This window comes from Polypterus senegalus, chromosome 15 (assembly GCF_016835505.1).
Source record: "Polypterus senegalus isolate Bchr_013 chromosome 15, ASM1683550v1, whole genome shotgun sequence".
Taxonomy (NCBI): Eukaryota; Metazoa; Chordata; class Cladistia; order Polypteriformes; family Polypteridae; genus Polypterus; species Polypterus senegalus.
In genome coordinates, this window is record NC_053168.1 from 52,233 (window position 1) to 163,681 (window position 111,449).

A 111,449-nucleotide genomic window follows, 5' to 3' on the forward strand; every position below is an offset into this window, starting at 1 on the left:
GGACATAATTGCTTTCTACCCATCACCTGCCACCCTGATCTTGATAAGAGAGTCATGTTTGCCATCTGGCCAAAGGAGTGACCACTGCATAATTAAGGTGCGGGCATAAGCCTTTAATATTTTGGTTAATTAACTCTTAGTTTGCCTGAAGCCATCAGTTACAATACTTATGAACACAATATGAAGTGTCTTATGTTACACACTCTATTGTCTGAAAGTCCTTAGTGCTGGTGTGTTACAGAGAAGACGTGCAGCATTTGTTCATAATGGCCGTCAGTTTTCTCTTCATTCATCTGTCCTCTGCTACAGGACCAGAGTGTGTAGCCCATAACTGGGCGTGCCTGCCTTCTTAATCCATGTGTTGATTTGGTGGGCCCAACACCCCCCTTGGCGTTGGGAAGGGGTGGCTGTGGCCAGCCCTGATTTTCCCCACTTAAGTCCTGACTGGCCACCCCTTCCCCTCTCCAGGGGTGACTAGCGTGAACCACCAAGGGTCACCTTGTGGTCTGAATATCCAGTATGTGTGACTTTTGTAAAACCCCAAATGAGAACACCCCCCCCCCTTCAGTCTGACCCCCACGTATGACTTGTGTGAATCTACAAGGGGGGAACTGCTCTACAGTCTACACTAATATGTGAAGCAACTGCCTTCAGGAATCTTGGACGTGATAAGTTTCACTTTTGTCTAAGGTTGAAGAAAAGCTTGAGCCTTCCCTGACCCTATAAACTAGTAGAACGTGTAAAGGAGTCTCTGCCCACATTAAAGGAACACAGAATCAAAAACAAAAAGGGGTCTGCTCTGCCCCTAATACTCCAGTACCTTGGCTTTGTAAGACCAGTCCAGCCAGTCACCGGTGTGGACCCCCTGTCTGAGTAGTGACCATGCACAGGGACTCTTTGGTGCACACAGAGTCAGTGAGCAATTCCTTAGTTTGGCCAATGAACAAAGTTGTCCACCTGAATCCTATACTCTGATGACAATTTAATTTGTAACACTCATTTAAATGATATTAGATATATAGATAGATAGATGTGAAAGGCGCTATATAGTAGATAGATAAGAAAGGCACCACGTAATACCTAGATAAATAAGGTGTCAGGAGATAGATTCTTTATTAATCCAAAGGGGAAATCCCCATACTCCAGCAGCAGCAGCACACTGATAAAGAACAATATTAAATATCAAGAGTGATGACAATGCAGGTATAACAGACTTTGTATAATGTTAACGTTTACCCCAGTCACATAGTGTGGGGTCTCCTCAGTCTGTCAGTGGAGCAGGACGGTGACAGCAGTCTGTCGCTGAAGCTGCTCCTCTGTCTAGAGATGATCCTGTTCAGTGGATTCTCCATGATTGACAGGAGTCTGCTCAGCGCCCGTCGTTCTGCCACGGATGTCAAACTGTCCAGCTCTGTGCCTACAATAGAGCCTGCCTTCCTCACCAGTTTGTCCTTCTTCTTTATGCTGCCTCCCCAGCACATCACCGCGTAGAAGATGGCGCTCGCCACAACCGTCTGGTAGAACATCTGCAGCATCTTATTGCAGATGTTGAAGGACGCCAGCCTTCTAATGAAGTATAGTCTGCTCTGTCCTCTCTTGCACAGATCATCAGTATTGGCAGTCCAGTCCAGTTTATCATCCAGCTGCACTCCCAGGTATTTATAGGTCTGTACCCTCTGCACAGTCACCTCTGATGATCACGGGGTCCATGAGGGGCCTGAGCCTCCTAAAATCCACCACCAGCTCCTTAGTTTTGCTGGTGGTCAGGTGTGGATGGTTTGAGTCGCACCATTTAACAAAGTCCTTCATGAGGTTCCTATACTCCTCCTCCTGCCCAGTCCACAATAGCAGTGTTGTCAGCGGACTTTTGCACGTGGCAGGACTCCGAATTGTGTTGAAGTTGTATTATTCATAAATGTTAAAAGTTTCAAACTTAATAAGAAAAGCAGAAACATCTGGGGGGGGGTTGCTTACCACTGTTACAATACAATTCTAAAAGACGTATCAACTGTAGATTTTGTGTGCCAGGCATGCTGAGCTCCTTCTGTTCCAGGGTTACTTCAAATGGGTGGGATACGATCCTCCTCAGGTACGCAAGCATTTTCTGGATCACCTAGTCCAACACCACAGGTGCAATCTGGAGAAACAGGCTCTGGACAGTACATGTGTCATGGAGGGGCACCCTCTCCCCCAAGAATGGCACACAGAGTCTCAGGAATGACAGCAGAATCAAACTTTGTGTGATGCACACGTGGACTTTAAAACATTCGAACACTCTGGACGAGAACAGGCCATTCAGCCCAACAAAGCTCGCCAGTCCTATCCACTTGTTTCCTCCAAGAAAACATCAAGTCGAGTTTTGAAAGTCCCTAACGTCTTACTGTCTACCACACTACTTGGTCGCTTATTCCAAGTGTCTATCATTCTTTGTGTAAAGAAAAACTTCCTAATGTTTGTGTGAAATTCACCCTTCACAAGTTTCCAACTGTGTCCCCGTGTTCTTGATGAACTCATTTTAAAATACAAGTCTCGATCCACTGGACTAAATCCCTTCATAACCTTGGATCACTTGGATCAAATGGAATGATTTTTATTAGGGTTCTTATCTCCCAGCACATTTGTCACCCTCATCTGACTCCCAGCATTCCATTCTCCTCAATCCTGCCTCCCACTGGTCCCTCAATGTTTCCTCCACTTACCTTTCCTGTACTTCAGGCTCACTTGACAGGCGTGTTCACCTCCGATATTTCCAGCCTGAATGCTCATGTAATGGAAAGATTTTCTCTGTAAAGAGAGGAAGGGAATCAGGAGAGTAGATGGGCGTTGGTCACTTCAGTGCAAAACCAGCTGCAAGAATTTGTTTTTCGAAAACAGCCAGGAATGTTCTAAAGATACAGCCAAGGCTATGTAAGGAGTTGTTTTTCACTTCGAGGGGCTTCATTGCACGCAACACTTATTATTGTGTGTCTTCTGGTACTAGGCACCGTCTCGGTCAAGGCCAAGTAGAGGAAAAACAACACCGTGTCCCGTGGAAGGGTGTGTGCTGAAACTGATCACTTCTGTATACTGTCAGGGATGCCAGGGGCCATGACCCGGCCGGGACGCCAGGAGGGACAGGAAGAGGGTCAGAGCCCTGCCTGGATCACGTGGGGTTTGCCTTCCGGGTTGCTTTGGGGGCCACGGGTCAAGGGCATGGAAGCCTTTCCCTGTAGGGGCCCGTGGTCACCACCAGGAGGCGCCCCGATGTCTTGGAGACTTGTTGCCCCAGCACTTCCGCCACACCAGGAAGTGCTGGGGGGAAGATTTATGACGGCGCCCGGAGAGCAGCCGGGAGGACAGCCGGCACTTCCGCCACGCTGGGGCGTGGCCAACGGAGGAATGCCGGGAACACCTGGGGCTCATCCGGGTCTATAAAAGGGGCCGTCTCCATTCATTCGAGGCTAGAGTCGGGTGGAAGGAGGACGAGGCAAGAGGAACTGTTGAGGCGGCCCGAAGACAAGGCATTGTGGCCAGGATTGTGACTGTTTTGGGGTTTGTGCACGTGACTGAGGTCTGAGTGACCATTGGCTGGGGTCTTTGTGACCATATTATTGTAAATAATTGTGTTTAATAAACGTGTGGTGGTTTTAAGACAACATGTCCGCTTGTCTGTGTCCGGGCCAAGTTCACAGTACACCTCTTGCACGTAAGCCGCTTTTGGGCAAGGACACTCAATTAGTATATAAGGGAAGGTTCCGCCCTCAGTTTCTTAGGGAACGTGCACACCGCCCGGTATTGGACCAGGCTCACGAGCTGATCCTCTGACAAGACTGACAAGTGGGCTCCCTCAGTCTACTGGTCTAGGATGATGGCTCTGGGTCTTTTGATATTACTGTAAGCATAATTTTGTTTCTGTATGTCTATTGTCACTGCATTATATGTATTTGAATGTTGCTATAATTGAATAAGTACATTTTACTAAAATAGCGGACCTTTTCTCTCTGATTCTTGCCTACTTACTCTATAATCCCTTGAACCATTTTCCCAAATTAAAACAGTTCATATTCCTCATCTTTGCTTTACCTTCTCCACCTCTCTTCACATACCTGACCTTTGCCTTATAATATATCGGTACTTTTTAGCTCACTCAGATACGTAACAATAGATGGGCATAAGCTGAACTCTTACAATACCAGTGCTTGATAAATTCCAAGCCTTGTCTCTTTACTGTATGTGCTCACGATTCCCTTTGAATGTGTTGTGATGGACGGCCGGCGTTTCAGTCCCTCAACAGACAAAAGAACAAAGAGCAGGGCGCTGTATCCCCTGGAATGCTAGATGGGAGCTCCCCTGGACAGAAATGGTTCCCCTGGTTCCCTCAGGGCAGCGTGGGACACGGAGTCCATTTCTTCAGCCCTGTTGGATGCTGGGGGTGCCGCCAGGGGGAGCTCACCGAGAACCTTGGGACTGTTATTGCTACACCAACCCGGAAGTACTTCAAAATCACGAGGACAGAAGCCCGCAATACTTCCGGGATATTTAAGGAAGGAGAATGTGCCGTTTGAGCCGGAGAAGAAATACTTCCAGAACTTCATGAACTATTTAAAGGACGATGGGAAACCCAGCAGATTGAGCTGGAGTTGGGAGGGAGTGTAATGGAGCTGCTGGGAGTGGAGGGTTGTGTTATTGATTATTGTTTATTATTATCGGAAGAATTGTGGAGTGTGCGGTGCTATGGGCACTTTATTTAAAAGAATTCTTAAAATTATTCTTGGTATTTTAAAAGTGTGTCTTGGACGGCTGTCTGGTGGGTTTCAACGGGGCAACAGCGACCCCTAGCGTCCACAGCGTCTAAGTCACCAGTTCTGTAAATACACCCCCCTATACGTGTTGGCCATTTTGTGCTTTAAAAAGCTGGAACGTCAGCATAGTAAAGAATTTATCACATACGGACTGAGGGTTGGAAGGGCTGTTAAGACTTGAAATAGCGGCATTAGTGGGACGTTCCCTCAGTGTGACACACACACACAGACAGACAGACACCCCTCATCTCCGTAAGCCCTGATTAAGACTGCGCTGCCCTTCGCTACTCCACTGAGCGACTCGCCGGCTTTGGCCTGAGCAGACCAGACGGGACTCCCCGGGCGTCCACTGGACACGGCAGGCTGATATACTTCACCTGTGGCCACTTCCCATTACGCCGCACTTTAATTTGACAAGCAGAAAGACAGAAAAGGCTTAGTGTAGTTTGGGAGAGGCTGGATGGCAGCAAACAAGAAAGCAGACGGAAGAATTTCCATCCAGTGACTCTCAAAGCAAACGTTTACACGTTGTGTGTTTGTTAAGTCGGTGGGCCGTAGCTGACAGCCTCTTAGAGTCGTCTCGCCTGCCGTGAAGGTGGCCAAGCAGACTCCTTCAGGGCTGACGTGGCCGTGACTGTGTGCGTCCCTGTCGACACCTGTAACTACGGCAGGTTATCATCCCAGAGGGAGATTTGTTGGCAGCAGGAAAGTCTCTTGTTAGAGAGATCAGGAGATAAACAAAGACCCCAACATCTGACCGCCGATGCAACTGCATAGACGCACAGTCGGGATGAGCACAAAGAAGACGAACGGCTTTCAACAGCACCCAAAACTATCACCGAGACTTTAACATCTAGCAGCACCCTACCAGTCACAGAGTTTAAAGTGCGTGGAGCTGTGGGAATAGCGAAGTTCTTAAACCCGTTGCTATTCACCTTTGGAAACCGAAATCTGCAGCCTGATGGCAACAGCTGGCACTTAGGGCAAAGATGATGGCGACTGTTGTCGTGGCGCTGAAGATTCTCCCCTTGAAAGAAGGCTCTAGGAGTCGTGGGATTTGCAAACAGAGAGATTAGCTTTATTGCAATAAACCAGAATATAAACCCGGCCAACCGAGTCGAGCCCCGGACAAGCCAAGGGTTACTGGACATGCTTATCCCCCCGACCCCCTAACTGCCGCTGTCCTTCTCCAGGCTTCCAAGCAGCCCCTGATATGTCTTGCCACAAGGCCCTGTGCTTCTGCCACCCTTATCTGTATTTGCTTCTCTTCTGGCCTCGAGCTGAGCGCCCATTTCTCGGTCTCCAGTTCCCAGTTAGACATTGGTAGCTTTTTCCTACCCTCTGTTTTAAGCGTATTCTGGGCACATGCCTTTATCGAACAACTGTGTTTGTTACTTGTTTAACTTGATTCTCGTCTGAGTTCTACACACTAAGATGTGATTCTTATTATCTTCCATACTGTCTGACAGAATTGAGTGCGACACATTTCAGGGGTAGACGTCTGCTGCGACCCAAACACTGATGTTGTTAAGACGGTTTACTGCTGAGGTTGATAAAAGCACCTTAAAGGGCTCCTAAAACGTGTCATTATGGTCTTGTCCCCTGTTGAGTTTCCTAAGAAAGTTAAGTCGTGACGGCCCTTTTTTACAGATTGGCGCTGTCTGAGGGTCAAAGGGGAGTTTGTCCTCAATGATCGTTCCCAGATATTTCTATTGCTCTGCCACCTCCAGTGTCTCCCCTTTAACTGAAACTGAGACAGTGGATGGTCTTTAGTTGTAAGTTGGGGCGATGGCACCATTGTCCAAGCTCATCAAAGACAGGTCTGCCTTATCTCGTAAGACTCGCAGTGACAGAGTGGTCTGCAGATTCAGGATGTGCCAGTCGAAGATGGTGTGGTGGGCCGCTATGTGTTACAGGTATACAGATAGAAAATGTCTTCACAGGCAGTCGGGTGGCCCTGTCGGGCCATGAGGCTCGTGGGCACAGCGCTGCAGGACTTGTCTGTCCAGTGCATGGAGGATGGACGTGCCACACGGGCACACGGCAGCCTGGAGAGGGCTAGGCCAGCACTACAGTTTTAGTGGAGTTATTTGTGTTGGCCCAACTAAAAGATCTGGCACAGTCTGAGTGAGTGCAGGAGTTTGTAATAAATTACCAAACTTATTTACACTGTAGGGAAATACCAGGCCAGGTGGCACCCGGGTGTCTGAAGGGGCTGTGAGCTGCGGACTCTTCTGGGGCTTCATGTATAAATGGTGGGTACGCACAAAAATGTTGCATAAGCTTGTTTCCACATTCAAATCGTGATGTATAACACCTAAACTTGGCATAAAGCCGCACACATTTCCACAGTACCTCATACCCTGGCATACAAGTTCTCTGCTCAGTTCTGCAAACTGGTGGCACCCAGCGTCAAAGCAGTGCTACTCTTCCTGTGTGGTTTCCCTTTCTTTTTTAGATCCAAATCCCTGACACGGCTTTATAAATACACTAAAATTAACCGCATATTGTTTATTAGTTTAATGATCTGATTGTGATTAACCAGTAACAATATAATGGGCACAGGATGGCCAAACTGTTCTAAATACCGTAACTGCTTTAGTGTTGTTACTCTCACTTCTCCTCCTTCTTCTTCTTCTTCTTCTCTCAGCTCCTCCCGTTAGGAGTTGCCACAGCAGATCATCTTTTTCCATATTCCTCTCACTGCACCACTCGGAGTATTTATATCACTGTATCTGAGTGGGAATCACAGCAGCTGATCACAAAGAGAATTATCGGGGTACAGCATCGAGCACAAGCTGCCTCAGTCATGCGCACAGTCTATTTGAACTGCTGCCATACGACAAACACTTCAGAGCCTTTCCTGTACGGACCTCGTGGTTCACAAAGAGTTTCATCCTAAGAGCTCTAAACGCACTCAGTCAGCCATCAAGTGCTCCTGGTAGACCTGTGAGGACTTATAAGTACAATCACCTCACTGGAAACTGGCACTACAGTTATAATATTATACACCCTGAGCCACTTTATAAAGCGCGTATTCACATATGATGACGAGATCATAAATGCAGCAAAATATGTTGATTATATTATACAGATACAACTTTAACTTCATTTAAATAATCTATATTGTTAATAATTAAACATGTGAGGTGCAAGCGCTAGTGATGATTGATCCTGCCACTCGCTGTATTCTTGCTGGCACTGGCGCAACACTGGAAGTACAGATGGATAGAATAATTAAACACGTACTATGAAGATATTTCAATGTTCCTTAAAAGTTTTGAAGAATCTTTGTTGTAAGCTTACAGATGACTTAACGTCCATTACAGAGCGGATTGTGTGGCGATTGGGTATTTAGGGAAACAAAAGTAAGGACAGGAATCGGAGGTCAGTACGTCTGAGAGAGACAGGACTGCTACAATAAATTATTTCATCGAAGGTCGCGCACGGCACAGCAAGCATCTTGTGTGCCACCGTGTGCCTATGTTTAATAACACGCTTTAACTCCTGTCTTAATGAAAATGATATCACGTATACATCTCAGTATTTTACTTATTCAGAGAGTTGTAATATCACGAATGTCATGGATTCTGTGTCCTGTCAGAGGGAGAGAAAGCCTGTTTAAGAAGCACGTAGTGATTGACACACAGCGAGCACATTGAAGATCAAATACGAAACAAAGCAGTTAACGTGCGACTTTAGTTACGATGGGATTTGAGAAACTGGTAAATTAAACGATTTTAAGATGACGTTTATGATGTTCTACTTTAATGACAACATAAACTACGTGATTAAAGTGGAAATTTCGAAATTCAAGTTGACATTTCGTGTTTTTTTTCCCACTCTGTACCCTAATAAGCTGTCATGTGACACTCAGACGTTGGGCTACGACTCGCCTTTTCACGGTGACTTTGATTATGCGACTTCTCTTTTATTTCGGGACTTTGTGAATGTGGACGAAGGTTCGAGGCAAACAGCAGGCAGACAGCAGATGTAAAGTAAAAAGCAATTTCTTTATTCTTGTTGAGCAGAGAGACTTTTTTCCGGTCCTGCCAGCTAGAGCTGTGACAATAACCAGCAAATAAGCCCAAATTTGTGGGGGATGAGTTCCTTTTTATAACAGACTTCAGAGTCAAGCTTAGCATGAGCCAAGATTACACAATAGTTTGGGGGGCTCAGTACCAGGCCCAAGGGTGACAGCATTGGTTCAAAAGCAGAAGTGAAAGGGCCTGTTTGCTGCTGATTAGACTAAACACGCAGATCAACAGTCTTCTTTTTAGAACAGACTAAAAGTTCAGCAGTTTTTTCCTTCAAAATGTAAAGTTACTTTTTAGCTTACATGTATTTAGCAGAGGCAGTTTAAACAATAGCTTATTGAATATTTGTACATTATCAATCAATCAATCAATCAATCATTTATTTATATAGCACATATTCATACAAATAATGTAGCTCAAAGTGCTTTACAAAATACACAATAAAAAATAAACACAAGTCAACATTAATTAACATAGAATAAGAGTAAGGTGGTCCGATGGGCAGGGTGGACAGAAAAAACAAACAAAAAAAAAAAAACTCCAAAGGCTGGAGAAAAAAAATAAAATCTGTAGGGGTTCCAGACCACGAGACCACCAGTCCAGTCCCCTCTGGTCAATCTACCTAACATAAGTCAAACAGTCGTCTTTGTATTTAGGGTTCTCATGGAAGGACTTGATGATGACGGTCACGTAGACTTCTGCCTTTCAGTCCATCAATGTTGGAGCATCAGGATGCTTTGAGTAGGTGGAGTTGGCGCAGACCACCACAAAGAAACCGGAAAAAGAAACAGAAGAGAGAGTTGGGGTCAGTATGGATTTTAGAGCCACTGTGAATAATTATTATGAAGAATTGAACATACAGAGTATCAGGATTAAGTTAAAGTGAAGTTAGGAGAAGGCCGTGTTACAGTAATGTGTTTTCAGCCGTGTTTTAAACTGCTCTACTGTATCAGCCTGGTGAATTCCTATTGGCAGGCTAGTCCAGATTTTAGGTGCATAACAGCAGAAGGCCGCCTGCCCGCCTCACCACTTCTTTTAAGTTTTGTTCTTGGAATTCTAAGCAGACACTCATTTGAAGATCTGAGGTTACGATTTGGAATATAAGGTGTCAGACATTCCGATATATAAGATGGAGCAGATTATTTAAGGCTTTATAAACCATAAGCAGAATTTTAAAGTCAATCCTGAATGACACAGGCAACCAGTGTAGTGACATCAAAACTGGAGAAATGTGTTCGGATTTTCTCTTCCCAGTTAGGATTCTAGCACCTCCATTCTGCACTCGTTGCAAGTGATTTATGTCTTTTTTTGGGTAGTCCTGCGAGGAGTGCATTACAGTAATCTAGTCGACTGAACACAAACTCGTGAACTAATTTCTCAGCATCTTTCAATGATATAAGAGGTCTAACTTCTGTTATGTTTCTTAGGTGAAAAAATGCTGTCCTAGTGGTCTGATGAATATGTGATTTAAAATTCAGATTACAGTCAACAGTTATGCCTAAGTTTTTTACTTCCGTCTTAACTTTTAATCCTAGTGCATCAAGTTTATTTCTGATAACCTCATTGTATCCATTATTGCCAATTACTAAAATTTCAGTTTTCTCTTTATTTAGTTTGAGAAAATTACTATTCATCCATTCTGAGATACAAGTCAGACATTCTGTTAGTGTATCAAGAGAGTCGGGGTCATCAGGTGCTATTGATAAGTACAGCTGTGTGTCATCAGCATAGCTGTGGTAGCTCACGTTATGCCCTGAGATAATCTGACCTAACGGAAGCATGTAGATTGAGAAGAGCAGCGGACCAGGATAGAGCCTTGTGGAACACCATATCGGATATCATGTGTCTTCGAGATTTGATTACCACAACTCACAAAGAATTTTCTTTTTTTAATGTAATTAATACATAGAATATTACAGCTTAATAACAATTTTTTCTTTCGAGTTTCTCAGACACGCCATGTTACTCGATCGACTTCCGTTTGTTGTTTATTCCACTGTTTTACGTTTTTCTTTGCCTCCACTTGGTATTCGCTGAAATTCTCATATTTTCCCCCGTACTTTTCCCGTTGTCTTTTCACAGAACGCTGAGCTTAAGGGCTATTTATATTGATTTGCATATTCAAAGAGGCGTAATTCTGGGAGGAGTTGGGGCGAGACCGCAGGCGCGTGCACGTGCGTTACTTTTCACGCTGACCGGGATTTATGGAGTGGACGAACGTGGAAGTTGACGAACGCACAGATTTATGCATCTGGATTTTTTTGTGTGTCCGCACGCCATGTTTTAGTGCGAAGTCTACGCACGGCGTTATGCATGAGGCCCCCACTCCTCGCTATCTCATCTCAATTTGGTTTTTCCAACCGCAGTGAAATTGTTTCTCCTATGTGACTTCTTACTGCCGTACCACTAAGGGAGGGGTGTCGCCTTTTTATTTTAAATCTTTACAGTTTCGGGTTATAACACATCGCAATTACAAAGGCAGGGAGCTGGCGCCCCCTGCTGGATTCACCTACCAATAGGAAGAGGACCACTGTGATTGCTGACGGATCCACATCACTCTGCTTTGTAGTCATGCGGACCCAGAACAGGCCCATCTTACAGCCCGCCTCCTTGGGTAGGACCCCAGTATCGGTTCATCACCCGGCTGCGCTCCATATCCAGTGATCCATTCTTTTGTGCCGCTGCCTGCCTGCTCCATATGTGCTCCTTTGCCCCCTGCCCTAGATTTGCCACGTAGCTCGTTGCCACATATCCTCTGCTCTCCCATGATCGGTGCCATTGGTCACAAAACAACACTACCAGTCGTTATTTTATGGCTCTGTATACAGAGCCACCTCAGGCCTGGTCAGATGTGCCTGTGTCGTTACGTATCGAGTGGCCTCTCAGTCGGTGACGTGTGCCACCATTAGATAGATAGATAGATAGATAGATAGATAGAGTGAAAGGCACTATATAAGATAGATAGATAGATAGATAGATAGATAGATAGATAGATAGAGTGAAAGGCACTATATAAGATAGATAGATAGATAGAGTGAAAGGCACTATATAAGATAGATAGATAGATAGATAGATAGAGTGAAAGCACTATATAAGATAGATAGATAGATAGATAGATAGAGTGAAAGGCACTATATAAGATAGATAGATAGATAGAGTGAAAGGCACTATATAATATAGATAGATAGATAGATAGATAGATAGATAGATAGATAGATAGATACAGTACGCGTATCTCTGTTTTTGAGCAATCCCACCATTGCCTCAGTGAAGAGAAGGTCTTCTTTTTGTATCTCCATTGTGTCCAGAAGTATTTGAAAACGCTGATGAAGTGGGGGTCTTTCAGTAGATTATTATTAAAGTGCCATTAGGATTTAACAGAAGGAGCAGAGAGAAAAGAGACTTGAAGGGAAACAAGACAGTGATCAGATAAACCAGTTGGAAGAATGGAGCAGTTAGCTATGAGGTTCCTGTGATGTTTCTGGATGTAAAACCTGTCAAGTCGAGCCATAGACAGCAGCCCAGCTGAGCCCTTCACCCACGTATACTGCCGGACCCCCAGATGAAAATCCCTCCAAATATCAAGGAGATTATTTTTGGTGACCACAGACCTCAGTGATTGGACGGACCCCGGGTGCGGTTCTAGCCCATTCCTGTCCAGCTGCGCATTTTCTGTGCAGTTAAAGTCACCCCCTACAAACACCAGCTCATCATCATCACATGTCCCCAGCTCATCATCATCACATGTCCCCAGCTCATCATCGTCACATGTCCCCAGGACATCATTTAAAACTGAGAAGCAGTGAGTTCTCTCAATCCCTACATTTGGGGCGTACACGTTAATAAACACCCACTTCTTCTCTCCCAGCTGTGCTTCTACCTTCAGCAGCCTCCCCTGGATTAACTCAGTACAAACAACACTGTCAGGTACAAAACTTTTACAAAATAGGATGGCAACACCTGCACTAAGATTTGAGCCATGACTAAGATGTGCCACCCCTGGCCACTTTCTGTGCCAGTCAGACTGATTAGCCTCGTCAATATGAGTCTCTTGAAGGAAAACCACGTTAATTCTTTTTTGCGCTAAGTACTCAAATAGCGCCGTTCTTTTTACTAACTCTCTGCAGCCGTTTATATTGAAAGAGCACAGGGAATAAACAGGCATTGTAAAAGAAAATAAAGTGGCGGTCAACAACACTACATTAACCCAAGAAACGGGGAATTGCATTAAAACTGCCATCATGATTGCGCTTCTAGGGAACGTTTCACTTTGCTTATAATGTTCTTTAATCGGACTCTCTCTTTGGAGGTCATACCTAATTCAGCTGCCCGCCGCCGCACTTGCTTCGCCGAGCTCAGGAACTGATGGAGATCCGGGAAGTGTTCAACTATGCTGACACCCCGCTTCCCTTCTAAAAACTCTAAAAAGCGCAAAATGCTTTCCGTGCTGTAAGCCTCGTGTAAGCTCGAGTGAGATGACAGATCCACTCTTATCGACGGGTCAGATTCATTGCCGTCCTCCCCTCCTTCCTCTCTCGCTTTGATTTCAGTGCCGTCTGTCTGCTGCTGATCACTAGCGGTGGCCTCTGCACTTTCAGTCTTCGTGCTCTTCTTGGCGCGCCCACCACTGGTTATTTGCTCTTTTCTTTTCCTGGTTACCGGCTTAACATAACCGTGTTCATCGTTACTGTCTTCAACGAGCATTTCTCCATCGGCCCCCGTCTCATGCGTTGTTTCTTCAGTCAATGCCTGCACAGCCAGCGCGCTCTTCTCCGCCCCCCCTTGAGAAGGCGCATCTCTTGGGCTCGTCTCTGGAGCGGCAATACTCTCGGTGGGTGTTTTTTTGGAGAAGCGCTGCAGGGTCTTCATTATAACATTCAACCCCTGGTATCACCTTAGCCACCACCTCCTCCTCTTCATGGCTGACTTCATCCTTCTTATTCCCATTACTTTCACTAATCTGCCCGGCATTAGCCGCTGCGCCCGTGATCATTTCAGCCCTCAGGTTTTTTTCTAGCGCAGGCTCTCCACTGGACACTTCCGGCTCCCCTGCTTCATGTCCCGGGCCAGCTGTGATACTTTGAACTATTGTAATTTCACTCTGATCTTCAGCCGCTTCATCTGAATCGTAACTCAGATCCTCCATTTCTGAATCACTGATCACCGACTCATTCTCTTCGTTGTCCGAAGTTCTATCACGGGGCTCTCTGTGCACACCAGACGGTCCCGGCATATCCGAGCTCTCCGTCATCCCACCCCGCTTACACTGACTCGCTTTGTGCCCTGTCTGACCACACTTAAAGCATTTCATTTGTTCAGTAGTGATAAAAACTATATATTCGTAACCTTCTACTTTAAATTTCAAGGCCACATCAAGCTCCTCACGCGAGTTATGTAGTATCATGTACACCTGTCTCCGGAAAGACACGACATGCTTTAAATCAGGTGAGCGGCAGCCAAGCGGTATCATAACCACATCAGATATGACTTCACCATATCTGCGAAGTTCGTGTAATAAAGCATCATTTTTCAAAAAAGGTGGAACATTTAAAATGATAACTCGTTTAGAAGGAGTCGATAAAGGCAGCACCGGGACTAGCGAGCCGTTTATCACCAGGCCCTCCTGCACTAGAGTATGCACCATAGCCTCGTCGCTTAAAAACACTACAATAGTTTTGTTCATTCGGGATGCTGACTTCACATTCTTACAGCCAACTCTTTTCGCCACCTCAACAACACACGCCTCAACAGAGACCATCGGGTCCACAACTACTTTAATTCCATTTTTTCTGGAAAGATGTTCAAAATTTCGCGGGTTAAGCCCTGGAGGCCTTGCTCGGGATGCGGCCATGGCGGCGTCCGACTATTACAACAACCACTGACAATAAACTATATACTTTCAAATAAATGGCAAATCCGTAAAAAAATCTTTATACATAAAACTGATAGTAAAGAAAGTTAGAAAAAGAAAACGAGAAATACTCACAGATACCCAAACGAACGGAGCAGACCTGCGACCAACAACCACGGCCACCCAGACCAGAGTAATCGACAGACAGAGATTCCACAGACAGAAAGATAGATAGATAGATAGATAGATAGATAGATAGATAGAGTGAAAGGCACTATATAAGATAGATAGATAGATAGATAGATAATGAAAGGCACTATATTATAGATAGATAGATAGATAGATAGATAGATAGATAGATAGATAGATAGATAGATAAAGGTCAATTAGGCATTCTCAGAGGGCACAGATCATAAGGTGGGGGGGGGATCAGCTGTACAAGTTAGCTGCCGGACAGTCAGTTGGCACACTAATAAGCTTGGCTTAGGGCACAAAAGAACCTTGTTACTGGCACTGGTGACAGGGTGGTCCCCGCATATCTGAGGTCATTGTCCTTTCCAGGCCTTCGTAAAAGGTGGGCGATTTTTAACAGCTGAGGGCAGAGGCAGACTGGCCACAAGCTTCACAGTGCTTTAAGTGTCCTCCTGGACGGTGCTGGCGTGGTCCTCGGCCACATGGCGGCGGCACTGTGTGCTGGCAGAAATGATTAAAGTGAACTCTGCTGTCCTCCTGTGTCAAGCAAAGACAGTCAAAATGATTGTGGCATTTAGTCATTTAGCCCCCAGGGTGCCAAGCAGGTGCACCAGGAATGGATCGACCAACTGCTCTCCCAGCCCCTCCTTGGCATTCTACAGTATAGGATTGTGCTGGCCAGTCCAACTCCCCAGCTTGAACGTACAAAGTGGCCATCCGACGCTGGGCACACTCACTCCCTCTCAAAATGAATCCACAAGTCTTTGTGCCATTCAGAGAAACCACAAGACACGCAGAAAAAGAAACCCAATGGGCACCGGAGAGCTTGTAACCTCCAGGCAGAAATGTAAGCCTGGCATCCTGTAGCTGGGAGGCATCCTAGAATGCCCAAAACCAGAAGGCTGCAGCCAGGACGGCACACCATTCTACCACTGCTACCTCTGGCAGGCCAGTGGGCACAAAGTGGGCAACATGAGCAGAACCAAATGAAAATGAAACGTGTGAAGATGCACGTCTGCAGCGCCAGGTGGCAGTGCAGATTCAGAACAAATGTCTTTTCTGTGTGTCTGCACCAAACTCCACATTTGCATTTTGTGAATTAATGTTCGAAGATCAAGTCCACCCTACTGCCATCTGTGTAAAATGGAAAAGGCCAGTCGTGACTTCCTTATCTTACACTTTCTTGACTTGCGCTCAGAAAAGCCAACATTGGCTGAACTCTGGAACTCCTGACGATAGCAGATACGAAACCCCCGAAGGTGCCCACCCTGTGTATGGCTACAATGTCAGTCACAAACCCCCTACAACCCTAATCCTAACCATAGTGTGGTGGGACCCTAATGTTAATCGTAGTCTAGTGCGATGGGTGCTACGTGACTGACGTTGAGGGTCTTTTGTGATGTTGATGACTGACCTCATACGTACTGCGGTCTGCAATGACGCTCTGTTGGGCCTGGCAGCAGGCGTCCAGGATGCTGCTGTCATTTGTGCTCCTGTACAGCAGATGGCAATAATGCCACATAGTAAAATCTGCCAACAACTCCCCTGCAAAAAGGACTGTGAAGAGACGAAGAGGAAAAGAAGGAGAAAGAGGTTTGGGGTCCTAAAAATATGATGATGATGATGATGATGATGATGATATTTATATTAAATCTTACAGATCAGTCATTACAATAAGACTAGAAAAGACAAAAGCAGTGGGCTGTGTTAAACATTGTAGTCACTGATGCCCTGGCATATTCTGGAATATGAATTATGACCAGCAGCTGGACCTGAAGCTGGGGGTCTGAAGTGACGAGCTGTTCAGTGGGTGAGGCAATGGAAGTGTGGAAGAAAAATATCAATTAGCTATGGAAATAACTTTAGTTCATATCATATGATAGTTTTTGATGTGTGGTATCGTTTTGAAAACCATAGCCAAGCCCACTTGTGCCAGTCATGCACCATAAGTGTCTGCCAACTGCCCTAAAAGACGAACGAAGACGGTGTAGATGTAGAAGATGAATGACACGACAATTCCCCCTCCGTGCGGCAGATGGCAGTATTGCCTTTACAGATAAAGCTGACTAGAACTCTAAAAAGAGAAGCAGAAGGAGACGAAGGCGGTTCAGGGGAGAGCAGGCGGCAATGGCGCTGTGCTGCTGTAGTGCGCAATCTGAGCGCATCGGGGATTCGCGCGGTAGTTTCGGTTACATTTCACTTTACCGGGGGAGCCTCCTGTGCTCTTGTATGTTATCTGAACTTTTCATTTCATCCACACGTAGGTACGTCGGGTGTGCTCAACAATGTGCGCGTCTTCTTTTAATATCTCTGTAAAAGCAGGCCGACCGCATCCACGTGCTGTTAACTTGGCATGCGGCGATGATGATGGAGGAGGAGGAGGAGGAGGAGAAGAAGAAGGAAGACACTCGCCATCATTTGGAATGTCCTCGATTGTCCGCGAGGCTTGTGGAGACGTACGTGTCGTCGGCCTCACATTGCTGCAGTGGCCCACCGGTGGCGTCTTCGGGTGAGTACGTGTCCGCGCGCCACGCGTGTGTTCAAGTCGGGAAGTTCTATTTCAGGGCCATCTTTGTTGTTCATTCTGTGTGGTCGACCATCCAACGCTACGAACTTTAATCAAAATGCCGAGTGAATGCCGCGATGACCAAAGTAAAGGGCAGCCTTTGGTTTAATGGGGAAGCTGGGCTGATGGGGCCTGACACGTGCGGGCGATGAAGGGACAGCTAAAGAGTAGTCGACCATAAGCGACAGTCTGTGTGACAGCAGGCGGCTACAATGTGGTCACTTATAACTGGCACGATCGGGCGGAGGCCCGGCGGGGCAGGAGAGCTGGAGCTGAACGTGTGTCGTTAGGGTAGGAGCCACAAAAAGACAACCGTCGATGGGCCGCACAAGGCTAAAGAAGCGCGTCGAGCGGCGGCCATGCTCGTTAAATGTCGGCCGTGGGAGAACAACGCGCCACAACTAGTGATGGGAAGTTCGGATCATTTTACCGACTCGGACCTTTTGAGTCTCGTTCAGCAAAATGTACGAATCTTTTTTCGAGTCATTTCGTTCATTTTAGCAAAATATAATTAATGTTACCTCCCTAAAACATCTACTGCTTACACATGTTGATCACAATAATTAATAACTTATTTGTAACAGGATTATTTATAAAATTAACACACCACAGATCCTCAAACAGTAACAATCATAGTGACAGAAGTTGACAGACCTTTTTTATCTATAAGAAAATGCGTTTTAGATATTTTTGATAAGTTTTATGATAATTTCTAAATATGATCCAACATACAACAAATGGAATTTTACGTTCGTATTTGGCGGAGGTACTGAGCCGGTAAGTGGTCACGTGACAAAAGAAAGAAGAGAGACTCGAGGAATGAACTAATCAATTCTGTTTCCGGCTCAGACGGATTTGGTTCCAATACAGAATCTCTAGGAAGTTGCGCAAATGCGCCTGCGCGACTGAACGAATCATTCCCACGAGACGACTCGCTCTTCCCGAGTCAAAATGAACGAATCGTTCAAGGACGACCCGTCACTAGCCACAAGTCAAACCTGGACGGAGGCGCCCGGCCATCCTCGCGGCTTTAAAAGGTCGACAAGTCCGCGTAAGTTTTACAAATGTTGATAGAGCCGCGCTGGAAGTTCTCGTGGCCCCAGGCTGTCAGCTCTGCGGGTTTGTTTTCTGTTTTTAATGCGTTATGGAGGAGGGCCGGAAGGCAAACTCCGCTTCGTTTGCTGTGCTGCCGATCTTCGGGACGTCCCAGAGCTCTCCCGCGTGGCGGCCCGGCGTCTCGCCCCTGAAGCGGGTATGGTGCCAGTGCAGTGCCCGCGCCTTTTAATCTCGGGTATGGAACACGCGGTACGCGAGAACATGAAGCCCCCCAAACCCCGGCTGCCATTGATTCGTCCCAAGTCAGACTTTAATGGCACTTTGGGTTTTTCTTTTCTTTTTTTCTTTAGGCTGTTGCAGTAAAGAAGGACCCTGAAGTGTTGTGGGGGTCATCAGTGGGCAGGTGAGTTTGTTTTTTTGTTAAAGCAGTGGGTGAGTGGCGTTACTCTAACGTGATGTGTGGTTGGCGAATGTCACAGCTCCTTAACGGTGGGCCTACCCATTGCCATGAGGTGATCCATGCCGTCCTCTCGAGTCCTCACAATGGGCTCTTTTTTTGGACTTTTCAGCAGCAGTCGTAGTGAGTAGGACTTGACTGGCCTTGAAATGTCCGTCTTGTGCCACCCACTTGAAGGAGTAGCTTAGTGCCCATCAGGCGTTCAAAGTGCCCCATTGCTGGATGGATTGGCCTGAACGTTCATGATGGTTTGATTGGGACAGCCTGGCAGAAGGTGGTCGGTAGGCGTGTACCCAGGGTGACCATGGCAGTGACCGAGGGCGGGTGTGCCTTTAACACCCACTTGGTGTTTGACTTTGATTGGTTCAGCACAGGCTCCGCCTCCCCGTTTTTGCACCGCAGTAATCCCTAGAAGGAGACGAGAAGATGGCTTTCAATGGATCATTCATGGGGTGTGTGTGTGCCCGGTGAAGCCTGGGACACCAGCCCTGCTTGATGGTTTATTTCAGTTGACCAGTATGGGGTTAGCAGCTGGATGGACATGCGTGTGAATGAAATGTCGATGTTCTGTGCCTGCAAGCTGCTCAGCGAGGCTTAGCCGTTTGGTGGCTTTGTCCTTTCCTCAGGAGTTTGCTAAAGTGACACTGAAGTGGTTTGAGGCCTTGCTGTGACTTTTCCAAGGCGAGGTCATAGAAACTTCACACAGCCGACACCCCCGTGTTTCAAGATGGCCTTTTCTTTGTCTTGGTCCTCCACTTCACTTGATGGTTTTTCTTCCCAGGTGGAGGACCAGCCTGAGAGAACTGAAGGACGTTTCCATCGCTGAAGAGGATGGTGATTTTCAACGGGGTAAGTGGTCCTCTGGTGTGGCCTTTCTGGTTGTGCCCCCCTGTAAGACACAGACGCAGGCAGCTGGCGGGTGCCACGTCCTCTCGAGTGGACCCTTTGCCTCCGAGTTCAGCCGACTTGTTCCCGCAGGCTGCACAGCGAGGTCTGACCTTCCCCGTGGTCGCGATCTTTCCTGAGACGCCTGCCAGAGAGACTGAAGTGGTTTGAGGCCCTGCCGTGCCACCGTCATGCCAGGGTTACAGAAGCCTCATACATGCTTTGTAGTGTCTGTAAAGATGAGGGGGTCTCGGAATGTTCAGTAATGTCGGGCCTCGGTGCCCGTCCTGAAGCACATAGCGTGACTCCCCGTGTCACCCACCTCGTCTCATGGCTACCTGCTGTGACACGTGCGTCTCTACAAGCTCGGCTGTCTGCTGTCCCTGGCAGAGTCTGCAGTGTGCCAAGGAGACGGGTAGAACATGAGAGCAGGTGCCTTGTGTGGTGCCCACCACACCCCAAGGAGTGAACCCTCCAGAGCGGCTGTCTGAGCGGCACCATCAGCCTTTGCTCTGCTGGGTTTGCCGTCCTTGACGTTTCACGGCCGAGAGCAGGTGACACTTGCCAGTACGATGTGTGACGTGTAGTGGCCAGTGGGTTTACCCAGCAGGGGCACTCATTACAGACGTCTTGGTTTGTCTGATGCCCGCTGTGTTGGGCAAGAGTAGGGCTGGGGTGACGGGAAGGGGCTTGTGGTCCTCACTTAACCGTGTGTGTGTGTCTTTATAGGGTCACGATGATGAAAGGATACAAACCTCCTGGGCTCCCAGATGACACCAAGAAGAACTGCAAGGAAGGTCACGGAGTGAAGGGGCTTCAGCGGGGGGTTTAGGTACGTGGTGACGCAAGGCCAGCAGGGTCGTCCTGCGTGTGTCACTTCACCTGGTGGCGCCCTTGTCAGGTGCCCTGGGTGGTCTTGGGGGTGAAGTTGATGTTTTGTCAATAAAAGTCCTACTGGTCACAGAGTGGCATCTTTAAAGCGCTGAGCCTCCTTCATTTAACACCCTGTGGTCGTCTGTGAAGCTGCCGCCATTGAGCGGGACGTGCCAGTGAAGACCCGTGAAGTGTGTGGCACCTTTAAATGGTAACGAGGTACAAGGCTTCACACAAATGGAGAGACGACAAAAAATAATAAATAGAAACGCACACGTTACGTACATTCATGAAACGGTCGTCTTCATCTGTGTGGCACTGCCAATGCCAAGGTGAGTGAAGAGCTTGAAGGCTCAAGTGGGGTTACCCAGGATTTGGTCATCTTGAGTGGCACTTCTGAATGCCAAGGTCTGCTAGAAGGAGGCTCAGCAGTGGCCACGGGGGCCGAGTGGGGACCACAACGAGTTGGGAATGAAATTTCAATGGAGAAGGGGAGGGAAATGCTGGAGAAATGGGGCACTGTAAACGAAACCTGGCAAGCCAAATGTGCCACCTTCACCAAGACAAGCCCTGGCCTGCAGTAAATAGGGTGGCACCGCACTGTCTGTAAACGAAACCTGCCAAGCCAAATGTGCCACCTTCACCAAGACAAGCCCTGGCCTGCAGTAAATAGGGTGGCACCGCACACTGTAAACGAAACCTGCCAAGCCAAATGTGCCACCTTCACCAAGACAAGCCCTGGCCTGCAGTAAATAGGGTGGCACTGTAAACGAAACATGCCAAGCCAAATGTGCCACCTTCACCAAGACAAGCCCTGGCCTGCAGTAAATAGGGTGGCACTGCACACTGTAAACGAAACCTGCCAAGCCAAATGTGCCACCTTCACCAAGACAAGCCCTGGCCTGCAGTAAATAGGGTGGCACCACACTGTCTGCAGCGTCCCTGTGGCATTCCAGCTTACAAATGGGCTTCTGGGAATTACTGGGGAGATGCTACCCTGAAGGGGATGCCAGGCCGGTACGTGGCAGCCCAAAGGGGGAGCTGCTGACGCCTGGGTGGCGGGTGTCTGGACCGTTGGAGGGTATTGGTGAACTTCCACCGCCGTCCAGCAGAGGGCAGCAGAGCGCCGGCGCGCTGTCTGCACTTTGACTCCGTTGATCGGCCGCATGTCGGGGAGGCCGGCGGTGGTGGTGTTCGGTGCTACGGGTGAGTGCGCTGCTCTTACGGCGGCCTGGGTGACGTCCTGATGCCTCGCGGCCCCGTGAACGCGGTGTTCGGGCGCTGGCCCGCTCGCTCGGTGCGCAGCTTTTCCGTTTCCGCGAGCCGATTGTGTAAAAGTCGGCCATCTCGTTGTCGCTGTGTATGTAGCGCCCACTCATCAGCTGCCATTTGACGTAATGCCAGTTTGGACCACGTATGCAGGGCACTATATAGGAGGTGCCCTGATCGCCCGGTCACATCATGTCTACCTGCAGCTCAAATTTAGAACTTAAAGACGCGGGCAGGAACCGCACTGGACCCCCACTGGCATGGAGTTCTGGGGGCCAGCAAGTGACCGATCTTCTCCAGGCCTGGCCCTTCTGTGCCCTCTTTTGACTGAAGCTTGGTGGCAGCTCAGGATGCCCCATCAGTGCGGTGGCTTGTGCCCACTGCTGTCCTCTCGTTCATCTTTTTGTTTTTTTTTTTAAATACTGTGGCACTGGTGGAGTTTTTGCCCCTCAGTCAGCAAAGCCCCGTCGATAAATGGAGAACACTGCAGGGAGAGGCTGGCACGGACAGGCTGGCAGCCCCCAACTACCAAAAAGCAAGAAGTACCCCACTGAGGGCCCTTTGAAACACGTAATGGTGCAACATCTGTGCCCACTGGCCCTTAATGCAGACGTACCACTGGTGATGTGTGCCAATTCTATCCCCAACAACACCACCAGTTCATGCCAGGGGAGGTGGGCATACACAGGATGTGCTCAAAGTGCGTTACAGATGTCAAAGAAAAGTTCCAAGAAAACAAAAATAAATGAAAATTGGATAAGAAAAAAAAAAAAAGAAATTGCCCCCCCCCTGCCACCCAGCAAATGTGACGTTCAAGCACAAGTGGATTAATCTGGAATCTTCTTCCCAAACAGGCGCTCAGGGGGGCTCGGTGGCCAAAGCCCTGCTCAGTGACGGCTCCTTCCATGTTCGGGCCGTGACCCGAAACCCCAGGAAGCGGGCAGCGAGGGAACTGGCGAGGCTGGGTGCTGAAGTGGTCAAGGCGGACCTGGAGCGGCCGGAGAGCCTCCGCTTGGCACTGGACGGCGCCTCGGCCATCTTCTTGGTGACCGATTACTGGGAGCTCGGTGACAAAGAGAGGGAGGTTACTCAGGTAAGATGGACTCCGGCCTGGCCATTGGCACACCTCACAGACTCCTCTGACTTCCCGCTGCCCTGGGCCGGGTGTTGGCGAGGGGAGGGCATGGATGGGTGAACAATGGCCTGGCCATTTAACTGTGCAGCACTGCAGTGGCAAGTGTCACCTGCTGTAGACTTGTTATAGCATTTGAGGTCAGGGTGTGTCACCTGGAGTGCTGGGCAATGGCCACAGGTTGGCACTGCTGGCATTTGGAGGTATTTGAAGTGATAAGTAAGGTGGTTATGGTGACAAAATCTGCTTTGCTGTAAGAATTAGGGCTTCGGAGCCAAGCCAAAGCCCACTTATGGAAATCGTGATCGTCTGGTTGGCATGCGGCTATGGCTTGGTGTTCGCGTCAACACTGTGGGGGTCTCGGTGGGTCGGCCAGTGTGCGTGTGTGTGTGTGTGTACTTTATATAACAAAATGGAATAAACGTGAAAAGTGGGGTCAGGTGGGCCATGCGATTGTGGGTGACACGGCTTACGCACTCGGGGACATGAAGACCCTTTTCTCGGCCCCCCTATGCCCAGAGGGTGGGCCTCCTCCAGTGCAGTTTGGGGGTCGGTGTGCCGCCGTGTTTTGGTTTTTCTGAATTCACCAGCGTCTTGCATTTCGTTAGCGAAACTGTCGGAGTATCGTGCCCGGCCTGAAACGTTTCTTGAGTCGACGGCGGCACGCGGTGGTGGGCGGAGCCCCAGAATTGCTCTTCGATGTCCTTCTGCCTTCACTGCCATCGGCCTTGTGTGCGTGTCTTCCATGTGTCACCTTGAGTCGGGCAGTGATGCCAGTCAGGTTGGCAAGTCCCTTTCCAGGGTTATCTTCAGACCTGCTTGGTGGTTTGTTGTTCTCATGTCGGATGTCTGCATGTTGTGCCAGGTGGTGTAGATGGCCTATGGGTACCCTGGCCATCTGTCTGACTTTGACGCTCTTCTCTTCTGCCCTCATGTAGGGTAAGGCAGTTGGCGACCTGGCAAAGAAGGTGGGCGTGAGGCACGTCGTGTTCAGCGGCCTGGAGGACGTGAATCGTCTGACGGGCGGGAGGCTGCAGGTGAGCCACTTTGATGGCAAAGGGGAAGTGGAGCGCCACCTGCGCCACATCAGCCTTCCTGCCACCTGCCTGAGGATGCCCAGCTATTTTGAGAACTTCATCGAGCACTTCAGGCCACAGCCAGAGCCGCGAGGAGGATATCGCCTGGGTGAGTATGGTGAGTGTGCCGTGCTGCAGTCCGGGTCTGACGTGGTCTTCTGTGAGAGAGACGTGCAGATGCCACTGGGCTGTGGGCACACAAGTGTCGTGTCCTGCCGGGTGGGCTCAGTAGATGTATGAAAGAGAAGAAGAAAAGCAGCAGCCACAGAGGGACGGGACCACCCAGTGGCACACACCTGGCCGCCTCAGGGAAGATGGCTAAACTTCATGCCAGGTGGAGTTGGTTGGGTGGCTTTTTTGTTCGGAGCCAGGATGACTTTGGGGATGAAGGCACCGGGCCATCAGCACATTCATCCTCTGACCCAACTCGATGGCATGACTCACAGCAACATCCCATCCTGAACGAATGCCAGCAACTCAGTAAGGCAGTCAGAAAGTCTGCTCTGCCATCTCCGTGGCACCCTGTCACTGGGCAGATTACTCAGTGGTGCCAGTTGCCCATTTGTTTCAGTCAGAATTAACTGGTGCCACTTTGCTCACAGGACCCCCAAATCAGTTTAACTTCAGAAAGCTGGCATGAGGGACAGGGATGTGCTGAAACCCGCAGTCCAGACAGAACAGCTTTGGCCATATATCTGTTATATAGTGCCTTTCACTCTATCTATCTATCTATCTATCTATCTATCTATCTATCTATCTATCTATCTATCTATCTATCTATCTATCTATCTATTATATAGTGCCTTTCACTCTCTATCTATCTATCTATTATATAGCGCCTTTCACTCTATCTATCTATCTATCTATCTATCTATCTATCTATCTATCTATCTATCTATTATATAGTGCCTTTCACTCTATCTATCTATCTATTGCGAGATGCCAGTCAGTCACCTTTGTGGTTAGTGATGTCTGTTAATTAGTTACTGTCTTCTCCTGATGTGTGCCACTGTGTGCAGCACATGGTGCCAGGCCACCAAATGAGATGTCACCAGTGCCCCAGCAGCTGGCACAACCCCAGGTGGACAAGTTTCACTTCAAGTTGCACAGTTGTGTTTCAAACCACAGGAGGCTGGTGGTACGAAGTGACCCCTTGACTTGGGTCAGCAGAACCGTGTAAGTGGCCCTGGACCCCCCCCACCCCCACAAGGTCCCCCGAGTTGAACGCAGGTGCCAGTGTAAGTGACACAGAGCTGTGAATGGCGAATGGGTCCTTATCATCACATGGGGCTGGCGTGTTGTTTCTGTGCCCACTTAAGATGAGCTCCTCTCTCTTCTACGTTTCACCGCCACGTGTGTTTCCTGGAGTGCAAGCGTACCCTTTGGCTGGGCCGACGACTGGTCCACCCCACCATAAAGCAGACTGGCACAGTTGCTCTCAGGATTTCAGAGAGAAGCTGACAGGCATGCCAGGGGAACTCGGGCCTTCCAGCTGAGTGCCTCATGTCAACGGGTCATGGGCTCGATGTGCGTGTTGTTAATGGTGGCACTTGAATGACAGGCAAAAAACCAAATGCAGTGTGGCAGGGACAGTGGCCGTTGGGTACCACTTGGCATGGTGCCATCTGTGCAAACTAAGAAACAAAGCGACGCCTAGTGCTGCTGTGCCATTTGTTCCTGGGGCCTCATGCATAACGCCGTGCGTAGACTTCACACTAAAACACGGCGTGCGGACAAAAGCGGAAATGTGCGTATGCACAAAAAAATCCAGATGCATAAATCTGTGCGTTCGTCAACTTCCACGTTCGTCCACTCCATAAATCCCGGTCAGCGTGAAAAGTAACGCACGTGCACGCGTCTGCTGTCCCGCCCCCAACTCCTCCCAGAATCACGCCTCTTTGAATATGCAAATCAATATAAATCGCCCTTAAGCTCAGCGTTCTGTAAAAAGACAACAGGAAAAGTACGGGGGAAAATATAAGAATTTCAGTGAATACCAAGTGGAGGCAAAGAAAAACGTAAAACAGTGGAATGAAGAACAAACGGAAGTCGATCGAATGACATAGCGTGTCTGAGAAACTCGAAAGTTCAAGTTCACAAAGTCGCACAGCACCGAAATAAAAAAGAAGTTGTCACATATCAAAGTCGCCATGAAAAGGCGAGTTGTAGCCCACCGTCTGAGTGTCACATGACCGCTTATTAGGGTACAGAAAAAAAAGGCACACAGTGGGAAAAAGCAGGAAATGTCAACTTGAATCTCGACATTTCCACTTTAATCACGCAGTTTATGTTGTCATTAAAGTAGAACATCATGAATGTCATCTTAAAATCGTTTCATTTACTAGTTTCTCAAATCCCATCGTAATTAAAGTCGCACGTTAACTGCTTTGTTTTGTATTTGATCTTCAATGTGCTCTGCGTGTCAATCACTACGTGCTTCTTAAACCAACTGGTCACAGAGTCCATGACATTCGTGACATCACAGCTCTCTGAATAACTCAAATACTGAGATGTATACGTGATGTCATTTTCATGATGACAGGAGTTCAAGCACGTTATTAAATGGGCACATGGGCACACGGTGGCGCAGTGATTGGTCACGTCTCGCACAACAACATTTATTTCTATAGCACATTTTCAGACAAGTAGCTCAAAGTGCTTTACAAAATGAAGAATAAAAGACACAGTAAGAAAATAAAATAAGTCAACATTAATTAACATAGAATAAGAGTGAGGTGGTCCGATGGCCAGGGGGGACAGAAAAACACAAAAAAAAACTCCAGACGGCTGGAGACAAAAATCAAATCTGCAGGGATTCCAGACCACGAGACCACCTGACAAGTCCCCTCTGGGCATTCTACCTCACATAAATGAAACATTCAGGGTTCTCACGGAAGGACCTGATGATGATGGTCACGTGGACTTCTGCCTTTCAGTCCATCAGTGTTGGAGCCTCATGAAGCTTTGAGTAGGTGGAGGTGGCGCAGGTCGCCACCACAAAGAAACCGTAAAAAGAAACAGAAGAGAGAGTTGGGGTCAGTACAGAATTTAGAGCCACCATGAATAGTAATTCTGAAGAGCTGAACATGCAGAGTATCAGGATTGAGTTAAAGTGAAGTTACGAGAAGGCCATGTTAAAGTAATGCTGCTGTGCCATGCGCGACCTTTGATGAAATAATTTATCGCAGCAGTCCTGTCTCTCTCAAACGTACTGACCTCCAATTCCAATTGCCACACAATCAGCTCAGTGACAGACGTTAAGCCATCTGTGAGCTTACAGCGCCGATTCTTCAAAACGTTTAAGGAACATTGAAATATCTTCATAGTACGTGTTTAATTATTCTATCTGTCTATCCTCCCAGTGTCGCGCCAGTCTCAGTAAATATACAGCGCGAGGCAGGAACAATCCGTGAACTAGCTGGCGCTGCGGCACCGTGTCTCACATGTTTAAATATTAACAATACCGATTATTTAAATGAAGTTTTATCTGTATAATTTAGTCAACGTATTTTGCTGCATTTCATCTTGCAAATGATCTCGTCATCTTATGTGAATACGCGCTTTATAAAGTGGCGCGCGGGTTGTGTGATATTCTAACTGGAGTGCCAGTTTCCAGTGAGGTGACTGTACTTGTAAGTCCTCACAGATCTACCAGGAGCGCCTGATGGCTGACCGACTGTTTGTGAACCGCGAGGTCCGTACAGGAAAGGCTTTGAGACAGCGTGTCCATGATGCTGTATCCTGAAGATTCTCTTTCCGATCAGCTGCTGCTGTGATTCCCACTCAGATACAGCGATTTAAATACTCCGAGTGGTGCAGTGAGAGGAATCTGGAAAAAGATGATCCGCTGTGGCAACTCCTAACGGGAGTCACTGAGAGAAGAAGAAGAAGAAGGAGAAGTGAGAGTAACGACGCTACAGCAGCTCTGGTGTTCATTTCCTGTGCCCATTATATGGTTACTGGTCAATCGCAATCTGATGCGTTACCCTAATAAACAACATGCGGTTAGTTTCGGTGTATTTCTAAAGCCGCGTCAGGAAAACGAAGGGATAAGCACACGGGAACAGTAGCACTGCTTTGACGCTGGGTGCCGCCAGTCTGCAAAACCGAGCACAGAACTTGTGTATGCCAGGGTATGAGGTTCCGTGGAAATGTGCGCCAAGTGTAGGTTTTATACATCACGATTTGAACGTTTGGAACGCTCTTACGTAACATTTCTGTGCGCACCCACCGCTCATACATGAGGCCGCAGGTGAGAAATCAACGTCAACTTTTGATAGCAGTGATGAGATTTGGATTTAGAGCAGCAGAGCGAGAATCTCGTGGCCTGTTGTCTCAGCAGAATGCCAGGGTGGTATGGGGGGGCTAGGCTGCCCACAAGGACGAGATCTCAAAGAAGAGTTTGGATGTGGCTGGATGACCAAACACACTCAGGAATGGAAGCAGGACGATCGAGCAGCGGTGCCGTATGGTGGTCCGCCGTGTCGACCTGCCATAGCAGAGATGGCAGTGAGTGTCGTCTTCAGCTTGGCAGATCCTCGACTGCTCTGCCGTGGCTTTATGGTGAATGTTGGGCGAAAGCTGCAGGGGGCATTGAAAGACCACCACCGGCTTGTGCTCGGGCATCAGAGCCCCCCAGACCTCTTGGCACACGTGACGTTGGTGCAGAATGGAATTTTCATATCCGATTCTAGCAAAGTGTGATGGCCCTCAGAGACGCCCTATGACCCTGGGGGCTTGAAGAGGACCACCGGCTGTGCACAGTGACAGACAGCAGAGACGCTGAGAAAGCCTGCGGTGCGTCAGGTTAGCGACTACATGCCACTGGCGCGTGCCATCTGCTTGTGTTTTAGGTGTTCAGCTTTGTTCCTGTGTGTCCGGCTGACATCTTAGTGCAACGACTGAGATGGTGTTTCCAGTTGGCAAACAAGAACTTTAATTCACTTGCTGGGGGGCACACAGTATGAGAAGTGAGCCCACCCTCTCAGATCTCCAAAGACTTCACCCTGGTGCCACAGAGATACGACACTGTAACAGTTCATCCTGGTGCCACAGTGATGCCAGAACGTACTGCAGTGAGCTCGCCACCACTGTGCCTTAATTCCTACTGTAAATGTCACCGCTGCCCCCAGCAGGCTTTGTTGTTGTGCCCCTTCCTGGCTGCCCGTTTGCTGTCTCCTGTTCTGTTTGTCGTTGGCGTGGAGTGGTGGGCTGCTGGCCCTCTGATTACAGCTTCTGTAAGGAGTTGTGTGATGGGCAGGATGCCCAGTGAAGGACTCCAAGTATCTTAGTTCTGGCCGATTTATCTGAGGATGCATAAGGAAGCAGACGTGGGTCTGATTGGGTGGTCTGCCATAGAGAAAGGGTAGAGGACCCCAGCAGTAAATCGGACAAACGTCCACCAGATGGCAGAGTTCCCCTCTAATTAGTCTTCTTGGACACCGAGGCTGGCAAACAGAGAGTGTGCCCACTCAACACACACTGGACAGTGAGGGCATCACAGGCGGCCATTGCTGTGTGTGCGTGAAGCTCCCATGATGCTCTGTGAGACCCCCTGTGACAGTGACGTTTGCACTGGTGCCCACCTTTGAGCCGTTCTCTGTGAGTTTCATTGGATACGTGCGGGCAGAGCTGCGTGTGTGTAGTTTGTGATTTATCGATAACCAATAAACTCGAATAAACATTTCGTGTGTTCAATCAGAAGCACGAAGGTCGAGACGCTCAGAGCAACGGGACGGCGAGATTGAGCAGAACACTCTAAATTAGAGTCCTAATATCTCTGGCAACCTCGCCCGGCCTAAGTGGCATTGCCCGCTTCTCCTTCCTACTGACAGCAGGGTGGTGAAGGGGGATGAGGACATTTTCAAATGTCATTTTTGGTTTCTTCTGACCTGCAGAGATTCCAATGGCCGATATTCCAATGGATGGCATGTCCGTGGAAGACCTTGGGCCGGTGGTGGTGACCATTCTGAAGAATCGGAGCGAATACATTGGGAAGGACATCGGGCTGAGCGCCGAGCGGTTGACCATCCAGCAGTACGCAGAAGTTCTGTCCAGGCAGCTGAAGAGGAGCATCAGGGCCGCTGAGGTGGGCACACGGCTTTCTGCTTTTGCTCTTTTCAGATGTGTGAGAGTGTCGAGTCCACTGTGACTCCTAAACCTTCTCATGAGGTGGATTCTCGATTTTCAGACCCTCATTGTGTATTCAGACCTCACATTTTAACTTCCTATGTGTAATTCTTTACATTTACTGACATTAAATTTCATCTTCAAATCTGCCCAAGCCTGTCTGCTGTCCAAGTCCTTCTGTGATGATATAACGGATTCCAAATTATCTGCCAATCCACCTATCTTGGTATCATCTGCCAACTTCACCAGCTTGTTCCTTATATTCCTATCTAAATCATTTATATTTATTAAAATAGCAGCGGCCCCTCACTGCCCCCTGCCGGTCACCACTCTTAATTCTGATGAGGGTCCTCACACCATAATAATAATAATAATTGTATTTATATTGCGCTTTTCTCACTACAAAGAGGTTAAGGGCACAACAGAGCAGAGTCCCTATTGGCATTTACAGGATTCGAACTGGCAACCTCCCGATTGCCAGTACAGATCCCGAGCCTCAGAGCCACCACTCCGCCTAATCACCCTGTGCCTCCTGAGCCAATTCTACACCCACACCCTGAACTGCCACTTCTTTTAGTTTGATGCCCACCTCTCATGTGGCACCTTTCTGAAAGTCCTCATCAGTCATCTCCTCCTAGAATTCCAGCCTGTTAGTAAAACACGACCTCCCTCTTCTGAGCCCACACTGACTGTCCTGTCCTTGCCATGTGTTGCTCCATCTTCTCCTTAATAATTCCTTCCATTAATTTTCCTGTGATGTTTCACGTTAAGCCTACTGGTCTGTAGTTGCTCTGATCTGCCCTGCCACCCTTTTTATGTAACGTGATGATATTTGTCATTTTCCAGTGCGCAGTGACTTCGTACAAATCTGTGTCAAGGGTTTCTATCTGAACTCGCTGGTCTCCTTAAGAACTCTGTGGTAAATCTGATCTGGTCCTGGTGATTTGTGTGATGTCAGCCTATTTAATCTGAGCAGCTCTTCTCCCTCCACTTCTTCCAAATCCCTCGGCACCTCCTTAGTAGTCCCTGTCACTGCTCTGAGGTGACCTCAGATAAACGTGAGTCTAGGGTGTCTGCTCTTTCACTGTCCGTATCTTTTAATCCCCTTTGCTATTCCTGATGCCCTTCACCTCCTCCTTGACTCTTCTCTTACTATTAAGAATCTCTTTGGTCGTCTCTCGCCTTATCTGCTATTCCTCTCCAACTGCCCTTCAGCCTCCATGATGTTGATGTCCTTCTCAATGGTTCACGGCTCTCATCTTCTCATACGCTCTACGATTCACCTCTCATTGTGTTAAAAACAGTCACTGATTACGTCTGAAAACTCCTGCTCTTGTGATCCTCTGGCTCCAAAGTTATCCCAGTTAATATTCGGATAGTCAAAGCCCCCCATGACTACAATACCCCCCTGTAAACTTGCCTTTTTAATTTTACTAAGCAGATGCGCATTCTGCATTGGGTGGTCTGTAACACACTCCTCTAATAAGCCCTCTCTCCCGATGATTTCCAGATGACGCCAGACGTCCTCACTAAGATGGGCTCCTTGTCCACATCCACACAACGCCCCCTCCTCTCTGTTGTGCCTGTGTGCCCTCCATATTGTACGCCTCGCCATCGCCGTTCTTTAGCCAGCTTTCCTTGATTCTTTTTACATGTCAACTCTGGACACTTCTAGAAGGAAGGCGGGCCGCTATTCATGTCTTACTCATTTTACTTTGCGTTATTATTTACGTTGCTCTGCACTTTCCATTGTTTGTCCCCTTACACTTCTTGCCCCTCCATTCCTGAGTTGCTCTCAATGGTGGACCCCCATCTTCTCCCCTTTACAGGGCAGCTGTAGAGCAGCTCAGGTTTTCCAAAGTGGCACCTGCAGCGATGGCGGGTCTCCTAAAGTGACACAGTTCAAAGTTCAAACCCCAGAGAGGGCCGCCCACACGAGTTCGGCAAGGTCATTGGGCTCACGCTGGGAGCCCTGGTGTATCCACCCCGTCCAGTTTAGGGTGGTGCCAGTCCTTCACAGGGCACACACGCTGATGCCACAAAGACTTGAACGTGCTCTGCTGAGGTCTCGGCTGACTCGAGGGCACAAAGGGTCCACATTGGGCTTCATGCCACCCCACCGTGCCCACCTGTTTTAACTCGTTGGGCTCCCCTTACATTCACAATACACCACCGTGACGAGACTAAAGGATTCAGCCTGACGCTGGAAACGACGCAGCAGGAAAACATCAAGGAGCTCTTGGTGGGCACTGGAAGGGGGTTTTCTGCTACCCGCCAATGAAGCGGGAGGTCCAATTCCTCTCTGCATAGTCGCCTTTCCCCGTTCAGCACTCAGATTGGGCTGGCGACAAAGACGAGTCAGAATTCTCTCGATGTGAGCCCGACCCGTAGCTGGTGCTGCTATCGCCAACCAAAGGTAATGTGGCCCACAGTAGACACTGAAATATCATGCCGCGGTGCCACAATGGCACAGTGCCCAGTTGGAGCTTAAAAGAACACTCGGGGGGCTTCTGTCCTGCTGAAGGGTGACAGTGCCACCACTCTGCCATTGATATGCCCAGCTTGACCCCCCTGTCGCTATCAGTGAAGGGTCCGGCAAGGTCACCAGCCCTCTGGTGTGCTGCACAAACCTCATTTGTGTCCTTGAAGGTGTGCGACATGCACCTCCCTGCCTACTACACATCTGAGGCTCCCTGGCAGTGCCCATCTCCCCTTACTGGCATCTCTCTGCCAACAAAGGGCAATGCCAAACCCTGATCATGTCCAGGCCTAGCATTTCTCAGCTCTCACCGTCTCCTTGTGGAGGGCACAACTGTTTTTGAAAGTAAAAGGTCTCGATTCTGATGTTGGTATCCTGGGGTGGCACTGGATGGATTGGCACTGGTGGCTACACGGAGGATTTCCGCTTGTTACAGTGAGAGGAGCTGAAGCTGAGCTCACCCTGCTGACATTTCTAGAATGTGATGCTTTTTAGCCCTCGGAAATGAGCAGAGAGTTGGCGGTTCGGAGATGCCCACATACCAGGAGATCCGTCTCATTCCACAGATGAGACTCGATGCTTCAGCAGGAAGGTCACAAGATGAAGCGAAATGAACAATCGAGAAAGGACCCTGAAACGACAGCCGTGGGCGCACACCTGAGGGGGGTCCCCGTGCCCTCAGTGGCATTCATATCATGAAGCGCTTGTCTATAAGCCTCGTGCCAATGCTGCCATCACCTCGCTGCTTTGCTTGCCACTCTCGTTTCTTTTGTCAATTGTTTTGTTGTTTTTTTTCCCAGATCTCCCCAGAGGAATATGAAAAGCTGCCGTTTCCAGGCGCCCAGGATTTGGCCAACATGTTCCGCTTCTACAGGATGAGGCCGGAGCGCGACTTGAACTTGACGCGGCGGCTCAATCCCGTGGTGCTTGGCTTTGAGGAGTGGCTCAGCAGAAACCTCCACCACTTTGCAGACTTGTGAGGGGCACAAGTGGGCAGCAGCTGCTCGCTCACCCCCAGGACAGCCCTAGGAAGACGGTGAGGGCCATGAACAGTTGGCGAGGCTTCTTTGAGACCCGGAATCCGAGCATCGCTATTGACTGGCGGGTTGACATTTGTATTTGCCACTCATGCTTAAGAAAACGATGTTTCAGTGCCAAAGTGGTGCCAGAACTGTGGCAGAACCACCTTTATGACAGTGTCAGCAGTACCGTGAAGGATGGCACGGCGCTGAATGCACAATACGCAGTAACACGAGAGAAGTGCGAGTCACGGTGCACGTGTGCTGAGAAGAAAACCAGCAGCAGTCCTGGCAGGAAATGCCCGGCGTTGTTATTAACAGAATCAAATAAAGCAAAATCCAGAAACCCACACCCGGGCACGTGTTATAATTACCAACTATTATGGGGGCACAGAGGTAGTGATAACAATACAGACGTGTGCGCGTCTGCTCTGAAAGTGAAACACGTCACACATTAGTAAGCAGACAGGAAGATTTAAAAGAGAACCAGACATCCGCCAGAAAGGAAATATGGGACTCGGGTGGGAAATCCGAGAGCTTGGGAAGCAAACCATGAAACGCTGGAGAAAGGGAACCCGAGGAGGACTTGGGCCCAAGATGGCAGCGCCTGTCATACCAAAGAGGGGGTGAAGTTTAGGGTTAGGACTTCGGGTTACCTAATAGGCCCTGACCCCCGAGGTGCCGCATGAGGAGGACAGGCCAGAAAACGAACGTCAAACGAAGACATTAACGGCAGAAACGCAAAATAATACGGAAAACAAGGAATAACATGACACGCCGAATACGATTCAAGAATCCAAACTGCCGCTCTGCCACATGAGGAGTTCTACCGCTGTGCGTGCCTCGTCTGTCTATCGTGTGCCGGGGGGCTTCCACTCACATTCAGGTGGTCGAGCCTTTCAGGATCGGGGATTGCGAGGCGGTGATTGACGGCATCTGGAAGGCCGACAGCCAATGAAGGGTCGGAGCGCTGGAATTAAAAAGCGGCAGGAAGGAGGTGATTGGGAGAAGAGAAGTCGCTTGAAGTAACGGCGAGGAGACGCACAGAAGAGCAGAAACGTCTCGACTTGAGCGCTGGCACGAGGCTGGTGAGGTGGCCACCTCCGTAGGCCGTCAGCCATCTTAGCTCGATTGTCCGCAATCTGACTGCCCCCGTCGTCCTTCCAATGGACTGAATTTGTGATCTAAATACGTAGGTCTGTCTGTCTGTCTGTCTGTCTGTCCATTTCTGTTTCTTTATACTTATGTGTCCCCGTGTCTCCCGTTCGGGCGTCTTGCTCTTTCTTCAGGTCACATCGAACGTGTTGCTGTATTTTTGTGTGGGTTGCTTGGGATGGCCATCCCGGGGATCGGGGTGTTTATTATGGGATGGCCTTTTGCTTTATTTTCTTCTGGTGTTAATAATCAGTAGACGGGCTCACTGGTTACTTTACATATATTGACGTTTAGCTTTATTTTTGGGTTTTCTTGTGTTGTTTCTTTTTTTAATTCTAAGAGGCGAGGGGACAAGTGACAGACGAGCCAGGCCCGATGTTTTAAGTCAGGGCCCTCTGTGGAGTTCAGGGCAATCAAGCCAGCGGTGAACGCCACGCAGAGCCGAAGCGGAGTTGATGCCAAGCTCACCTGATGCTGGGCTCTCCGCTCAATAAACAAACAAATGAAAAGAGGAAGACACGGAGTGCCAGCCGAGCGCAGAGCCCTGGGTTAGTCGGGGTGGCTCAGCCGCCTTCGGCGTCCCCACATGCATTGTCACCCTGACCCAGATTGCCCCACACGCCACTGAAGTCGCTTTACCCAGCAGAAAGGTGGTGGTCTCGTTGGCCAAGTTGATTCACAGTAGAACCAAACTGGAGAGCGTGGGGGGTGTGTGGCGCCAACCGCAGACCCCAACAGTGCCATACTGGGCACGCCTGCCCGTTGGCACACACGCCTGAGCACAGCCTCGCTGCGTGGTAACGGCGGACACTGAAAGAGCACAAAGTTGAGCTCAAGACCATGAGGTGCCACTCATGGGGACCCTACATCTCAAATAGCAGGAACCATCAGGCTGGACACACGGGTGGCCACCTCATCCCAGCTAAAGATGTCTGGCACTGACTGACGTGGTGCGTTACTGTATAAGGTGGCACACGGTCATGCCAGGGTATGGATGTGCCACTCAAACCTCTGGGGGCCGACGGCGAGGGAGTGCAGAATCAACACTGTGCTGCACAAATGGGATTAATCTGCCATGGCCGGGGGTCTCGGTCTGGGCTGTCCCTGGCCTTGTGCCCCATGCTGCCAAGGCAGACCCCCGTGTGTTATAAACTGGAGCACAGAACAGAAGCTGACAGAAGTAAGCAGTGGAACTCCGAGCTGTTGGCGAGAGGAGATGCCCATCGAGATGCCCGCTCACACACAGACACAGATTCCTTCAGGAATCCGCGATAACAGAGGACACGTCACTGTGCTGTGGCAAAAGTGCGCTGCAAGAGCTGAAACAATTTATTTGACTGCACCAGCGAAGAACGAGATTTGAGCGCTGAAATCTGGCAAAGGGTTAAGAAGAGGAGAAATGGAGGAGCCAGGCGGGGGTCTGGTGACTCATCGGAATTGCCAGATGGCAGCCAAAGATGCCACAAGAGACGCTCAGCAGCCACACGGTGGACCACGGAGGACCGGCGTATCCCAGGTGTCCGTTTTCAAATGCTGCTTCACGTGAAGCGAAGTTAACAGCATCGCTGAGGGATGCAAACGACGCTTTAATGAACGACTGCTACTTACCTGCCAAGGTGAAGGGTTTCTAAAAAGAACACTGAAGGTGCCCACAAGTCTGGACTCCAGTGAGGCGGCGCGTCGCTGAATGAAACGAGGTTTGTTTAGAATTGCACAGACTTGGCGCAAACCTTTGAATGCGTATTTTGTGAGGTCATGTTGCCCTGTCATAGCCTGGTAGCCGTATGCCAGTTACCTTCAGCGTACCACAGGTGGAGTCTGCGAACATCTCTCACCTAAAGAACGCACCTCACGCACGCACAGCCGTCGTCGGGCAAACGCTCATTCGACACGTGGTGCTGGTGCAGTGCCACCCAGGGGGTCAGTGGTTACACTGCACGGGGCGAAGTGGGCACACAAACCGACACAAGGAGTTACAAGGGGCTCCCTTAAGTTTGTATGGTCTGTAAATGAGCAGCATGGCAGACACTCTTGAGCCAGGCCTGCCACTTCAGATGGACACGAACAGAACACGTGACAAACGGAGACCACATCTGCTGCTTTAGCCTCCATGTTACAAAATGCAGTGAACTGCACGAGAGAAATTTCAGAGGAGACGTCTTCTCTAATCTGAGGTCATTAGCGAAGATCAAATGGTTGGATTTTAATCTTTTCAATTCAAACCGTAGACGTGGGGGACACGTCACACACTCCACATCACAAACAGAAAGACTCAGGTGGCCGCGGGCACTTGTGCCACTGCCTCAGCATCCTGGTGTCCATTGCTTGCTCGCCGTCATTCAAACACACCTGGAGACGCGGGTTACGTTCACTGGAAATTCTAACAGAGATGCATGTGTGACAGGGCCCGGGATGGACTGGCACCCCACCCAGTCGCTTCCTGCCCTGCGCTGGATTAAGTGGCATTGAAACTGATAAATTATGCTAGAATACGGTGGATAGCAGCTGGCGCCATTCACTCTTCATCCAGAAAATGGGCACACATGGAAGTGGGTTATGGGAGAATTTCACACAAATATCAAAACAACGCACATATGAGCACATTGAACCCGTTGGCAGAAGAGATGGAATCTGAGCCATCAAATACCACGACAGCTTCACCAGACGGCTGGGTGGGATGAGGCCTAAAGGAGGTCTGCAGGTGGCCCGTCCGTCCTGCTCTCCCCCGACCTTCTATGGCAAGGTGTATCTGGAATTATTTAAATTTAGCTTGGAATGTTTTCAGGATATCTCTGAATGATAATTTGGCTTCCCATTGACCTTCACTTTCCGCTTCCCCGGCCCAGCTGCCTCTCCAGGTCCCGGCGCCCATCACACCTCCCGCTGCCGTCTCCGACTCCAGCTAACCGTAAGCCAACGCCCCGTTTACAGCTGCCGCTCTTTGCTCCTCTCTACGCCCACCCCGTGACTCCCAAATTCCGCGCTGCCAGGGGTCCAAACACCCGCAACAGAACAAGGCTGCGACATCCGTGGTCATTGGCCTCTCGGTAGCTGCGCCCCTGCGCTGTGCTGCGACTGCGCTGCTGGAAAGCCTGCAAACTCCCGGACGGTTCAGCAGGCCACCTTCTGACGCAGTGGCTGCAGCCAGACTCCTCTCTTCTGACGTTCCTCGTGTTCCTGGTGTTCCTGTTCCGGCTGCTGCCGCCCAGCATACGCGTCACGACAGCCCCGCCCCGCTTTCGTGCTAACTTTCCCGCCCTCAGTGTGCTGCTGCCCGCGCAGCTGAGTGTTTGTGGCGCGTCGCTTGCTGGCGCTGGTGACGTCGAAGTGCAGTCGAGCCGAGCGGAGGGGCGGGGCGAGGCGGCTGAAGCTGCGCCGCTTTTACTTTCGTTTCCGCGGAGGGACGGAGGAGCGGCGGACGCGTTTACTGTTTGGAGTTTAAGAAAGTTTTAGGAAGGAAATGTCAACGCAGGGCTCGGGCTGAGTTTGTGAGAGCGGCTTCAAGTTTTCAGGCCATTCGGAGACCTGATGTAAGGACTGAGCCTGTCCGTGGTAAGCCTCGTGGACTTTTCTACGGATTTGTCGCCGAGTTGTCACAGGTGTCACTTTGAAGCAGTGAGGTGACTGCTTGGGGTCCGAAAGCCCACGGACCTCGGCCTGGGCTCAGTCCTCCGACCGTCTGCTTTTGGGCTCACGAGGTAGTAGGCGACAAAAAAAATAGAAGGGAAGGTCGTTAAGTTTAAGGGGGCAATTAAAGGAGCTTCCGTACACAGCGCCATCACGGTGGGGGGGTTAGAAAACGCGAACTGGGCGCGTGGTAACCCGGCTTCACTTGGCGTCTCTTAGGCGACCCTGTAACAGAGGAATGAACTGAATGTGGGTGTGTGTGAGTGTGAGAGCGAGAGAGAGAGAGACAGGTGTGTGTGTGTGACACAAGTGTGTGAGTGTGAGAGAGACACAGGTGTGTGAATCCCACCTCAGAGCCTACGTCTGCTCATCACTGGTGCGCCTGTGGAGTTTCTTGTTGGCACATAACTGGCTACAAATGCCCTTTGAACTGCAGACAAAGGCAGAGGGCGGCCTGGGTAGTCGGTGGCTGGCGTCCGCACACCTGCACAGACACACAATCATCCTGCCAGTCGTCTGTTGAAGCCGAGTGGTGAGCAGCGCCGGTGGCTCGCGCCTTTCAAGCACATCTGTTTGTTTTCCTTTTTCCCGCATTGGCTGGCATCTTGACGTGGCATCTTGACGTGGGCCCGTCCCGCGACGGTTCTTGCCCTTTGCCAGGTACTGCTGGAGTAAATTTGCCTTCCACCCGCTTACCTAGAATTTGTCGATGCCCCTTGACGCAGGTCACCATATAAGTGAACGTTAAGGCCTGCTCTTCATTTCTCTCTTCTGTTTTTCTTTACACCCAGGAATGCTTTGTGAGAGGCAGGCGGGTGACTTGACTGCAGAGAGGAGCCATCATTCAGGTCATCCTGTGCCACATCATCAGATAACTAACTCCATGGCGGCTTGTGGGCACACCATCCGGGTGCTGGGAGTCCCCAGCAACGTTCTGTCCGCTGAAAGAATGAGGGATCAACTGACGATTCACTTCCTGCGTCCCAGAAACCAGGGAGGGGAGGTCCTGAATGTGACGTACCCCGCTGACTCGGAGGAGGAGGCTCTGGTCACCTTTGAGCTGAGCACAGGTTGGGTTGGACTTTTCTATTTTACTCTACAGCCTTGGCACAATGACCAGAATCGAAAGGCCGATTCCAGGTTAGCTTTTGTCGGGTTATTTTGGTAAGTGAGTGGCTTTAAGGAGATGACAGAACGCGAGTCTTCAGCTGTCTGAATTTGGGATGGCAGCAGAACAGATTGGAGTTGGCACCTGTGGAGTTGCTGTGACGCGTCCTTATCGGACATTTCTGCTTGACCGCTGCGTCTGTCTTTGAGTGAACAGGCAGCTTCCTTCAGCTTCGTGGTGAGCATCGAGAAGCAAATCTCAGCTCTCCGTTACTAGCGGCCTTTCTTTTCTGGCCTCGTTTGTGGAGTTTGCCACAAAATGACAGGCATACTTGGCATTTAACAGCACTTGACGGGTGACGACAGGGTTGTAGAAGAGAAGAGCAAGTCCTTGGCGCGAGTCACACCGGCCGGGTTGGTAGAAGCGTTCGTGAGACAAAAAGGAAGGCGGCGATTTATTAACCGACACACACCAGGACAAAGAATAACAATGAAGGCGTCTCTGGGCCTCCCTGGCACGATAAAGGGCCCCTGCCGAACCCGTGGGGTGACTGGTCCTCCTACCCACTTTGTCCAGTACCTTCCTGTCCCCTCACCTTCATGCTCAGACAGCTGTCAAGTGTCCTTCACAAATCCCTTCCTGGTCCCCTTATTCAACCTTTTCTGGGGACCTCCTGGGGCCTCCCTGCGGTCCCAAACTCCAGTCTGCCATTAAAGGACCCCAGGCGTCCATTCAAAGTATGTGCTGAGAGTCCATGTGTGGGGTGGCCGCGCGTCCCATTATTTGTCAATCTGCAATTCACAGGTGGCCTCCAGTCCAGGACTTGATGTCAGGTTGTAATTCTGACTGCAGTACACGTGTTGGGGGGACACCAGCTCAGTGACAATGACAGTCAACAAATGCACCAGGTGTTGCCAGCCTGTCTGTACGAGGCCAGCTGAAATGACGGGGGAGCATAAAAAAGGGACTTTTAATAACGATGGCTCAAAACTACGATCACGATAACCAACGGAGCAGCAGGGCTTACGGCCGAGCCCCTTGGTGGCCACTGGCATGTGAAGTTCCGTGTCATTGCAGTCCAAGTGTTCATCAGTGGTGACCCCGAGACGGCGTCATAGGCTTGTCATTAATTGTACATCCCATAAACAGAGCAGCGGTAACTACCAGACTTTAGAGCCCCCAGTCTCCTCGTCCCAGCCCAGACACTTTGTGCCAGTCACGATTGTTAGTGATTGCTGTGTGTGTGTGTGTGTGTGAGGCCCCATGATGCCCAAGCGCTCCTCCCAGACTGAATTCTTGCCTGAGCTGCTCTGACGTACCTGCTGGCCTGATGCCAGTCTGTGGTGTTTGTTTGCCAGCTTGCATTTTTATGTTGCTGTCTGGGTGCCCTCATGTGCCAGCAATTTTGCCCTGCATATCCTTGTGTGTGCTTTTTGAAGCGTGTCCTACTGGCGCTGTAGAGCTGGTGGTCAATAGCATATAAAGACCCCCTCACTGACCTCTCTGATGTGCCCTTTGTGTTTTCTCCTTGTCCTGTGCAGTCATGGAGCGCGTCTCGCAGCGGCCTCAAGTCCTGGAGCTCTTTGGAAAGACGTACCCTTTGAAGGTTCAGAGACCAAGCACTGCTGATGCCCCACAGGTATGTCTTGAGGGTGGAGTGCAGGCTTTGGGGCACTGCCATGCTGTACCGTGTATGACTTGGCTCAGGCTTCTGGGCACTGGCATACTGTACTGTGTTTGACTTGGCTCAGGCTTCTGGGCACTGCCATGCTGTACCGTGTTTGACTTGGCTCAGGCTTCGGGGCACTGCCATGCTGTACCGTGTTTGACTTGGCTCCATCTCTCGCACCGGGAAGTCTTCATGGATGTCGCTGTGTTAGGCCGCTGGGCGTGGGGTGGCGGTGAGTTTTAGGGTCTTAAGCCCACCCCTGGCTAATGTTAGTGTGGCGAGCGGTCTGTTGGTGGTGAATGACCGCAGCACTTTACACAAGTCCATCAAATTCCTGACACATGCGATACTCGCAGTTTCCCTCACAGTATAATTAGGGTTGCGTATGCGTTGTGTAAAATGTGAGGACTCTTATATTCACATTTTCATGAAGTTGCTTAGCAGACGCTTTTATCCAAAGTGACTTCCAAAGGTGGTCAACACCATCAGGTAATATCAACGTGTAGGACTGTTTTGAACGCGTCAAGAGCTCCTTACCAATCGGGCAGAGGCTTTCAGGGCTGCATATAAAGAGAGTCTGAAGTTTGGTACCAGGCAGCGGTGGCACCGCCAGACGCCATTCACTGGCACACCTAAGCCATATACGCCAGTGTGACTCACTGACTACTGTGCAGTGGTGGCGTAGCTCGAGTTTGTGCCAGTCCTCCAGCATATCTGAATATGTCAACCTATTGAAATAGAAAATTCAAATGACATTGTATAGAGGACAATGAAGAGGACATTTGGCACCTTCACGTCTAATTATTTATTATATGTAAGCATCAACCAGACAAGAATATCGTAAGCCGGCCGGGTTCTGATTAGTATTTAATCTAATTACGCTGCGGACACGAGAGCCGGTGTGGAGTACAAGTGAGAGGGCATTGGGATTGATAACGAAACCAAATTCTAGATTGTAAAGGAGTTGTTTATCCATCCATCCATTATCCGGCTAACTACAGGGTCACAGGAAACAAACCCCGGGCATGGTGCCAGCCCGCCACAGGGCACACAGACAAGCACACACCAGGGACAGTTTAGACCCGCATGTCTTTGGACTGCGGGAGGAAACCGGAGCACCCGGAGGAAGACACGGGGAGGACCCGGGAATCGAGCCCAGACGGGTCTCCTAACTACCCACTGCGCCACCGTGCCGCCCTTTATTGCTGTAATGTTTCTGTTTATTTTTGTTGTCTGATGCCATCACAGGAGGACAGTCTGAGAATGACCTGTGAAGCGTTTGTGAGTCTGACTTTGTTCATTCATGAGTGAGATTTTGCCGAACCCGACTGCTTACACGTGGAATGTACGGAGCCTTTAGGCCAATAGTGCCGTCCCCGAAAATGTGCGGACCGCCCCCTCTGCCCACCCACTGCCACCATATGCCACTGCCACTCTGTAGGCAAAACTGAAGGATTCGAACTTGATGTGTGCTGTTAGAGGGAGCCAGCGTGGCGGACTGACTTGCACTTGTCATGGCTGGTTGAGTACAAGGTGGGCCGCAGGGCCTTGGTGGTGTCCCACACTCCGTCAGACGGACGGACGGACGGACGGACGGACAGACAGACGGCACTTTATTGATGGTCTGAGATAGCAGATGTCGTGCATTGTGAATCTGCATGAACGAGAGAAAGACGGGGGGTCCATCAGTCACCACCCCAAGGTGGTGCGCTAACCTGGCAGGCGTTAGTGACAGTGAGCCAAGCTGTTAACACTAGAATTACCAGAGCCCACCTTGAATCTGTTCGCACCTCTCCGTCAGCGTCTTTTGTCCTGTAAATGTGCCGATCAAGACGAGCAGCAAGCGGCCACCCCCCACCCAGCGCCGCACAACGGGCACAAAGTTGATTATCTGGGAGTTTTAGAGTAGAAATAACAGACCGTTACTTGGAAGACACGCATGTCATGTGTGCTCCGTTTCTACAGCAGTCGGTGTAAACACATCGCTGAAACGGAAACGTTGTTCATATTCTAGTTTTTATTTTAAATGTTACAAAATGTAGGCATAAACTATAAAATGTGAAGCCTGAAGTCCAAAGATCAAATAAAGACTTTCACAAAAGGTTCACGGGCGATACAAGAGCTTCCGTGGCGCAGTGGTGAGATCGGCTGACTTGTGATGACGAGTCCCCGGTTCGCTCGTCACTGCCTCCTCTATTCGCCGTTTTCGGTGGTGCGCTGCTCTCACTCTTAATATTTATGACACGATACACACTTGTATACACTTGGTGTGCGTCTCTAACTGACCGTGTACATCTGTGAGTGTGCCCAGGTGGGCGAATCTCAAGTTCTTTGACATGAGGGTGTCTGCCCCTCCACAGCTGGTGCCCTCAGTGTTGGTGTGTTTTCTGGGTGAATCCACGTCTCCATCAGAGCCACCACTTGGAGAAGCTGGCATAACATCTGCTTTGCTGACTGGCAGCTCCACAAGCCAAAAGAAGGAGGTGGTTGGCGACGGTTTCTTCCTCTTCTCCTACGGGGCGAGAGGAACGTCCAGTGTTGACGTGTGAGTGCCAGGGGCTCGTGCCCACACCAGTAAGGGCACCCCGCTTTGCTTACTCAGTCAGAATGACGTCGTCTCCTCGTCTTCTGTGGGTGGCTGCTTACCACTTAACGGTAAATCCTTCATTGTAGTGCGTGTGCCAGAGAGCCGTAGTGTTTGGCGAAGGGCGCTGCAGTCACTCGGACGTTTGCGTGGCTTGGCCGTCTCTCCCTGATTGGTGTCTTTTATCAGACGAGCTGCGATTCTTTTCTTTGCCTCGGTGGGTGTCAGGAAGCTCAAAGGAAGTTGAGTTGAGCCGAGTCGTCGAGCCACCCGCGCGTCGTAACTTGTCGGTGGCAGGAATGTCCAAGTGTCCAAATGTCCCGTCTTACCTGTCTCGGGACATGACGCCTCCTGTGAAGTCCTGTGGCTCACCAACACACGCTCAAGATGGCTCGAAAGTCTTTGTGACTTCTTTGTCGTTGTCCTCCCTCCCTGGCACGTCGAGTATCGTGTTCGCTTCTGGGCCGAGACCTTCATGGATGGCGATGCAGGTGTGGGTGTGACGTCAGGCTAAGTTCTCTCCCGTGCCAGGCGGTTACCCGGCTTCTAACTGCGCCTTCCGTTGATCTCGTTCTTAGACGGCTGGCCCGTCGTCTCCCACGTCGCTTCTCCTTCGGGCCTTCGCTTTTTCACATTCGTGTCATTCTTTTTTGTTGAGATCTGCAGACGCATTCCCGAGGATCGGTCGTCCAAGACCCCTGCCTTAACTCACACCTGGGCGCTACCCACAGAAGGGCAGTGCCTGACCCTGTGTCCCCCTACTGGGCGGGGGGCTGTGCCAAGGACCAAGTTGACCGACGACGTCCATTCGTGGCTCCCGTGGGCACACGGACCTCCCAGCCCACAGACCCTCCGCTCTGAGATGAGCCGACCGAGGTGGTCTGATGCCCCCCCGTGGGGGTGTTAAGGGCACAGCCAGCCAGGAGGAGAGCCCGGGCACACTGGGAGGGTCCTATCAGCTGGTTGACCACAGTGTGGCTGGGCAGGGAGACGGAAGCCCCCTGAGTGAATGTACAAAGCACAAGCCGTGGAGGTGAAGGAGCCAGGAGAGATTTAGCTGTGCCAGTCTCGGGAGTGATGCCACCTTGTTAGGAGACGAGCAGAGCGGTTGGTTTTCCTTTTATTTATTTTCATGTTTTTAGTTATTTAGTAAAGGAACGTTCAGGTAGCGTTTCTCGATGTCATCGAGATTTGAACGTGTTGCCCGTCGGGTGACGCCGCTAAGGCTTCATTCACAGAGTCGGATGGCAGTCACCGTAGGCAATGCCAATGTTTAGGACCTCACCAGCAGGGCGGCCTGGCACTGCCTCCGGTGGAACAAGCGCAGGTGCATTTGGTACCCATAGCAGGTAAAGTTCTGAAGGAAATGGGGAATCTGTGAATAGTGTGGCGCAGATGGCAGAGCAGGGCACCTTCACTTTTCTTCATCATGCCATCCCATTTGCGTGCCATGTCATCTTTTTTTTTTTTCCAGTTGTTTCCAGTGATATTTGGAGTTTCAGTTTGGTGGCCTGAGAAGTCCAAATACCTCGAGTGGGCTTTTTATCAGCACGTGGCACATGTGGGAGGGCAGCGGAAGCATAACGTGTGCGGTGCCACCCTTCGTAACAGCGATCCCCCTAACCAATGTCACCTGCTTTCATGTCCACAGGTTGACCTGCTGGCGAGAACGACGCTCAACTTGGCCTTGTTCCCCGATCCTTCTTGGGTCCGAGGGCTCGTGATGGCGCACAAGTTCAGGGTCCTGCCAGGGGGCAGCGACTCGAAGGAGATGCACATTGAGGGGTCTTTCCTGGAACTGAAGAAACTTCGAGAAAAACTCCTTGAGCGGCTCCCGGCCACCCCCAGCTGGAAACCCGGCCCGGCAGGAGTCCACAAGCCGAGGGCATCCGAAGCAGCGTTTGAGAACGGTGCCAGGGTCGGGGGTATCTCGGGTGGTGACATTTCTAAGGGTGCCGTCGGCTCAGACCTGAGCACCGATGATCATCCTCGCACCCGCCTCAGGAACGCCGATCTTCTGGATTCTTCTTCTTCTGCCGCCTCCTCCTCCTCATCGCGGCGGGCACTTTACAGGTCTCTCAGCGTGGACCGCGCCAGTTATGCCAGCCGGCCTGCAGATTCTTCTCAGCATTTTGAACGAGGCGTCTCCAGCCGGTCCGAAGCGGCGCTCGTCGTCGTGGATCGGCAGCTGCTGAAGTTTGCGCAGATCTTTCTGAAGGACAAGTTGGCAGCCATCATAGACCCTCGGTGTGTACTGATGAATGTGCAGGAGGCTGGAGATGTCAGCCACATATATTTGATGCCTGTGGTGGGCTGTGCCAACCTGCAAGAGGTGAAGTCGAGACTGTCGCAGTTCTTGCACGAGCTGGAGAGCGGCCTGTGCCACCTGACGATTGACACGAGTCACATGAGCTTGGAGGACAGGAGAGGAGCGGTGAGCAGACTGCAGAACATGAAATGGCAGTACGAGGTGTGGAGCGAAATGGAAGAGCAGCACATTCATCTGATTGGCACCCCCGCTGCCACCCAGGAGCTGAAACGAGCGTTAATGGGGGAGGGACACGAGCCAATCGGCGACAGTCGCCAAGGACGCAGCACGAGCAGACTGGACAGGACTGGGCTCCGCCGCAGCTCCTCCCTACCCCGCAATCTGCAGGGCAGCCCCCAGCTGGTGCCCGCCTCGATGCCCTCTGATAGAAGACCGGAGAGGGTGGCGGCGGCGGCGGGCAGCATCCCCTGGCGGCAGCAGTCGAGGAGCGGGCGCAGAGTACGGGGGCAACGGCAGGCCATGGAGGTCTGGGACTGAGCATCTGGTGGCAAGTAGTGAACACAAGCAGGTTCAGAGAAGTGCCCAGCCTATGCCACCCATTCCTAAAACACTCCTGAAGTACAGATTAACACGGACCCAACTCACGAACCACACGGAGAAGTAGAAGGAGCGGGCTCCTAAACCCCGTGCCCGCCCTGGCCTCTCCGTTTCATTCTGACAAGATGGCACCACAAAAGTTTAGAAGGACATGGTGGGCTTTAAGCATCTGAAGTGCCATTCTGGGGTGGGCCTCAAATAAACGTGAAAGAGAAGAGTGTCAGATGGGCTCTGTGTGGCGCCCCCCAGTGGATTTCATTTTCTCTGTTCGGTCATTTCTGTATAGCCCCCTTCACGGGTGGTCTCGCGCACAATGCTTTGCTTAAAGCCACGCGCTGTGCCGTCTTTGCAGTGCCCATGGGCACTGTGTGGCCCAGTTCAGATGCCACGTTGACCTGGGCAGTCTGCACCCCGCCATCTTGCTCCCCACTCGGGTGAAGGCTCGTCTCTCGTTGCGTCTGGTGGTCACCTGTGCCGGGTCACAACGGGGAAGCAGATGGCCACCAGGTGAGGTGCCCTGTCTGTGGTGTGCTGATCCTCACTTGGCAGTGTGAGTTGAATTGGGGGTCTTTAACTTGTTACCGAGTAGCTGGTGCCAGCTGCCTGGACCCTGCCCAGGTGCCCACTGGCCTGTTGGACATTGCAGTTCCACACTAGCTGTGCTGGCCCAATGCCAATGACTGGTGGGCAATTCACGAGGGACAAATTAATTTTGAGAGTCAAGTGAATATCGGGCAGCAGTGACAGAACGCATGTGCCCATGTCAGGCAGATTCAAGTGTGAGGGCACCCAGTCTGGCAAAATAGGGATTTCACAGTAGCATTATGGGAGGCGCCCACATCACTAGAGGGAACTGCCAGACCCCCAGGGGGCAGAGACCTCGACATGAGCGGCCGCTTTAGCAGCCTAACAGATTGAATTGATTCAAATATTTTTCTTTTTTCTGCGGTGCCTCTATGGGCACTGCCATTAGGAGAGGGGGTGTGTTGACAGTTGCTATGGTTTCCAGTGCCCTAGGCGGACAGGAGTGGCGAGGCTCGTGATGTCATCGACGTGACAGTTTGAAAGGCCAGCGCTGTGACTTCCTGGGGTCTTTTTGATGATGACTGCGGCCCTCTGGTGGCGCTGAGACTTGGCGCCGAGTTTCAAACTTCACTTGGCTTAAGCTGTGCCCACTCTGCCAGTCATCTTTTTCTTCCTGCCTACTTTTCCTTTGTCAGAAGCAGTTGATGGCTGTGGCTTAACGCCCCTCCCTCCAGACCCTGGCATAGTGGGTGGGTAGAGGGGTTGGCACTGGGGTGTTTCGGACCAGAGACCTGGCGCTGCCCGTGGGGGGTGTCCTTTAGGCTCTTTTGGGGTTTCACTTGTGTATCACTTTGGCTTTAATAAACCCCCCCACCCCCGATGTGTGCAGATGTGTCCTCCTTGGGTGTTATTGGATGTGGCAGTGACTCGAGAGCGCCCCCCAGACCACACATGAAGATGGCACTAAGTGAACCTGGCACTAAGGGACCGACTCCACTTGCAGTTTGCCATTGGCAGTGGGGATGCCTTGGGCACAAGCGGGGTATTTCATTCACTTGGCACATATTCTTGTATGGCATGCTGCCCCCCCATTACAAATCCCACTTCAAGTTAAATGCCAAGCGGTGCTGCTGACCCAAACACCCTGTGATGCCTGCATAGAAACCCATAGATGCCCAGGTCAGGCCGCCCCACTAGGGGGCGCTCTGCAATGCACCACTGCACAGCCACGGGAGAGGAGCACCCGGGTAAGCACTGGCCATGGCACATCCACTGCCAGGTTCACCGAGTGCCACAGCAGGGCATCCGGGAACAGAAAGGGAAGGGGAGGACTGAGCAGAGATCTGGCCTGTTGGCAGCACCTCGGACAGAGACCACCCTGTGCTGAAGCGGCTGGCATCTGCCATTCCAGGCTGTGAGTGCCTGTACTGTGGCAGTCGTGTGTGTTGTGAGTGAAGGGCATGATGTTACACTCCAGCGTTGAGTCTCATCCCAGACGGGGGTCCGTAAACTTCAGTGGAGACCACAGCAATCATTTGTGTCGGCTGCCATGTGTTGAACAAACCAGAGGATGGCAGGTAAACGATTTGTAGTGCCGCGCCTGGCGCTGATTGACCCATCCAAGGGGGCAAGTGGCCGGGTGGGCAGCTCCAAGGGGATTGGGTGCCATGAGTGCAGACCTCCAAAACTGTCATTGAGGAGTACACACGTGACACTAAAGCCACCGTCGGCGGCTCTCGCACATCCAGCCTGAGAGGGTCCGGGTCATCCGGCATGATACCTGTGGCACCACCCCAGATGATCAGTCACCACTGGCATCAGACGACGAAGCCTCAAGGGGACCGCACCGAGTGACCCTCGGGGATTAGCGGATCAGGCTGGCCTATGGGTCCCGGACCACGTCGGGTGGGCTGTAGTGGTCCGGCTTTTTGGGGGCAGGAAACCGAGGTCATCAGAAGTGGAGGGAGGCCCAGCGGGCAGGCGTCTTATCTGCACGGCTGCGCCGAGCTCTGCCCACAAGCCACAGAGCCGCTTCCTGCTGTCACAGCGCGCCACACCCTCGGCGCTGAGCTCGACTGCTGGATGTCATGAGGCCCCCGACGCCGGGCGCTCGCACGCATCTGCTGGGGTCCCGATGGCGGAGCTGGACAGCCTGGAGTTTGGGAAGTCGGACTTTGTTCTGCTGGATGAGGTGAACATGGAGCAGTTCCTGGCCAACCTGAAGCTGCGGTAAGAGGTGCCACGTTCGCTGGCGGGCGAGGGCAGGTGGCGGGCGGCTCGTCGCTGTTGTCTTCCCTCTCCTCCTTCTCGTTTTGGCCTCCTCATCTGCCCACGCGGCCCGTTGCTCGCTGTTCTTCTTTCAGTCGTCTCTTCCTTCCTTTTCTTCTCTAATTTGCTCTTCCTCTTGTGCCCGAATGTCTGCCGCTCAGGAGTGGTGGTCTGCACAGTTGGTGACGTCTCTGTTCAGCGTCACACGCCTGTCCTCGGCTGGCCGGTCACTCCGATGGCCCCTCCGTGAAGGTGCTGCTCCGCTCTGCCCCCTGCAGGCTGGCATTCCCTGTTCTCCTGGCACAGTGGAGTCACTTCAGTGCTCCTCAAGGGTTTTGGGCCATCGACGTCACATGTAGCCCCCAGCCGGAAATCGCAGCCTATTTCTGTCAGCTGATGTCACTTTTTCAGTGGTGTGCGCTCACTAATTTTACACCGGGGGTTCAGCCTCGGTTCCAGCAGGCAGGTTGCTCTTCCTGCCAGTTTATAGCTCGATGCCAGTTATGGCTGCTGACTCCACTCGCCTGCCAGGTAAGACTGCCAATCCTTGGTGGCTTCTTTTGGTCCCCAGCAGTGGCACTCGGAATGATTTCATGGCGCCTTTTATCTCACTCGGCCAGCAGGTGACAATGTGATTCCACCATGGTCACATGTGCACCCGCAGACAAGGGGTCTGTTTTATTAAACACAGATGAGAAGGGCTTGAGCGGGCATGGAGAGCGGGCCCCACCGCGTGGAGGCGCTATGTCAGTCTGCGCTGTTTGTGGCTGGTGACGTGACCCTAGCCTGTGTGACGGTAATGGCTCTGCTTTACTTTCCCGCTCATCACCCTCTGCCCACATAGCGGTGGCGCCATCACTTGAGCCTGTTCCCCCCCCCTTCACGCCTCCTGGCTTTCTTCCAACGGTCGCCACCTGCCCGCCCTCACGTTGCACTTCCTCTCTCGTTTCTGTCAAGCGCCTGGCGGCAGGTGATTTGATGACCCGCATGTGACGCCCGGGCTGAGCCACACCTCCGGTCCGGTGACCTCGCAGGCTGTTTCTGGGCGTCGGCTTTGGTGAGGTGCCAGCCAGCCAGCCCACCGTCACCCCCTGTCCTTGTGCCTGTCTACCAGGCGTGAGTTAGGTGGCACTCGGAGGCTCATTTCACTTTAATGTTTCTACATGTTTATGCTGTGGATGGCACAATATAAAATAAACAAAGCCCCCTGTCACACGAGGAAGTGCTGGCTTCGGGTCTCGGCCCCTCACGTCACCTGGAAGAACTGCAGACGTTCTCCTTCATTTGAAATGTGGAGCCTCACGGGTTTGGATTGGTAGGAGGAAAATGGTGCCCACCCGATGCCAGCCCTCAAAGAGACCACAGGCAGAGCACTGGTCAGGAGGCCACGTCCACCACTGGTCTCTGTAGGTAAATCATGTTTGGGTCCTGAAAGGCGCTATATTAGAGGGTCTGAGGAGGTTCCCTCTTCGTGCTTTGTGGGTTTGCTCAGCAGAGCCGTCATGCCAGGTGAGCTCGGGGCGGACGGTCATCTCAGTTCAGTGGCCATGTTGTACTGGAGGGAGGAGGGGGGTCTCTCTTCGGACCCCCTGTACGCACAACAGAATCACAAATAGCAAAGCCCAAATGTTCTTTAACCAGGAAATGGAATTTGAAAAGAAATCCGCCATCTTGGATGGTGACGGGGTGGGGGGTCTCCTTTTAGTCCCACAGTGTAAGTGACATCACACACGAGCGCCACCAAGTCGTCACCGAGGCAACAAAGTCTGTGGAGAATAAACCGGGGCCATCGAAACAGTGACATAAAGGCATAGTCACCAGGCATGACTAATACTGTACATGAAGCCTGGCACAGCCACTCGGGCCAACAGAGCAAAGGAAGTGGGCACCCCAACCGAGTGGAGAGGCCGACATGCCCAGCTGTGTGGACTGGGTGGTGTTTGGCATGAGCAGCCAAGTGATGTGGAGATGGCCAGCCTGCTCCCTCCAGTGACCCGTGGCAGGGCCCCTCTGGGAGCAGAGACGGGAAGGGGCGCCCGTTAGTCCAGCAGCTGGCGTAAGTAGGAGTCAGCCTGTCTATTATATAGTGCCTTTCACATCCGTCTCTCTGTCTGCCACATAGCATCTTTATTACAGCCACGCACAATTTAGAAATCGTTTAGAATGGCACCAGAGAGAGCTGAGCTGTCACATGCCAGCCATGCCAGTCCGCCCTCGACTCGACAACAGTGTGCCTACTATGCGTCTACAATGTCCTGGGTGGCTTCCTTACTTCATGCTGGTGAGGCTCAGCTCAGGTCTGCCAGACATGTCGCCACTGCGGTGGGCACAGTGCTGGCACTGATTTGCATGGCCGTGGTGGGCAGGTCCCTGGTTTGCTTATTTGCTGAGTGTGCAGTGAAGCCTCATTAGGCGTGAGGAGATGGCAGCAGCAGCAGCAGCTCATCTGGGTAAGACGCCATTGAAGCCACTAACCTGTGACGTCAGTCCTTCTGTCCCCCAGCTCCGGGGTGCGAGCTCCTCCCAGTAGTTGTACGAATGCCCTGCCTCGTGTGCCGCGGCCGCCCACCCTGAGGGCACACGTGCTTTTGTTTGCCCCGTGCCAGTTTTTCAGCACCCAAGCGGACTGATGGCTGTGTTTGTGTGCAGGTTTCAGAAGGGCCGCATCTACACCTACATCGGGGAGGTGGTGGTCTCGGTTAACCCCTACAGACCAATGGAGATCTACGGGACGGATGCGATCGTGTCGTACTGCGGCCGGGAACTCTACGAGCGCCCGCCACACCTCTACGCCCTGGCAGATGCGGCCTACAAAGCCATGAAGCGCTCGGCGAAGGACACCTGCATCGTCATCTCAGGTGAGAAGGCCGCCGTTTAGTTAGGCTTGTCCTGGCAGAGAGGGTCTGAAATGTTTACCACCTGCCAGTGGGCGCACAGCGCCAGGGCCATGGGGAGACGTGCCACTCGTATCCAGCAGGGGGCACTCATTTTCACACACGTGCAGTAGGTGATGAAGAGGAAGGTAGCGAGCCAAGAGTGAGATGTCACTTAGGACTGGCAGAGTGAGAGCAGAAGTGCTGAGAGGGAGAAGATGACCCTGCCTGGGCAGCACCCACCGGGCAGTCCAACAAGCTTAAACATGTTAGCCCGTATGAGGTGGTCTGGCAGATTTCTTTGTTTAATCCAACGTGGCATACTGGGCAGGACTGGCACAAAGAGGCAGCACTAAATACCGTAGAGTGACCAGTCGACGAAGTACATGGACAGTCAGAGCCTGTCATGGCCGCCATGTCTGTGGAGAGTTTGGGTGGTCAAGCGCTCCGAAGGATGCCCTGGCGTTTGGAATAACGAACCGCTCGGGCATCCCGGTATCTTAGAATCGACCCTATGCCAAGGCTGGCCGCAGTGGTCTTCTCCAGTTAAGATCCTCTCGGCCGCACAGGCACTTGTGAGGGTTTTATGGTGGTCCGGTCCTTAATTCAGAGTGTCCCCAAATCCCGCAGTCTGCGGACCCTCAGTGATGTCACAGTTCGACAGAAGAGAGGATCTGGCAGGACATTCACAGACGAGTGTGAAAGACAAAACGTGGAAGACTGGTGCCATAAACCAAAGTCAAGGAGAAGGTGGCACTGCATGCCACGCAGCCTCATCGGTGCCACACGTGAATCTGCAGTTGCACTCGACCCTCAGCCCCTGCCCGCTTCAACATGGCAGCCGAGAAGGAGCTGGCAGAGTGAATGCCTGCAGCACGGAAGTGACATGCCCCCTGGGCACTTCCTGGACTCTTCACCAATAGAAACGTGCTGGCACGACCCTACGAGGGTCTGCTGCTTTGGTCACGCACAGCCTGCTGGTGTCCCTGTCACCCGTATTGCCCCAGGCTAGCTGCTCTTGCCTGTTTTCAGGAGCACTGCCCGTGCGGGATGTCACTGCTTTGTTCCTCTCTGGTGCAGTTGGTTTGTTGGCATCGTGACTGAAGAGCAGGGCTGGCCAGGGTCCGTGGTGGGCTGTGCTGGGACTGAACTTCAATGCCCACAGGGACAACTGGACCCAAAGTTCTGCTGGGGCTGTCGGACCATGTGAAGGTCACAGGGGGTAACAATTCAGAAGTGCCAGCCTTGAGCGTTTATTATAGCATCGTGATGGGCGCGGTGTCCTCTGGGGGTCTGTCCTGGCCGAGCACACAGAGTGGGTGTAATAGCAGAGCAGACGTCAAATCTTTATGGCGCATGAAGTGACAAGCAAGCTCGGGCGCCCTGGTTGTCGCTGCCACCTGCGCCACTAAAGGCGCGTTAAGCCACCGTGAAGAGCCACGGCCAGGCCAGCTTGACGGTCACTTGTCAGCTCTGCCGCTGTTTAATTTACTCAAGTGGACGAGTCGCCTGGCACTCGGCCTGCCCACCTATCTGTGCCCAGTTAGCCTCTTCCTCATGGCATCCCACACCTTTCATGTCCTCCGTGATGAACACTCAGTTACAGCAAAGTCACTGGTCACTGGCCACTGTCAGCCATTAGGACCTGGGATGTCACACACACACACACACACGTGGAAGCCACTGCTGTCGGAGTACATGGCGTGGCCCAGTGACGTTCATGCAAGGGTGCCAAGTGTGACCCCGCCAGTTCATCTCACTGCCAGTTGGCCCTTGACTGGCTCTTTGAGAATCTGCCCGGCTCTCTTAGCTCCCAAAGTGTACACTGTGGGGACCCTTATGCCAGTGGGGCCGTAATATGGAGTGCCCCCCGCAGCTATAACAGTCCCACTCGTCTGGGAAGGTAACTTTGGTGCGTTGCTCTGGGCGTGTGTGGCACCGTGATGATGATGATGATGATGGACCAGAAGGACAACGGTGTTTGATGGTCGGGGCTCCTCTTCCTCACCAAACTCCTCCAACGGTGTCTTTAGGGACCTGGGCACAGTCATGCTGGGGTAGAAGGGGGGCCCAAAATATCAACAAACACCCCTCGCCATCATTATCCCTCCTGCACCCAGCGTCACAGTTGGCACAGTGCAGTCAGGCAGGTACCGTTCTCCTGGCATCCACCTCACCCAGACAGAGAAGCGTGACTTGTCACTCTGCAGTCCAGTGGCACTGTGCTCTATGTCACTCCATCTGACAAGTGGCACTGGACTTGATGTGAGGCCTGAGACAAATCCACGCCATGATGCCAGTGGAGGCCTGGAACTCTTCAGCGTTGGAATCAGCAGGGCACACCATATACCTTGGCACTCGTTGACCCCGCTCTGTGACTTGGTGTGGTGGTCTTGTGCTTCATGGCTGAGCTGCTGCTGTTGATGGCATCGTATCACAGTGGCTGGCCTGAAGTCACCGAGTCCTTTGGTTTCTGTAAATGGAGCCTGTGTGGCGAGGTGCTTGATGTGCCACCTTGTGCCACTGGGCCTGATGGGACCTCCAGAATTCAGTAAGGAGGAGGAGCGTCCCAACCCCTCTGTCCCTGTGGGGTACCTTTAGGCTTCAAATGCCTCTGAGTGTATTGGGTGACCTTTGGAGGTCCGAGCCCCCTGTGTGCGGGTGTCAGCAGCAGGCTTCTTAAACAATAAAAATAACAAAAGGGGCACAAAGATAAACTGAAGGCTAAACGTTGAACACAAGGAGAAGAGCGCAGTGTGGTGGACAACGTGAGAGGAGCCAGAAGGTCCGAATTTCAAGGTCATGCCATCGGGGGACTGGCGGCCGCAGGGGGTGCCCCCTTTAGGCTGCAAGTCGCATTAGCCCGCCATTAACATGACACCATAAAGTGCAAACACGCTTGGCGTCAAAGACAATGCGATACGTGAATTAGGTGACAGGTAACCGGACGGAGGGCATGTGCCAGGATGGTGCCACCTCAGAGCAACTCGACGATTTCTCTTTCCTTGCTTGCCAGGTGAGAGCGGAGCAGGGAAGACGGAAGCCAGCAAGTACATCATGCAGTACATCGCCGCCATCACCAATCCCAGCCAGAAGCAGGAGGTCGAAAGGTGAGGGGGTCTTCATCAGGGAAACCTCGAGGTGGACGTTAGGAGAATGAAAACGGCGGGCACTACTCTCTGGGGCCCAAAGGGGGGAATCTAAAGTAACATAGTCGGCAAGATCTGAGCTGGGCACAACGAGGGCAAAGGGGCACAGCTCACCCAACTCTCTTTGTCTTGAAGCGTCAAGGACGTCCTGCTGAAGTCCAACTGCGTGCTGGAGGCGTTTGGCAATGCCAAGACCAACCGCAACGACAACTCGAGCCGCTTTGGGAAGTACATGGACATCAACTTCAACTTCAACGGAGAGCCGACAGGGGGGCACATCAACAACTACCTGCTGGAGAAGGTGGGAGGCCGACGGGGACCTCAGCTGTGGGACGCGGGGCTGGCTGGGTGCGGGCACATGCCAGGCCTGTGGGGGCACCACTTCTACATCTGGGGTCTTTATGCTCAAGGAGGTCACTTTGGGCTTTGAATTTTGTTTTCTTAGTTTATGTGACGCCACCTCAGCTCGTCTCCATGGCAACTGATGATGTCATCGGGTGGGATGACGTAAATCACCCGCTGCCACTTCCTTCTCGCTCGTTTGCTTTATTTGCGTGAGGCCTCTTTGTTTGTTTGGCTTGGACCCTGGCGCCCCTTGTGCCCTCTCGGGTTAAAACGTCGGCCGTTTGGGAGTGCCAGGCTGGGGGCCTCACGAGAGTAGAGGGCACGATGCTGGAGCATGGCCCAAGATGTGCCATTGAGGGGTGGGGGCACCGTGCCATGCTTGTAGTGATCACAGCGGTGGTCTTGACTACCCCGAGCAGGGATTGCCCAAAGTGTGTCCTTGGTACCCACGTGGGTTTGGACTTTGCATGTCCTCGCTGTGGCATTTGCTCCGCCAGCTTTCCTTCCACATTCCGAAAACATTATTGAGCATTCCTTACACTGGCCAGGTAGTGCGGGCATGAGTGGGCCTGTCCAGGGTTGCTGTGGGGATGCCCTCTGGGGGTGTGTTTATAAATGCATGGGTGTAACTAGAGTGCCCCCCTACTGGCGTGCCTTCAGTACTCACAACTTGCACACTTTCTTAAGTGTATGGGGTGTCCCGCTGGCATTTGTCGAGCACCGACTGCCCACCTCAGCCCTGCCTGGCAGCTCCACGTAGAAGACCATCAGGTCCTCTTGCACCCGCCGTCGGGCTGCTTTGAGCTTGTGGCTCGCTTTTGTGCAATGGGCTCTTGACTGGCACATGGGACCCAGCATGCTGTCAAGTTACAAACAGAGCAGGCGGGTATGGTGGGCACTCCATCCAAGTGTGAACCGAGATGAACCCTCCTGTGCTCCCACATTTCAGATTCCTTAGACTACACTGTGTGCCCTTCAGTGCCCATCAGTTGATTTGAGTTGTGCTTGATGGTGGCCTGATGGTCTTCTGTGCTGCTGGGCAAAGGCGGGCGACCTCATCTGACAAGGTGGGACAGGATTATTCAAGGAAGGGCAGCTACACACCAGACACGCCACCTGCATCTTGCCATTTATCACATGAGCTTTAGAATTGGGTGTGTATGTATAGGAAGCCGGCTGGCACAGTGGTCAGCGCGTCTGCTTGGCATCTCCGGGGATATGACTTTCTATCCAAGTGTGTTAAATACCTCCAGGTGGCATGGAGCTTAGTGACCTTACTCTCCCTCTGCCCACGTGGCACTCACTCAATCTGATTGCGTCGGTCTGGGCTTTTCTCTTGCTTACCCTCACATCCTGAAGATGCCCATGTTTGGTTCATCAGTGTCTCGGAAGTACCCGACGTGACTGTTGAGTGTGGGACCCTGTGAGAGGCTGGTGCCCAGGCTAGGGTTGGTTCCTAGTTTTGAACTGGATTAGGCCAGTTTGGACAAGTTATCTACTGGCTAAGCGGGCTGGCATCCTGCCCAAATGCCCACCCCTGGCAGTGTGTTCAGCATGAAAAGAACTACAGTACATAACCTAAAACCACAAGACACAGACGTCGCCCTCCAGCATACTGCAGATGCCACGTCCCGCTCTAACTGAGCCGTCTTTTCTTTCCCTTGTAGTCACGGGTGGTGAAGCAGCAGGCTGGCGAGAGGAATTTTCACACCTTCTATCAGGTGGGAGGATGTCGACGCATTAGCAGACATGACTGTTGATTTGTGTGGCCATGTGCCACCCCGTGCCCAGCTCACCATACTCTGCCTTCTCTTTCCAGTTGCTTTCTGGAGGCTCTGAGGAGATGCTGGAGGCCTTGGGCCTGCACAAGGATGCCGATGGCTACCGCTTCACCAGAGAGGGCGCTGTTTGCAATGTAAGTACACGGCACTGCCCGCACTGGGGTGCAGGGGGCTGCATACAGCAGTATCAGTGCCGCCCAAAATGCTTCCATGTGTCCATGAGGAGCCGCATGAGTTTGTTCAAAGGACTGGCAGACATACCCTGGCACATCAAATGCCCACGTCTGGCACATTCTGTTTGCTTTCCATTTTTACTGACAGCAATGGGCCGTGTTACTTCAGCGGGTTGAAAAATCACCACTTTGAGAGCCGTTCAAGGTGGGCAATGCCCTTTTCAACCTCAGGGTGGCACTGATCTGAGTGTAGCACCCCTCCCACTGAAGTTTAAAGACAAACATTTAGGTAACCCGCTTGGTGTTTTGTGGCCATTCACTTAGCACATAAAATGACATTCTGTGCCCACACCTTAAAGCTGGGTGCCACGGGCACAGCCGACTGTCACAGTGCCCAGTCCATGAACTTTGTCGTGCCATTTTCCAAAGTCTCTGACGTCTCATAATGGGTTAGGGTTGGGTGCAGGGTGAAATGCTGGTCAGTGCTTGTTGCTCAGAGCCTTCTGCCCACGTCCTGCCATGCTTTGTTTCATTGAATGCCTACTCCTGGAGCACCAATTCTCCTCATGGCACATCTCTCCTGGCCTGGCGCTGTATGCACGCATGTCCGACATTGGCTGTCTGGTGGTCTAAATTTGTGGGACGCAGCATTAAGAAGAGGAGGCAGAAGTGTTGCCGCCGAACGCTGGCACCTGAAAGCTCTGCCACGGTTGTGCCCCTGAGACACCATTGGCTTGTGGCGCCGACTGTCACCTTCTCCCTCCACAGGCGGTCAGTGATGACAAGTTGAATCACCGGGCTGTGCTCCGTGCCATGCGGGTCATCGGCTTCAGTGACGAGGAGATTCAGTCCATCTACAACCTACTGGGCACCATCCTACACTTGGTGAGCCACCGCCATTCGTGCTAAAGCCCCCTGGCCTGCCCTGCCCACCTGTTTCCCGGTGTCCTCACTGTCACTTCTCCCCAGGGTAACGTGGAGTTTGAGAACGACGAGGACACGGCGGTCATCCGAGACCTGGACCTCATGGATCAGATCGCCTGTCTAATCGGGTCAGAGACCGACGCCGTGCAGCGGGCACTGCTGTTCCGTACGGTGGCCACTGGAGTCGGCGAGGTCTTCAACAAAGGGCACAGTCTTGAGGAGGCCCGCTTCGGGAGAGATGCCTTTGCCAAGGTAATGCCACACGTGCTGGTGCTCTCATGGGAGATTGGTTTTCAGTCTCGCGCCCTGTGGCACTGATGACTGCAGTGCATCCTGGGACGCATCTTCACTCGTGCAGGGTCCCTGTTTGTAGAAGCTGACCCTATCACACTGCCCCCTAGTGGCTCAGAATTGCCAGCCTCTCTGGCACACTCCCTAACGGTGGACAGTAAGATAGTGGGCCTTGATGCCCACCGGGCTCAGCCCGCCAAGCCAGGATGGCTCTGCTTTACCAGCTGTTGGGTCAACAGTAGGCATCTCCACTGGGTGAGGTGAGGGCTGGCAGTGCCCTTACTGGCCATCGGGAGCCTCTCCTTACCCAGACACACACCCATGCCCACACATGCCCAGCCAGTCTCCCATGCCCACGTGTGGCACCACTCTGACTGCACTCTCCCACTTTCAGGCTCTCTACGAGCGGCTCTTCTGCTGGATCGTCCGCCGCATCAACCACGTCATCGAGGTGAAGGACTACGACCCGGCGCTGCACGGCAAGAACACGGTCATCGGCGTGCTGGACATCTATGGCTTTGAGATCTTTGACAACAACAGGTGTGCCCTGCACTGGACTGGCTCACCTAATAAAAAAAAAAAAGAGTGGCCAATCCATGAGAGGGGTCATGCTTGGCGTAAGGCGCTATATTGTCATCGTCTTCCTCATCTTCTCTCTCCACAGCTTTGAACAGTTCTGCATCAATTACTGCAACGAGAAACTCCAGCAGCTCTTCATCGAGCTGATCCTTAGGCAGGAGCAGCAGGAGTACCAGCGGGAGGGCATAGAGTGGCAGCATGTGAGTGCCAGCGGGCATTGGGGGGTGGGCCCGAGGCGGTGCCAGTACTAACGCTCCCCACTGGCTTTCAGATCGATTACTTCAACAACCAGATCATCGTGGACCTGGTGGAGCAGCCACACAAGGGCATCATTGCCATCCTGGATGAGGCCTGCCTCAACGTTGGCGCCGTCACTGACACCATGTTCCTGGACACCATGGATGCCAGGCTGAGCAGACATCCCCACTATACTAGCCGCAAGGTGAGCTGCTGGCGTGCCCACTTTGAGGGGTCAGGTTTGTGTGTGGGCACAAGAGTTAAACTCGAACCGTCAGTCACAGTGCCAGTCTGTATAGGCCACAACAGGAGGGCACTGCGGCACACAAGTCCTGTGCCTTGTACCCTTTGGCCTTTGAATGGGTAGAAATGGTAAAGGTGGCTTATGTGTGCAAACCCCTAAAACGTAAAATTTCAAACTGGTGACCACTGCGTGCCAACACTAGCACTTGTGGTCAGTCGTCCTTGGGCTGAGTCCAGTCAGGCAGCACTGGTGAGTATGGGCCCACTGTAAGTGACAGGAAGCTACAGGTGGGCACAAATCAGTGGACATGTGGAAGGAAAATCAAGGCCATGTGACACAAGGGACAGAATGTCAGCTTGAGACAAAGGCTCGATAAATGAGAATGGCCAGACAGTCGTTGGGTCAAAGGGGCAGGGGCATGGGTATGGAGGCCGGGTCAAAAAGGTGCCAGGAGACAGGGAGTCTGGGGCCAGGTGGCTTGGCGATGGAGTTTGGTTGAAGGGTGCAAAATGAGGTGGCCCTGCCCAGTTTAACCTCCTGGGGCTCCATCTCTGACTGTCTGAGCCAATGGTGCCCAGTTGGCTCAGCACATGCCACTAGGCTATAGTGTCGGGCCTTGCGTGTGTTTGTGTGCCCGTCACGCTGGGGATGCAGCTCCTCTTGTCGCTTACTTTCTTAAATTTCTGCTGCCTACAGCCCAGGGTGAAATGGCAAAGCGCACTGTTGTAAAGTCACTGCATGTGCCCAGAGGGTCATTGGAGGGGTGGCCAGGTGCCCGTCACTGACCATTTGTGCCTTCTTCACAGCTGTGTGCCACTGACAAGACGATGGAATTCCGTAGAGATTTCCGGATCCGGCATTATGCAGGAGATGTGACGTGAGTAGCCAGGGTTAGGGTGGGGGTCCGGGGCATCTGTGTGGGGCCCAAGCTGAGCGCGGGCAGAAGGGCACAAAAGCCAAGACGGAGAGAGTGACAGTAAGGTGAGAGGCGGGGCACAGTGACATCATACATGATGTGACTGAGGTGTCGTGACTGGCAAGGGGTGCTGCCGCTATAACGCCTTTCACATCGGCATCTTCATCTGTCGTGGCACTGGCGGCGCCTCAAGTCAGAATATCCCTGCCCTCTCCACATTGAGATATAGCGCCTTCTGGTCTGCCCTGATGACTTCACTGGTGGTCCTGGAGGTCCGGTCCACTTCTGGATTCGAGCTGCCAAAGCAGCCTTCAGTCGACTTCACTTCACTTCACTTCCTTTAAATGGCCGCCTTTTGGCCTTCGCTGTTTTCTGTTCCTGGTGAAGCGTAAAAGTGAAAGGTGCCAGCCACTCTCAGGGCATGAAGTCAAGTGAAGTGCGAGTCTGCTCTGCTCACCCTGTCTGACGTTCACAGCGAGCCACGGGGGTACACAGCCAGGACCACCTTGGAACAAAAACCTGCAGCCACTGCGGCCCACCGGGATGGCGAGTCGACATCCCTGCCGTGGCTGATCTTGGCACAGAGCAGGAAACACTCGAGGAGATGCCAGGCCGTAAACCTGCGCATGTCACAGAAAGTGACCCCCAAGATGCCCACCTCGTCATTTTGTCACCCTTAACGGATTTTCAAAAACTTGTGTGTGCCACGAAAGGTGCTGATAAGGCACATCTTGGGCTGCCTAATGTTTATTTTTTGCCCGTTTTGTTTGTCGTGGCTGCCAAATGCCCTTCAGGTTGTCCGTCTAAACATTCTGGGAGTCCGTGGCATCCTTCAGTCACCCTGAGAGGGGGCAGTCAGGCAGAGGAATGATGGCAGTGCAGCCTTTTGCCTCGCTTTTGAAACCTCTGCCAGCCTCCAGCCTGAAGTGTGACTGCCACCTCCTCGCTCCCATTGGCACACATGCTCTTCTATTTTTGTGGTGGCTCCTTGCCCGATGTGACCTACTTCAGCCAGTTTAGGAGCCTGCGGCACAAGTAGAGCTGGCACAGATGGTGCTGCAGGGAGGTGCCGGCCACACGACGGGCAGTGCCATCCAGTGGTAACAGGGGAGATTTTGTCGTGTCTCCATCAGCCGACATGAGTGTTTCCTGACATATGCTGGCCAGCGCCATCGGGTGGTGACTGTCACCCGCTGCTCTTTCTGCCCACGATGTCCTGCATCGATCAGACGAGACTGACATGAGAGTCATGGTAGCACCAAAGCTGTCCTTCCCAACTCCTCTGGGGGAGCCACTCTTTAACCCATCCCGACCTCTGGCACTCCTCCGTGGGTGCCCGGGCTGACGCGGTGTCTCTTGTTGCAGGTACTGTGTCGAGGGCTTCCTGGACAAGAACAAGGACCCCCTCTTCCAGGACTTCAAGCGGCTCATGTTTAACAGGTAGGCCGACGCCTCGCGGTGGCCACTGGGGTGCGCTGCGCCTGTCAGCGTTCCTTTTGCTCGGCCATTGGCCGTTCTGTTGTGTCACAGCTGTTTTTAGCACCTTCTCTACGTGTGGGCACCCGTTACCACGGCAGCCTGGAGTGACTCACCTGTTACATAACGCGCTCGTCTAAATATACACGCGGCTCGAGCAAACGTCCGTCAGCCCCCAGAAGGATCTCAAGAACAACAAGTGAGACCAGCAAGGGCTGATGCCATGTTTGGGGTGCCAGCCCAAACCATACGGACCACCTCAGCTGCATAGGGCTTCACAGAGTCGAGAAGAGAGCATCAGAGAAGGCAGGTGGTAAGCTCTGCCCATTAGTGGTCTAGGATGTGATTAAGGTCAGCTGCTAGAAAACAATATAGTGCCTTTCACTCGGCCGCGGTGACGGTCATTAAACACCTAGCAGTTCATAAAGGGTGGGCATGGAAGCCAAGCCAGCATTTCGATTCCTTTGCTGTGTGTCACGTGGTAGTCTGTTGCCATCGGGAGTGGCTCATGGTGACATTGCCATGTGCCTTTTGACCCCTAACTGGCTGGCGAATCCGTTATATAAAGCACAGACTGATGGGTGGCACAGTCCAGGCCGAACCTTTGGCTCAAATTTTCACCCACTTCTAGGGATGTGTTGAGATGTCACCAGCTGAGTCACATTTCTACTGCCATGCCACAGGGGACGCTGAAGTGTGAGGCAGCGGTAGGATTTAATCAGCCAGCAGGTGGCACTGTGGGGACATTCCAGGGCTGTTCAGGTGCCACATGACCACGAAGAGGGTGGCATGCATGTCAGGACTGTGAAGGCACCTCCTTTCTTACTTTTTGACCGCTCGCCCTCTCAAGTGTGTGTCAAGTGTGACACGTCCCCAAGGTGCTCTGCCAGTTCAAAGGGCACGTCACACTAGCAGGATCAGCAAGCAGCCCCTCACGTCGGGCTGGTCAGAGGATGGCAGACAGACCTGGAAAGGCACTATACGACCCAGTGGCCTGGCATTGTGCTGGGTGGGCAGTGCCATGAGGCAGGGTGACTGCCCACTGTGTCTCTGTCCTCACTGATTATTTACTGATTCATTGCACCCTGACCTCCAAAGTAAAGCCAGCGGAGACAAGAGGGATATGGCATTGCTACCAAGCGAGCACTGGCAGAGCGAGCAAGGTGCCTGGCAGACGTTTAAGACAGGGGTCTCCAAACTTTTCAGCCCGAGGGCCGCATTAACTATCAAACAGCAGTTTGGGGGCCGACGAGACACTCGAGGTCCAAATAAAACAGAATCAAAACACAGATGGAATTATTTCTTTTATTCAGTTTTTATTTAACGACAACACATTGGCACACTACACCTGATCACCCGTATGAGTGGCGATGGTGAAATTGTTTCCTGGATGCCAAAATGGCAGACGTTTCTGGCTTTAGATTTGGTGTCCTAACATCAGCAGTGACCTGAGCTTATCATCAGACAAGTTGGTTCTCAGATTCAAGTTCTTCACGCATTTCATTCTTGAAAAGGTTCTTGAAGGTACCTTGATGCCAAGGTCATTAGGAAAGTCACCTCGCCGACTGTAAGCAGCGAATGAGGTTTTGCAATGTAGTGATTGGTTGAAAAACACAACACGCTACTGCGCGCCTCTATTTTAATTCGCTAAAAGCGTAACGTCCACGTAAGCGGCGGCTGATCTTGGCAGGATACACCCTACATTTCCGGAATTTTTTCCCGTAGATAAAAAAGTGTCCGCGGGCTGCAGTTTGGAGACCCCCAAGTTCAGGCCATTCAGGAGAGCCGGCAGTACTCGCAGGATAGGTGGGGGACTTGGGCGCTGTATCCCCAGGCAGACCCCCCTCTCCTCTCCTCCCAGTCTGGTCCCTTTCACTTGTCTCCCCCTGCTTTGCTCCCTTTACTCCTCCCTCTCTGTCGTCTCTTTCAGCTCTGACCCAGTTTTAAAGGAGATGTGGCCTGAGGGACATCTGAGCATCACTGAGGTGACCAAGAGGCCTCAGGCGGCAGCGACACTTTTCAGGAACTCCATGGTGGCACTGGTGGAGAAACTGGCCAGTAAGGTGAGCAGACCTCCCTTGTCTGGCATGATGCCAGACCGATTCACTGAGTGCCTGAAATAGAAACGTGGATGCCAGTGCTCTGGTGCTGGACGTATGAAACGCCTTTCATGTGCTCCTGCGGCCCACCCATGCCATTCCCGGTCGTGGCTCAAGTCTCATTGGTCAGAACGAGTCCCCAGCAGGCTCAAGGCGTCTCTGCGAGTCTCATTCTTCTTTATATACTTGAGATGGAGGTGATGCCCAGGGTGCCACATCTCCGTCTTACCAAGTGCCCACAGGCAAGAACAGAAAATGAGGGCACAGACCCCACCCACAGCCAGGTCTGAGCATCATCCAATCAAATCAAGATTGAGAGTCAGGCTCTTCCACAATCCAGCCAATTGACTGCGTCCCATCAGGAGGGCGTGTCTCAGTGGTGGTGCCCCGCCTCCTTCAGGTAAACCTTCCCCGACACCCCCCTCCACCCCAGTAGGTAAAGCCAAATGAGGCTGGATGGCTCTGGCAGGATGTGCAGCAAGTGGACAAGGGGGGCTCCGTCCCAAGACCCCCCCCCAACCCCTCCCCAGCTTTGGGACAAGCCACCATGCCAGCCTCCCATTTTGTGTCCCCAGGCCCTCCATCCTTGTCTGCCCTTTAAAAACCCTGTGAATTCTGCTTAGGCGCCAGGGTGGCGCTGCTGCTTCATGGCTCTGTGCCCGCTCCTTCCACAGGAGGTGTCTGGCCTGGGGGCTTCAGTTTCCTCCCAAACACTGGCACAAGGTGAGTAAGTGAGAGTGCCCACTGATGGGCTGGCATCCTGTCAACGGCTGGTTCTTGTCTTGCCACCACAACACGGTGCAGATAAAGTGAGTGAATCATTTATAGCGCCTTCCTCCAAGACCAGACGTCTCCACTCTGCCTTTCAGGAGCCCTACTATGTACGCTGCATCAAACCCAATGATGCCAAGTGCCCGTTGGCGCTGGATGAAGAACGGTGCTGTCACCAGGTGGAGTACCTCGGCCTGCTGGAGAATGTGCGAGTGCGTCGGGCGGGCTTCGCCTACAGGCAGCCGTACGCACGATTCCTGCTGAGGTGAGGGTAGCGCCCGCCATAGAGGGTGGCACAGGAGTGAGCTCTCACCGATAAGCCTTTTTAAATCTCCTCTGCCCACCTTGCAGGTACAAGATGACCTGTGAGTACACCTGGCCCAACCACCTGATGAGCTCGGACCGCGAGGCCGTGATGGCCATCATCGACCAACACGGCTTCCAGAACGACGTGGCCTTCGGCATCTCCAAGGTGTTTGTGCGCCACCCGCAGACGCTGTACCAGCTTGAGCAGGAGCGCCTCGACCTCATCCCCACCATCATCCTCTTCCTGCAGAAGGTAGGCCTCGTTTATGTAATAACAGCCACCTGGCCACTAGGAGGCCACAGAGCTGCCCACTCACTGTGAGGTCCTCTGTGCCCGATGCAGGTGTGGCGCGGCACGCTGGCCCGGAGACGCTGCCGCCAAATGCGTGCCATCTACGCCATAATGGCCTGCTTCAAGCACCACAAGGTGAAGGCCCACTTCCGCGAGGTGGAGCGGCGCTTTGCAAACGTGCGCAACATGAGTGACTACGGCAAGAGTGTGCCCTGGCCCAGTCCTCCGGCGGTCCTGCGGAGCTTTCAGGAAAACACCCAGTATCTGTTTCGCAGGTGAGTTGGGTGCTCGGTCCAGGTGGCAGCATTGGCATCTCGGTGCTGGAGCAGAAGTCGGGGGAAAGTGAAGCAAGTCAAAGAAATCAAGGCAAACTCTAAATGAGCCAGTGCCCATGGCTGGCACCAGTCAGGTGTGCCCCCAAGTAGCTGGATGGGAATATAACTGTAGGGGTGGCACGGGGGCTCGGGACTGACATGGATTCAAATCCCAGCTCACATTGCCCAGGGCCTCCTAGATCGTATTACCTGGCGCGCCTGCCCAAGCCGAACATGAGAGAGGCAGCGGTAGCAACTTGGCGCCAGTCCTTCTGGATTTGACTTCAGCTCTCATGGGACTCTCGGTCTGGAGAACATTGGCAGATGATTAATAAAGGAAATCGCTCTTGGCATCTGCCAACCCTAGGTGGTGCCCACTCAGCCAACTGGGCACACCTCTGGTTAGGCCAGTTCTCTTAAACAGACCCAGGGGGCTTCAGAACTGCCCAATCAGCCACTGCTCATAGATTCACTGAGGGGCACACAGCAGAGCGTCATGGCACACGTGGCTGTCTGTGACCTGCCTGCCCTGCCATCACATGTGCCAAAGGGCCTGTCGTCTTTGTAATGAAACACATGCAGATTTCATGCTAAGGTGGTACGAACACACACACACACTCACTGGTTGGCACTCATTAAGTTCACAGCGTCACCCACTGGCGGTGACATCCAGTGCCTCCTTTTTACTAGATTGGCACCATCTGTCCATGGTAGACTGTTGGCATCCAGATGGCAGACAGGATACCACCAAGGTGGCTAATAGGATGTGAAACTGGTGAGAACACTGGTGAGGGAATCCTATGTACTGTTGGGGGTCCTCATATTATAAAAAACAATGCCACAGGAAGTCCAGAGAGAACCAGCTAGGTGGACTATGGAGGGCAACCAGGTAGGCCCGCCCACCTAAAGGAGCTGAACCTTTACAGTTTAATGCACAGAGGGGACCTGCATGGAGTGCTTAAAATTACAAAGGGAATTAGAATGGGGGTCCCGTTGTCCCGTTGTCCAAGCTGTTAACTTCAAACTGTGTTCTTCAACAAGGACACAGGGGGCGCCAGAGGGACATTTGTTAAGGACTGATATCACACAGAGAGGCCTGGGCACCACATAGTGAGGCTGACTTGATGTCATTTATTGATCTTGGCACTTCCACTGGCATAGGGTAAGGCGCCACACAAGAGGGCAAAGCCTGGCAGTCTGACTACTGTCCTGTGGCAATTCAGTGAGCTTCCTGAGGGGCTTTAGAGACCTCCAGGTCTTCATGACTAGTCCTCATGTTGACTGGGCAAGATTTGTGTTGGACCCTCACAGCTGACTGGGTGGCTTTATGCCCACAGGTGGTGGGCACGGCAGATCATAAAGAACATCCCACCATCACACATGCCGGAGGTGCGGGCAAAGGTGGCCGCCATGGAAGTTCTACAAGGGGAGAGGACAGAGTGGGGCCACTCGAGGACCTGGGAGCGCAACTACTTGGCCAGTGTGAGTACTGCCCATTGTCGGGTGGGTATCGCCTTTTGTCTGGAATTGCCTTCTCAGTGACTTTAGGGGCCTCTTGGGACTTCACCACACAGTGCAGTGGCGGGTATCAGTGATGTGGCCTGTGAAGGAGCTCATTGGAATAGGATTTACATGGATAAATATGGATCTGTACGTTAGATGGCAGAGGCCGAGGGCACAGTGCCAAGCCTGCCATGTCTGCCACCTGACTGCAGCTCTGCTCTGCTTTGTTCTCTTCTCCCAGATAAAAGATGGGGAGTTCACCAAGGTGGCCAAGGATCTGCAAAGCAAAGACGCCTACAGTGCCGTGCTCTTCTCCTGCCTCATCCGCAAGGTTCGTAGGGGGCCATGTGCCAACCGAAGGGCGCCCAGTTTCCTCTCCTCTGTGTTTTGCATGGCATTCGTCTTTTTGCTGACTCGACGTGTCCACGGTTCTTGAGTGGCGCCCTCTACAGGCTGTGTTCTGTGTGCTTCTAGGATTGCCCAATTTAGTGGGGGGATGTGTGATAACGGGCACACCCTTGAGTGCCCTGTGATGCCAGCTGCTCTGCTTTTAAGCACATGCCCCCTGCACGCTGACTTTCCTGGCAAGTGCCCCCTGTGTTAGGTATGAGGCTCTCTCAAAAAGCCCAGATAGGTACGGGGCACACAGGAAGGAATTCAGCCAGGGATGCCAGTGGGCTTCCGCCAGCCATGCCATTAGCATCTGCATGGGCTGCCCCACTCTACATGCCCCATTCAGATGCCAATGGACACTTGGTGCAGCCTTTCAGAGTCGACCGATAGGGGGGGCAGCACACAGTGTCGCCATCTGAGGCTGGTCTTGTTGCTGTAGTCGCCAGCCTCAAGGGGGCACCACTGGCTTCCATCTCTTAGCCTGCTGTCTTTTGCTTGCAGGTCAACCGGTTTAACAAGAGCAAGGAGCGGGCACTGCTGGTCACCGACGCCCTCGTCTACAAGATGAAGCCAAGCAAGAACTTTAAGGTGCTGAAGAAGGTCCCTCTGAGCGCGGTAAGCCACGCCCCCATCCAACTTTATATAGCGCCCTTCCCGGCTCCCAGCTGACTCTGTGTCTGCCACGTGTGCCATAGGTGACCGGTGTGAGTGTGACCAGCGGCAGGGATCAGCTGGTGGTGGTGCACACAGTCCAGAAGGACGACATGGTCATCTGCCTGCAGGGCATGGGCACCGACGAGAATGAGGACCACGTTGGGGAGCTGCTGGGCGTGCTGGCCGACCACTTCAAGAGGTGAGTCCTGCGCTGCAAAGTGCTGACCGCAGAGTGCCAACAATAGAATGGGGGGCACTCGCTGAAAGGCAAGAGGCAGCTCGGTGGGGACACGTTGCCAGTGTGCCATGAGGTCCTTGGGCTCAAGGAAGCAGCAGCTGGCACAACTGTGAAGTCATAATAGCTGGGGGTCGAAATCCAAGAGAGTCGACCTGGGGGCACAGCTTTCTTTAGGAAAGGAGTGATTGGCACACTCAAGGCAGAAAGTGACTTCTTGGCACTTCTCTGACTTTGATGTACCAGTGAGGCACGTGACGTCTCCACATCGGGCCATCGAGATGGGGAGGAACACGGGCTGAGTGCAGAACACTGCGCTGGGCACACTCTCTCTATTTCTCGGTGCCACCCACCAGACCACTTTCCACTGCCATCCGCCAAGGCCTTTTATCCTTTTGCCACCTGGACAGACCAGGTACCTCAGTTTTGAAAATGAGCAGCAGCATGAAGGGAAGTGCCAGTCTCCTAAAGTGGGCACCTGGGCACAGGCACACGCCACACATAGAGGTGTGAATGGAAGACAAGCCGTGAATGCAGTGCCCGTTCAGGTGGGCCAATCACACGTTCCCCTCATGTTTCATTACACTGCCAGCAACCCCTACCCCCAGCTACCCCCTTCCTGGCAGGTGTAACCCACCAGCAGGCTTTTGTCACAAGCTGGGTGCAAAGGTCAAGCTCCGCCCACACCATCTGCCATGACAGCTGGCCACACGTGCCCGCCAGCTCTGCCCATTTATCTTGTCAGTCACTCGCTCCGATTTGCACAAAAAAGAGTGCCCGTGTGCTGCGGCCTGCTGTGCCCGTGCTGTTGTCTGACCCGCAGGAAGGTCCTCATCACCGAGGGCGCCTGTTGGAGGAACTCTCCTTATAGCGCCTTACTGCCTGGACTTGGAAATGGCCAGTCTCTGCCAGTTTGCTCTCAGCTGGGCAGACTTGAGGGTCACACGGTGCGTGGGTGGCAGGGCCTGAACTGCCTCAGCCTCGTGAAGAGCAGGGGTCGGGGGTCTTGTCTGCCGTGGCCCTCCCATCCTGCCTCTGTAGTCCTGACACAGTACAGATGCTTCATTGCCATGGTGATGGTAACTAGGCGACAGTGGGGCTAATGCTCATTAGCAGCTCAAAAGGCATAAAGCTGGGGGGGTGGTTTGGAGGCGGAGCCAAGCTCAGTCAGCTGTTAGTTCACCCGGAGGGGCAGCTGTGCGGTCGGGGGATGGGAGGCTCATCACGCTGTTTGTGTCACAAGCTGCTCCTGAAATAACTTGAGATGGCAGAGCTTGGCAACGCGGGTCTCCAAGGGGCCAATTAGAGTGAGCGGCGCCGCCTGTGAAGAGCCTAATGCCAGCGTAGGACTGACAGGGCTGTGCCAGTCCTGGCTCTGGCATGGGTAGAAGCTGCTCCTCCATAGTGCCAGAAGAGGACCTGGTATGGGGGTCACAGGGACTCCTTGGTGTCTAATCCTAGCTGTGCCCACGGTGAGAGGAGAGATGAGTCGCCCTCCTCATGGTGCCATTCAGTCTTAATTCTCTCTCTCTCTCTTGCTTTCATTTGGTTGTATTTGGCTTGGCCATGAATGGTGCCCACCATATCGTGCAGTGCCACTGGCTGTTGGCATCACATTTGATCACTCATGTAACCTGTCCAGTCTGGGTGGGACAGATGAGGAACTCCTTCATTTACAGCCAAGTGAAACTGGTGACAGAACAAACATGCCAGCCTTTGTCCCTGTAGGCACTGTGTGCTCAACAGGGCAACCCTGGTGACTCACATGCCTACTGTAGCAAGCACTAACCCTGGCACAATGGGCTGCTCAGTGAATGATGTTCACTGGTGCCATCACAGTGCCCCACCGCTGCTAGTCGCCCTCACTGCCTCTCTGAAGTCGTTGAAATGCCGCCAGGCTTAACCGTGTTTGTACTCGTTTGAGCTGGCACACAGACCTGACTGGGCACTGAGGGACTAGATTCAAATAGCAAATGGAACCTACAACACCCTCACCTGGCATGACTTTGGTGTGAGAAGGTCACTTGCTGACAGTTTAATTAGTGGGCACACTCTCTTTACCCATCTTTGATGATGGGTGATCTGTGTTGGCATTTTTAATCACCACTGATAAAGCGCAACAGGACACCCCTGCTGAGAGACTTGGGGCTGGAGATGTGTGGCTGGTGCCAGTGTTGAGAAGCCACCCAACACAGAGGGCACCGAGTGCCCATGCTCAGTTCATTTGGCTGTGCCCTCCTCACTGCAGAGTCGCCTGCTGCTGAAAGGCGCCATATTGTGATCGAGTCATAATGTGTCATTTTGCTTTCTCTTGACACAGGGTGAAGAAGCCCCTCCAGGTAGCCGTGCGCCCCTCGGCCATCCCGCTCCACATGCGTGGAAAGCAGCGAACGGTCAGCGTGGAGAAGCGAAGCGGCCAGAGGCAGTCGGAGTTCAGCAAGAGTCGAGGCGGAGGCTTCATCCTCCGTGTGCCGGACCACTGACCGGACGGGCAGGACCCAGTGGGACCCCGGCCCACCACCTCTCAGTTATGGTGAAGCCCCTCTTCAGGATAGAGCCAGACGCTCTCGTCATATGGGCAGCACCCCCTGCAGGTGGATGGCTGTGATGCGCTCAAGAACAGATTGGGGGGGCCGGGGCCACCTGCTTACATCTGACCTGGCAGCCTCGGGTGGCTCACCTGCTGTGCCGCGCTGCCCGTGTGTCACATGACCCGACAGACTGGGGTGGGAGGGGGCATTTAGGCCACCACAATGTACAGGCAGTCAATAAAACAAGGCCAGCATGAGTGTGCAGAGATGGCGTGGGCACAGGAGTGTGTGATGCCCTACTTTTTGACTGTACAGCCGGGGGCGCTCACACTTGTGTACACACAGAAGGGCACCAGCGCCGTATGCCATTTCCAACCGTGCTATGAAGAAGATGCCACCATCTTCCTGCCGACTATGCCATGCTGTCTCTCTTTTCTCTTCTGACTGAACATGGCATGGACTGAAACCCCCAGCTTGGAGCTCCATGGCAGCCCCTGCCTGCTTATTGCTGCCCCCGGGTGCCCGGACTGTTTGTGGTCTGACGCTGGCACCCCCTTCAGGAGGCTCATTGTGAACTGTTCAGTTAGCATCTAAGCATGCTGGCACCATGCTGGACCAGTTGGACTCTGTGAGATCCAGTGTCCTCCTGGAGTGTCTTACATGGCTCTAGGTTGAATGTGGGGGCTTTTAACCCCCCTCCTCCATTTTAATCCAGGTGCCAGCACTTGGTGCCAACAGAGCCAGTTGGTGGCCCAGTGACCGCCTTGACCTGACCCAACTGGCACTTCTTGACCCCCCCATCTGCTTGATGGCACCCCGGGGTCTCTTTTGACATTTTAAATGGCAACCAGAAGTTCTGTTTGCCTTTAGAGGGAGGGGGGAAAAGCTGGGGCATGGCTCAACTGTGCCCTTTGTGAGTGGCAAGGTGGCAAAGCACTATATCAAATGACATAGCTCAGCCAGATGCAGTGACAAGTTGTGTGGCACCAACTCCACTGGGTGAGTGCTGCCCTCAAAACACCCTGCCATCTCAAATAGGTTGCCTAGGCAGGCATGTGATGAGTGATCGGCTGGGCTGTAGTGCCCATTTGGGGGGGCTGCCCACATCTTGGGGCAGATGGGTGGGTTTGACTTGCCAGACCCCCACAGACGATCATGGCCATTAGGCCCTGAAGAGTGACCACTAATGGCAGTGTGGCATAATGGCTGAGGGACTGGTCTCTGCCCACAAAGATGCCAGTTTAATCTTCTCCAACTTCTGTCCTAATAAAAGAAATTCCAGTCCTACCAAAACTTGGAAAGGCGCTATATAAAATCAAGAAGCCCACACTTAACCTGCTGTGCCACTCTTGGGGTCCTGAACGTGACCAAGCTGAGCTCACAAAGGGCACAGACCTCAAAGTAAAGACGGCTTGAAATGGCATCGAGACAGAGCGGGCATCCACATGGGTGACGCAAGAGGTTGACAGACGAGCGTCCGCTTTCTTCACAGGAACTTTCTCAAGCGCCTCAGCCAGAGGAAGGGGGCGTCGCTCGCCAGGCACCATCTTGGGCGTAGGACTTGTAGCCTTCGGCCTTTTGAGTGGCTGTCTGGATCAGGCCCACCCTGTTGGGCTTTTGGGGTCCGACATCTTTGCTGCCCACAGCCCTGCCACCTGGCTGTGGTGACCTTTGCACTTCTGCATGTCAGCCTGTGTGAAAGGCGCTATCCAAATGCGGGGGTCAACACGCAGCCCGAAGGCTTTGAGTAAGGTGGCAAAGCAGTCAGCCCTTTATAGCGCCTCTCAGAGTGAGACCAGGGGTCCCCAGACCAGTGGGCAGAGCCGGAGTTGGCACAAAGGAGATAACTCCACATCGGGGCCTCTACACACTTTTGTGTCCTAAAACTGGACGTCCCGGTTAGAAGCTTACCTGGGGGGGCTGTGTGGTTTCATCACACCAGCTAGGGACCCCCTAGGGCTCTGAGGGGTCCACTGTGCCCCCTAAAGGAGGAGTTTAGAACCGACACACATGTTGGGCTGCAATCACGGCGGGCTTGGGGAGTTGGTGCCACAATGGTCGGGGGCGGGCACCACAGCTGACTTGAACCAGAGGCTCGTGGTAGATCCAGTGAGTGGCCCACACATGGCACAGTGCCCCCCCCAATCAAACAAGCAGGACACACGGCTCCTTTCCAGCATTTATTAAATAAATAAATAAAAAAACACATGAAGTCTCGATACCAAAACTGCACAAGCGCGTGACTTTACAAAAGTCGCCATCCGCCTCACGAGCACTGGGCACGGTGAGCGCCCGCAGGCGGGCTGCCCTTCACAAAGTGCAATGCGACATGAAGCCCCCGGAGACGTGCGTAAACTTCAGGGGTCCTAAACTAGCTCAAACGTGTCGGGGCAGGGAGGACAACAACTAACAAAACTACGGAACGTAAAAATGCCAACGTACACGAGCCGGGGGGGTCGGGCTGTGCCCTAATTGACATGCTTATTGAGACCCTAAAGGCAAAGAAAGCAGGGCCAGCAGAGCAGATTCACAGCCGAGGTGACTGCGCCCTCCACGTCCTCGTCTCACGGCCTTCTGTCACGGGGCCGGGGGTCACATGCGGGCAGCACGGGGGACAAAGGGAGCTGCAACCAACTGCACAGGGGGGCTCTGCCGTGACAATCAAGCGCCTTTGCCCTTCGCCATCCTCTTACTGCAGATTACCAGGCGAGGGCACACGTGACCAACTTGTCTAATGCTATTTTCCCAAAGAACATCTGTGCATCTCCAGCGCCCGCCTGGCCATTCCTCACCCCTCCCCCACCCCGTCTGCCGTCCCTCCGATCTCGGGGGGGCTCGCCCCGCGGTGACAGGCAGAGGACCCTGGCGATGACCTGGAAGGCCGACTCAGGGTCACGAGCGAGGCGTCACAAATCTGGGCAGAAGCACGCGGGTGCCGAGGCCTGCGGCATCTCCGGCGACGGCCCCCCTCCCCCAATAATGCAGACATCCACGTCGGCATGGCAACCGCAAGCAGCCTCACCGCCGTGTACCACGACAGCCCCGCACCGACCCCTGCCTTGCACAAAACCCAGCAGCACGTGCCCGCGGGATAGGAGAAGCGAGACACAAGGGATGAGGCTCTGCGTGCCCATGTCACGTACCCACCGAATGAACAGCAGGTGCCAGGAGACCCCAGTGCAGCTGCACAGTCCAGAGAGTCTTAGGGCCAAGAAAAGACTTGAACGGCGTCTTCAGGGCCACCGAGCCCACCTCCTGAACCCAAGCAGACCTGGCAGGGCACACCGGGCGTGCCCCTCAGCGGTCCAGCACTCGGCCGAAGTCCCGGTGGCCGCCCTCGTTCTTGAGGTCGGCGAAGACTTGAGTGAAGAAGTGCGGGTCGGCGTTGATGCGCAGCATCTTGGCACTCATGGTATCGATGATGCGCAGGCAGCGGTCCCAAAAGGCCTCCTTGGCACTCTCCACCAGGAAGGGCTTGAGCGGGTAGGAGATCTCGTTGCCCATGTAGGAGTAGGACAGGTAGAGGCACGTGAGCAGCGCGGCCCGCAGGTCGTGCTCCGTAGCCACCAGGTCCCCGTCGATGATGTGGCGGCACAGCAGGTAGACGAAGACGACGTTGGCGGGCGTCACGAAGGCCTGGTCCTGCCAGCCCTGCAGGAGGAGCGAGCGGTCCACGCTACGCAGCCACAAGATGGGCTCGGTGGGCGAGAGGTGCTTGAGGCGGTAGCAGCGGCCGCACAGGAACTCACCCAGGCATTTGAGCAGCTCGCTGGTGGACGCCTGGACGACGACCCGCTTCGGGGAGCCGCCACCCGCCCGCCGCCGGGTAGTTGGTGCAGGTGACCTTCTTGCTGGAGGAGCCCTCCTTGGTGCTGGACAGGGGCGCCAGGGGCTGGCCGTCGAAGCTGGAGAGGTTGGCACAGGATAGGGACTTCTTGACGTTCTCACTGTTCAGGTGGGCCACATCCTTCTGGTAGTTGTTGTTCAGAGCACCGCTGCCCTTCTTGGTGCCCCGCTTCTTGGTAGAGGCCACCAGCCGCTTCCAAGTCAGCGTGGGAATGAACATGGGGTGCCGCTTGGCGTTCCTGTCCTTCTGGCTGCCAGCCGACTTGCTGCCTTGCACGCTGGCGTAGTGGCTGAGGGACCCTGCGTCGTCCTCGTACAGACTGGCTTTCCTCGAGCCGGGCGACAGGGACAGGACGGTGCCCATGTCTGGGGGGCTTTGTCTTCACTGAATCCAAATCACGTCGAAGCAACAAAAGGAGAAGGACGGATCGGGAGTGGCAGCGGCGCATCAGCACTCCACAGTCTCACGGGCCCCCACCTGCTGTGTGCCCTCGCCAGCTGGCATGCCACTAGCTCACGGAAGGGATGCTTGGCATCGACCGAGCGGAAGACCCCCGCCTTCTGCTTCCAAGCTCCTCGCTGCCTCAACCTCGCCGCTCCGCGCCGGCGCTCCGCACTGCCATCACATGCGCCGGCAAGGCGACCCCCGTCACGCGTATCTCCGAGGCTCCTGTCGCCGCCGGCTGCCGCTCAGCTGCACCCGCGACCGCCGCCGCCGCCGCCGCCGTTACCTCCGCTGTCTGTGCCGGGCGAAGCGCTGCGCTCTGTTGGGGTGGGTGCAGGGGGTTGGGGGTGGTGGTATTTTGCTCGGGCTCCGCCCACCCTGTCGACGCCGGCCGCGCCAGGCGCCGAGGACCGCCCTTCCTCGAATCGGGCGCGCGTGCACGTAGTCGGGCCCGCACACGCGCGCACTTTCGCGAGAAGTCCGCGCTGGAACAGAAAGAAAAAAAATGTAGAAGTGCCAGTAAATGTCACCGCTGTCACCCGTGCCGATACCCGCCGATGTGAGCGACGAGATCACGGCAGCCCCAACCCCGAGTCCGCCCGGAGCCGCGGTGGTCTCACAGGACCCCTGTGACGAGTTTTGGGTCTTCACAGATCAGCATAGCAGTGGCGCGCGTGGGTGGTGCAGCCAAACAAAGGCACGAAGGCTGGCAGACGACTGGCAGAGGCACGGGCCGCACGGCATCATCTGTGCGGCACGACGCACCATTCGCGCCATCTTGTGGTCCTCCAGTTGTGGAGCAGGTGCGCACAAAGCGGCAGTGACAAGGCTGTCACCCTGAAGACCTCCGCCCACACGATGGCGCGCCACACGGGATTTGGGTGGCCGCGAACCTGGAAGCTGGTCACTCTTGCCTGGCGCGACCCTCTCGTCCCGTCAGCTCTCTGCGGTGTGTCCCCGTGTCGGACTGGCACTTTACGCCCTTTACCTGCGCCAGGTGACCGTGGCCGCCGATCGAGCAACTCAAGGTCTTGTGTGCCAGCGCCTTCTAGTGGCCGACTGGCTCTTTGCATCCCGTTGCTCTTGGCTGTGTTGGGGACCCCAGTTCTGGAGCTGCACGCTCTCCCCATGCCCGGCTGGATCCCCCAAACCGGCCGGAAAGTCGATCCTCAACTCCAAACTGGCCCTGCAGTGGGCTGGCACCCTAAGCCCAGTGGGCTCCCCACAGTCCCAGCGACCCTCTGCATGTTCTCTTTATGCATGGCAGCTAATGGGTGGTCCAGGCTAAGTGAGTGTGAACTGCCAGGAAGGGCTCTGGCTCCCTTAAGTGGGCATGCAGTGCTTAAGTTAGCCATCCACATGTGTGTGGCAGTGCCCTGCCATGGGATGGTGCCTAGTTTTTGAAACTTAAGGAATCATGTAAGGCAGATGCAGAGAAGCTAATTGCCAACAACACAAGCAAGTATAACGACCCCCCTGGCCCAATGAATGGGGGGCACCCGCAGCCAAGCCCTAAACTGAGGTTCCTAATACTGTAAACCGTCCATGCAGTGTCAGGCCCTACACCCCGCTGGCAGTGGGCCTGTGGACACTGTGGACCTTGAGACCCACCGTTGGTGCAGTGCCATCCATTTTGTTGTGTTAAACCTGATGTGGTGCCATCTGTCACTGAACGCCTCAGTGTGACTTTACCCATTTGCTGTTGGTCTGCCGCTTGAACTCACGAGTCCCCTATTTATGGAGTCCTGCCACCACCTCAGTGGCCGCGCCATCAATGCCAACAATGTACATGCCAGTCTCTTTTTTTGTTCCTTTTGCAACAGTTTGTTCGGCTCCTGGCTTTTGGTGATCCAGAACCCCCACAGCTTTCAGGAGTTGCCTGACATTCCCAAGCGCCCCCGAGGTGCCCGTCGGGTCGTTTTGGCTCCTCTCTGTTGGTGTAGAGCTGGCCAATTGCCTCCATGCCTTTTGCCATGTCTCCGTGTTTCACTGAGCCTGAAGACTGGCACATACTTGAACAGGAGGGCATCTGCTATTAGACCAAAGCGTGTGCTGGAGCAGGGTGGGTGCCAGGAAACTTCCATTAACCGAGAGTGGCACCAAAGGGCATGAATGGCAGAATCCTCTGCAATGGTGCCAGGAGGGAGGTGTAAAACCTGAGATGTGGGGGCGCAAGAGGATCGCTGGTGACAAGTGAGCAGTCATTTCAGGGTGCAGGGGTTGCAGTGATTCGACTCAGTCATGTCACTTGTCACCTTTGATGCCTGCCCATCCAGTGCCACACCCTCCGACATTTGGTGCAGTCCGCACCTGACAATGCCCGCTGTCCGAGAGGCACGCTCATGCCAGGGGTGTCATACATCTCCTGGCACAGCACACAGCCCACACAATGTCGCCCGATGTCCTGATCAGGTGACTCTCCCCGCTGCCCGGGCATCACCCAAATGAAGACGCCAGGACGAGAGGCACAACAGAACAAGATTTTATTGCTTTCTTACCGACTTATTTAAATTTACCAAAAATATTTCATTTCTGCTCTGTGACAAACACCCAAAGCTGGCGAGTTTGCTTTGATTGGACATTCAGGAGACTGGACAGCTGTGACCGGCGGCTGGACACACAGACGAAAAGCAGCAAAATGGAGCGGCACGGCGAGGGCACAGTTTGGACACAACACAAAAGAAAAAAATAAGAAGACAACAACTTGAGTCACCTGGCAAGTGCCTGGCAAAGTCCAAGCTGGCGGCTTCGGTGCCATCGACATATCTCCAGGCGTACTCGGGAAATAAAACAGCAAGACGACGTGAGCAGCCAATACTGGGCATCAGCCAGGGCAGGTGCCACCCTTGTGTCTGTCACAGGCCACCATACTCGTCAACTGAGCAGGCATGGCACGTGGTGCCCACTCTCACATCCCGAGGCCCTTATTGCTCTTGGCACCTGCCTATGGGCACACAATCACAGAGGACGAGGAAACATGGGCCACCTGTCAGTGGCTGGTACCCGTGTCGAGGACGACCACCCAGCCTGCCCTGGTACTGCTGTTGGCAAAGCTAAAGGAGCCGCGGCCGGCCGAGCTAAAGAACGATCATCAGAAGCACACATTAAATAAATAAATTAATTAAAAGGCGTCCTGTCAGCAAACACTGGCATCAGCACGGGCACAACACCAAGGGGCAGCTTCAGGGTGGCCGTGTGCCCGCACTTACACCTTCATACTGACCAGACCTGGACCATGGTCACTGAAAGGCCACAGGCTACGTTTAAAATATGGCAAGTGGGCATTGAGGCCCACCCATGCCATAGATGACTGGCGCACACACAAGAACACAGTAGAAAATAAAAGACGTGTGGGCAATCAAAGCGGCCGACTCAGTGGAGGACTTTGGAAGACCAGCATCCGCTGCCTTGAGATTTAGAAAAATACGAAACTAACGGGAGGAAACTGGGGGCATTCAGTGGGCCCAAGAGACTGGGTAGACTGGCACGAGGGCACCAAGAGCACCCCTAAATTAGGAAGGGGTGACACCATGGCTGGGCTGGTCCATCACCTTCAGGGCCCACATGGCCCGACTTCCTGACCCCCTGCTGGCATTTTGGGATGACAAAGACCCCCCACGGGCCCAAGTGGGGACGTCCCCAGGCTGCGGTTCACAAGGACGTCTCGGTGTCCAGGCAGGTGGCTCCTTGGGGGTCTTCGACGTGGATTTTGATGCAGGCCGTTTTTTCAGGGCTGAAAGACACAAACATTCCAGTATGAGAGGAAACGCAATGCCAGCTGTGCCAAAGCAACACATCACTCAAACTTGCAGAGACCACCCAAGTGACGCTCAATCCACACTGTCTGTGCTCCAGCTGGTGGCACCCATGGGTGAACATCCAAGTGACCACCCAGTGAGTTGATATGCTGCATCACCTGTGCTTCTTGGACTCACGTCAGCTTTGCTCAGCTGGACGATGCCCATCCTCAGACCACCACTTTCACTTGCTTGTGACCAGTGCACCTGGCAAGCCACTTGTGGGCATCACAATTCATCCTTTCTTCCTACAATTATGACACCAGTTACGTGGAGTGGCAGCACCAAGAAAGTTGATTCAGCTGTGAAAACTCAAGTCGCGCACACGGGCCAAGCTGGGGACAAAAGACCCCCTGAATGGGGTCAGTTCCTGCCTTGAGCCTGATGCCACTCCCCAAGAACATCAAGACCAATACGTGCCATTGGAACCCCCAAGCATGAATGCCAACTTGAACCCGTGCAGATGCCCCTCTACTTGGTGGACTGACTAGTTGGCCCATCCTGGCAACTCACTGAGGTCTTCATGAAAGTTCAAGGTGCCATCCACTGGACTGCCTGCTCGTTTCTCGCTTGTGCCCTGACTATGTGCCCGTGGTGGTGACTCTTTCAGTTGTGACCTGGCACACGCCTCATAAACTGTGACAAGCCCCTCACAGACAAACTGATGTCCGGAACTCCATACCTTGGCCTGTTGGTGGTCAACACACAAGACATTGCAGCTGGTGCCAACTGGCTGATGACACTGCCAGTTTAGCAAATAAGCAAAAAACAAAAAAAAAAAACCCAGGTGGGGGTGCCATGCAGTGGGCAAACAGCAGGTTCCATAGACAAAAAAGCCAAAGGAAAACAAAAAAAGGAGCACAGAATGAAGGGAGGGAGCAGGCATTGACCGGCGGCAGGCTGGCACCCACTCTGGCAGTGCCAGGCGCTGTTAGATGTAAGTAAACCGTCATAACTACCTTGAATTAGTTCTCGTTACTTTGGCACCGTCGGCACTCATCGAAACAGCTTTCCACATCGTCGTTTTGGCCATTTCATCGGATATGTTGACCACTGAGGGGTCAGAGCTGAAGGACAAACAGAAAGGGCCTGCTTAGTGACAAGTCCAACCACTCGTCACCCCTTCAGGTCACAGGTGCCCCCATGTGCCCGATGTGAGACCATCAGGTAGGAAGGCATATCAATGTACACAAACCCCTCTAATCCCAACCGCCTTCAGGAAGAAAAAAACAGAACCCCTGGGGTGGCACGCTAGCTCAGTAGGCAGGGTCAGGATATGTGTTGCCCGTTGGGCACCATCTGGGCAACAAGCACCTGGGGGTTTTCTCAGTTTCTCTGCTTTCCTACTTTCTAAAAAGGCCAAAGCAATGGACCAGTGCCCCATTCACAGCTGGTATCATGTTGTGCCCAGTACTGCCCCCTCTATAAAATCTGTGTTTGAGTGGTGTCTCCAAAGAAGATGGCACCAGGATGCCACATATCTGTACGATTCTTGCCCATCTCTTTACCACCAAAGAGGCGAGATGGACTGTGTGAAAAGCTGTTTTGTGGCCCTAACCAGAGACTAGTGGAAGCATCAGAGCCATGCGCTGTCACCAAACTGGCATTGCCCAGTGGGCACACTAACCCTTTCGGTGTCCTCCTCCTGGCACTGGGCATCAGACCCTACACTCTCAGATCTGTTCAAGACAACAGTGGACAGGATAAGACTGTGCCAAAGACCATCGGCGGGTTGAGCCCCCCATTCTGCTGACTTACCTGCACTTGAGGCTCTGCACGGGGATCTTCAGTAGGCTGGCACCGTCATATGGAATCTGCACGGTGTCCCCGTCATCGGCGTCAAACAGGAGTGCAGCTGCCTGTGCAGGGAGAGGGTGACACAAACAAGAACATCACAAGGGGGCATAAGAGACAGGTGAGCAGTGGCAGGACAGCTGACACATGTGGCACGACATATTAATGGCCTTGTGCCCAGCGCGCTGTCTAATGTGGGCACGGGGCCTCTGCGTTGCACCACACAACTGACTCCTGATGCCCTATCTGGACTCTGCCCGTTTTACCCTCCCTTATTCCACTTTTGCCAGTCTGGATTGCCCAACCTCAAAATGAGGGAAATGCTATTCACCACAATTTTACAGGTGGGTAAAATAGCCTTTCATGCCAGCCTGGCACATTAAGGACACATGCACACACATGGCTTCAGTGAAGTAGGGTACTGCGGCACTACTGAGCTCTGGCATGGCTGCCCAGCAGGTGAACTCTTGCTTTCCCCACACACAAGGTGCATGTTAAAGGACACATTGGCACAGGTTCAAGTGGCGCTGACCTTTGCTAAATCCTGTGGCAGAAAGTTAAGCACCGCTAGAGCCACAGCTGCCAGGACTTGAGCGGGCATCACTCTGTGGGCCTATTCTCTTATCGTTATGACTAAGATCATCCGCTAATGCCATTGCCCCATTACCAGCCAGGCAGGGTAGTGGCTCTCTGGAGAGTTAATTAAATGCCAACTGTGCCCACCCTGAATGGACAAATGTGAAGTGCAGAATTCACTTTGTGTGCCCCTCCTCTTCCCCGAGTTTGAATCATGGGCATTTGGGGGGCAGATCAGGTGGGCGGCACAGCTGCTGCAGGAATCATCGCCCTAGTCATGGCATCGCTACACTGGCGTCCAGCTAAACTTTGGGCTGACCTCTAAATCCATCGATGGCCTGCATCTTTGTGCACTCACTGGGTCACATGTGCCCCTCTGCCCAAGGGCTTGTCACATCAGTGGGTGAAGGGCGCCACACAAGGGTTCTAGAAATGGCCATCTGAGTGCTGGTTGAATGACTGACACGTCCACCGGTCCCCAACGTGGCACCACCGATGCCCATCATCTTATTGGTTGAAAGCCCCAACAGGATGCAGTGGGCAGTGGAGAAGGAGAGCAACGGCATCTGTGAGGCAGCAAGCGCTCAAGTGAAGAGAGGGGAGGTAGGCGCCCACTATGATGGGCACTATGGTGAGTGACTGGCACACCCACACCCTTGACCTCTGGGTGCACGTCACCCACAGAATGGCCACCTCACCTCCTTCTCCTTCTTCTTCTTCTTGTCGTCCTCCTTCTTCTTTTTGCTTTCGGGCATCAAGTCGTCCAGCCAGCTCAGCTCCCTCTTGGTGAAGAAGAAATCCAGCAGCTTGCGGACAAACACCAAGGCCAGGACCTGAGGAAAGAGACACGGGGGGGGACGGTGACCTCCGCTGGCACACACACTCGCACCTCCGCTAGGGTGGCTGGAGGGTCTCGACAGAACGGTCATCAAGAGGAAACGTCTGGTCACTCAAGAAAGGCCACCGAGTACAGCGATGGACCTCTCATGTCATGCCCCCTTCACGTCAAGGCGCTATATAACCCAACATCCCATTAGCTCGTCTCGGTGCCCCCCTCCTCACCAGTCTGAGGCTCGGCTTACCATCATGGGGAAGACCACAGCGGCAGCGGACGCCTTGATGACCCAGAGGAGGACGAGGCAGGTGAGCTGCACCACGGTGAAGACGTGGACCTTCCACAGTGGCACGTATCTCAGATAGATCAGGTCAGGCTGGTGCTTGGCGGGCATTCCGAATAACTTGATCCGATCAAAGAACTGCAGGAGGACGAGAACAGGTTCAGACGAGCTGGCACAGAAGGGACCTTTCGATCCAGCACATGTGACTTGACGTACCTGAATACCCTTTAGGGAGGAGACGCCCATGTAGAGGAAGACGCCATACAAGACTGGCATCGGAATAAACTGCAAGACATTACGAGAGACGCATTAGAATGCCAACCCCCTTACACCAGCGCCCCAGCCCCACGTCCAGCCTCACCTTCAGAACGGAGGTCATGAACACCGACAGCCCCATCAGGACAAAGATCAGCAGGCCCGTGACCCGCTGCTCCCGGATGCCAAGGAACTTGGGCTGCTCCCCGGGGGCCGAGCACTCGGACTCCACCTTCAGGCTGTTAACGTGAGAGATGGAGAGGACGGTGGCGGCCACAAACCAGGGCAGGCCCATGACCGAGCAGATGCCAAGCATCAGACTGACCATCAGCAGGTCCAGATGATAACCACAGCCCTTCTGCGGAAACGGAGAGAGAAACAAAGGGGGGATCACAGATATCCGGGGGGGTGTGTGTGTGCCAACCTATGGCATCATGGCATGCATACCCATTGACAGCACGGCACTCTGATGGCAACAGGACCGATGGCCTCACGTGCGGACCGACGTTTTGGCAATGACAGTCCAGGTCTGCGGGTCGGCTGGTGGCATGTCTACCTGATGACAACAAAGTGACCTGCTGTCCCTTTTTAGGTCTGTTTATTGTTGTATAATAAGTGCCAGCGCCGAATGCCAAGGATCTGCTGACAAACGCAAAAGCGTCTGAAATAACTCAAGACAGTAGAGGCCAGCCTGGGGGGGGGGCATTTTGAAGGGCATCAATGTGCCAATGAAATGAGATACTAAAAGAGGCTGGCACACATGCAGGGAGGCTCAAGCCACACATCCTTTATGGCTAGTGCCACTCTGCCATGTCATTCAATACACAACATGCCATGCAGTCATTCCCTTTAATAAATGCAGTGTGCCACGCTATCATCTCCTTTAGTACCAAGTGCGCCGCCATCTTGTCTCCTTAAACAGTGTGCCACCCTACTTGGCGTGGCAGACACTTTATGGAAACGACTCACTTGGACTGAAGTTTGAGGGTTTAGAAAACCGAAGGAACGACGGACGGGTGGCCACGGGGTCCCCAGAGAGACAGCACCCTGGGCACGGCACCCACAAACTCGGCCTCCTCCGGTAGCACCTCACTGTGACACTAGTGACTTCAGCTGACCCTGGTGACCATACACCAGCGCCCCCTCACCTTCAGCTTGTGCTCCTTCCTGTTGATGATGACGGCGGTGATCTGCTGATCCATGAATATCAGGATGGTGCAAAGCAGGGCAGGGATGGCCGCCGCCAGCAGCGTCCACCAGGGGTTTGGGCCCAGGGGGTCAATCAGCCAGCCTCGGTGCTTCGACGTGGGCTACGGAGAGCAGAGAGACAAAATCAGTAAAGAGCCGGTGGGCTGCCAGTAGTGCCGCGTGCACACGGAGAAGCCGATGCCCACCTCAAAGCGATCGGGCACGCGCAGCTTTGGGGACGGGACGCCAAGGAGGTAGTCCACCAGCACCATGACCATGATGGTCAGGAAGACGGCGAAGTCACTGATTGTGGAGCGGACCTGTGGGGACACACGGGCGGTCGGTGAGCGCCCTGGCCAAGCCACGAGGTGGCACGATGATGCCCGCTGTACTGCGGGTTACCTTAGTGGGAAAGTAGCGCTTGGTCTTGAACTTCTTCAGGAAGGAAGAGAGGAAGAAGGTGGTGAAGAACAAGATGACCGACCAGAAGAGGACGTCGGGGATGTAGGGGCCGTGCTCTCCACAGGCGGGTCCCACAAACACCCCGTGGAGCTGGTGGCAAGCCTGTAAGAAAAGAATCCATTAACGAAATGGTCAACGCTTGGCACACACGGGCACACTCCCTGACCACTGGAGCTCTAAGGAGGGCTGCTGGCACAGTGGGTGGGCTCACTCTGCCCACCTGATCTTCTTATGTTAAGATACCCGGCTCGGGACTCTCTGTGCCCTTTGAGGTGCCCAATGCTCACCTGTATTTGGTCCAATGGAGAGTGGCTATCCAAGCATGGCACACCTGCCACCTCTCCCTGGGTGCCACTTCCTAGCAGGCACTTCATGCCACACCCTCTGGGGTTTGTGTGTGTTTCTTTTATATTTTAGTGCCCTGTGATAGGCCCCTAAAGGCACAAGGGCAGGTAAACAGGTGGGCACACTGAAGCCACCGCACAGCTTCATTTACATACCAAGGGTGGAGAATGCAGGACATGGGCACCACTCAGGGAGAGCCAATCAAAATGACCTCCATAAATATTAAAAGGGCAAGATTGGGGGTGGCACGAGAGCCCAAATTCTAGCATAATGGGCACCTGTCAAACTGCCAGTCCCAGACAGGCAGGAAGCCAGGGTCCTCCAGAGGGCACAGGACAACACGCGGGAGGAAGAATAAGGGGCAAACCAGGAATGGATGGGCAACATTTAGTTAAGAGGATTGCCATGATTAACTGGTCCTCCCTGTGATCGTCCCTCCTCCGACACTTCTTAGCCGTTGGGCACGCCCTGGTGCCCACACGCCACCCTTCTGTCACTTACCGAAACATTCAGCTCGCTCCAAGGCATCTCGTCAGCTGTGACATTTGTTGCGTTCCAATGCTGCAGGGTCTCCATGCTGACATTTTCAGGTTTGGCACAGTGGCACCTGGGTAAAGGAAAGGCAGCAATATGTCTCGGTCAGCACCCTTGCCCGTCACAGGTGGCTCAAGTGGCAACACGCACGTTCGTCTCCAAATTCCATTTGTTTAGTCACGGATGGTCGGCAGGGCACCACTCAAGGCTTAACAGTCATTTCCTTGTGCCACTGCCCAAGCAGGCCCATGGGGCACCGTCCGACCAATGGCAGAGCTGTAGTCTTGGAGCACCTGGAGAGAATGGCACAGCCCTGCTTTTACAAACATGACTGGTGACGAAGATGAAGATGGCCATGGCAGACAACCTGTGTGCCCAGCGGGCTCTGAGCCACTAGTAAAGTCTAGTGGTGTTCTCTGGGATGATTACTTGCGTTAAACTCAGCTTGAGATGCCAATGATTTGGGCTGGCAGTGCCTACATCAATCTGACTGGGCACACACCTCTAAAGGGTCCAGAGCAGCAGGCCTTCATGTGTCTGGAGGATTTAAACAAAGGACCTGAGACTGACATGTGAGATGGCACATGCCAGCGTGTGCCAGGCACCTTAGGGGAATTAATGAACAGGATAAAAGGACAAGTGAATGAGCGAAGACCCCCGTGTCACACCGAGCTCATCTGTCCAATGAGGGGGGCCCAAGTGTGAACAAAGGGCCCCAAGGCCTCACTTACGTGTACGTGGTCAGGTTCTCCAGGTCGTTGTGCATGTTGACGGGGTACTGCTCCCCCAGGTCGAAGAGCTTCTCCAGCGCCTCGTAGATGAAGATGATGCAGATGAGGGCAGCGAAGGCTTCCTCCGTGAACCTGGTGATGTAGCACACCAGGCTGCTGGCATCGGTGGCGACCAGCAGGAGGCAGAGGAACGCCGTCCACAGGCCGATGCTGGTGCGCAGAGACAGGTAGCAGAGGCCGTAGTCGCTGTGGACGAGAGGCACAAGACGGGCGAGGGGTTACAGGGTGACCCACAGGCTGGCACTGCCCGCGTGCCCAAACCATGACACTCACCTGCAAAACTTAAATAAAATCTTCTCAAAAACCAGGACCGGGCCGGTGCTGCCCAAAATCGTCAGCGGCTGCCCAGCAAACACCGAGTAGGCCATTCCGGTCAGCGAGGCTCCAAACAGAGATTCGATGGCACTCTGAAAACAACAAGAGCGGGCAGAGGGGGTGAAGTGACCGATCACCGTCGAGCCTGGCATCAGCCCTTCATGTGGTTGCCAGCGGGAGGCGCAGTACTCACTATGTTGCCCTTGGTGGCCTCTCCCAGGAGCCCCCCGAAGGTGATGACAGGGGACATGCAGGCGCAGTAGAGGAAGAGGATGGAGGCGAGGCACTGCAGGCTCAGGGCATCCCTCAGGTCACTCCAGAAGAAGGGCGCCTTGCGCCGCACATCCAGGATCAGCCCGCCGAAAAGCCTGGCGGAGGACAGACAGACAGACACTGAACACGGCCGCCCGCTCAGAGGCCCACTTCCCGTAATTTAACGGGGTGCGAAGCAGTGGCGGGCACTTTCAACATGCCAACAGCACAAAGCCAAGCTTCAAGCAGCAGGACGACACGTCCATTCACCGTAGATGCCTCACAGCCTGGTGGGCACTATGCCCAGTTCAACTCACCGCCCCGTTCTCTGCAACTCCGGCCCAGCATGATGGTCATCGTCTTTTATGATGTCCGTGGCGGGGGCCGAGCCATTGGGCAAGGCGGGCATCTTCCTCTTCTCCTGCAGGACACAGTGGGCATCATATTGTCAAAGCTGTCACAGCACACTGCAGCACCAGTCAAAGGATTAAGGTGGTACCTGCGAAGGGACGCTTTTGGGGGGCTCAATTCGTATCGTGGGGTCCCATTCACCAGGAGGAAGGACTGTCACCTGATCCAAGAACTCGTCGATTCCCGACAGCAGGTCATTCCGGTCTCTGGCTTTGTATGCCACGTCGTGGAAAATCTGCAGACCAAAAAAAAACCTTTGACTCCACTTGATGAACGCTGGCAGCATCGGGTGCCAGCTGTGACAGCGCCGACTTGGAAGGTCAGTACCACCTATATAGCGTCTTTATTGGGTGCAGATGTCTCTTCTGTAATGTCCCTGCCAACACCGACATGTGCCAACAGGCATTGGTCAACAACACGCTGGCATTCAATCACCCCAGACAGACATATGAACAAAGTAACCAAACCGAAGTGACCACCATAGGACCCTCCGTTCAAACTGGTCTCGATTGGGACGCACTGGCAGCGGGGTGTGACGAGCTGAGTTCACGGCAGACCTCTGTCAGGCAGCTGACACATGACCGGACACATGGCAGTGTAGGTGGCAGCATGCCACATGATGCGGTGTGCTGCCACCCACTAGACAGGAGAGAAAGCTGGCAGCTGGTGCCCACCATCGACTTAAGGCTTTTAAACATAAATACGCCTACCTCATCTGTCATCAGAGTGGCGATGGATCTGCCAATTTCGTGGTACTGCTGCCCCTTACCAAATGGACCCAGCAACAGAAACAGAAACCTGCAGGGCAAAACAAGACAAGTGGTCAGGTGCCCTCACAGATCATTCTGGAAAGTCACTCCTTGTGGGACCCAAAGATGGTGCCAACGTCTCTGTTGTTCACACGCAGGGCACGGACAGCACACTCACTCACCCATCCATTCCAGCCCCCCAATTACTGTCGGCTGGCACACCGAGAAGTCCCAGATGAACTTCTGGCAGCTAACATACCTGGTTGGCACTGGCACCTCTGTAATGCCACTAAGGAGGACCGCAGGAGAGAGGCGCACAAATGCTATGATGGGCCGCTCCAGGAAGTCCACCTCGCCGATGAGAACGTTTGAGGCTTCGGCCCCCGGGGGGATCTTCTTCATGAAGTTCATGTCCACCTGGCAAAAGAGAGGAGCGTTGAGCCTGCACCACAACTCTGAAGATATGTCATGAGTACCTTGCCCAAGTAAGCGGGTTGAAGAGGAGTGTGCCACCTGTACCAATGGGTGGCACCACATCAAAGGCATCCAACCGTGCCCACCACTGGACTGGTAGATTACTGAAGGTATAGTACTGGGACCTGTGATGAGGCTCAGGTGACGAGCGGGTCAACTCAGAAAAACGCTCTGGTGACACAAAGACCACCCAGGCCACCACTGCCTCATGCACCCAGTGACCCTGCCCTCTCTCAGCTCACGCCGTTACCCTGCTGAAGTCCACCGTGCTGTTTTCTCGGCTGCCACCTCCCAAGCCGCTGGCCTTGCTGTCACATCCTCTCGTAACATTTTCAAGAATTCCAGGGGACGACTGGGGGGACGTCAGAAGCCCTGCGAAAAAGAGGGGACAGAAACGAGGGGTGAGACGCGCACCGCCGCCAGCACGCAGGCTCACGTGACACACAGCACAGTGGGCATGAGTGACGGGACCAAAACACAACAGGTGACACCAAGGTGACAAAGCTGCTAGCGTGGGTGGTCACAGCCAACACACAACAGTGGCACTCTGCCCGTCCATCTGGAGTAGAAATTGCAAGGGGGGCTGCGGGGCTGGAGCTCAGCCAGAGGTCACAATGCTAGGACCCTGGAGACTTCATGGAGCCCATCATCGAGGTTTGGCAGGCCCGGCATGGCCACGGACCCCTGGCTTGGAGTGCGCCGAAACCCCCCCGCCCCAAAGTAGCCATTCTTACCTGCTGCTCAACAGCCCAGAGGGCCAAGGGCGGGCGGACAGCATGGTCATCAGGGGGGCGAAGGTCCGTTGTCCTTTTGTGGCTTCGTCTGCCCTGTCCCATGACGGCCAGTTCCAGGACCTGGGTGACATTATGCCGTGCTCCTGGGGTCTTTTGTATTCAGCAGTCCCTTACTGCGGGCAGGATGCCAGGCTGTCCTCGAGAGGGAGCTTCGATTTTTCTGTCAGTCTCTAAGCTGTCCCCGGCCTTGTCCCCTCAAATCAACATCAGGGTGACCCGCATGGACGTGACATCACTCAGATGAGGCCACCGCCTGACGGACACAAGCAAGGGTCTAAAACTGGCATGCCGCAGCTGGCACGTGCCGTGTAGTGAGCAGGGATGAGCGAGAGGTTTAAGGAAGGCGGGCAGTCGCTCTCGTCCCGTGTCACCTTAGGTACAATGTGCCCGGCCAGCAGGACGTCACGGGCTCACGGTGACAAATGCCCTGTCCGACCGCCTTTAAGCCCAGGATTGCGTTTGGGATTCACTTCTCATTCTGGTCTTACTGGGAAGTCTTGTTTGTGTGACGACGGCGTCACCATGTGCTGTCCCTGTCCCATTCCTCCAGTGGGCCCCACTGTTCCCATTTTGGTGGCCGGGTTTGGCACTTGGTCGCCCCCGACTGGCTCAAGGATCACCTCCTGGTCCGCACTTCGTGTCCCCTAACACAAAGAACACAAGTGTGTGTGTGTGTGCCATCTGCCATGGGTGGGCGGCCCAGTGAGAGCTTCACTGATGAAAGCAGATGGCGAGGCTCCTCAATGGCTGGTTAGGTGCCCGCTGTGCCACTGTCACTCTCGTAGTAAGCTGCGATGACAGACTACACTTGTGGCCACCCATCTCTGCACTCCACATGCCAGTCACTCCCTCAAATTCACGCTCCCCACAGCTCAGTGCCACTTTCTTCATGGCTGGGGGTCACTATGAGTCAGCTGGCTAAACCAACAGACCCCAAGGCATCAGAACACGAGGGGGCACCTCCACCTTCAGTAGCTGGCGTGGGTATAGGGGGGAGCGGCGGCAGGGCCTGTCCTCTTTCTGCCCACCACGGGGGTCTCCAGATCTCGTGTGCCATGTGGGAGCTGCACCACGCTCTTCAAGTCCCGATTTGTGCCACCTGACTGCCCGAGCGACACGGTATGGCCCTGGCACACGTGCAGAGATGGCGCCATCGGGTACAACGTGACGCCCTCGGCCTGCTCACCCCCGCTGCCCATGCGCCCGCCGGAGGGCCCAACTACTCATCCTTCATCCCTAAGGCCTCACCTGTAAGCAGATGGACGACGGCAGGAGACGAGCGGGCACAAAGAGCAGGGCGGGACATGCAAACGCCACGCGGCACATGCTGCGCTCCACTTGCACTCTGACGGCGCCACATATTTGCCTGGTTGGGGCAGCGGTGCCTGGCGGTCCACTTGGTCATCCTCGGCGGCCTCCAGGTCCTCCTCGGGCGGATGAACCACAACTTCGGGGATGTCACCGCACGTCACCAGCAGCCGAGGCGCGGGTCGGCGCCGCCCGCCGTCCGCCACGTGGCCGAGGCCCGGACTGGCGGGCGGCGTGTTGGCAGGAGAGGGCTGCGGAGTGGCCGACCTCGACACCGCTGGGCTTCCCGCTCTGGAGCTCGACAGGAGGGTATTAAAGAAGAGGGAGAGGCGCGAGTCGCCCCGCAGGGACAGGCTGGAGGAGGAGAGGCTCGGCCTCAGGAGTGACAGGCGCGAGGCGGACAGGCCGTCCCCTGAGGGGGGAAGAGAAAGAAAAGAGAGAGTTGAGAGGGGCCGGCAGGTGGCAAAGGGTTAATGAAGCAAAGCGGGAGGGGGCACACGCGGGCAACCCGGGGGTGGGGCATTTGAACCCCTGTCAGACCAGAAAACGCCCACCACAAGCGGTTAGTCACGGCAGCGCTGCTTGGCGCGCGCGCACACACGCACACACACACGCCCAGCACAGTGCACCCCACGTCGCTCCGGAGGTCTCACCAGGTCTCACCCTACGCCTCTACAGCAGCAAGTGCCCTCGGGGCGTCGCGCGCCACTCAAAGCGTAACAAAGGAGACAGCCGCAGCCAAAGCTCTCACCGTTTCTGTCGAGCAAATGGGGGTCAGAATGTTTCTTGCCTATGTCGGCGAACGAGCGCACCAGGGGGATGCGGTTGCTGAGCTTCTTCTCGTTCTGATGGTGGTGCCGCTTGAGCATGGCCTCCCGCACCTTCTCCCGGAGGGTCTCGTCCAGTTGCTGCGAGGCCACCATGTTGTCGATAATCATGTCTGCGACACCCAAAGACACGACAGGTCACTGGCCAATTCTATCGCGCCATACCTTGAGTCGGTGCCCACCCGCCCGCCTGGGCTCTGCTGGTCACCTGCGATCTCCTCGATGCTGTTGGCCCTCATGTCCAGCATGACCGTCCCGTTGAGTATGCAGCTCCGCAGCTCGAAGAGGCTGTGCAGGGACAGCGTGGCCACGTAGGGTTTGCTCCACCGCTCTCCGCCGTCCTCGACGTCCTCTTCGAATTTCAGCCACCTGAGAAAGACGGGATCAGCACACAGAGGGTCACTTTCTAGGCCAGCGGGCCTGAGGGTACCCGCCGTGAGCTCCTTCTTGTAGACACACGGCATAGTAATTGAAAGGCGCTATACAAGAACTTGAACAATGGGCACAAAATTATCAATCGGCTCAGTGCTTGAACCCAGCTGGAAACCTGGTGGCATCACTGGCAGAGTAAAATCTGTCCGTCACTTTAGGGATGTCGATCCCTGGACAGGGTGTCCACGTCCACCACACGGCCCACAGTCTGGCATACTGAGCCGACTGAGAAAGGCCACTTCACCTAACACACATAGTGTGCGCCAGCTGCTATGCCACTGTGATCTCAAAAATTACGGGCACCCACCACAGATGAGCTTGTGCTCAATGTTTGAACCGAGCACATCTATTGATGCCAGCCTGGAACAAACAGCCTGGTTAAAGGGCCTTGGCGATGTGCTGCCCTTCACACATATGGACACAAGGGGGCAACATTTCCCCACAACAGGCGTCGGCGTGAAGAGTGAAATCCGAAAGAAAACCGCGGAGCTCTGAGCAGAAATGCCAAAGTGGCAAATCCGAGAAACACAGTGGCACATGTCATACTTGTGGGCACCCATCTACAAAGCTGCTGCCCAAGTCCATCGACCCAGGAGTGGGCGGGAAGCCGACATGCCAGAACGTCAGGCAAGTAGTCATGAATAAAATACCACAAGTGGCACATGTCACCAGGCCCACCTCGCTTGCTTCATACTGCGCAGCTTTCCTTCTGCCACTCTGGATGCCATCCCTATGCCCTGTGGGCCTGGCATTTGCTGCTCATGTTACCTCTACTCCCACGACTCATAATTAAAGTGCCACTTAGGTGTTGGGTGTCATTTTTGCATTGGCATCCCCATCCAATTGAACATTGTGTTTATAGCGCCTTTCACACACTTAATTTCCAGGTTCAAGCTCAACACCCACCTCCCTGGGCTTACCCCCTGTGCCCCTTAAAAGGGCTTCTTCAGGCATGACAGGTGCCTTGGCATAATGGATTAATAAGAAATGTAGCCTAGGGCCAACAGGGCACAAGTGGCACAGCACGATGGCACACTCTCTTCTCGGCAGTGCCCAGCAACTTCTGATGGTCAAGTTTACCAAGTGCCACCCTAGACCTGACCTCAATGCCCCTGGTGACCGTTGAACACTCTACCTGGCCGTCTCCTTCCACTCGTAGACGTGTCCATCTCGGAAGGCCAGCTCGTCCATTTCTGTGAAGAGGTCATGCGGAATGTGCTCCTCATCGTCATCCTCGGTGCCCAGGATGAACTGCACCCGCTGAGATGGTGTGTCTGGAAGAAAGAAGGTGGCACTTGGATTGGCATGGAGGTCACAGCTGACAATACAGAGCCCCAACCCCGAGTCCTGCTCAGTCCAGATCATCTTGAGCAGACAGTCCTCGGTGGTCACTTCAGTCCCGTGTCCTTTCTGCTCCTGTCACTTCAGCACGCTGACCAAGACACAGAATTGGTGGCCTAAAGCCGCATGGCCACCCAGTGCCCTCTCAGGAAGTGAAAAGCCAAACTATCAGTGCTGCCAACTGCTCTTCACACAGGACAACGGAAAGGCCTCCTCATTCTGGGGCCTTGTGCCTTGATGCCACCCTACTCAGGCTGGATACCCAGTGGGCATTCCTTTCCTGGCCCGAGGCACATGTGCCATTCTGTGCAATCAGCTCTGTGTGTCACCAATTACACCCCAGCACACTGGGTGGCCTCAAGGACACTGCAAAGCCATCAGTGCCATCAGAGTTAGTCGGGGTGACACAAGTGATGACACCAAGAGGGCGCTGACTTACAACCACCTGGGGAGGAAGAGCCCAAAAAGGTGGTAAATGGCTCCAGGTGAAACCATGCCCGCAATTTATCAAGTCAAGAGTCTTCAGAAGCACAGCTGGCATCACAGTGTTGTCACTGAGGTGTCATCAGCTGTTGGCCAGGGGGCTGCACCTGCTCAGGTGTGCTGGCCAACCAAGCATGCCACCCCATTTATTGGGGCCACCAAGCGATGGTGCCCACCAATGAGTTTTTGTCTAAAGTCATGCCCACTTCCTGCCTGCCTAATTTCAATTAAGTTCTGTGTACAGAACGAGGGGTGCTAAACAGTAAAGTTGGCATCCTGAAAATACAAAGACCACCAGCAACGTGGGAAAAAGACGCAGTGCCACAAGCACAGCCAGTCTGGTGACAGCAAGACCCTGGCAAGCTCAGGGCACTCGTCACACCCTTACTCAAACACTTGGGGAGGCCAAGACAGCCAGGGAGACCAACTGATAGAGGCAGGGAGATGGGCAGATGCCCAGGGGCAGAAGGCTACGCTGACGGATGGGCCGCACTCATTACCATAGGATGGAGACTCCCTGCCATCCTCCCGGTCACTTCCTCGGTCTCTCCGCTTCCGGTGGTGTCGATGGCCTCTGTGCCGGTGCCTCCGTCGGCTCTGTTTGCCCAGGGGGACGTGGACGCCAATGTAGACGGCCCTGTGACCTGCGAGAATAAAAAGAGAGGCAGTTAATGGAGCGGAGTTCAACAGGTGGTGGGCACATTGAGGGACACAGCTGCCCAGGAGGGTCACTTCAGGAGAAGAGACAAGTGACACTGTGACCGCTTGCTTTAACAATGAAAACACAGTGACAATTCACGGAGGGACTTCCTGCATGTGCCCCTTAGGGTCCAAGGGTCACGCTGGCACTGCAGCAGGAGTAGCCGTGAGGTTTCATGCCCATTAGTTTCTTAATGAGAGTCCAGTGCCCATGTGTCCATCACTTTGACCCTCTCAGAGTTCTTTCCAAATATGTCATTGGAACAGAATGATGAATGGGCACACCCGGGTACAAGTGCCACCTCTTGGGTACTGAGCTCTCTACATTGAACTAGCAGAATGCTGGCAACGGAGGGAACAAAAATGAAGAAACAGAAAGCCAAGCTCATCAGCAGCCAACATCCAATGAAGTGACCAGAATCAAAATGCTGCCCTCTAGTGGCCAGGGGAAGCTGCCACCTCCTCCCCCACCATTGCAAATCCTATCATTCCCCTCAAGCCCCCAGAGTGCTGCCCACTTCTCATTGGGTGCCCCTGTGCATACCACAAGTTCGGGCTGTGTGCCACTTCTTAGTATCGACATGCACACTCTAACCCACTCAATGACAGTGCCCACCGATAAATCGGCCACTCAGCCAAGATGTCCATTTGTTCCAATGGCAGGCCCACCAGGCATGAATGGCAACACCTGTTGCTTAATAAACTGTGGTGCCCGCCGCTGAGCTCAGCAGACCTGTGGACACCTGAACAGCTGGACGGCTGCACCTGCTCAGGTCTGCTGACATAAACAGCTGCTGGCACGCCACCCCATCTCTGCCCATGGCACCTGACTTCTGCCTTCACCAGGCACGGGCCTCCCTCATGTCCTCTCTGCCACATATTTAAGTGCACTGATCATCATCATCATCATCATCAAGGCGTCACTCACAGCCACTCGACTCCCAGGGTCTGGCACATCCAGATGCCAACTCAACATCCCTGCCAGTGATAGTTGGTCTAAGTGGACCTGTGCCATGTGGGTCGTTTGTGTCCATCACAGTGACTGGTGGAGAGCGCGATGACTGACCACATCGTCACATGTCACATCAGCCTGCTGACCACAACACCCCCAGCCAATACTGCCCTCCATTTTAGAGCAGGACTTGAATGTCACTGGCATGTCTTTCCAACCTTTGAAGCTAAGGAGTGCCACCCAACATGGCACAAAAGCACCCAGTGGGCATGGCACAGTGCCCACTCACAGGTGACTGGCTGAACTGCAGACCCCCCTATCACCTCCAACAAGACATGAGCGAGGTGAGGCTAGTGGGAATCTCCATGGCACCCACTGGTTTTGGCATTACCAGCTTCTATATGACACCTGGTAAGGGTCAAACACGGATGGCAGCTTCTGTTTGGCATGTATGCCCAGGTGAGTTCAGGATCACCACTCGCCACTTACTTTCGAGTTCTTCCTTCTCAAAGTTGGTGCTGATGTTAGAGCTGGTTTTGCCAAGGTCCACGATGGCCTCCTCGTCTTGACCCTGCACAATGAGAGAGACACAAGCGTTAAAAATGGGCACCGCAGCAGAAACCTTAAGGCTGGCCTCACTTGGCAGAAAGGCAACGGCTCATTGACTACTGGCTGGGTGTCCAAGGGGCTTAAGCACAGGGTGGGCGAGGGCAGCACCTCTTAAAGTGGGCACTTGTGCCAAGGGTCACACACTGAAGACACAGTGGCAGGGACACCTGGCATAGGACTGGCAGTCACACGTCACGACTCGGACGATTAGCCTCATTAACTGCGACTGGTCGGTAAGCCACTGGCATGCAAATCTTTTCAAAATGTGACATGCCAAGTGACCTGGGCACACTAAGGGCTTCGAAAAGTTTCAAGCAGATTAGCGAGATGAGCGGCCTCAAAAGCAAAGCAGCCCAATCGATGTGGGCACAGCACCCTGGGCAGCCCCACAAACCCAGCCTGGCAGACAGCAGGCCCCTCAATGATCGCCGATGCCCTTCTTGTTGCCGTCCTGTGAAAGGCGCTATATGCACTCAGGACTGACTCGACACTGCCGACTCACCCATGAGCGCCCACAGGGCAAATGGGGCACAATGACACCAAGAGACACGTCACAGGGCCCACCGCTGTCCCCGGTCCGTCACAGGGTCTGTCCTGCAGCAGTCAGTGGCACCTGGGGGGCAGTGCCAGGCCTAAACCAATGAGCGAGCACCACCCCGTCTCACTGCCTTCATCGTGAGGGGATGTGGACGATGGCCACTCCAGCTGGACTCTCGATGGGGGCCCACTGCCCCAAGGTCGAGGTCTTTGGCGAAGCGGCAGACATTTTCACTCCTCGTCGTCTTTGTTGCCACGCCGTCTTCTGCTGGTGGCACAGTGGCGTGGCGTCAGGTGGCCTTATCATTGAAGGGAAAGGGGCAGGTGCCACCACCACCTCAGTGCGCCCCATTACTTGTCAGTAGCTCTGCCCACTGGAATTTCTGTGGGTCACTTTCATTAAAATGACAAGTGGTTGCGGTATTGGCACCCCATCAGTGCCCACTGGCACCTTCAATCACAGGGTCGACGCTCAGTGCACAATGCCCAACCGAGACACCTAGGAAAGGCGCCATATCATACCTGCACTTGGCGCTCGACTCACGCTGGCACCCCCCCCCACCCCAGAATCAACCGCAAAGCCCCCGTCAAGACCCCCACACCGATGTGCCCAGCAGGCTGGTGCACGTAAACAAAAGACAGCTTGGCCTACCGCGGCTCGGTGGCTCGGTGTGCCCTGCATGGCTTCTGCTCCGCGCCACCGTCGGTGCTCTTGGGAGCTCAAGGACGAGCTAAATGAGGAGCCCAAATACCACGAAGCAGCTGGCGCCACCGACCACCCTGGAAGAAGCAATCCGAAATGCCAGGCCCGCCCCCTCGAGTTCCTGGCAAAGGCATGCGGTCTCACACAATGGTGCCAAGGTTCGCGCCTACACACTTCCTATTATAGCCCACACAAGGGCACTGAATGGGCAGAGCCAAGAGAAGGCAGGCAAACAGGGGGAGAGGTGGCACTCCAGCTCGAATGGCTCAACTGAATGGGCATCTACTCAGCGGCAGTTCCTCCTGGGACACTGGGTAAGCAGGCAGTACAGTGTGCCACCCACAGGTTGCTGCGGACACCACCTGTTAACTCGGAAGGAACACGTGATACCCTCCTGGTATGTGCCCATGGCTTGTCTACTGTAGGAAGCAACTTGGGCACCCGTGTTCAACGGGCATAAGGATTTGACAAAATAGTACACCAGACGACTTTGGCTCCTTAGAGTGCCTACTACTGCCCACATCCTGTAGACAGTCGAGCTATGCCAGCTCAGCCTGGGTCGCCATCTTCACACGACAAGACGTCAGCAGCATCCTAACCACTCGCTGCCTCCCCCATGTGCAGGAATGGATGCCCACACCAAGATGGGATGCCAATCAATAATTTGCGAGTTTTGGTTCTTTTACTTAAGATGCAACGATGCCAACCACCCGACCCCCATGCAACTGGGGATGGGTCCAAACCTCTGTTTTGGAGGCGCCAATTTTCAAGCCCACCTTAAACCATCTCCTGAAAAGGCGTGGGTCAACACGAATGCCACCCTACTGGGGCATGACCGGACAGCTGCACTTGGGCTGTGCTGCCTGTGCCACGTGTGTCACACCTGCCTAAAATTCCCAGCCATTAAATCCATCTGCTCGGGCCTGGCTGGGCCCCAGCGTGGGCAGTCAATGCCACTCAACAGCTTGGCCTCTGCAAAGAGCAAACGCCATCAGCTGTGTATTTTTAGAAAACAGGGGTTCAAGGACAGTGCAGCTGGGGACCGAGTCTGTGCCCAGCATCACCAACTTAAACGAACTGACTGACGTCTTCATGAGCTGACAGCCGTGCCAGCCCCCTCCAAATAAGTGGGCACCTGCCCAGATAAACCTTAAATGACGACTTAGCCAAGTCGACCAAATAAAATGCATGTCGCACCTTTCACGGTGTCCCCGATGCAAATATGTCGCGAACAGCAGAGCACCACGCGAACGGCGCGATCTCCGCAGCCACTCAAAACCCAAGGCGGCGGAAGGCAGGCAGGCGGGCAGGCAGGCTGGCAGGCGGCAGCACATACGTACTCGCAGGGGACGGGCGCCTTCGCCGTTCCTCTCCATCGTCCTTGTCTGTCGCGGGGCGGCCCGCTCCAGCCGCCGCTTTCACTTTCCGTAAGCCATCGTGTCGTCGCCGGAAGGTCTTTTCACCGAACCGCGGGGCTCGGCGGGAGCGAGCGTGCGTGAGCGAGCTGCTGGCCGTTCGTTCTCGCGCCTCAGCCGCTCGGACTCCAAAAATACCAAGACGGGTAGCCGCCCGCCAGTCCTGCCGCGGCGGTCACATTCGCTCGGCCGGAGTGGCGCAGCCAGCGTCGAGGGGGCCGTGTGCCCCTCGTCAGGCATTCGAGGGCGCACGCGAGGGACGAGGGGGCGGGGTTATGCTAATCAACGGCAGCCAAAACCTTACTGGTGAATCGAATAAACAAACAAACACACGGCTAACGTCACGACTCCCTTATATGGCAACACTCGGCCGTCCAACCCCTCCAGTTCCGCCACCTACTGCGAGCGCACCTTGCGAAGGCGCGACGGCCGACTGAGGGGCGCGGGCACGAGCACGAGCGCGGGCACGCGGTCTCTGTCTCGTTGTACGTCCTGGCGGGACAGGCGCCGGTCCGCCCCAGAGCTTGTGGCGGTGGCCTCTTTATTACGCCTGGAACGCGTGATGGACGGATGGATGGATGGATGGATGGAAGGGTCCGAAACGAAACGGGGGATCTTTCTCTAGGATATCAGACAGGCAGCTTTACAGGGGTCTCGCAGGCTGGCACAACCACCGCAAGCAAAGCCATGCCAGGTGAGCAGATGGTTAGCATGGCATGCCTGACATCGGTGCTCAGGGTGGCTAAATCAAAGGAGAAGGTGGCACTGCAGCAGTCCCATCACAGGACACCACGGTCAGGTCCTTGATCTGAGTGACCGGATGTGACCCACGACGTGAGCCCCCCAAATGACTCCAAATTTAGCCTCAATAAACGAAGACCCACCGTTTCTCGGAGGGAGGCGCTCCGTTTTCTGACGGGGGGCCGATAACCCTAACTGGAGGTCTCGCTCCCGTGTCCCCCCGCCAAGTAGGCCAAAACGACAAGGTGACGAAGGCAGGCCACCCCACACCTTGGCAACACAGATGGACATCTTGGTGTATAGCGCCTTGTCTACACCGAGGACCACCACAGGTGAAGTGGCATCTTCAGGGTCACCAAAGGTCAGTAGCAGAGCCCTTCCAGAACTTACCACAGGCCTGAATAACCCTGTGCTGACGCGCCCGGACCACTAGGGGGCTACTCGAATGCTGCAAAGCGTTGGTGACCACCGGACCTCCAGTGTGAAGGCGAGAGGCCAAGGGCACCCAAGGGGGCAGCGTCAGCAACACACAGCGCCCCCTACTGGCCACTTCAGGAGACAGAGACAGTGTGTGGTTGTCCGGGGGGTCCTGGCTGGGTAACCATGAGACACACAACTAGTGCCCCCGACACGAAGCTGCCGGTCCTGACAGACTTGTGCCAAGTGTTTGGTGTTCTGTACCCACCACTTGAACACTGGCAATGGGGAGAAGATATCAATGGCATCAAGGATGAGGTGGGAATGCCACAGAGATGGGCACGGCCACCCCTGACAGAGACTAGGTGGGAGGGCAGCCTCTGTACAACATGATGGAGCAGCTCTGCCAGCCTCACCCATGTCGCTTCACTGCACTGTCCTTTAGTGGGCATCCACATCTATCCTCGCCCCCGAGTCATGCCACCCACCCACACAGTCCCCGACATGCCACTGCTTTTCTTCTTTTGACCTGTCGAGTTTGAGACGACATGGGGGCAAAAGGGTGGGGGCAACATAAAAAAAAACCCCAAAGGATCCAAGCGGCTCACACGCACACACAATCTTACAGAGCTGGGGTGCGCGTGGTCTCAAAGACCCCAGGAGGGGGCGCTCCAGCAAAGTGACTTCCGTCCCCTTCGGCGACCCCTCGATGCCCACCAGTCTCACAAGGTAAAGGCGTCCGAGACATCTGCCAGGCCATCTGCACAATGGCCTGGGCGCGGTCACCTGAGGCCACTCACCGATGGCACCGTGGCCCCCCCAGGACCACCACCACTCCACCATTTCCTGCCTGGGACTGATATGTGACACGTGTGGCCTTGAGTGACTCGCTCAACTTGGCGAGTGGACACCAGGAGGAGCTGCTGGAGTACGAGACACTCGGCCACGGTGCCAGGGCTCAGGCCGAGATGCCACGTCCAGCCCATTTGAGAGCCCAGAGAAGCCAACTTGCCGCCCCACCCCCACTTGTCACCTCGGCGTCATCCCTTCTGGCCGCTCACTGCTGTCACTGTTTGCTCTTCTCGGTGACTCAACCTTACACTTGTGCCCTCTCTGCCATGCCGCCTCAAGGACTGCTTCTTCGGATACATTCAATCAGTTGGTTTTATATAGCGCCTTTAACTATGCAGCTGTGGCAGAACAAGAAAGGCCAATGTGGGCAAGTAGAATGCATGTGGTGGGCACCATATTAGGCACAACTGTCCAACATTAGGGCACTGCCAGCTCCAAACCAACCATTAAAGTGAACACAAACACACATGGGCACCATTGGGACTCCCAGTCGGCACATGGCACCCAGTATGGGTGCCCACCAGTTCATCCTGAGCCAGCAGAGCAGGCTGGACTGGCAGCAGGACAGGAAGTGCAGTGGTCAGTGGGTACACTGACCTCGACGTGGACGTTGAGGGGACACTTGGCAGATCACGACTGGCAGTCAGGAGATGGACGGGGTCTGCAGCAGGCCAAGGCAGCAGCACTCATTCAACGTCCAGCTGCTCATGTGGGCACCGACCTGTGCCCTGCCCACCACAAGAGCTCACACCATGGAGGAGGGTGGCCATTACCTGAGAGTGACCCCAAAACACCATGTAGCAGCCAGTGGCACAGGGCATCTTAAACTGGATGGGTCACTCTATCTTAGCGGCAGCCTTTAGCTCGTTAAGCGCCAGGCTGCTTTCTGTGAAAATGCCAACCATCATATCAGGCCAATGGGAGGCCAAGTGACAGCCAATCAAAATGAGGGGTCCTGAATTCTGCCAACATGCCACACAGCCTCAAGTATTGGGCTGACTGGCAGTATGATGGCATCGGTGAGCTCAGTTGAACCCTGAGCTGCTAATCTGCATCGGGACACATGGCCAAGCAGGATGGCATAAACTCCGAAATGAGAGGGCACACAGCTGCAGACTGAGTCATGATAGGTGGCAGCTCCATGCCAACTGAGCTGACTTCATGCCACTTGGGTACTGGGACACAAGAGGGGTCTGCTTTCCAACAACAGCCAGTGTGAGGCGATGTGAGCGGGGGTCCGGCAGACTTGAACCACAAGGCCTGACCAAAGGCGGGTGCTGCTGGGGGTCTCTGTGACCCTGGTTGTGCCACATCCTGAGGACACTGGCCTGTACACTCCAGATTTGAGCAGCTGGCATGACCAGATGATCGGGTATCAAAAGACTAAACACAAAGACCACCATGTCTCAGAGGTCTGCATGAAACCAACTGTCCTTCACAAACTGGCAGGCCTGGCACTGGTCTTGCTATCTGGGAACTGGCACTCTTCCTGTTGTTTTTTTTTTTGTTCTATTTTTGGACTTCATACTTGTTTTGTGCCCATTTTTGTCCATCCGCGTAATCCACTCAAACTTGGCAGATTTCGTTCCCACGGGTTAATGAGATAAAACGTGCCCGTTGTCGGCTTGCTTATGCACACCTACTGGTGGTGCCCGCCTTCTCCAACTCTCTTTATGTCACTCCATGAACTATGTCATGTGCCGGGCACTTCAGTTGAGGCCTGGGCTCCTAACTGGCACATTGGAAATGCTGACTGGAACAAATCCACCTGCCTTTCAAGCAGACCGGCAAACGGGCTGAGTCCACATCAACATGCCAGGAGAGCTTCAGAAGAGGTGCCCCCCGTAGAGCCTGGTGAGAGGGAGCCAGCCGTCCAATAATATAGTGCCCTTCTGAACCGACACTTACGGGACGCTGGGGATTGGCCTAAAGCCCCAGCTGCACTGCCGGGCCATGCCACCTTGGGCAGCCATCAACGTACCACAATAGCAGTGCCAGTTACTCGAGATTTCCTTTAAAGTGAAGTAGCCAAACGGCAGCAGGCAATCCTGGAAGCTTTATTGGCACCACAGATCTGCCACACTCACCTCCACATCCCAGACCCTTGGAACTTGGCATGGAGGAGCTGTCCTAAGTACCAGGCAGGCATCGTGGCTCAGCAGGTTTCAGGCGGCTTTCTGCCATGAAGGCCCTAAGTGAAGAGCCAGTCAAGTTAGTTAAATGGACAACAACTTTGCTTTACTGGAGTAACTGGCACAATCTCAAGATGGGCACCTTGAGCTCAAAAGCACAACGGGCACCCACATGGCGCCACTAGATGCCACTGCCTGGCTCATCAACTCACTCATAAAGGGGGCACTGATGTCTCAGAAGCCCAGGGCAGCCTCAGTCTGGCCCTGGCATACTGCCAGGTGACAGCTTGGTTTGTTGCGCCCGTGTCACTGGCAGGTTCAGATTCTACGCTGTCAGCTGTCACCTAACACTGCTACTCAGGTTAACACAGGTCGCCCGAGGCTGGCACTACAAAACACAAGCTCAGAATGAATGGGCATGTGATGTCGAGAGGGGCGCCGCCATTTTCAAGTCACAGAGTGGCAAACTCTGCCACTTTGAGGGTACAGTTCCTTTAGTCTGGGCTGTGGTGAGATGTGAAAGTATGCCATGGCAGAGCTGGTACACGGTATGCCCGCCACCCAATTTGACTGACCCTACAGCCCATCCCAGCAGCACCGGGCACATGGCTTGAACTACCTCCAGGTGGCTGCCACCTTGGAATGTGGGTAGAACAGGCAGAGCCCTCTCGTGCAGAGCTATGACAGACATTTGAACCTGGCCAACGTCTGGGCATCAGCGAAGCACCCCTTGAAAGCAGTGGTGACCAATCTGAATGTCAATAAGTCAGTCAGTGTACTGGCATCAGCAGGGACATCTGAGCTGGAACTGGGCACCAGCCTGCATGGTGTGCCAAGCCAAAACACTAAAAAGATGCCGGGTGCTGAAGCCATGCCAACCAGAAAGGAGTCAAAATAAAAATGCCAACCAACCAAAGAGGGCAGCTCAGACCCGGGAATCGCACCTCACCCTGCTGAAGCCTGTGTGGCACTGTGAAGGCTAAATAGCTGTTCCCAGCTAACTTACAAAACACAAACTGGCACTAGCAGCAAGGGCACCAGCACTGACTTCTTTCATTTCACCTGCAAAAAAGAGAGGATGCAACGGGCAACACAACCAGGGGGTGCAAAGCCTTCATGCTTCAACTTAAACACACACTCAATTATTCAAAAGGCCCTGTGCCACCACAGCTCGACAAGTCTCAGGTGTCAAATCTGGGACTATGCCAAGGTGTGCCACCGGGACGCAGACGGATTTACTGGCACCCGATACACAGAACATCCCGACATGCTCATCCAACTCAGTGCCCACTGGCCGAGTCCCCGGTGATCTGAGACAGCGTGTCCTCTGCTTGGCCTCGCTATCCTCCACCGTCTGGTACATCAAGAGGGGCATCCGGATGCTCCTGTTTTGCCCACTCGACCTTCTGGTCTTCATCATGGGTACAGGACTGGGGTCCTGCTACCCTGCCACTCTGGTACCAAGAAGTCCAAGCGCCTCACCCCTCACAGCTGTCCTACCAAGAGCCCTGAGCCTCACCTACTATCACCCTTGGCACAGAAGTCTAAGGAGCAGGCGGGAGTGGACCACCCAGTGCAGGCTGAGACGGCTACTGGCCAGGCATGCCCAAGTCACCAGCTGGGAGCGCCCATTCTCGGTCAGCTTCAATGCATGCCCCGTCCGTTTCAAACGCCCATTAATCTGTCTGATCAAACACTGGCACAGTGGCACCTTGCTGCAGTGTTTCAAAAGGCAAGAGCGGGTGCCCGGACCGGAGCGGCTTACAGTCTCGCCTGCAGAGACAAATGTGGAGCGCCAGACATCCGGTGGTGCCCAGCACCTTTGGAATGCCACCGAATCCCTCACACCTGACCTATCCAGAGCAACGTCTAAGAGGGTCCTGCCTGGCACCGGACAGGTGGACCAAAGAAGGTGACCAGCAACAGAGGGCCGCGGCCCACCGCTGGGCTTCAACCTTCGACACAGAACGGCGTGTGTTGGAATTCAGAGCAAGACAAACGGGAGCTCAGCGGGTGGGCGCAAGTCGTGAAGTGCGTCAGCTGCCAAGTTGGAGGTGACACTCGACCAGCCGGCCGGCCTTCGGGCCTCACAGCTCCAGACTGTCCAAGCTGGCAAAAGATACAAAACAAACATGCAGTGCCAACTGCTGTCTGCCACCTGCCCACCCGCTAACTTGCCTCTTGTGCGAGCTGCTGGCCAGCATTTGTAACAGGGACCAGTGGGTGCTGTACCCTCCATGGCCCCCTGCATGCCCACGATGGCCCTCTTGCTGCACCCTGTGGTTCCATGTGCCCCCTGGCAGTCAGCCTGGGCAGCGCTGCCAATGTCATGTGTTCTCTCCTTTCCTGGCACACCCTGGCAGCACCCTTCTGCATGCGCATTACATTTGGGTCTCCTCCACCCCTGCTCTGTGCCAGCCTACCCCATCTAAACTCAGAAGCCCCCAGGAGTGAGTGGCAGTCCTGGTTTCGGGGCACAGTCGAATGGCGAGAGCCATACCTATGCACCCGCCCATGCTGCCCCCCATCCAGTCCTCAGGCTCGTTGGTTGGACTCCGCCGCAGGGCATTCGCTTTGTCAACACGGCTCAGCTGTGACAGTTTTATGTGCCCAAAGCACGGGCCGTGTTTACACTGCAAACAGCTGAGCTTGAAAGCCAGTGTGGGGTCTCGGGGCGGGGGTTGGGGGGTGGGGGCGTAAAGCAGGAGCCAACCCCGGGCGGGGCCTTCTCTCACACTGGCATTGGGTCTGAAGACTCAGCCCTATGAGCACCACCAAGCTCTTGACTCGGACACAGTGCCACCGCACACACAGACTGGCAATGCCAGCCACCCCTCCTCTTTGATCTTCAACACAGGGGACCCTGAGGCTAGTGTGCCAAGAACCTTGCCATGACCACGCTCACGACACTGCAGGCCCTGCCCACCAACAATAAAGAGAACTGTGCCCCTGAACCAGAGGTGCCAATACGACAAATGGCACAAAGCTAAGAAGTGAGCCAAAGACTTCAGGAGGTACAAGATGGGCAATGCTGCCATGCAAAGCATAAAACACCTCAGCATCCCCAGCATTGGCACAACTCATCTCCGCTCTTATCGCCCAGGCTTGCCAACACCTTGAACCGCTCAGATAGAGCCATCTACACTCGCCAACGTCTACACCCTCGCTGAGTGTGTGGCACCTGGGTGCTGCCAAAATTAGCTCAGAATGTCAATGCAGCATATGACGGCGGCACCAGAACTGCCAAATTTTTACCCAACTCCAGCCATCAAGTCTCAAGTACTTTAATAAGTGGCACTACCTGTGCCATTTAACTGGAAGACATGTTGATGCGCCAACTTTGAATTCCGTCTGGCTGCCCCACCCACTGCACTGTTTCCTGATGGACTTGTGCCAATCCTCCCAAATAAGTAAATAACGAGAGTTCATCTGAAACCCCAGCACAGACAAATCTGGCATGCCAACCCATCACCCGCTCACCAGGGCACACAGTGCTTTTTGTCCTCATCCACGTCTGTGGCTTGCACCTCGCCAAGTGAGAGGAGACCACAGATGGAGATGCAAAGCGAAATCCAAAGGCCCACCCAACAGCTCAGCCACGCAATCCATGGGTCAGGTGCCTGGTCTGAGGCTCACCCTGCCCCATGGCATGTGCCAGTCAAAGACTGTTCAAATGAATTGTTTAAAGAAAATTCTGTGGCCCACCAATGGCACAGACGTCCGTGACACTACAATGGGCAAAATAATGGGCATGTCCGATCAATGGACAGGACAGCTGATAAAGCACGCTGGGCCCAGCAGGATGCCCCGCACCCTCTAAGTAAATGCCAGCCCTCCGCTGTGTAAACACACCGTGAACAAAGGAAAACGACACCCACCACAGCCGCAGCATTCGGGGACAATTCAATGAACCCGCCTGTCGAAGCCCCTCGGATCTGCACAAACACAAGGCGGACCACCCACTCGCCCGCTGTAACTTTAACAGCAGATGTCAACTGAGGTGACGGAGCAGCCAATGAATGAGCGGTGATTGGCAGGGCTGACCAATGAGAGACAGGGGAGGCGGGTCTACCTCTCAAGCTGTGCTCAGCGGCTGTGCAGCTCGTATATAGCGCCTTGCAACAGGCACAGAGTCGGGGGGGGAGTCGACGTGACATTTCAATGACCAACACACACAAAGAGACACGGGGGCATCTAGGGGATGCGCACAGGGGGTCTTCAGCACGTTAGTGGTCCATGTCACAATACTTGTGGGCCGAGGTGAGCCTCGTCTGTACACCAGACAAGTGGGCTTTGTGACCACCCCAATCGAGTCCACCATATCAGGACTTTGAGGTCCCTCTAATGCCAGCAGGTGCGCTGGTTTGGCGGTCCCAGCTGTTTGCCACCTTACCCTCTGAATCTCAAAGTGGTGCCCCCCCCCCAGACCCCAGCCATGAGACCCTGGATGATGCCATGGCTCCTGTGCCCATCCTTTGGTTTAGGATGTCAGAACAGTGTGGGTGAGTCCAAAATGACTCCGAGACCCCCAGTCCAGTGCACTCCCTTGTCACATTTTACTGACCACCCTGACGTGCACCTCAAACGCCCGGTGAGGGCGAGGGGGGTGAATGAATGCCAGCTTCGTCTTTGCCCAGATGGGCCACACTGACGCCTGAATGTCGGGGTCGCAGCACAACTTGAGGCACGTCACATCGGGCATTCTGGGCACACCCTGGGACACAAGGCCCACACCGACCGTGGCCAGAGTGAACTGGTTGGCGTGTGGGCACCGCTGTGTTTACTGTCTGTCTGCTCTGTCACCCTGTGACCTCACAAAAAGCCCAATCGGTCGATGGACGGGACGGCCACCCAGATAAGGCACGCCGAGTAAACGTCCACCCAGGGCACAAACGCAAACACATTGGTGGGCATGTGCCCCAAAAACCCAAAGCTCCTCCTGCACGGGGCAGGTGAGCCATCGGTGGCCTGCTTTCTTAACAGACGGTGACCACAGCACTGCCACCTCCTCTCCACTTGGCACCAGCCTCAGACTGCCAGGCCAGCCTCCTATGACGGCGAACATGAAGGCAGTGGGCACCACAAAGGGGGTACTACAGCATCAGCCTGGGGGTTCACGCCACACACAGTCAGAAAAGTGGCTCATGGCTTCAGGCTGCCAGCGTGTGCCTGAGGGAGAGCCTGGTAGGGCAGCAAAAAATGGCACAAAGAGAAGTACGAGGAATGCAAAGCCTTCTTGCCTCACGTGGGCTTACGCCGGGCTGAGCGGGCAACCTTGACCCGACCGCGAGACGGGTACAGCCAAAGCCTACAAAGATGGTAAAGCACCACAGGTATGGTGGCAGCTGTCAGTGCAACAACGTCCTGACCCGAGGCCGGTGACAGCCCCTTCTGTCACTGACCGTGCCCGGGCAGGGCTGGCGTTTCGTGTGCCATCGTCAGCTCAAGTGCACTTAAAAGTCCTCGACGGCGACAAACAACTGAAAATGTCAGCAGCTGGGCAAGACGTGAACTCGGGGGGACGGCGTCGAGGGGCTGCTTACGTTCCGCATACAAACTTGTGCCGCGTGCCAAGACATTTTTCACATACTTTCAAACCGGCTTGCCGTTCTCCAAGGCACGATGCCACACCTCACTGGGGTGGTCTTTAAAAAGTGGTGTGGGGGCGAGAGGAGTGCAGATGACCAGTAAAGGCCACCGGAGGGAGCGCAGCCTGGCGGGGCCCAAAAAGTGCCCAAGTGCGACTCTCAGCTCACTTTCACAGTGAGAGCTGGCATTATACCCACTTGGGGTCCCCTATGCCACTTTCCACCCCATACACCTTCTTAGCATGGGTGGGTCTGCCCGTCTTGTCAGGGGCTCAAGTGATGAAACACCTGGCAGTGCCCTGGGGTGTTTTTTAACCCCACCCGCACCCAACTGAAGGGTCCAGATAGTTTAGGAAGGAGCCCAAACCCCCTTCCTCTTGCGGCCATTCTCAGAAGACAGAAGGCGGTTGGTTAACAAGTGTGCCACTGTGGGAGTGCCAGGCCACTAACAGCCCCCAACTGCTGACGACCCCCCTTTCCTATGTAGGCGCTATATAAGCCATCATGCCAGCTGCAGACTCGGCTCCCTCTGGATGTGCCCACTCAGTACTGATAGTGACACAAACTCGGGAATCCCCAACTCCGAAACTCTGACGCAGGCAGCAAGCCGTCGGCAACTCCCGAGACAAACGACGAGCTCGGGATCCGCGGAAGGGTCGCCGCCGCTCGTGCCTCCCCCCACCCCGCAGAAGGCATCGGGCGACAGCCGTCCATATGTGGACAAAGACCAGCGGGGCAGCCAGAGTGGCATCGCCGAGGGAATCGAAATCGGAAACGGCACGAAGCGACGAGGAAGAAGCGGCACCTGATGGCTTAACTAACAAAAAGAAGAAGAAGAAGCGAAACCAGCGGCGTCCCCACGTGCCCGATCGCCCGGCCGGCGGCCACCATAACGCCCGAATTCCGCTCGACTCGTCGGCGTTTCGCAACTCCACACGCCGGTGAACCACCCCCCATCCCGCCCTCTCTCTTTTCCGGAGCCCGCTTCACGGGCGCGCGGGCTTAGTTACCGTCGTGAGGAGTGGGCGCATCTGCTCGTTCCTGTCTTCCTCCATCCCGGTCGCTTTGTCTGTCTGTGTCTCTCCGCGCCGCTGACCAGCCGCCATCGAGCGAGCCAGCCAGCCACTGACACAAAGTCGCCAACTCGCCTCACAACATTTGACACAAAGAGCGTGCCGCCCCGACGGATGACGAGCGTGGCTCCCCGCCAATCGCGAAGCGGCGCCGGCCGGCCGGGCGCCAATCTCTTCAAGGGGATTTGAAAAGGGGCGTGGGAGGAAGGGAGGCGAAGAGGAACGGCCCCTCAAGAGCGCTTGGCCGCGTCTTCGGCGTCGTGTAGGCACGCGGTCAGGAGCCTCAGTCGCCAGGGGCCGGGGTGGCGTAATGTGAAATGGGGCTGCGGAGCGGGGCGCCGTGAACTGACTGACTGACTGACTGACCGACTGACTGACTCGGTGAGTGAGTGAGTGACGGGCCGATTCTGGGGGTGGATACAGAACACGCAAACACGAGGCTTCCAGAACGGCAAATATCGTGAGTTGTCAGACAGAAGCTGCGGGTCAAAGGTCACCCGGGGCTGCTGCAGCTTCACTTTAGCACCACAAGAGTAACCTCCGAAAACAAGACGGGGGGCGATTGGGACGGTCGGACTGAAGGATGCGCCTCGAGACCCCAAAGTCCGGCACCTTGGCTAGTTTGGCTAGTTGGACTCGTTGGCCCGTTAGATTCCACTTAGCTTGCCAGTGCGCCGGGCACTCTCATGAGGATGGGCAGAGGTGCCTGCCACGCCTCAGAGTTCACACCTGCCTGCCCCCACCCAGCTGGCAGCACGGCAGGTCGCGTTTGCTGTCCCAGGAGGGAGTTGTGGTTTGTCAGCAGATGGGCACACGGGGCGTCTGGGGGGGCATGACATCTGATTTAGGAGAAGCAGGAAGTTTGTGCAAATGCGCTGTGAAAGAGTCTTTGCCCCTTCGTGATCTCCTCTCTCTTTGGGTGTCTGTCAGAACGAGTGGCTTTGCATCTTTAGGTGACGTCAGATGAAGGGATGCGGAGGTGACCGCCGACAGCCGTCATATCTGTGAGTCCTAAACCTGCCCGCCAAATCTGTGTAGCCCCCCATTCACTCACCCCCTCGGGCCTCTGAACCCAGCCAAGCTCCCACCATGACAGTGAAGTGGTCACTAGGTGAACAACTCCATCTTGGAAACTCCAGGGTCAATCAGGAAGGCACAGGGTGACAAAGCCATTTGTAAAGGTCTGGGGTGGCAGCCCACCACAGTGAGAGCCGTCGTCACCAAAGGAGATCACTTAAAACGGCACAAGAAGTCACAGAAGATCCCAGAGGAACTGCAGAAAGCTCTGCTAGACGAGTGCATCGTCCAACTCGGGGGGCACTACGGGGTCCACTGGCTCTCCACTGTTTCCTGTGCAATCAAAGATGGCCGTGCTAATGGGATGGGGGCAGTGAAGCTTTGAAGAAGGAGCCAGGAGTTCCACACTTGACTGGTATATTCCTAAGGAGAACGTCGAGCCGTATGTCCTGAGCTGAACCTCGGGTGTCCTTGGGTTACACGGCAG

At 53.7% G+C, this 111,449-nt stretch overlaps 5 protein-coding genes, 1 long non-coding RNA gene and 1 other non-coding gene across 21 annotated transcripts; 5 read left to right on the forward strand and 2 right to left on the reverse strand.

Annotated features, from left to right (window-relative positions):
• Positions 1-16,933: 16,933 nt before the first annotated feature.
• On the forward strand, positions 16,934-20,804 carry LOC120515891. 3 transcript variants are annotated; one of them, XR_005630725.1, is made up of 5 exons: positions 16,934-17,088; positions 17,184-17,370; positions 18,834-18,886; positions 19,722-19,789; positions 20,555-20,804. It is a non-coding gene; the product is annotated as an uncharacterized LOC120515891 (long non-coding RNA). The 3 variants fall into 3 exon arrangements; XR_005630726.1 differs by having other exon boundaries at positions 16,938-17,040; positions 17,126-17,370; XR_005630724.1 differs by having other exon boundaries at positions 16,939-17,370.
• On the forward strand, positions 19,514-19,648 carry LOC120516203. Its single transcript, XR_005630798.1, has one exon. It is a non-coding gene; the product is annotated as a small nucleolar RNA SNORA9 (small nucleolar RNA).
• A 994-nt stretch (positions 20,805-21,798) lies between the features above and the next one.
• On the forward strand, positions 21,799-34,152 carry LOC120515616 (nmrA-like family domain-containing protein 1). 2 transcript variants are annotated; one of them, XM_039736738.1, is made up of 5 exons: positions 21,799-21,904; positions 22,822-23,060; positions 24,038-24,293; positions 30,073-30,263; positions 33,584-34,152. In XM_039736738.1, exons 1-5 carry the CDS (start codon positions 21,865-21,867, stop codon positions 33,761-33,763), a joined length of 906 nt encoding a protein of 301 aa, XP_039592672.1. In that variant the 5' UTR covers positions 21,799-21,864; the 3' UTR covers positions 33,764-34,152. The 2 variants fall into 2 exon arrangements, with proteins under 2 accessions (XP_039592672.1, XP_039592673.1); XM_039736739.1 differs by having other exon boundaries at positions 24,038-24,284.
• Positions 34,153-37,721: 3,569 nt separating this feature from the next.
• On the forward strand, positions 37,722-46,904 carry si:dkey-154b15.1. 3 transcript variants are annotated; one of them, XM_039737424.1, is made up of 4 exons: positions 37,723-38,509; positions 39,376-39,654; positions 41,234-41,331; positions 45,597-46,904. In XM_039737424.1, the coding sequence occupies exons 2-4, from the start codon at positions 39,378-39,380 to the stop codon at positions 46,749-46,751; spliced, it is 1,530 nt and encodes a 509-aa protein (XP_039593358.1). In that variant the 5' UTR covers positions 37,723-38,509; positions 39,376-39,377; the 3' UTR covers positions 46,752-46,904. The 3 variants fall into 3 exon arrangements, with proteins under 3 accessions (XP_039593360.1, XP_039593358.1, XP_039593359.1); XM_039737425.1 differs by lacking the exon at positions 37,723-38,509 and adding an exon at positions 38,536-39,244; XM_039737426.1 differs by lacking the exon at positions 39,376-39,654 and having other exon boundaries at positions 37,722-38,509.
• Positions 46,905-49,382: 2,478 nt separating this feature from the next.
• myo1g (myosin IG) lies at positions 49,383-71,974 on the forward strand. The gene is made up of 22 exons (XM_039737423.1): positions 49,383-49,565; positions 52,254-52,462; positions 55,494-55,587; positions 55,762-55,927; positions 57,639-57,692; positions 57,791-57,886; positions 58,694-58,810; positions 58,895-59,101; positions 59,535-59,680; positions 59,805-59,919; positions 59,991-60,161; positions 61,007-61,077; positions 62,482-62,556; positions 64,523-64,655; positions 65,561-65,727; positions 65,814-66,021; positions 66,112-66,335; positions 67,712-67,856; positions 68,119-68,208; positions 68,772-68,885; positions 68,966-69,123; positions 71,480-71,974. The coding sequence occupies exons 1-22, from the start codon at positions 49,471-49,473 to the stop codon at positions 71,640-71,642; spliced, it is 3,018 nt and encodes a 1,005-aa protein (XP_039593357.1). The 5' UTR covers positions 49,383-49,470; the 3' UTR covers positions 71,643-71,974.
• A 1,883-nt stretch (positions 71,975-73,857) lies between these two features.
• Positions 73,858-77,202, reverse strand: si:dkeyp-92c9.2 (uncharacterized protein LOC571482 homolog). The gene is given in 2 exon segments (XM_039737427.1): positions 73,858-75,527; positions 75,529-77,202. Coding segments are annotated over 2 exon segments (912 nt in total). The 5' UTR covers positions 75,901-77,202; the 3' UTR covers positions 73,858-74,987.
• A 1,246-nt stretch (positions 77,203-78,448) lies between these two features.
• LOC120515998 (sodium bicarbonate cotransporter 3-like) lies at positions 78,449-110,030 on the reverse strand. Of its 10 annotated transcripts, none has more exons than XM_039737417.1 (26): positions 109,883-110,027; positions 96,368-96,449; positions 94,728-94,871; positions 93,539-93,677; positions 92,180-92,340; positions 91,935-92,084; positions 91,203-91,556; positions 89,293-89,414; positions 88,828-88,985; positions 88,530-88,617; positions 87,908-88,054; positions 87,726-87,829; positions 87,350-87,524; positions 87,115-87,248; positions 86,782-87,027; positions 86,018-86,123; positions 85,112-85,273; positions 84,916-85,029; positions 84,670-84,831; positions 83,628-83,879; positions 83,483-83,551; positions 83,231-83,404; positions 82,847-82,981; positions 81,537-81,637; positions 80,738-80,845; positions 78,449-79,714 (listed from the first exon to the last, which is right to left on the reverse strand). In XM_039737417.1, exons 1-26 carry the CDS (start codon positions 109,976-109,978, stop codon positions 79,633-79,635), a joined length of 3,765 nt encoding a protein of 1,254 aa, XP_039593351.1. In that variant the 5' UTR covers positions 109,979-110,027; the 3' UTR covers positions 78,449-79,632. The 10 variants fall into 10 exon arrangements, with proteins under 10 accessions (XP_039593351.1, XP_039593350.1, XP_039593347.1 ...); XM_039737416.1 differs by having other exon boundaries at positions 91,896-92,084; XM_039737413.1 differs by having other exon boundaries at positions 83,231-83,551; positions 109,883-110,028.
• Between the last annotated feature and the right edge of the window lie 1,419 nt (positions 110,031-111,449).

Bases quoted from the DNA above. Each gene is read 5' to 3' on its own strand.
- si:dkey-154b15.1 (XM_039737424.1), top strand. From the start codon at position 39,378: ATGCTTTGTGAGAGGCAGGCGGGTGACTTGACTGCAGAGAGGAGCCAT. The intron at 39,655-41,233 runs GTTGGGTTGGAC...TGTCCTGTGCAG, and splicing joins CACCTTTGAGCTGAGCACAG to TCATGGAGCGCGTCTCGCAG. The intron at 41,332-45,596 runs GTATGTCTTGAG...TCATGTCCACAG, and splicing joins GCACTGCTGATGCCCCACAG to GTTGACCTGCTGGCGAGAAC.
- LOC120515998 (XM_039737412.1), bottom strand. From the start codon at position 109,978: ATGGCGGCTGGTCAGCGGCGCGGAGAGACACAGACAGACAAAGCGACC. The intron at 88,055-88,529 runs GTAGGCGTATTT...TTTGGTCTGCAG, and splicing joins CCACTCTGATGACAGATGAG to ATTTTCCACGACGTGGCATA. The intron at 85,030-85,111 runs GTAACCCGCAGT...GTGTCCCCACAG, and splicing joins AGCGCTACTTTCCCACTAAG to GTCCGCTCCACAATCAGTGA.
- myo1g (XM_039737423.1), top strand. From the start codon at position 49,471: ATGGCGGAGCTGGACAGCCTGGAGTTTGGGAAGTCGGACTTTGTTCTG. The intron at 62,557-64,522 runs GTAGGCCGACGC...CGTCTCTTTCAG, and splicing joins AAGCGGCTCATGTTTAACAG to CTCTGACCCAGTTTTAAAGG. The intron at 66,022-66,111 runs GTAGGCCTCGTT...TGCCCGATGCAG, and splicing joins TCATCCTCTTCCTGCAGAAG to GTGTGGCGCGGCACGCTGGC.
- LOC120515616 (XM_039736738.1), top strand. From the start codon at position 21,865: ATGTCGGGGAGGCCGGCGGTGGTGGTGTTCGGTGCTACGG. The intron at 23,061-24,037 runs GTAAGATGGACT...GCCCTCATGTAG, and splicing joins AAGAGAGGGAGGTTACTCAG to GGTAAGGCAGTTGGCGACCT. The intron at 30,264-33,583 runs GTGGGCACACGG...TTTTTTTCCCAG, and splicing joins GGAGCATCAGGGCCGCTGAG to ATCTCCCCAGAGGAATATGA.